The sequence below is a fragment of the Paramormyrops kingsleyae genome, chromosome 13, assembly GCF_048594095.1.
Source record: "Paramormyrops kingsleyae isolate MSU_618 chromosome 13, PKINGS_0.4, whole genome shotgun sequence".
In the NCBI taxonomy this organism is placed as follows: domain Eukaryota; kingdom Metazoa; phylum Chordata; class Actinopteri; order Osteoglossiformes; family Mormyridae; genus Paramormyrops; species Paramormyrops kingsleyae.
Window position 1 is genome coordinate 7669357 of NC_132809.1, and position 121896 is coordinate 7791252.

At 44.9% G+C, this 121896-nt stretch overlaps 1 protein-coding gene and 2 long non-coding RNA genes across 5 annotated transcripts; 1 reads left to right on the plus strand and 2 right to left on the minus strand.

Annotated features, from left to right (window-relative positions):
• Positions 1-14149: 14149 nt before the first annotated feature.
• Positions 14150-117358, minus strand: LOC140578148 (uncharacterized). 3 transcript variants are annotated; one of them, XR_011982166.1, is made up of 4 exons: positions 117179-117358; positions 79870-79991; positions 20123-20184; positions 14150-14821 (listed from the first exon to the last, which is right to left on the minus strand). It is a non-coding gene; the product is annotated as an uncharacterized lncRNA (long non-coding RNA). The 3 variants fall into 3 exon arrangements; XR_011982165.1 differs by lacking the exon at positions 117179-117358 and adding an exon at positions 86160-86224; XR_011982167.1 differs by lacking the exons at positions 14150-14821; positions 117179-117358 and adding exons at positions 16173-19706; positions 86160-86224.
• Positions 38658-40919, minus strand: LOC111858173 (uncharacterized). The gene is made up of 3 exons (XR_002841523.1): positions 40796-40919; positions 40005-40089; positions 38658-39527 (listed from the first exon to the last, which is right to left on the minus strand). It is a non-coding gene; the product is annotated as an uncharacterized lncRNA (long non-coding RNA).
• Positions 90148-93585, plus strand: LOC111833975 (iroquois-class homeodomain protein irx-3-like). The gene is made up of 4 exons (XM_023792786.2): positions 90148-90675; positions 91379-92393; positions 92960-93023; positions 93263-93585. Exons 1-4 carry the CDS (start codon positions 90466-90468, stop codon positions 93315-93317), a joined length of 1344 nt encoding a protein of 447 aa, XP_023648554.1. The 5' UTR covers positions 90148-90465; the 3' UTR covers positions 93318-93585.
• Positions 117359-121896: the final 4538 nt, after the last annotated feature.

Below are 121896 nucleotides of genomic sequence, written 5' to 3' on the forward strand. Positions count from 1 at the left end.
TAGCCTGGTCCCCCAACTGTCAGGCAGCACACCACACATCTCCGACACATCCTGCAACTGCCCTGTCAGCCTCTGGAGATGCCTGAGCTTGCTGCGGATATGATCTGCCTTTCCATTTGGACGATGCCCCACAGCCACCAGTTTAATGTACGGTTTATTTTTAAAGCTTTCAGGAGTGACGGCTTATATTTGTTTGTTTTTTTTTGTTTTTTTATAGGGGTTAACCCCGTCAACTTTATCTTTCACAAATGTTATTAGTAGAAATTTCTGCTTGTCGGCGGAGCATAATGTTATCCGTGGGATCAGAGGCCAGTGACTCAGGTGAGGCTGGTCAAGTACGAGAAGAGATCCCGATTTAGGGCAGGAAGCAAGGATCCTTCAGCTCAAAAGCGTTTCGTTGCCTGACAGCAGTGGCAAGGCGCCTTTGAAGGGAAAGGAAGGAAAATAAAACAGGCCGACTCCCCACAGATATTATTTACCTTTAGGAAGTACACAGTCTATATTGGCTTAAGCGCTAAAAGCCCCAGGCTGGCGGCTGCCTCTATGGCAACAGCAACGGGGACTTTCCAAAAAAAGCAGCGTCTGGTTGTAAATCACCGCATATGTGCCTCCCAGCATCAAGCCGCAGCTCTGCAGGCGAACACGAGGCAGTGGCACTTATTAAATTTCCATGAAGTTTACCAAATTTGCAGGATCAGTGGGGTAAGGTCGTCGGGGAGCACGCGCCGGCGCCCACAGCGTCTCGCTGGCAGCTGACGCGAGCCGCTGCTGCAGCCTAATCTTTACAGCAGAGATGATTTCATTCCATTAGGTCTGCTCCCCACAGGCCCTGCCGGCTACTTCCTGCAATGTCCCTCCGTGACTCCAGGGGGCCCCAGCTGCAGCAGGCACAGTAAACCAGACTCAGCCCCCAGCAGCTACAAAACAGCATTCCCTAATGACTCTGCATAAAGAATATTTTGCTAGTGTTAATATCTTGTGCTTGTGCATGTACATATTACACATTTGCATCCTCTTTCCTGCACACGCATGACCTGACCCACAAGGGAAAAATGCAAATTTTTCGGGGAGTAAACTAAATATATTATAAAATTTATTATAAAATAAATGTATTTTTTGCCTCTGCATCTGGTCACGCCCCTTAGTTACTACAGTATCATTAAATAAGGAACTCCCAGGCTGCCCTGGATTACAGCATGCAGTGCTCATTCCAAGATTATATTGAGGGATCACAGAGAGAGAGGGGGGTTCGACACACATGGGCCTGGGTAACTGTCTTAGGCCAAGCTACATAGAGTTTCTCCTCGTTTGCTTGAAAATACTGGTAAGGCTTGATTAGCTGAGAGGCATATCATTGCAACCAGGAGCTGAATATCGAGTGGGAAGGGCTTTGTCAAATAAGAGGTGCAATGTCGAGTTGGAGGGGCAATATCGAGTGGGATGGGCAATGTCAAATAGGAGGGGCAATGTGGGAGGGGTTTATAACTGTTATCATCTGATACCTCATCCTAACCCTAACCACAAACCCTTCGTAAACCCCTCCCACTCAACACTCGTATTTACTCGAGATTAGCTAACATGTTAGACGTAGTGCTGTCTGTAACTCTGCGCTCCCGGGGGAGGTGATTTCCCTACTTCCTTAAAGGTGGACTAAGGCCCAGAGCACTGGCCGTACAGGCAGGCAAATCACTGCATTCATCACCGCAGGCTGGTTGATAAGCTGGGCATTTATGTCTATTTTTGTTCTTCCATAGATTGACTACAGTTTGCAGTTGTTCGGTTCACTGTCATGACTGCTGGGGCTGTTGCAGATGTAACGGGAGTGGTCCACTGAGAGAGAAATAGCCTGTCAATCTGCTACATTTTCCTTAGTCAGACGGATGGCTGTCCTGGGACTGACACTGGTGAGTGCTGTGCACCAGGCTTCCTGTGAGGATTGCCACTCGGGCCAGTTAAAGCCAAAACATTACAGAGCGCCGGTGTCCGCGGCGCTTCAGCATGTGACGTTTTCAAACATCTCTGCCAAGGAGACAGAGCTGAGCTCTCAGCCCGTCTTATTACCTTGTGACTTCTGAAGGTACTATGAGCTATTCATGCTAATTCTACCCTAGTGCTGCAAGCACACCTATGTTAATGAAGTGCATTCTACAAATGTCACACTAAGCCAATAGCGTGGTAGTTAACTTCCAGAATCATTTGATTCTGTATGAAATAGTTGAATGGGTTTTTCCTCTAAATGAGAGCAATATAATGGATCAAGCGGCTCTGCTCCTTGTTACATAGTTTCCTTAAAGACACTATGCAGTAGACATAGCAGCTCTGAGCAGTGTGGGTATGGGGTCAAACTGCACTTCCCTTTCTTCCTGCATGGATGTTTACATTCAGCTGATCAGGTGACATCTCACTGAAAAGCCATTTGCAGTTTTTACCTGTTTATTTTCCTGGAGGCTCTGGGGTTAAGTATGTTCCTCCAGACTACTACAGCACGGTCTCTGTACTTGGCCCAAAAAACCACATCCTAAACCAGTGTTTCTGAACCCAGTCCTCAGGGACCTCCAGACAGTGTATGTTTTTGCAAAAATGTGGACACTCTGGCAGTGAGCTGGGAAGGAGCGAAAACGTGGACCGTCTGAGGGCCCCCGAGGACCGGGCTGGGAAACACTGTCCTAAACCGCCATTACACTCAGTATATTTCCAAAATTTGCATGTTGCATGTCTCTTGTTGTTGGTTGCGGCTGCCTGACATCAGTGTTCCAGAACTGTGTGTAATCCTCTCGCGTCCCTTCGGTTAAATGTTGAGCAGTTGGGCATGTCTGTAGCATCCTGAAGAGTTCTTGAAGTTGTGCTGTGAACACATAGGGGGGCACCCCCCCCCCCCCCCACGCTTATACTTTATCAGGGTGGCGTGTTAAGGATGGTGCCCCTGTAAGACCGTTTTGGTACATTGACCTGAAGATGTAATCAGTGAATTCTTATAATGAGCAGATTGTTTCATGCTGCTTGTTGATATATGCGGCCCCTTTCTAGCTGCGACTTCCATCTCACAGATTAAATTTATGTTCCTGGCCGGATAAAATGCCACAGGTCTTGTCGCAGGGTTGTCGCTGTAATGGTGGATTTTCTTCTGCGGATATCCCTGCTCGCTGTTGTTACTGCTTCCTTAACTCCATCAACAGTAATCGTTTTCTTAGGTAAACTCTCAAAGGTGTTTTTAATAATCTCTCATGTACAAAAGGCTGAAAATGTTAGTTTCTTTTATAAAACACCCGATTTGAGTGAAGATTTTCAGTGATATGGTTGTCATTTCAGGTAGGGGGTCCTGGCTGACTTTCAGGAATAACGATTACAGGAACTTACAGGAATCTGCATGTATGACATTGTGGAGTAACGCTCTCTCAACAGATACTGCCAGTGTCCATGTTTTTTACACAGATGCGGGAGCTCAGGACAGAGCCAGAGCTGTGCCCATAAGAGGCCATGAAACCCAACATAATTTATTTTCCACTCTCCAAGGGACACTCTTGTTTTTCTAATTTATCCCCATCTCATCTAGAATTTATTGCCCCACCCCCCCCAAGGCCTGCTGTTGGGTCGGTCAAGTTGATCCCTTGTCACAGAAATTCAATCAAGAGCATTAAAGTGTGAACCAGTTGAAAAAACAAAGGGCTTAGGGAAATCAGATGCTTAAACAACAACAAACAAGCACACTGTAATCTTCTTAAAGAAATTAAGCAGGAAAAACCCCCTCGGCCAGGGTGGGTAATGATCCCAGCCGATCGGATAAGAGGCTGTACTGGATCAGGAGGAAGGTGAGAACGGCAGAGGGGATTAAACGCAGCCTCCCACTAATCAAACGGCACTCAGGCAAAGGGATCGCTTCTCTCCCATCCCAAACTTCAAAAAGTCCCGTCTAAGCTGGAAGTAGGTGGCACTAATCCCTTCTGTGGAGATAAATCTATGTATCCATCTTAAGGCTCCTTTCATCCTCACCGTTTTCTCGTGACGCTGCCCCTGGTATCTTGGGAATGTTAACTTTTGCACTGTACCTCTGCTACAGGCAAGATCTTACGTCACTAACGCTGTATGATTCATTGTTCCTGGAAGGCTCTTCCGAGGCTTGTACCATCACCTTCCTTCTCAGATAAGTCTCCTCAATGCATTTTGGGTGGTACTGTAATTGCCAGGCAGTTGTGTATTATACCACTTAGTACACAGTTGTACTTTACACCTTACTGTAAATTGGTCTTTACTCTGCCACTGTTTCTGAATACCAAGTATCAGTTACTCTGTCCAAATATGTGCAATAGTAGACAGTCCACCTACTTGTAGAATGGCTGCCGTCATTCTGTGGATCACCTGTGTGTTAGAAGAGGTGATTTATATTTAAATATCACGATACCATTTTAAGATGCTTGGGGCTGCAAATATGTATGATAAAAGGCACAAAATGAGCAAAATCCTCCAAACAAGTTAATTCTCTCCTGCCTCTGTGAACATTAGTATTTTCTCCACTGATGGATGGCATTTGCTGTCCAGTGATTTGGCCTGCAAGCTGTGCAGTGGTAATGGGGATGGATGAAGATCTTGAGTCCTGCTCATCTTCTGACGCTCATGGCCAGATCACAAGAGAGCGCTGTACTGCAGGAAAGGGATGGGGCTTTAATTAATGCACAAGCCAGCCACAGTCCCCATCAGCATGTGTCACAAGAAGTGAGTGGTCACCAAGGATTTATGTTAGTAGAACATGTTTGTGTAATCTGGTCACAATATGGCAGGTTTGCAGGATCTGACACAGAGCAAGCAAGAGGGATGCCTGTGCTTGGGCAAGTCTTAATGGCTCAGGTCTCTGTTATTTTCAACAACCATAAATAGTTAAATTGATTAAGAAATAAAGTGAAGCCACACATTTCTCCATCAACCATATTTCATTAGACCATAACTTTAACACTTCACACCAAAGTCGACGGCTCGGAGTAGCACACGTGAGGTCCCTTCTTAGGATACCGAATCTAGAATCCGGATAACTATTTATTTCCATGTCTTTCTTGCTGGGCACCCTGCCCAAAGTGCAGCATCGCACGCTTTCCCACACTGTTCTGATGTTCTCCGAAGTCTGTAATTTCCTGACATTGGGTATGAGAACAGAAGCCTGTGCTAATTACTGTATCAGGGATTTACAGCCCTCTCCCCTGGACGTGAAGGAACAATCCAGACAGCCTTTGTCTGTAATTACGCTCTAATTGTGCGGTGATTATTATATAAAAAACACACTCCTCTGTTCAGCCAAAGGCACAGAGACACTTGCCGCCCTTAACACCAGGCGCGCAAGATTATAGTCATAGATTATTCCTGCGTGACATGGAATAAAAGGATTAAACAGTGTCTCCTTGTTACTGGAGTGTGTCTTCACTTCAGGTGTAGCTTTTGTTTTGGTTTAATAACAAAAGCGAAGGATTTCACAGCGTGGGAGCAAAAACACGCATGTCATGCAGGTAGCTGCGTTATGGGCTGCATATTCGGTGGCTCCTCTGCAAGCAGCATGGGGGGCATTTCATTGGAGGGTGGGGTTTGACGTACAGGACTGATTAGTTGTTTCCATTAGGCGGTGTCCAGGAGGCTGCCTCGGCGAGGCTGCCTCGGCGAGGCCGCGGCAGGGCAGCAGGCAGGCACCGTGGGCCTGGATCCGCCCTACTTGTCATCCCCAATCACACTCAGTCTAATTCTTGTTTTAATTTACTCCGCTCACGGGGTGAGGCGGCCGCCCTGCCAGCGCAGTCCTCCGGGTCCTCTCACTTCTGCCGTTTATGACAAGGAATATGCAAAGGCACAATTATTCATCCGCTACGGTGACGGAGAGGGGTCTGGGAGCATTTTCCTGCTCTCCAGGCATCTAAGTGTCAGTCAAGGAAACAGTTCAGTTATAAACAATTCTTCTGAGAGCGTTTTATTAACATGTTGATCCGAAGAGCCATTAGTCTGAAATCCTGGGACGAGATTATCTGTATTGATTGGATAAGGAATGCCCGTTCCAATCAGAAGGTTTTTTTTCCTCTGATGGAAGAGATTTTTTTTAAAGTTTCGTTTTCTTTTCATGGCGATGCTGTGGGGGAGGGGGGGTTTGGCCATTCCAGCCCATCGCTCATTAGACCGGCAGTGCTCTCCGGACCACTGCGTAGTACACCCCTTACAAATAAAACACATGGAGAGGTGTGGAATTTGCTCCCCTAAAGCCGTGATGTATTCGATTCTTTACGGTCACGGTCGCCTTTGCGCCTTTCATTTTGTGTCCTCAGACAATTTTCTCTCTGCTTTCTCTCTCTCTCGCTCTCGCTCTCTCTTTTACTTTCGCTCCCCCTCTTTCGCCTCTCTGCCTTTCAGAGTGTCATTTGCAATTTAATGCTCACCTGGGGTGAGCATTGACAATAGACTCCACCATAAAATAGTTCAGGGCCTGCCTGCATTGCTAATGAGGTCGATGTTGAGCTATTTGGCTTATTGTCCCACTATAATATCTACTTAATGCAAGTCAATGGGAGTGGATTGTTAGACCCGTTAAAGATTCTATTAAGTCTTTAGAAAAGCCACTGTATTTTGCAGTCCACTGTATAATGGCAGGAATAGACAAGCCACATTGGTTCTTGTGAAAGTAATTCTCTACAGAGTACTGTGTTTTTTTTTGCATCCAAAATAGTTTTTCTTTTATCAATCATGTGATTTTTGGATTAGAATATTAGCTGACGTTTTGATTTTTTATTTTTTTTGGTTGGTTTCACTACATTTTTAAAGAAAAACTGCGCCTTTGAATACCTTTCACAGAGTTTGTACATAAATCACCTTATGTGTTTTAGAAAGGCGCATGCAGTCAATGATCATAATTCAGCATGGGGGTCAAACGGCAGATTGTGCACCAGTAAGAAATAATGCTGATTATTATGGAGACCGAAGCTGCTGATGATTTAGGGGTTGAGGGTTGCTCATTTAAATAATACTCTATATAAAAAAAACCTCTTATTCATGTCTTTGTTTCGGCCGCTGGGAGTTTTTAAACAAGCCCATATGGTGACGGCCATCCGCCGTGAAAAGGCGGCCGTAACTGAGGCCAGGATTTCACACAGGCGGTATTGAGTGGGACTGAAGAGGCGAGAGCTAAGCTGTCCTTTCAGAGGCAGCAAAGCCCTCCATCTGGACTCCCTTAAAACTCCCAGCTAGTTTGTTCAGCTCCCTGTCGTCTGATTGAGCTTCCTGAAGCAGAAGTAACAGCATCAATGATGTAAACCCTTGCCACTTGAGAGTATTACATTTCTTTTCATGCTTGACTTAATCAAAACTGGGGAAATGAAATTTACACCTTTTTGATGTGCTTTTCCCTGCTGTTTAAGAAGGACAATCTTAACCCATTTGATCTTCACAAGTACCCACTAAACGGCCAAATATGCCAAGCTGACGGCAGCAGACGGCTGGAAGTCGCCAGTTTGAGCCGGGTCACCATAAAAGCTCTCCATGTAGCACGGCGAGCACCTCCGAGTGCCTCTGTTTATTTATGCTGCCGGCACACTATTGCTCATGGAGACCACTGCTTCACCATACAGTCGGTCCAGTTATTTATTAATGTAGAGCAGGCTGGGGGGGGGGGGGGGGGCACTCTATGAAGATATATCTTTCTGCTGAGCGCTTTTGGCCTCCTGTATGGTGCCAGGGTGCTCATTCCCTTTGTTGATAATTATATTTGAAGCGTAGATTAAACTAATTATGTGCTCTGTGAGAAAAGGATGATGTATTGCAGGTATGAAGGCAAAGAGGTCGTGGTCACCTCTAAGACGGGGGGACTGGGAAGCTCATATTAGGGATGATGGTAGATTGCCTGAGAGAATATTATTTTTTATTTACCGTCTGTGTGGTAAATAAGCAGTTTGACGAGCACAACGTCTGAATTTTGAGATGACGTCTTTAAGCTGATGTGTGTATGACGGAATGGAGCCGGGACGAGGCTCTGCAGTTGGAGTTTGCAGGGAATGGTTGCTGAAAATGCAGCCAGTAACAGTTGTTGCAGGAGCCCAGTTTTAATAAGTCGACCGTGCCTGGTGCCGCAGGTCCCCGCCAGGCTCGGGGAGAAGCCGGCGTGTAGCTGGACTGCGTAGGCCCCGGACTTCACAGAGCTCTGTTTGCACCTCTTAATGAAACCACACCTGTTAAGCAACTTGGCAGCATCCCGTCGTCACAAGCTCCACGGTGGGTCCCACCGAAATAAATTAATAAATTGGATATTTTTTCCCTCTCTCTGTGAAATTTCTGCTGCGTCCCTCTGTGTCCCTGTAAACAATAAACACTTTTCTTGTTTAGTAATCAATTTTTTTTGTTTTGTATTTGGGCATTTTTGTAGTCATGAGACACTAGGGCCTTGAGGAAAAGATCTTGTATTTGTTAATATAATTCAGCACTGAGGGCAGTAGCATGGTGCATGAGGGGGCGGGGGGGGGGGGGGGGCTGCCACTTTGTGTCGGCCTGAAAAGGCTGGGGCCCTGTCAAACCGGCCAAGACCTGCAAAGCAACTTGTCTGGGGCCGTGATGTTCCGACAGCTCTTGTTTGACAAGATACATAGTTTCTATTCAGCCAGGACCAGATTATTGGTTACTATAGTTTCCCTAATGCTCAATAGAAGCTGTTGGGTAATCTTAACAGAATAGGTTAAAAGGTGCCGATGTTCAGAGGCACAAAACCGCATGTTGAGAGTCAGAGAGCGAAGCCCACAGAGTTGAACCCCTCTCTGCCGCTTTGATGTCTTCTCTCCTGCTCGAAGATCGACGGGGAGAGAATATGCTGGCCTTGCACAAATAGCTCGACGTGTCGGCGAACAATGGGCGCACGGGAGCGAGGACGGCCAGCACAAAGGGGGAGCCGGCCCCATGACAGCTCTCGCTCATCATGGCTTCACACGCTGGCGAAAGGAGATCGGGATGCCATCACACTTCCCTGGCCGCTTTAACCCCTCGTGGCTCGCCGCCGGCACGCCGCAAACCGTCTAAGAACGATGGCATCCCGTAAAAGGGCATCCTTCGTCCGCGGTGGCGGTCCAGGGGCAATGGGGAAGGTCAAGGCACCCTGGGATATTTAGAAAATAGAAAGGGGAAAGATGTCATGTAGAAAATAGGGTGTTTTTTATTTTAATGGATTATTTATGAACTTTACCAGTTCACTCAAACAAGCATAAGCAAGCAGTGAACATAAATAAATGCATTTTAAGAAAACTTTATTTGACGTTATAATATAGACCAACTTCCATTTTTTATTTTTTAAAAATAATTAACATTTATGCATTTATATTTATGTTTGTGTGTGTATGTAGGTATATTTCAGAAAATGTAATTGTCAGCAAAGAGTTTTGTTCTAACTTTATCTACAGTCTGTCCTTCTCTCTTCCTATTGTGGGGTTTATAGCAGATTTGAAATCAATGAAGTATGTAATTTGTAACAACTGTTCAGGCTGGTTCAAGTCTAAACAATGGCAATGGGATAACTGTCCTTGAATTTGAGTCTTTAGTGAGGCATCAATAGGCTTACAATGTGTTGAATTAGCTGGCATATTAATGACCAGATGCAGTACCCGTCCATTCTCCTTGCCCAAATCTACTTATGCAAATGGGCCATGAATCCAGTTCAAATGGGGGGGGGGTGTCTTTTAAATGAGCCTTACACCCATCTCTACAGGCCCATTCTCTGGCAGCAATGGGGCCAGAGAGGGAAAGTGACATGAGAAAAGTTAGGACACTTGTTTTTCTAGCTGAACATGATCCCGTTATCGTACTCTTCTCCCGGTAACTCGCATGCCTCGATTGTTAGGCCTGAAACCTTGGACAAGGGGAAATAATCCAGGCCCTTGTGACAGCCTTCTCAGAATGCACCATGTGCAGCGAGAATGTGAAGCCAGCCCAAGTTCATGCCCCTGCTTAGGGTTCGAGAAATGGGATAATCCCTGTACATTTGTTAAAGGGATTCCAGTCAATTGTGGGTCTCCTGTGTATTTGATATTCATACAGAAAAATACTGTGATTATAAATACATGCATAAAGTATATATATATGTGTGTGTGTGTGTGTGTGTATATATATATATATATATATATATATATATAACAAATTGTGATTACAGCATGTGTAAGGTTTTAAAATGGTGGCCTTTGATATTTGGTTGCTATTTTCTGTCTGGCTAGATAATCAATACATTTGCAGGTTAGATTTGCTGTTAGTTTTATTGGGCAGTAGTTGGTGCTTTTCTGGAATGTATTCAGTGTTGTCATAAATGTGTCATTCATAGTGCGTGTCCAGTTCACATGCAGTGTCAGAGTAATTAGAGTAGAGCGAGGTCACCACCTTGTCAGGCCTGCTTTTAGGGACATGCTAGAGTTGGAACACTGCGCCTCAACTGGAAATAACCGCCTTATTAGTTATACAGTTGAGGGTCTTTGGTATAGATGGCAGCCTTTTTTGAGAATATTAGCACAAAGCAGTATGCCATGTGTCCTCCCTGTCCTGATTTCACCGTCATTGCATCGGTTAAATACACATTGAAGGTGTAATTCAAAGTGTGTTGGCCGGGGAATATGAAAGGACCCATTGTTTCAGCAGCAATCACCTGAAAGACTTGTTAAGTACTGTGTGATGTTTGAGTGTGAGCTCTTTGTTTCTTCGTGCTACATAAGCCTGCGAGTATAAGACCATAATTTGTCACTGTCAACAGCTTTCATGCTTAAACAGTCATCCTTTACAATCCTTGGCATAGTTTGTTTGCTTATGTTTCCTTACAACTGTAGCATAATAATGCAGCCTGTGTGTCAGAGGATTTAATACAAAGTTTGACCACAAAGCTCGCATTCAACACTTTGTTTTCCTCCCCGGGAGTTGGCAATTAGGCACAAAGCTTTAATTTATAAATCAGGATTTTTCTTTGCTCACATAATACCCACTTGAAAGGTGGCATTTATTATTCCGTGATTTTTATAATCTTTTTGGGGGGGGGGTTTGTAAAGGATCTTTGAAATGTCAGTGTAAACAAAGGCTGGGACCGCTGTATTGTGTGCACTCTGAATATTTAAGCTACGGTCCCCCGCATCAGACCGTTAGTGGGTCAGGCTGAAAGAGACACACCGTGGCGCACATGTTTTCACTCGTGTGAAATGATTCATCGTCAGTCCGAACACCAGGAGTCCCAAAACCTCCTGTGCTTCCAGGGCGCCGTGTGCTAAATTAGGACCATAATGAAATCGGCTCTTCACGCAGACCGTTTTTGTCATTATTCAGTTCTGCGTAGATAAGTGTAGCTAATAGTAGTTATTCAGCATGCAAATTATATGTTTAGAAAATATTATGTTCAGCTAGCACTTAATTCAATTTCAACTTAAAAGAGATTCTTTGTGTGATTTTTTATTTTTTTTGTATGAAGCCGAGAATTAATGTGAGCGCTACAGAGAACCATTTGTCAAAAAAGAGTTAGTTAATACAGAGCTTCATTTCAAAAAACAAAATATCAAAACCGTAATCGGGCTCGTATCATCATAATATTTATTGCAACCAAGGTTTTTTAATGTTTTTTTTCACAGTTTATTTCAAAAAATCTTTTAAAAATTATTGCAGATTTTAATATTTGCTATGAATAAAATATCTACAGTAGATGGTGCAGAGACTGAATTCCCTGCAGGCATGAATTCCTTCATGTCAGTTATTTAAATAAGACTCTCATGAAGAACGTCCTCCTCGTTTCCGTCTTATGGGACGGTGTCTCCAGCCCAAGCACTGACGTCCACCACAAGGCCGATGTTCCCTTAGACGTGAGACGTCGTCCCGCTATGAAATTCCTCATGCAGTAATTAGTCTCTTTTTTTCCCTCTTCCTTTGAGTGACAGTAAGATGGCTCTATGTAACATCACAATAATGAAAAGGGAGGCGGTTCCTCTCGTCACCTGTCGTCTCTCCAGGCTTCCTGACACCCAAGGCCTCCATGGCATCCAAAATGTCGCACCGGTAGGAGTCTCTCGGCTCGTAGGGCTGCAGATAATTGAGCTTGTCACATGCCTTGTGCTTTATTTTGCGTCCGCTAAGATACTCTGCTGTAATGATGAGCCTCACATCCTTTTCTGTGGCTGCCTGCTTGAGGTTCTTATCTGAATCTAGACTGAAGGTGATATTCCGTGCCGCCGGAGCAGCACGCAGGTCCCAGGCAGTGTGTGAGGCTGAGTGAAGCACATGGAATAATCTTATTAGACGCAATTGCGGGGAGGTCATCAATCACGGCGGGTGACGGCCGCTTAGCTTTCGTTTGTTACCCATGTGAACATGCTTAATTTATTTGTAGTCTAATTAGTTAGCAAAATGTCAGGAAATGTCAATCTCCCCCACCATACACATCGGGAGTCGCTACGCTAATGGGTTAGGGTAGAAGAGGGATGAGGGAGGGGGAAGCAGCCGGCTGAAGTGCCCACTTGTTGAAAGAGTAACATGGTAAGCGTGTAAGTAGCCATATAGCGATGTCATAGGATGGGTCTGCTCTAGATACCTTGAAGATTCTGGATTATAAAGAGGGCCACGGGAATAAGCATGTTATGAAATGTGGGTTGGAGATGCTGAGCACAGCAAATCACAACCCACTGTGCAGTTTTCATGTAATAGTAGAAGTTTTTAACATGGGTATGCTTCCATTAATTATTATTTATAATTGCAAAATTAGTTTTTCCCCAAGCAGACGCTTTTGTGTGGTGGAGATCTCCAGACCAGTGTTTCCCAATCTGGTCCTCGGGGACCTACAGACAGTCCACGTTCTTCCCCAGTAGGGAGCAAACATGGACCTACTGTGGGTCCCAAAGGCCTGGATTGGGAAACACTGCTCTAGTGGAGTGGAACATGTGGTGAGTTTCTGAATTAAAGCTGTTTTCCGGGGTGACGCTCATCACTTACATGTTACATCTTACTCTTCAAAAATCCACACTGCTGACTTTAATGGAAGATACAGTGAAACAAAACTGGTACTGCTAGAGAAACCACACAACAAACCAAAATAAAACAAACATACTTAGAGTGGTACTAAAAAATGAGGCAGGACATGTCTGTAAAAATGGCAATGAGCTGTTTGTGTTTTAATAAAAAAAAAATCTCACGCGTGTATAATTACGTGAATATGGATAATAGTATATATGTTATGTACTGACAGCCTTTCACTGCAGTGGATCACAAAAGATAAACGTGTAAGATCGGGGTGATACGTTTCCAGTTCCCACATGGTTCTCAAACAGGAACCATTATTCTGTGATGGACATCTTTAACAGCAGGTGTTAAAAAGCTCTTGGGTGAGAGGGCCCAGGGGACCGTGCTGTTTTGTTCAGGCTCTGCGATGTGCCGTGATTGACGACATGCTCCGGCACCTAGACGGGGCTCCACTGGGCCGTCTGGAGATGGTGGAGATGATGCCTCATGCCGGTGAGGACATCACCGCGAAGTCGTGAGTGGTGACAGGTGTTCTGGGCTCCAACACTGGGATCCCGCAGACCGCGTGGTATTTACACCTTGGCGTGGTCCCTGTGACAAGGGCCAGGTCTAAATACAGCTTAGTCGCACGCGCACACACACATGGACACACACCGGGAGTTGTTGTGTCATAGTACAGCACAGGCCTGTGAACAACCCAGTCTGGTCACATATTCTGGACGTGTTGGAAACCCTGCATTTATTGTCGTCCCTATTTTGGAGTAGGTACTTTTCGCTCAACAGGGAACTATTGGGTGGGACTTATAGCAATAAGCTATGCTAATTGGTTGACCACAAGCACTGGTGCTAACTTGTAAGATATGCAGAAGTGCTGAGAAAAGAGATAGAAGGCATGGAGCAAAAATTGAGGAGATGGAATTATGCTGGTCGTGAAACTTGTCGGGGCTTATTAGCAGAATAGCATACAAGGGTTTTATTCTATAGAAAAAGAAAGATCTATCCCCCGATAACTAACAAATAACACTGATATACAGTGATTTTGGTGCCAGCGATGTCTGAACGATTTTATATTAAGTTTGTGGTGCTGATTAAGAATATGACTTCGGTTTTTCCAGATTGGCTCTAGTTTCTGAGATATTTAATAGTTAATTAATTAACATAACACGTTTGAAAAGCATTCAGAATTGCAAGAATTTTTTATTTTAGTTACAACTAGTAATTAAACAGTCTAACATCATACAAAAAAAGAAATTAAAAATATCTAACAGTGACAGGAAAAAGTTATGTATGATTTGATTAATACAATATTAATTACTTATTAATTGTTATTAATGTCAATGCTTCAAAAAATGCTGTTTATGCGATTTCCTTTTATGTGTGTCATCAGGACAATGACGTTGGAGACTCCAGCAGCAGTCTGCCATCATGCGTATGTCCCATCTGCCTTGATATCTCTCCTCCATCACCTTCATATCCTGGTGGAACCTCTCATCTTGTTCCTCGCTGAAGTCTCCAAGGTTATCTGGAAATCTGTTTAAATGGCTATGGAGTACATCTTTATGCTCATATTAACTCACAAATTTCCAAAGTTAGCAAGCATATCTTGCACCAATTCTTCATAATTGTCTGCTCTGTGGTTACCCAGAGACAAAACTCTTCCAGACCGAAGCCTCAGTGTCATTCATGCATTTGGTAAATGCAGGCTCTTCTTGATGAAGTCATAATTTTTACATGTATTTATATTTTTAGGTATAAACCAAGACTGGGTTGACAAACTTATACTGTAGCCGACTTCCTTCCTCTGCAAATTCACAGTTGAATTCTGGCTTCGAAAAGTCGCTTTTATAGCCTACAAATTGAAATACAAAATAATTATATGGGATATTTCATTACCTAAGACACTGTTAAAGAGTCAAAAGACAGACCAAAAACTATTGCATTTGTTATCACACACAAGTGGCATTGGGGGAGTTCATTATTTTCATGGATGTCCATTATATCAAAAACTAGAACCAATTCAGCAAAAGTAATGGGATTTTTGAATTCAGCACCCTCAAAATACCCTAAATCAATTAAAAAAACCTTGGCACCTGAATTTCTTTCTTTTTTTTTGTAGACCTGTGTAATTTACAAAACAACTTGTTCATCCATTGTTTTGGGGTGGACATGTAGTTTTGTGCAAAATGAAATGTGTAAAATGAATAAGGTACCTACAAGCGTTTATTTCTCCCATGATTATTTAGCACAAGGATTACAGTTCCTTTTATGTGGTGTGAAAGCAACACACAAACGTGGCCAGAAGGTACAAAAGTTCCTGGTCGACACAGCTCAGGAACTCGGAACCGGTAAGTAGGTTCCTGAACTTCGGTGTGAAAGGGCCTGTTAAAAGCTGCTGTTGAATTATTGGAGAACTGAATGGTGAATTACAAAAAATTAGTCAATAAATACGTGGATAAAAGGCGCAATTCTTAACAAATCTTCAGGATAATTCAGTCATGACCTAGAAATAAGGTTCATAGCTACATCTGGAGAAAATAGACAAAATTCTATCAAAAACAGATCAAAGCAGTTGTGTCGCTTCCAATTGCTCTTTTATTGGCCAGTATTGGAAAACATTTAAAGGATCAGGTTACAACGTGCAGAGCCCTGAAGTGGCAGATGCCCCCTCTCACCCTGCCTCTTCTAAATGGCTTAACTCTGCTAATGAATGAGCTAATTAATCAAGTCGAGCTGCTCTGCAGGTCTTAAGTGCTTGTTTATATAAAGCGACAACTGTGCTGACCTCTCTTCTTCAGGGGTAAGTAGCACCCTCCTTAGCCTGAAGTGCGTGTAACGGCCATCCTATTCACCCCCTATTCTCCTTCTCTCCATTTTCTCCTCCACATTTAATTAGCTTTACACCTGGTCCGGTTTAAACACAGTGAGCAGCACACTATATTATGAACACAGAACAGGTGAAAATGTCACTTTTTTTTTCATTCTCTCAGATACACCCATCCATCTATATTTTTTTCAGACTCAAGAATACATTCCCCAGCCATTAAAAAAGCACCAATTTGGTTTAATCCCCTCAAACTTTTCATTCCTCTGACATATTAAAGAGCCCAGTTCCTCTGGCCCCCAGGCTGGGGCTGCTGTTGGAGCCTATAAAATCAGAATTCTCCCCCCCTCCATCCCACCCCCACTTTTTGTGTGTAAAGTGGCAGCCATGAATTTAATAGAGGCGGAATGGTGAGATTACTTAATGGTTTGCCAGATAGCCGTGGTCTGTCGAATTAAATTTCGCATCTGCTTTCGAAGCGTTAATCTCTCCTCCTCACATTCGTGCTCGTTATGATGTGCGCGCGAGAGATAATGCTCTAAACTGAGTGGAGCAAAGTAAACCAGACAAGTCTGTTATTGACTTTATAATTACATAATTAACTTTTTTGTCTCTAATCGTTATGGAGCTAATGGCGCTGTTAAAATGGGCCTCCACAGAGCAGAAACTAAATCAGAAATCAATAATCCATAGAATGCCATTAAGCAGCGTAGCGGCCCTCCCCCGACAGATCTGCCGGAGCCGGTTCTCATTCCTTGTTGTGGCGTGAATGAATTTTATTCAATGGTGGGGTGTTATCACCTAAGCCGACTTTCATCTGATGGGATGGAGCGGCAGAAGGGTAATCTGTCCGATGCCTGGGAGGGCCAGGCGCTGCCATAAATTACACCTTGCTTGTAATACAGTTATTGTAGGGCGATTGACCTGCGCACAATTAATTCTATTTTCCATGAACCCTCCTTACTTCTAATTTACATTATGATCGTATATGTCTGAAAAATGATATCATAAAAAAGATGAATGTACTAATTACCAGCCTTATCTTCCTGGCCTGCCCATACCTCCTGGACCAGCTCGTCACAGCGTGTAAGTATGACACTTATTTCATCGTGACAGGCCGAGTGGCCTATAAATACAGCAGCAGCTGTCCGTCTCGCGCCCAGACAGCATCCTTTGATGCTGCGCTTTCTGAAATGAACTGAGAATTGACAAACATATCCAAAGCCAAATTACCCCCAATGTCACTGTGAAATTAGGTTCCTGACCCTGTCTCTGATATATGCTTATTCTTCTGCATATCATACACCCACTTCTCAATTTCCATGCATGGCTATTCAGTGCTTCTAGTGACACAGCCTCCAATAAAGGAGGTAAGAGGCATTTTAATACACCTGTGAAATGAGTCCATATTTGTCATGAATATGCTAAGGCGTGGGGGGGGGGGGCTGTCACACCAGACAGGGGCCTAAATCCCTGGGCTTCATTGGGAGAAAGGTTCAGCGACTTGAACAGAGAGGAAGCAGTACTGCAGTAATATTTACTTTTGATTCAGGTTTGGGAGGAGAGGGGGGGGTGGGGCGGCAGACCATAGAGTCATATATGACTTGGCTGGCCGATGTAAAATGTGGAGGGTCAGGGTGTTTGGAAAATGAAATGATGCTTTATTTTCCATTTGCATGAGTACACCGGAAAGCTTCTTCTTGCATATCCCATCATGCTCTTTGCTGAGACATACAGATATACAGTTACGAGTGAAGCTTGGGGTCTGAGTGTAGGGGCAGGCTGTTTATTAGGCATCCCCTGGAGCATTTTGGGGGGGGGGCTTCCTCAAGGGCCCCACGGACATGTACTGTAACTATGGGATTTGAACTGGCAACCTTCCGATCACAGACCACAAAAGTCAACAATACACCAAATTCTTACTGTAGCAGCAATACTATGTGTGAATAAACTGCTTTGCTTAAGTTCCATACTTTAAAGCACATACAAACATTTAAAAGTAAGTAATAATGCAGGTCAAGTTTCAAATGGACAAACCCACATGACCCAAATGATGCTTTAAGACATAGCATGTACTGTTTATCCCTGTGACTAAAGTGTCACTGACTTCCAGTAAAGCCACTGTCATCGCCGCTGCCTTACAGACACTGAAACCTTTCTTCTATAAGAGGTTTAACCGGAGTCATGCTAAGGTCAAGATAGTGGACCTTAGCTGAAATCCCTGCTTTCACACACCACCAGGGGAATAAGGAATATACTGAGCACAGGACATGTGTAAGGGCAGCGTTTAGCATTAGCGCTAATCACAGCTCTGCGCGGGGTGGTGTGGGGGGGGGGGGGGGTTGTGGATGAGACGATCACACTCGGCATGCGATGCATCTCGTGACTGATGCATAGTATCTGAGTCACGGCACCGAGAGTCGGCATCGGGCACGGAGAAGTGGACGAGCGTCCGCAGGTAGATGAGAAGCACAGAAATGGCTGTTTACGGGCTGCCACGCATTGTCCCGGCTACGTTTCTAACCTGCGGTCTCATCAGTGTGTGCAAATTCCAGACCCCCCCCCCCCTCCCCACCACCATTCTGTTTGCAGTTTAATCCACTCCTGCGAATGTGGAGGAATCACGGCTGCTCTTTTGGCCCAGGATTAGAGATCCTGGATTTCTGGGGGCAAGACACCTGGCCGGTGTGAAGCACTAGTGACTAATGTAGCACGTTTGAGGCGTGATCGTCACGCAGAGCTTGATGGGGTGATGGATGACAGGCAAAATGGGGGGGGGGGGGGAGGAAACAGCCACTGCCCCTAGATTTACTCCAGATCATCGTTACTTTGATCACTGGCAGGAGTTCAGAGATGACTCCAAGCATCTGTCCAGTCTGAGTGCTAATAGTTCATGCCTCTGCACATCTACGTACCTAGAAGGAATTTGCATGTTATCGGATAATTCTACTGTATCTAAGCCTTGACAGTGGCACAGCAGGGTTGCCAACTCTCACGCATCTGGTGTGACACTCACGCTTCCTGACTCTCACGCTCATGCGAGAAATCTTACGGCAAATCTATATCATTCCATTATAAACGTACAGTTAGCTACATGAAAAGCGTTGCGGCAGTTTGCAAACCCTACAGACTATTTACAAGGTAAAAAAACTGTTACATACATGTAAATGCGTGTGTATGTGAGTGCAGACTTGTCTCAAATTGAAAATCTCACGGCAGCTAGCTGACCAAAGTTAGCAACCCTGGTACGCTCAACAGTCTGTATTAATACTCTGTGCTTAAAACAGCCTCAGGACCATATACTAAAATCGCTGACTCTTTCCGAGCGGGTCTATATTATCAGGCTGGTGCACTAAGGTCACGGGGCTCCCTGAAATGTCTTTTTATTGATGTAATTTGTTTTAGACTAATGTGTGATTTAATGATCGCCTTGCAAGGCGGCGCAGACGTAGGGGCCTGTCAAAGTCACAGGGTCACATGATTATCTCATCTGGCTTTTATTGCCTCTTCGCCTCTTTGCTGACTCCAGGCCTCTAGCCTCTGCTCTTTGGCTTCCCCCATTTAAATATAAATGCAGAGGTAAAGACACGGACGAGCCTTCGGCCCTTGCTGGCTTTCTGCCTGTGATTATGAGGTGAGTCCTTCCTTCTCGGCACTCGGGAGTGGAGTCACACCTGTCCTGCCTTGAGCAGTGGTGTTGCTTTCGGTGAGACAGCACCTGCTTTTTCCCGGACGGGGAGAGAGCGGCTCGCCTGAGGCTGTACACATAGCAAAGAAGAAAATGCAGCAGATAGTCCCTTTTCTGTGGGTCAGGCAGGATCGCGGCGAGATGTTAAAACAAGTAGACATTCCAGCTTGGGATGGACTTATCCAATGTAGTGCAGAAAGGGATTGTTTAGAGAAATCTGCCCCCCTTCATGCAAAACAACAAAATAATAATATTAATATTGTTGTTAGTATTATTATCACTGTGCTATACTATTAGCCATTAGTATCATGTGTACTTTGGCAAGGATTGACAGCATGACCAGTATGCAATTGGTATTATGTAGCCCTCATATTTAGGAAGCTAAATATCATTATCTAATTATTCAAACTGCTATTATAGGGAGAAATGAAAAAGCTGTTTAAGGAAATGTCATCCATCCATCCATATTATGGAAGCTGTCCGTATGTCATTATAAGTAAAATCAGCGTGCTCACATTTCCACTTTATACACAAATACAGAGATGATATTAGGCACAGCAGTCACATCTGTCACAAGCAGGACCGTTCTCCCCACTTAGCCCTCCAGCACTCGCCTACACACACACACCTACTGGACTTACCCTTCGCAAGACTGACTTTCCTGTTGTCCCCTTAGAGTCTGGCTTCAAAACCACCCAAATATCTAAAATCAAAAGAATGACAGAACATTTTAATAATGAGATATTAATTTAAATAAATGAAAGTAGTATTAAAGCATGTGAAATGATGTACGCTTTGTGCCGTCGGATGGGTACGCTGTGTTCTTGCCTGCAGGTGACTCTGCGTGATGGTTGGCTTATACAGTTACTCATCCATACCTACTGGGATGAGCAGCGTGTCAAGGTGCAGTTGTGTTCTGTTTATAGTGACTAACTTAACACCTCTAACAACACCACTTATTCCAGACCACATACCTGCTACCATCCAAGGCTGTAACTCACTAAGGGCACAACACACCGCGAGCCATTATGTCAAAACCTTACACCTACCCTGTGCCCCACTCTGCTGACGAAAATGTCACACCTTATGGAAAATGTGGATCGACTGCATTTAAAATTGCCTTTTGTATTCCGTAATCATATTACAGTAGTTCATTTATGTCAGAGTCCTCATAAGGTAAACCAATTCCTGCCTTAATGTTAACAGGGCTAAACTGGTTTTTAATCAATGGCTGTCTGGGAGTTATTAATAGTTTGTCTGGGTCGTCTGTGGACAGAGAAGCTTCCCCGCATGGACCAGCCCCTCCAAGGCTGTTAAGGGGGTGGGGCTGAGGTCCATCCATGCCCATTCCCCTTGGGGAGACATCAAGAGAGCTCCACAGTTAAAGAAAATGCCACATAAAACGTCAGCCTATTCATAAACTAGCTGGAAGGTTGCCCAGCCACTTGACTAAATTTAATGCAAGATATTTTGGGAATTATGTTGGGGAGGGCCTGGTCACCCTGGTTATTTATCTGCCCACAGGGATCTGCCCCATCGGAAAGCCCGTCCACGTGCGGCGGAGTGTAATGCGTAGCGTGTTTGTCACGCTGGTGCCTCCTGGAAAACGAGCACACCGGCCTGGACAATGGGCCACGTGGCCACTCGGCACGGTGGGCCGCTGACACTGACAGGAAGTTCAGCAGTGTCTACAGGAAATGCTTTCCCCTTGCACAACCTTAGGCGTGCTGAAAAAATGGTGCAATAAATAATAATACTCTTAAGATGCAGATGATTTTGAGCTGGACAATATCACACTCAATCTCCTAGCGATGCATAATGCATTACAGTGTTATTTATTGTGACCTCTCTTATCTACTTTTACTTCCACAGTTTTTCTCCTCCACTTCAATGCCTCATTCTTGATATTGTGACAATTGTTTCTTTTCCTTCCATACACACTTTTCACACTCGAGTGAAGCTACTCAGCTTAGATCATTATAGAACTGATACTCGCTCTCTACACAGAAACCTGGGCTTATGAGCCAGACCCAGATCATATCTCAGGCTAAATAATGACCTGCTAGCACAACAAAATGCTGCTAATTCACAGCGTATAATTCATGTTGGATCTCAGATGACACGGGCCGCTGTTCTCGCTGTGTCACTGAAACTGCAGCAGATAGCTATGGAGGGTTACAGTAGGTGAGTGAGTTCTTTCTGCCGTTTGGGGAGGCAGATTGGGGACAGAGCCTGTTTGAGATGCAGAACGAAAGGGAAGGAACAGGGTGTGGGGCCCGGTTTTTGTTCTCTGCCCCGGCGGGTTCTGGAGGGTCAGTACGAATTAGCCAGGGAGGAGGAAGATGCAGGAGTAGCAGATGACAAGCCTGAGGATTAAACACGTTGTTCCAAAGTATGGATCTTGAGTCTGCCATGGGAGGTTTAAACGAAAAACAAAAAAGACAATGTTGACCTACTACTCATGAAGTGAGCTAAGAAATGAGCGAATCATTAACAGATCACAGGAAGTCCCCGGGGCCCGAGTGCCAGGATGACACAGACAGGGGCCCAAGTTAGTCCAAGGGCTTCCTTCGAATGTGGGTGCATGTGCTGCAGGTCAGGTAGGCGGGGACATTTGGTGGTGCTTACAATCCTCCAGGTGCGCTCGGTCGCTAGGTCACTGTCAGCGCCTACTTTTCCTGTCCGCCAGGCCCAATTTCCATACGCTCCATGAAAATGGATACGCCGCGCTCTGCCGCCGCTTCCCACGCCTCCACGCTTTGTGCCGCGGGTCTGGAGCAAGAGGGAGGGTAGGTGAGGCTAGCTGGCCCGTCAAGAGCGCGTCGCTCCAATTTAGGCTAAATCTGCATCATTTATTCCCCCTGCTCTTTCATTCTCCTTTTATTCCTCAGCTCTCCTCTTCTCCTATCCCCGTCGCCCCTGTAAGGCTTTTCTCTTTCACAGAGCGGCGCTGGTGTCAGTCTATTAGAACGTGAGCAAAGTACTGATGGCTGCCGCCACATTTTAAGCCTTTTGATGCCGGGCTGACCCTGTGAAGAGGATTTTGAGTCTAGAACCCTTCACATGACTCTTTTAAATTCACATAAATAAAGCACCTTACAGGCTAAAAAATAGCCCCCGAGATTTAGCACTACAGAGCCCCCAAGAATCCCAAGACGATTGTCATGGATATTACAGGAGACCAACAAGAAGAGGCCACTGAGACTGTCGTTGGGTCCTAGCAGACTTTTTTTTTTTTTTTTTTCTCTTGTTCGGTTAGCAGGCTGATGGGATGCTGACAGGCCGGTAAGTAGCTTGTTTAACTCTCGGAAAGTGAATGAAGGCACCTGAAATAAATAAATGCTTTATACACACCAGGACAGAAGGACTGCAGCAAAGGATTGGGTCAGAAGAGAATAGGGGAGCTGTTTACGAGCCACATGCAAAACAGTGTTGGGGAATTAGAAGGGGCTGGAAACGTGTGCACATTGCAGCAATGTTGCATTATTAGTCTTCTCGTACAGAGGTTTCTACCTGACAAGTGGACGATTGGAGGATTAGGCGCTAACGGGCCTGTGTAGCGCTCTTGTTCGACTTTCTGCGCTCGTCCTGTCTGACGCAGGGGGCTCATTGATGTGCAGCCCTGGCATTTCACATGTGACTGGGGGAAGCCAACAATCTGAGTGCTAGAACCAAAGGGAACAATGAGCAGGATCTTCTAAGACAACTGGAAATGACAATTTAAACTGCTAATTCTGGAACATGGAAATTTTTGTGTTCTTAAAATTTCTGTGAAACGGATAATATAATTGTGGCTCATTTAAAAGAGGGCATGCAGCGATTTAAAAGCATAACCTGACCACGGCCCCTCCCTAGCCGAGCAGCCATGCACAGTCAGGTGTGCAGTATTCCTGGTACTGTTTCCAGCTCACCATGTAGCCCGGACGGTGACACACACACACACACACACACACACCAGAGAGGTATCCATATCCATTATATTCTTTTGTAAGGGCATAACCCTAATCCTAACTATAATAACCCTAATCCCTACCCAGCCCTAACCTTAACCATAAGTAACCAAACAAAATGCAAGACTTTTGAGGAAAAAAAATACAAGACATTTTTAGTTTTTGGATTTGACAGATTTTTATAAAAAATCTTTCCCCTTGTGGGGACTGAAAAAAATGTCCCCACAATCCACATAGCAAGATGAGTTGGATGAACCAGTTCTGGGACAAATGTTGTTCAGAAATCGCCACAGATCCATAAACCAGATCTGCCCCAGTGTCATTTTGCACTATGGACCAATACTGGTCTGAATCCGCTTTCTGGATTTGAAATGGATGAGAACTATGTATGGGCCAGATTTACATTGAATGTTACCAAATCTGGCCTGTATTTACACCAGAATCAAAAGTTAGATTCAGGTCAAGCTCAGATGGGGCAGTGAGTGGCTTGGTCTCCTTGCCTGTGGTCTGAAGGTTGCTAGTTCAAACTTCAGTCTTGGCAGAGGATGCTGCCCCTTAGCTGAAACCACATTGTGACCTCGCAAGCTATGGAGTCAGTGAGGAGAAGCACTGTAATGTACCTATATTAGTCCAAATAAATGATGTTTTGTTTGTTAAATGTGACTCAGACTCTTTTTCCAGACTGACTGCCAAACAGTTTCCCTCCAGGATCCTGCCTTAATGTATGTGAGTGGCTTGGTGGGCTAAATATCTGTGCCTCTGAGTGTGAGGTTGCTGGTTCAAGCCCTGGCCCTGGTGGAGCGGTTGCATATCTGTGGGCCCTTGAACAAGGCCTTTAACCCCCGCAGCCCTAGGGGTGTTGGCTGACCTGTAAGATGGTAGATGAAGAGTTCTGGTGTAGCTGGTCTGGTGCAAATAAAATCATTTATTAATGTATGTAACCCCAGCATCCTTAGTCAGGATGTTAGAGCAGAAACTTAAGTTATATTACTATACTGGAACACTTCTCTTAATACACCCCATGGCTTATATGGCAGACATCTAAGGGTTAACCCTGGGGAACCCACGGGCTCATATACGACCCTTCCTTTTACTTCTGCCTTATATTCAACCCACTCATCAAAGTTAAGAATTTTTTTTTTTTGCTTTACAGCCCATTGTACCATATACGACCCAGTAACAGTGACATTTAGTGATTACTGACTGAATTAACCAGATTTTTTTTCCACAATAAATATGGCCCCCAACACGTTTTGAGGTAGTTGCTGTACATGCTGCAAAGATTCACCTGTCAAGCTGTGAAAAGGTAAATGGCAGAAATTTTGCATTATCAGTTATAATGTTTAGATGTTATAGAACATGTACAACTAGGTTTTGGATGTTTTGAAACTTTTCTGGAAACTGTGATGTTCCATGTGCTCAACATCAGCCTCAGACAAAAACAGAGGGAATACAGGTGGTGCAGCAGACCTTACAAGCCACCACAGGTAAACTCTCTGTGTGTAGTGCACCTTTTTGCAGGTCTGTTCACTTGACCTGTTTCTGGATGGGTTGGCATGTTTGAAGCATGTGTTTTATTGACAGCACATGGTGAAAAAGGAAAACTCAATAAATGCATTTTGAAAATGAGAATGTTGCAAAGATTTGGTTTTCCCTTCTTTTCTGTCCTTATTTCATAGGTGACATTAACAAGTTGGAACAGCATGAACAGTCCAGCGGGTGGTATATGGCACATTCATAACATGGACTGGGAAAGGGTTATTTTTTACAAAACACCTGTTTTTGAATTCACTGGGTCTGTATGATCATTTTAGCCAATGGACATATTTTTCCTATAATGATAAGGTGGTCTGGGTTCCCCAGGGTTAAAGCAGAAAGAGCACGTCAGCTTACGGTAAGTATGAGGGTCTACATATGACCACAATAAATGTATAAGTAATACAAGGAACTAAAAGGTAAGTAAACAAAAAGGGGAGCCTCAGAATGACTGTTACATGTGCTTGTTAGTTTGCACTGTGTACGTCTTCACAGTCACTTCCTGACGTTCGAGGACTTGGCCACGCGTCATTCAGTGAGAGGGAGCTATGGAATTGAACGGCAACTTAATGTGGATGATGTCATTTACATCAACTATTTCATCCTCCTGGTTAATGATGGCTAGCCAGCTAATTAGTTAATTAATCAGTTTACTGCTCAAAAAATTAGTGAAGGGGTATTATCTCATTATAGTACTTACCAGGGTTGTCGGTGGGGAATGGATATCCTGATGGATTCGGGGGCCTTGCAATTGACTGCCCTTGGTACACATACCAAGATTACTTGCTTTACTTAGTTACGAAGTTTAAAAAAAAACAGAAGACTGCTAAAAGTAGGAGGTGCACATGTGCAAATGGACTTAGCAGCTTAGCTTTTGGAGGCAACGAAAGTCACAGTGGGACGCCTCCTATGAAGGGATTGTGAAAAACTAAGGATGATATTAAGGTAAATAATGACATCTTCCTGAATGAATAACTGCAATCCGAATTACAATGAGCAAGGGACTTTATAAAAATACATCGCATTAGTATTACATAAATTTTCCTTTCTTTTCATTTTACATAAAATTTCATAAACACAGCTACTTTGATGTGAAATTTGTGAACATTCAGAGAAAATAAAGTCATTGCAGACAGAGAAATCACCCACTGAATTGTCCGTGTGTGCATAAAAATAAATGTGCATTTAACACAAACATTGTGTAATTATTCATTGCTACCAATGTATTTGTAAAATTAAATTCACATGTTTGGTCATCAGGCCACACTAAAGCTGTTTTAACAACAACTGCTTGTCAAAGGAAAAAGGTCCCATTTAATGGCAGTAACCTATCACCATGGTCCTGTCAGAGTGCACCTATCAGTCTGCTCCAATCAGAGTGCTCCTATCACCATGGTCCTATCAGAGTGCACCTATCAGTCTGCTCCAATCAGAGTGCTCCTATCACCTTGCACCCTGGACTCCATGTGCACAGCCAGACTTCAGCCTGTTACCAAAGTGACACTGATCCAACACTGGCAAACAGTAACCTGATTGTGGTTATTGATTATCAATAGTGGTTATCGATCGCAGAAATGGAGGATGCAGCCATCGCAATGCACACAGCAACATTCGCCAGCCTGTGTCACCCAGCAGAGGGACCTCACCACAGCACGAGTAGCCCTGAAGCATCCCTGCCAAGGAATAATCAATTAAATAAATAGGGCCTCCACATCCTCCTCAGACAGCTCGGACCTTCATTACTGCAGTACAGACAGAATGAGTTCAATTACACTTGACTGAGGTAATTAGGTCCCTAAGTGTTCAGATGAAATGAAATCCCTGGTACAGGTGTGCCTGCAGAGCAGCATCCTGCAAGCCTGTAATGGACCCACACCTCTGCAGAGCCCGCTGGAGCTTGCTGGGGAGGGTGGGCAAATGCAATCCTGCTACATCACTAGCATGCATACGCATGAACGGGGGGGGGGGGGGGTGTCCTGTAACTGCCTCTGGCATGGAGTCCATCGCTGTAATACCATCAGGCCCGGTCTGCACCAACACTTTGTGTTCTTGGAGTTCTCCCACACTCTCTAGCATTAACTTATAGTAACTGGGCTTTTTGTTTTACAGTAACAATACAGTGAATAGGATTGCAAGTAAAAATTTCCCATGTTATCGCAGATGTTTGGCACAATATAACATGGATATATAATATAAATAATAGCCTGTGAAGTACTTAGGGCAGCGTATAACTGAAATTTTGGATAAAAGAAATACCGCATGATACATACATATCATCCTTAGAAAATCTATTTATAATCACATTAAAATTAAAAACATCCTGTGCCAGTTTTATGTTGACTAGGATTACACACAGATCACGTTACTCCCAGCAAGCTCATTAAAAATATTTCAATTTTATAATGAAATGCCTGTAACGTTAAACCACCTTTCCTCAGGAAAGATCTGACATTATACCATTCTCGGTGCTGAAATTGAATAACAGTGCGATTTTAACTCTGCTCACAGGAACACTGCGGAAAGAATGCAAAAGGAAAAAAAAAGTTAATGATGTACGGAAGAAAGTAATTCCCTGGCTAGTTGGTCAACACAGGTGGCAGATTCACAGTGAAAAGACCCTAATTATGCACAAGCTAACAATGCTTAGTCCTTATTGCTGCTGACATAGATGTTGACAAAGGCTTGTATTGCATTTTGATCAGAAAACAAAATGCAGAAGAAGGCTCCGGGGCTCGTGGACGGTTAATCAGCCCACTGGGTGAGGACATGCGTGGGGGGCGGGCATCCAATCACAGGGGACCTGGAGCCCTGGTGAGGGAGCAGACTGACTGACATGCAGCCAATGAGGCTGATCCTGAGCTGGAATCAGGGGGAGCCTGACAGCCCACAGCTGGCCCTGCCTAACAAAGACAGCTCCTCTCCGGCCGGCAGTAGCATTAGCATCTGTACGCGTCTGTCTCATTATCCCGCATCTGGCCACCTTTACACCGCCAAGGACTCATCTCCTCTGACAGCTCGACCCGCCAGCAGCCGCCGGGGGCAACAGGAGACGAGTCGGGGGCCACGGCGACCGGCGGGTCACATTGTCGACAAACGGGCAGAGGAACTGCGTTCCGGCACGCGGTGAGCAAGAGGTGAAGGACCGGGCCGGTCCTGGGCATGGCAAACTGACGGCTCTCATTGACGACGCTTGGCAACAAGGAACTGTCAAGCCACTAGTATTGTAATGGGAGACACCACGTGCCCCCCCTCCCCCCCCCCCATCTCCCTGGCTGCCTGTTTCTTACCCTCATGAATATTTGAACCTGTCACTTGGGGTTCCAAGGCCGCATTGCAACGCAAGACCAGCGGATGCGATTACAATGTAACCATTCTGAAGGCACATCCGCGGCCTGGAACTTCCTGCTGTACGGCTTAGCTCTGTGAGTCGGTAAACCCTGAATGTGGCGAGTCCGACGCCAAAAGGCACTTTCGAATCACGGTCTCAAAACAGTATCCAGCAGATGTAACAGCCGAGATGGTCGATTAGCAGGTGTCTGGTACACAACGCAGTTATTATGAATAAACGTTCGGAATAAAAGTGCCTGTTTCTATAAAGCTTACTGTAAACCAAGAAAGGCCAGCCATCATATTTACTTAAACAAAGAATATTGATACGATTACACAGATGAACATTAAGTGTCGATCCCATTCTCTATTATCAGATGCTGTTAATAACAATGACCCTTGTATTCACATAATTCATAATCTAATGGAAAAATAACAGATTTCCTCGAGGTCTGGCTTAATTATAACAACTATAGCACTGATTGTTCAAAACCATAGAAAAACTGATTTTGAGCATCATTACTACTTCTCATATCAATATCTTAATTCATGTTAATTACAGTTAATTGTGACATACAAGCTATAATGTCTGTACAATAATTTGTTCAATACAGGTAATTATTGATTTAAACTGCATGTTCCAAAATAGAAAACAGGACTGTAATTGTTGATGTGAAAGTAAAGTTCATTCAGTCTTTTTAAAAACATTCGAAATTCAGTAAATTCATATTCTGTGTCATTAAGGGCAACCAGTTACTGCACATCACAAGCGTGGCCCCAGCGCATGCGAGGTCCCATCCTTCAAATTAATATGACATAAAATGGCCTTTAGCCCACGTGTTCTCTGTGTCCTTTGACAGAGCTTTGGGCCATTAGGCATGCTGAACAGTCCACTAGACATAAAGCATCCAAGAGGAGCACCCAGTTAATTAAGGGCGTCATGGACGCCGGCTTGCTGTTCGGGACGGACCCCATACTGCAGCCCTTCCGCTTATTATCACTTCCTAAATGGAGAACTTACAACGGCTGTGCTTCAACAAAACAGGGACGGTGATCAGATAGAGACTATAGGAAAGCGTCCATTCAGGGCAGATTGGCAGGCAAGAGCTAACAATCACCACATCTGAATACTGAATTAGATATTTATAAAAGCCAAATCTGTTGTCATTCATTTAAAAAAAAAAATAGGCAGAGTGGATTGTTGACACTCCACAGAAAAACAAGACGCTGACCTTTTTACTATAGATTTTCCCTTTCTCTCTCTCCCCCTCTCGATGCCTGTCCTCTTTTCAAATGCACATTTCCCCCCTCTTCCTCTCTATGTTATCTCAAATAATTACCCGGCGCTTCTGTTGCTCCCTGGTGACTTCTTCCTGCTAAAAAAGCTGCTCATTGTCGACGGACACGGGGGATTTCGGGCTGCTTCTTGTGGCCTGGCAACAGCTCTTAATTAACCACCCAGGTATTGGTGCAGCGCTTACTATGGTGCCCATCCATATGGCTGGAACAAGGCCACACTGATAATCACCGAAGGAGAGAGACGCCGAATCAAAAGGAGCCCCCACCCCCCCCGCAACAGAAAGCCGGGGCAGATTATTTTTAATGATCCGCTCTACTCTGCGGAGGTCGCATACGGCTTATTTCAAACGTGTGGCTTATTCGTCCTTGACCTCTCTCTTCCATTCAAGTGCCCCCCCTCGACCTAAGATCGCGCACACCAGTAGAGGACCATTAGTGTCATTAGCGGGGTGGACCGATGCCACCTACCCGCTCTCCGCAGGCGTGTGGGCCGTGTGAGTGTCTACTGCCAGACACGCACATTTATGTACTGCTCAGGTACAGTTATTGCACAGGTGATCATTCGTGTTTCTGTGTAATACACATGCACTGGGCCCTGCGTAGATGCAAAACATATATTGTGTGTGTGTGGGGGGTCATGTATATATTACATTGTGGGGACCTAAAAACCTGTTACTTTGGCATTGTGGGGACCATTTTTTAGGTCTCCATAAGGGGAAACTCAATTTTATAAAACACTGTGATTGTAATCAAAAAACTAAAAATGCCAAAGGTCTCGTATTTTGTTTGGTTACTTATGGTTAAGGTTGGGGCTGGGTAGGGGTTAAGGCTGTCATGTTGGGATTAGGGTTTTTCCCATAGATATGAATGGACAGTCCCCACAAACACAATACAAACACGTGTGTATGTATAAATACTCACACACACACACACACACACACGTTTGTAACTATATCTTTGTGGGACTCTTCATTCATTCCTATGGGGAAAACTCTAATCCCAACATGACAGCCTTAACCCCTACCCAGCCCTAACCTTAACCATAATTAACCAAACAAAATACGAGACCTTTGGCATTTTGACTGTTTTGATTGCAATCACAGATCTTTGTGGGGACATAAAAAATGGTCCCCACAATGTAAAAAAAAAACTGGTTTTTATTACATTGTGGGGGACATTTGGTCTCCACAATGTAATATAAACTTAATCCACACACACACACACACACACACTGCCATTTTGTGCCGCCTCCTGCCCCAAATCTCCCTTTAACATCATTACTGTAAATATACAGTACAGCATGGTCCCACTTTATTGGTCCCAACACTTTATTAAGAATTCATGGTGCTCCAGCCTCTCTCTTAATAACCAGTAGGAGCCCCACATGCGGTCACAGTTAATGTGTAAATGAAGAAAGCATAATAGGTATTTATTAAAATGTATTTCTTGTGCTTATCTGTGAGGCCATCTTTGTGCAAAGCCAGCGTAATAAACATGGTGGAGATGATTAGGGGGTATATTAAATCATGGTCAGTTTTCATTAGGCACTCTCGGCCCCCCCTGTGACTCTGGTGGAGGCTCTAGTGCAGCCCCCACCCCCCCGCCTCAGCTGCTGGTGGTGGGGGGGGGGGGGGGGGGTCCTTCGCTTGGTTAAGCAGCAGGAGACACCAAAATCTCTGTCGCCCTGTGCTGTCACAGCGATGTCCACTAACCTCGCTGATAAGAACCACACATCTCCTCCAGAGAAAAGCTTGTACAATTATTACCCAAAGAGGTTTATTTTTTTTGGGCTTCATTTTTATAATTACCTAATTTGTTATTTAAATTGGCATTTTTTTTTTTACCTCTTTCATGTCAACAAAACAGGCATTTTAAAAGGGCAGCAAAATTCCAGTAAAATCAGGTCCATTTGATCACTATGAGTCCCCAGAGAGAGCAGGAGGTGGGGAATCAAGCGGAGCACAAACTTCCTCCGGATTATTCTGGGCCCCCAAGCTCATGTGAGGATGTTGTTGTGCACCTCTGACAAGCGGGACGAGTTTCCCCAGCTCTGTGCCAATCATAACACGTGGGGGGGGGGGGTCCGCAGCTCTTCCCTAAGCAATACCCTTTCTAATTGTTCGACAGGACAGTCCAGAAATGCACTTCCTTTAGGAAGTCAGCAGCGGTCTGGTGGGGATTATTCCATGCCCCCCCCCCCCCCGGTCCACACCCTTACCCACACCTCCATCACTGAATACACAGCCCGCCTGGGCTCTCGGCCTTCTGAAGTCACAACAGCCAGGCTGTGGGGCTAAGATCAACCATACAGCCCAATTAACGGGTTCGTTATGACACTTCTGGGGCCAACACTTTGGAGAGTCAGCAGATTACCGCAGGACATGCGATTTCACTGCAGACCGCCAACAGCTGTAAGAAAACAGAGCATAAAAGGCTCGTTTAGGTCTTTAACGAGCCACGTAATGACAGAGTAAGCGTGTGCCATTCTCGGTGACACGGCAGCAACTCGTCTGCATCTCTGTGCTCTGCCACTAAATTAAGAAACAGCTGTTCTTCCAGGAGACAGAAAACGTGTCACGTGCTGCATCTACAGACAAGGAGCGGAAGGTCTCGCTCGAGGTAAAATAAACCTAGTTTGATTTTAGCCTTCCTTTCCAGCCTGTTAGGCTCTTTCATTAAAAGCTCCGGTATAAAGTGTTGCCCCCTGTCCGGCTCTGCTGAGAGGCCGCAGGCTTCAGCGACGGGCGGCTCAGGGGTCACCGGGGTGAAAACACACAAAGACCAGTCCCTGGGCAATACCCACTCTTTGTAGCAGGGTAAAAACAATGGGATTTGCAGCTCAGTGTGTCGGCAGTGAATAGCAATGCAGCGAAGAGGCCTGGCTACAAACACACAGACCATGAGGAGATCCACACTCGGGGTCTTTTCTTCCGCTTCCAGCTGCTGTCTTTAATTTCCATGCTTTCAGAAGAGTCACGTTGTGTAAATCAATAGCAAATATGTCTGGAAGTGATACTGGTAATGAATTGGTGTATTAGAGCAACACACAAGACATAATGGATTCCAATCTTGGGGGTCTAGTGTGTGGCACGGTGGGTCAAGACTCCATGCCCATGATTGGAAGATCACTGGATTAAATCCCAGGACCTGCAGATGGATGCCGCCTTGAAGAAGACTCTGAAGCCTCAGCTTCAGCTGGGCCGTACACTGGCTGATCCTGCACTGTGACCCTCAAGCTTTCTCTCACCTGTATATGTGTCTCATGGAGGGCAAGATGGGATAGGTAAATAGAGAATTACAACACAGGGTATCAATCATGTCACAATATTCTATTCAATTAATTTATACACACATCAGTTCTCCTGCATGGGGGAGCAGGACCAGAACTGAAGAGTAATCAGGTGTAAGTGATTATTGACTGTTGACAGGCTGCTGTCACAGCTAAAATGCTCTCCTGTTCACTCTGCACTGCATATGAATGAAGGAACTGAATCATTTTATATTTCAAGATGATAAACTCTGGCACAGATGGACCAAGCCGGGCCTGGTGGCCATCGGTCGGCATTACGCTTCTGTGCAAACTGCTGGAATTCGCGCCGTGAGCCAGCGCCAGACCATCTGATGACCTTTCCCGCTCTGCCTCAGATGCCAATGGCGGGCACTGCCACAGGAAGGCGCGGGTCATGCTGGACTGATGCAGCTGGCCCAGTTCTGCATAGTGCGGGGAGCCAGGCTGCATTCACTCACTGGCAGCGCCCTTAGAAGCGTCCCCTGGGGGGGCGCTGCAGAAGACGGCTTCAGATGTGCTGTCATCCACACGCGTCCGGACCGAGGCCCACGTCGGATTTCTCGCAACACTGACGATCCATCGCGCATCTAAAGCTCATAATGAAGCGACACTTAACGAGGGATGTTTACGCTCCTCCCCCGTGAGCCGTCCTCCTCACACTCATACCAAGGACATGCGGCTGTCGCCTGAGAAAGGGCCTGCAACGACTGAGCGAGCGAGTGAGCGAGTGAGCTCCCAGACTCCCACGTCGCCGGGTGTCACCACGCTCCGTGTACCAGCTCCCTTACGGCGGCATGCGTGCCACTCAAAGCCTGCACGCCCTACCTCTACATGCCACTTGGCCTAATTAAGAAATATGGAAATGGTTCAAGAGCTGCAAAGATCAGGCCACTGACCTTGTCGCTATGAGAGGGAGCGCAGCCGGCCGGCCAGGGCCTGCGCTGTCTGTTTGGGAGGCAACCAATTTATAATGAATACGGTCAAGTGGCGCGATGACAGATGAGGAAATATACTCCCTTATAATTGGATCCATTAAACCTTTAAGAAGCCATCTTCACTTTAGCAACAACAAAGTCCATCCTGCTCTTCTGTCATGCTAATCTGGTCACATCAAATGAGGCCTGAAGCTGTGCCTCTTCTAAGGAGAGGAGCAGACAAAGAGGCATGTTCGCTAACAGGAGGGTCCTGTGTAATTAGAAAATAGGCGCCGTTAATGCCGTCACGTGGAGCAATTCTGGCACCTCGGTAAAGCATATGGCGATCCAAGACCCCTTACATTCGATCCCCCATTTCGTTGACAAAGGGCAGAAAGGCCTGAACCAAGCAGAACAAATCTACCTGAAGACAACCTGCCCGTAGCTAACGTCACAAAATCATCATCGCTGCAAGACGGATATCGCAACACGTTCAAAACTCGCCCAACCGTGCTTCATTAGCATTGCTGAACTTCCTTACATAATAATAAATAAGACTGGACTTATAAATTCCTGTAATTCTTAATTAACACAGCTGTTCGGAAGATGAAATGCCCCTCCGTAGCAGTTGTTTATCAGTGGCGTTAGTGTATACAGTGTTTTATTTTATTTATGTTCAGATGCAGCAAAGGACTGGTCTTAGAAACGCACAAAAACGGCCATCAGCCTAGCGGTGGAAATTATGCACAGTCATCAGGGCATCGTGATTTACCCCCTGCTAAATCACTGCAGCAGAAAGCGTGTATGGGCAGACTCATTACAGCTCCAGGCAATCTCCCTCCAAAACAAAAACCTTTCATTTAACTGGGAAAAATAAATTAATATTGGTTTTACAAGAGCCAGTTTTATTTGCCTAAAAGCCAAGGCCTAATTCATTGGCCCTCAATTTCTTGATCGAAAACATTAACAGCAGCAGGTTTAAAATGGCTTTCTGCACATCAGCACATCCGTCCGACGCACTAAAATCTCCCGTTCTCCACGTCTGCTCATATTTCAGGCATCAAACTGTAAGCTACTCTTGGTTAAAGCTCACTTCACTATCGCTCTTCCATGTTACAGTCCATTATTTCATTTTTATTTTAACAATAAAGTCACTGCTCCAGTTGTATTTTAAGCTCAAGCAGCCATTAGTTTTATTGAGGCCTACCTCAATGAAACCGCTTACGGTTAGCTGACTTTCTGATGGTAAGAAGATGGTGACTATGGTTAAACTTTGCGGTTTTTTTATTCAAATGAGATTTTTAAAGCCTCGGTGTGGAATTCTGCTCTACAGGAGAGCTAACATCTAACATAAGTAAGAAAAAAAAGAAGTTTATTTATGAAAAAAATCTGGAACGAATGCCAGTATGCTAACTGGGGAAAAATAAATCAGCAATTGAGGAATCTATTGTCTTAATATTTCAAAAATCGCACAATATCGTTTTTTGGGGTGGGAGGGGTAACATGCTGATTTTCATTCCAATTCTTGAAAACAACTTCGGGATGAGGCTGCGAGCACATTTCTGAGGGGGGGGTGCAGGGATTGCTAAGTGACAGCTGATTTGTTTTATTGCCTTGCATAGCTGATGGGCTTGTCACAGCTGGGGTCCTGTTCATTTTAATAAAGCGCTCACGAGCCTATTGACCTGCAGTAGCATAAACATGGAGTCTCAGCTTCGCTCCAGCAGCCTGACACCATCTTGTTTGACAACATGCAACGCCAAGCATTTTTTATCAGAATTAAGTTTTCCCTTCAGTCTCCCCTGAATATTAAATACCAAGCCGACCTGCCACTTGCCAGATAAATGAATATACTACAGAAGCGTGTTTATTTCAGCGCCTTATGCAAATGTGAAGCCATGCTTTGCCTCCATAATCTTCATATTCTTAGGTATTGACAACGGTGTGCTGACTCAGTGCCTAACTATCCGGTGTGAAGCTCCTCCTTCATTTGCTATTCACCCATAATGCCGTGGGGCAAAAGAACAGGGACACAGAGAATTTATAAGCGTCGATTTCCATAATACATCAAACATGGCTGTCCTTCTGAAAGTGTAATTGTCTTCAAAAAGACTTCAGAAAGTAATATACTTGGAACTGTGTTCTTTATGGATCCAGACTAGTCGCGGTGTAATTGACAGGCCTCTGCTCTTTATTGGCTAACGTTCTCTGCGAGAGCATGGTAAATATCTCTTTGAAGACTTCCATTTCTTATTTATACATTTTTGAATGCAAGAACTGTGCCAGATGTTAGGAGACAGGCAGCTGAATTGGGGGGAGGTGTGCAGAGGGAGCACGAAAGAATAAAATCCATACTTGGAATCAAAAGTTAAGCAAACGGGGGGGGGGGGGGGGGGCGCGTTTAACCACATTCATGTCTGGCATTTTCCTGAACCGTCTCCATCCTAGCTTGTGGGATGTGGCTGGATGTCTAAGGGCTAAGCGACACCCGTCACCTCGCCACCCCCCACCCCCCACCCCCCTGCCAGCCTGGTGCATGTTCTTTCCGTACACACTGTCTGGGTCAGGCAGACTTGCACTTCTGAGTCATTTATAATGGCTTTACTCTAAGGTATTGCACAATCTCATTATCGCTGGATTTTTTGCATATTTAACTACAGTTTTTAATTAGAAAGTATTTTATTATTCATGCACATAATTTGACTCAGGCTCAAGTTGCAGCTCTTTACCGTAAAGAACGAAAGAGGGAAGAAGATAAAAAAGCATGGAAAGTTCTAGTTTGTAATCTTTAACGTGAGAGGTTCAACCCGATACTCACATAATGGCTTTTAATTTTACTAATAGCTATCATGTAATGTACCTTCAGAAATGTGCGAGATTCTCAGCACTGGGAGTTGTCTCTCAACACGCAGCCAGTAAGTAGTTTGCTTTGTTTGGCTTTGACGTAGACAGTGTTTGCTCAGGGTACGGCTCCTTGATGTATTATTAAAATTGGAAATGGACTCTAGGGACACCATCTAGTTACATGCTTTCATTTGCTGGATAAACCAAGCGTCATTTTCATCTTTTCTCGTGATTGTTCGTGGCACCGCTGATGAGAGGGGTGTGTCCCCCCCCCCCCACATCCTTTATCAGTGTATGCCTTATTATGCAGGCGAAATGGTCAAGCTGCTGGATTTGTTTAAGGTTTCAATTAGTCATTTGACTGAACACATCTGTTCCTGGCAGCCTCCCTAGCCTGGACAAGCCCTATTACCAGCGTCCACCTGCTGAAGCTCTGCGGAGGCCCCCAGGCCTATGCCCGCCCGCAATCGCCTGTTTTACCGCAGGTGTCACCAAGGTGGCAGCGATGGCGAGCAGAGCCTTGCCCTCCCGTGGCTCTTGTCCAAAACACAAACGCAGCTGTTTCTGTTTTCAGGAAGAAAAAAAAAAAAACTAAATTACCATTTCACCACATTAAAATAGCTATTGCACAATAAGACGCAAAATTCCATCAAATGATAAAGAATCATGATTCTCACTGGCCATTTTGTGAGACATACCCAGTACTTGGTAGGTTCCACTTTAAGGGTTTGAGTTGTGTTGTCTGAGAAGCCTTTCTGCACACCACTGTTGTACTAAGCTGTTATTTTAAACTTGTAGCCTTCCTGTTAGCTTTAACCAGTCTGGCCATTCTCCCGTGACCTCTCTCATTAACAAACTAGTTTCCAGCCACTGAAGTAACCCAGACTAGACGATTTTTTTGTTTATCACACTGTTCTGTCAACTCCAGACACTGTAGTACATGAAAATCCCAGGAGATGTTGGAACCACCTCGTCTGGCACCAACAATCACAACACATTCAGAATCACTTAGATCAAGTGTCTCAGACGTCCTAATGCTTAAGCTGCACAGTAACTGACCCTCTTGACCCTGCCTGTATGCTGTATATATTCAGTTTCAGTCACATGATTCCCTCTTTGGAGGAACAGGCTGTTTGCGTTGGCAAGCAGGTGTACCTAATAAACAGAGTGTGCTTGTCACTGTATAAAAGAAGTACATGGAGATGTAACATTAGCTGTAACAGGATGATCATTTCCAAGGTGCAGCAGAATGACAAGTGTTAGTTCACTTTTTTCTTTTGTATAATATTAATCTTCATCTATCCATCTATCTTTCAAACATGGTGGCCTGGAGCCCATCCCAGGCAGCCTGGGGCGTAAGGCAGGGGGACACCCTGGACAGGATGGCAATCTATCACATGGTCCGCGTGTACACACACACACACACACGCACACACACAGACACGCACATGTATCACACACGCACATGTATCACGCACACACACACGCGCACACACACACACACACGCATGCGCATGTAAGGTAAACATATCCTCATGGGGACCGCTCATTCATTTCAATGGGAAAAATGCTAACACTAACTATGACAACCTTAACCCCCACCCTGCCCTAACCATAACCATAAGTAACCAAACAAAATACAAGAGTTTTTAGTTTTTTCATAGCAGTCACCGATTTTTATAAAATAGAGTTTTATAAACCGGTCCCCATGAGGGAAAAAAAACCGGATATTTATCACATTATGAGAACATTGTGTCCCCATAAGGATAGGTTTACCTGCTCGCACGCACACAAACACACACACACACATACACACACACAGACCTGTACTCATATCTTTCTGAGGATCATACATTCATTTCTATGGGCAAAACCATAAACCCAACATGATGACCTTAACCCCTATCCAGCCCTGACCTTAACCATACTGTAAGTAACCAAACAAAACACATTTTTAATTTTTTGATTGCAATCACAGATATTTATAAAATTGAATTTGCCCTTGTGGGGACTGATAGCATCTAACACACATTACACAGGCTCTGTCACTGGCTAGTAAGGTGTTATTCCTGTATTTTTCTCTGTCCTAAATGTTCACTTATTGGAAAAATATCAATTAAAATTTCAAAGCTGACAAGTGCCAGCAGATTTGGGATTATTTTTGGGAAGTCGGCAAAACATCTGCACCTTAGCTATTAATAAAGTGTTACTATACTATAATATAATCATAGATAAAAAGATTAACCTATAATCACATTTATAATGCATTACAAAGAACGTTTACTAAGGAGCTCGTAAAACTAATTTCTGAATTTGCTTCCTAAAACATTGTTTTATACTTGCAAGTGATTAGCAGGTGTTTTCATAATTACCTTGTAAAAGAGGAGCAAGATTTGGTTGTAATACATTTCTAAATTTGTTTGTGAATGAATCTTTCTATCTTTTAATATATTATCAGATGATCTTTAATGATATATTAATAGTTTATGACCTTAAACTAAAGTGTTGCCAGAAGTATAAACATTCAATTTTACTGCCGGGCACCGGGAAGAGGGTCTGCAGTGCAGCCAAAGCTGCCACTTCTCTATAAATAGTGCATACTCCATTTCATTATGGGCAGTGATTTCCAAATGGACTCTGTTTAACACCTCCGCTGCTTCAGGGTCCCGTCACATTTTGTAGGAGCTGGACAGGAGTCGGTTTCCAGTAACTGGGGCCGATCTTCGATTGCAAGGGTTCAGGGGTTGGGGGGGGAGGTTCACCGCAACCGCCGTGTCTCCTTCAACCGAGTGACACATCGGGGAATTAAATAAAACATCTCACACGTAGCAGTAGAGCAGTGGCCAGTGGTGTAAACGCGGAGCTTGACAACAGATGCTGGCGGGCTCTGTGGAAACAAGGTGCTGTAAAATTAATTTCGTCTGAATTATTTACCGTGCGCTCTACCTGCATTAGGATGTAGGCCGGGATGATCTGTAGGAAACTGAGTGTTCGGGGAAACGAAGAAAAAAAAGACAAAGGAGTGAAATGCATTTTTAAAAAGGTGATGTCGTGTTTTCAGGCTGTATTGTGAAGGTTTCATTGTTTAATATGCATTTCAAAGGTACGGGGAAGTGTGAAGGAAACGCGCTTAATAAATTTACTGGATTTTAAAATGAATTCAGGAACAGAAATGTGGAGCAGGGTTGAATTTAAGCTGTGTAAAAACAGAAATTTGGGGATATCACCCGTAAAACAATGCAGACTCATAGGGAATCATGTGGAAATATTATGATTTCTGACAAAACAGTGATTATAGGACCTGAAGTAAAATGAGCACAAATCTGGAGCTCAGGGCAGCTTCCTGTGAGCACTGACTACTCACGTTAAGGTTTGCATTCCTTCTCTGTTTTTCCCACTTTTTGCATCTCGTAAGTCATTCTGGACGAGACTTTCATCCCAACACTTATCTGTGAATCAACAGAAGTACGTGATGCGATGAGACAGCAGCACAGGGGCCACATGGCTTTGCATTTTCAAAGACAGCATCACCCCCTCGCCATTGGCTGTCCCAAGTGTCATGTGACTGCTCCACAGTGGGGGAGGATCGTTTTACAGCGCTGCAGCACACGGCACAAGACACTCTTTAACACGAGCTGATAATAAATCACAGCACTTAAGCACAGTGCATCCTTGGGGCGGCGTTCAGGGCACACTCAGCTCTTGCCCGGTAATGTTTCGGATCATATCAGTTTCCTCAGCTCACGTTCTTCACCAAAACCCACAGGCACCCCCCCCCCAAGTGGGACACTCCATGGGGGCATTCTTTCAGAGACAGCGTCCTCTGAACAAGGCCTTCCTCATTACTATAAAACCAGATGGACCTGTTCAGAGTTTTGGACAAATTTCTAAACACCTTAAAATGGACAACCGTAAACTTTCCTGGAGTTACTCTGTAATACATGCGAAGTAAAACCCAATCAGGATAAAGAAAGTGATTTAAAACTGTAAGAAAATAATGCAGAGACCATTTCATATCCATCTGTACAAGACACTTCCTCAAGCAGACAGGGCTAAATAATACTAAATTTACCTCAAAAACCATAAAAAAATTCCAATAAATCAACTACACACAAGATAAACGCGAAGGAGGATGGATTTATATAAAGGACTCACAGCAGTAATAAATGAAGCTTGTGTCGATTTCCTGCCTTTGGAAGTTTTTTCATTTTTGTAAGTTCCCAAGTGTCCTGCCTGGCGGCGATCAGGTGTCGGGCCCAAGCGGTACGGGACGAGGGGGGGGGGGGCAGCTGCACGAACTGCACTGCAGCTGCAATACCTCCATAATGTGACGTGGGGGCGGGAACATAAATCATCCCCCTACATGCCTGTTGAGGAGTGTCAGCCGTCGGAGGGGGGGGGGGGGGTCGCGGGACATGCCTGGGTGCTAAGTACCCCCTGATTGAGGGTGGGAGTAAAGCAAAATGGGCAGGGGTTTGAAAATGCTGACAGAATGGGCTCTACATACTGTTTATGGATCATTTGGTAAATCACACGCCTGCCACAGTTATAACACCCGGCTGAAATGTACACCACGCAGATAAATAACACTTGGACACACCACTTTATACAGTGGCAGAGCAACAAATGCCAGCTTCCTTCTCGCGGGGGGGAGGGTACATCGCATATTAGGTACGAGAAAAGGTAAAAATTTCGTAACTAAACGTTTCTATCAATAATCCGAAATGAATGATTACTGAAAGCAAAGTTTACCTTCACGACACATTACAGAATGACATCAGAAACCACACAGCAAATGGACATTACCCACATATACACAGTATATCAACGTTTCTTTTGCTATAACTTCAGCATATGTAAAATGTACTGATTAAATTGGTATTCATCACAAATTCTCAGTTTCTGCAAATTTTTATTCTGAGGGATGGATTTGGCAACAATATTACAGATTTGTTGTCCTTTATAACTGAAACATATGGAGAAGCAGCTTTATGGTATGTCAGTGAGTTTACTGCATAGGAGTCGTTTATAAAGGCACTTAGATATTTTTCATCTTGATTTTTTTTTGATGCACTGCATTTATGCAAATTATTACCATCATTCTCTATTTATGAAACTTAAATTATTCAATTAAGCAATTCAGTTGAAGCATTAAATTTTAAAGTCACTTTTTGGAAAATGTCTTCTCATACTCGACAGGAAGACAGCATGAATATTACAGCACGGCTGAGTTTAAGCTCGCCTGTCAGCATTAATTCCCAGCATGGCCAGACCCAGAAAAACCTGGAAGGAGCTCTTTGGGCCAGAGGCCACAAGACAGGAACAGTAGCTACCAAAAATGGGCTGGAACACCGGGTCACTGCAGGGGGTGCAATGTGTCCCCAAATGGGATTACAGGGCTTCTGAGATGGCATTCCTTCGGGATGTCGCAGATAGCAGGAGCGCCCAGAAAAAGTCAGGGCAAACCCAGTGAAGATCAAAGGCTGAAGGATAGCAGTGCCAAAGCTGCAGTGGAGCCCAAGAGCTGGGCTACCTGACTCCATGGCACTGGACTCAGCTCAACTGCAGAGCCATCAGGCCAGTGGCTAATCACCCCCCCCCCCCCCCCCCCAATAAACACAGCTACAGCTTCTAGACATTTCTATAAAAGGTGAATCGGCTAATGCAGTCAATTTTTTGTTCACGCTGTGGGTTGTTTTCCCTTTTTGGTCGCTGAGATCCAGAAAATTTCTACCTCTTCCGTAAAGTGCTATGAATCATCCGATAAGTCATAACACCCCATTCCCCCCAGCCCCCCGGGACCTGTGTTTTCTGCAGCTAATGACAGGCTTTAGCTTGCGCTGGGTTAATTACCGCAGACTGTCACACAGCTAAATTACAGTTCACATAAAAACACTCACTATAGTCACTAACCATTGGTGTCAGATTAACCTTTTGGGCTTTAAACATTACTGAGATAAAACATATAAATAAGACTTCAAACCCACTTCACTCGCACTCGCTGCTGCTCTGTGTTGTTTCGGCACACACACTGTAAATGTTTGACTTTAAATATATTATCATGTATCTCAAATCAAAGGTATTCATCAAAGGGCGCTTTGTTGTGCACTGACAAATCTGCATTTCCATAAATTTCACCATTGTACGAACACACGTCAGGAGCCGTTTGATGTTGACAGAATGAGTACCTCCTTGGGATTTTTTAAAAAGAATTCTTTTAGTCATGTGGCTGTGATAAAGAGTTGGGTCACATTTTGTGCAATAACTCATTCACTATCGGTAGAGCAGTCATCCCCCCGCCCCCCCCCACTGCACCATCTCACACCAGGACCGCCTCATTCCAGAAATGGCAAGTGTACTAATTCCCCTGCATGTGGCCAGATTGCAAGCTTCAGTCCATGGATACTCAAGTGAAAGTGAAGGCTCCTCAGCAGGGATGAGAGTCAAAACCCCATAGCCTGAAATGTATCACAAAATGTTACATGAAACAGAAAGGCGACATGATCCCTTATGCTTATATTCAAAGAATAGCAACTCGAGAGATTGGTCTAGAACTGCCAATTGACTAGGCATCCCTTCAATACCAAAGATGGATCCAGTGATGCCAATTGACTAGGCATGCCCTCAACACCAAAGAAGGTTCCAGAACTGCCAGTTGACTAGGCATGCATACAACCACAAAGGAGGGTCCAACACTAATAACTGACAAGGCACACCCTCAGGAACCAGCTGAAGGAATCTGAGGAGTGGTTTGAGGAGCAGGCATGGTGTTCCGACTGTGGAGCCCTACAGACCATCCACACACCCATTCGCCTTCAGCATCAGTCAGTCTGTTCCCTGTGAATTATCATGTCAGGGCAGCACTCTCCCACATCAGCCAGAAAAAGCAGTGCATCTTGTTTCCTGTAAGTTGGTTTTAATTTACACACTCAGGATTCAGCCACGTGAAAGATCTCGCATCTCGAGCAGCATAGATGCCTGCCTCCCAGCAAGTAGCCCAGCTCCATGGCTCCTCCTCCCTCCTCTCTGCATATGCCGCGCACACACCCCACATGACTCCCAGATGTGCAGCAGGGACGGAAAGACGTGGAACCAAACGCCAGTGTCCTCCATTGTGTGTCTTCCCGGGAATGGGCAAAACAGGCAGTGAAATGACAAATTCGATAAATCCACCATATGCGGAACGAGCTAAGAAACCGCGGTTAGCTATTCAGCGCAAACCGCAGCGCAGGCGACTCTCGCTCATTTGACAGAGGAAGAGAAAGAAGTCGCTTTCATGGTGGGAGCCTGTGTTTACAGCGTTACCAAAGCCATACAATTCTCCCAGTCGGCCCCATTAAAGAGACTGACGGGAAAATCGCAGAGCCGTGTTGCGGGTGACAGCACGAGGACTTCTTGTGGAGTCCAAAATTGAGCGCTGAGACTCCCTGTTGGTGCGTTAAAATTGCGAGGCTGGCATCCACGGCTATTGGAACCATATGTGTGAAAGAATTCCTCTTCTGGTAAGACATTCCCAAAACTGTCAGACAGCCAAACACTTTGGTGTTGGTCTAATTTAACCAGTATGTTGCTACAGGCTCCTATGGCTTTGATTACATCGAGAGCGTTTGGTACAAATTGAAGGAGCCAAAGCTCGCTTCTGGTGGATCAGATCCGCGCACTTGTTGAATTAAATGCTTCACTGGATTCACTTTCCACATGAAAAGATGATCTTGTTCGGGAAAGTGGTGTGTTTTTCTTAGGGCAATAAACAGGTTAAAAACTCTTTTTCCATCTAAACAAAATCCACACCAAGAGAGCATGGTTGCTGCATGAATCAGGCTGACATCTACAAAAGAGAGTAAGATGAATGACTTGATTGCACCAAGGCTGGACTTTCAACCTGATTCTGATCATTTATTTGTCTACATCCATCTCTCTTCTCACACATTCTCAATGGGTCCTTTATACAAGTAAATGATACACTGTGTCATTATTCCCCTTTAAGAACGCATCGCGTATGATTAAAATAAACATTAAAATGAAAGTTCATATGTCACCATCATTCAATGATTTTATCTTAATCCAGCCATCACTTTGTTTTTACTACAACTGAACTAACACACAGAATGATAAACTCTGAACGTAATTTAACCAGAAAAAGGAAACTGGATCTGAATCTGGATATTACATACAGCCAATGTACAGATGTATTTAGTGGACATTTGCAAGCAGATGAAGTTAATGAAAATAAAGGTTTTTCCAAGGCATTTGCCTTGTAGATAGAAAAACCTGTCACAAAATGCACACCGCTCATTAGACGTGTCTGAGGTTATGGCAGGAGGCTGTAAGCACATTCACACATATTTTTCCTAAAATAAATGGGGACAAAGCAGCTCCACAGCCACAGAAAACTCCAGAAGGATGCCTGGAAGTTCTAGTAAATATACCACTCTTGCATTTTTGTATTTCTGACATTATGTTAAAAGTAAAGGTGAGGGCACAGTCATTCCTTTCTGGCAAATGAGGTCTCTCTGCCTGCCCGTCTCCGCCATGGAGATCACGTTACTGAGCATTCAGTGTCTCTCTCAGCTTGCGTTCAGTAACTAGCTTTAAGTGGCCTGTCTATCCAGGGATAGATGCACTTTACATTTGTGTTGGGTTTTTGTGGATTGTATGATTTTCTGTTTCTTTGGTGATTCAGTCCTTGAACACATCTTAATTTTAAAGGACATTACTCGCTGTCTACGAGGGCTTCTTTCAGGGCTGTTTTTACGGCACTTTCCACTCACACGCAGACCAGGGAAATCACACATTTCAGGTGCTTCTGCAATCTTATAACTCATTTTTGGTAGAAGATATGAGTTGAGGCTGGCTTCATGTTTGGCGTCTCATCCTGCTGCACTGTAGGTTGCCAAATTTACCCACACTTCACTCCAATAAAGCGCAATGGGTCCAATAACAGCATTAATTACTTCACTGAATCAGTATTTCTTTTTGCACTGGGCTGGTATAAAACTGCAAACCTCTACTGCCTTCACTTCTGTCCTGATTTCTGATGGTTCACAAAAACAGAGTGTGCACACGTGCACGGACACAGATAGACACCTGGATAAAGGCCAGAGGCCACCGGGGCAACATCTCGGACAGTCCCTGCAGAGCCAGCTGTATAACTACCCAGTACCCCGTCCCTCCCATCAAGGAAAGTAACCCGGCCCAGAAATCCAATCGAAATGATTCATGCAACGCTTGACGTTTCCCAAACATCACTCATTCTGTGGCCTTTGATGGATTGAGACAGACAGGAACGCTCACAAGACACGCCCGGACTTCCTAACTGCAGGAATGCCGTTGGTGACTTGGACATACGACACCAGATGAGACATGCAGGGGGCGCCACCACCAGAACATCTACACCCAGGAAATTTTAAGTCTAAAACAAATCCAGTCGACACCCAGGGAGATGTAAGGGGGAAACTGGAGTACTGGGGCAAAAAAGAGAAAGAAAAACAGAGAGGCAAACTATTGTGATGTGCATTAGCACCGCACTGGGTGTTATGAAACACATATAATTAAGGACTGACTCGGATTTTGTAGGGTTTAATTTAATTCCAGTACATTAGCCAGGTACTGTAAGTAACCCATTGATTAAGAGGGGTAATATCACCTGTAACTGTGCATAAAGGTAAAAACTTACAGGTAACAGCATTCACCTACATCAGGAGTAGGGAACCTGATCCATGGAGAGCCGCTGTGGTTACAGGTCTTTGGGATGACCTCTCAATCAGCCAGTAACAGTGGGTCCCCAGGACTGGAGTTGAGAACCACTGTTTTATTATTGGCTGATTTGATAGGTCATCCCAAAAACCTGCACCAGCCCTCCATGGAACAGGTTCCCCACCCCTGATTCTCTCTGCCAGGCTGCAGTATCCTGGTGTCATCCTTTCTTCTCCACTGAGGGCAGCGTCACACATCAGTGCCATCGATCAGCTGGTCGCTGTAACCATCACTATTGTATGGTAACGTGAAACATGTTCGGATGAAACCAGTGCACAACCTCACCTACATATTCATGGGCCCCTGTAAAGTACTGGGCCCCCAGAGTTAGGGTCAGTGCCAGGGTATGCATCACCCCTATGGGCACCACTGCTTTTGAGAACAGTGCCAGTGAAACAGGGCACTTCTTCATGGTCCTGTTACACTTTGACTGCTCTTAAGGGGGAAAATCGTTCACTTTACAACTGGTCACAAGCAGCCTGGCAGGGCGGGGCGGGGGCGGCTGGATACACAGGAGGCCCTCGGCCACACGGGCGGCGCTCTCGCTGGCAGAAGATACGAGCCGACCGGTCCCACATCAAAGGACAGGAAGCACCAGAACAGACCCCCAATATAAATAGACCCAGAATTATTTATAACTTATAAAGCGTGTAACTGCATAGCTCAGGGCATATTTTTTGAATAAAGAACAACGGTGCCATGTGACAAATCAAAGACCATATTGGATTCACACACGCCTTCCCTTCCTTAGGATTTTATGGGCTGGTTTAAAATAGCAGAGACTGAAATAGTTCGCCGAGCACAGCGGGCAAAGGTAGCGGGCCCAGCTGAGCCAGGAAAAACCTCCTTCATCTCTAATTACTCTGCTTTCTGCGGGGTACTTAAAGGGGGTTTGCTTTGCCTAGTTAATCCCATTCTCATTTACCAAGCAGCAGATGTATGCGAATTGCAGTTTGCGAATTACTCCGTATAATTACAGCAAATTACCGTATTATGTGAGTATAGCAGCAGGTCGGATTTCAGGCTCGCGCACAATGCTGTGAAATTACACATATTTTTCATTCCAGCGAAAGTGCCACGCTTTGTCTCCAGTTTCCATTATCAAGGCCTCACACATTTTTTCCTCCTTATTATTTTTCGAGTTCTAAATTGTCTAAATCTGTCGCTAAAACACATGCTTCGTTTCGGAAAATGCAGGCCAGTTGTTTACTGTTGCACCAAGAAAAATGCTACATACCAATGCTAAGTGGCAGTTAGGCATCCATTTGTTTTCTTCTACCCTTTAAGCACGTCGCAATCACAGCAAAGCGATTCTCCTGAGGCCATCGGCATCATCGGAGGCTGACACTCCCACCGCTGTTTATGGGATACCCTGCTTTTCCAGACAGGCGACGGAGACGAGGCTCAAATCAGACAAGAGTCTCGCACTAAAACAGCGGCTAAGGTACGAGTTTCAGGGTAAGAGGAGCAAAGCCATCTTCTACCATATGGCTCCGTCTTGGCGGCTAACAGCAGCCCCGTGAATCAAAGCGGCGGACAGGCTGCAATCTTTCTCGATTGCAAGGTGCAGGGGAGCATTTTGTTTAGAGGCATCGACAGAGAGAAAACTAAGCAGCAACATGTGTTTGTGTTTCACCATAAGCGGCAGTTCGAGAAGCGAAATTCCAAGAGGCGTCAAAACAGTGCCGCCGTCCCGGGGCCCAGCCTAGGAGCCCATTCCCTGAGGTCTTCTGCTGAGCCACGTGGCCCCTGAGAGTCGGCCTGCCGGTGACACGTCTGCTGGGAATTCCTCCCGAAACGAGGGGCTTCCTTGCACCTTTTACACATCTTTTGCGCCCCAAACTCTTTAACGGTTCCACAGAGCGCTGACTGAAGCCCCACTTAGTGGGTTAAAATAAATCTCAAAATAATACGGATTAAACAGCTCTATAAAAGACACACACTGACACTGTCAACAAGATGTGAAATCGAGGTGTGTAACCGTACACCCTCCTGCCCTGCATTCACCGCCATTTCCTCCTCTCCCTCTCCAGCACAGATGTTTAATAAAAATTTTCCTGGGTTTAGAAACAGACCCCCCCCCCCCATAACTATCAGTGTCAATCAGCACAGATGGTTTATTAAAGGAGAAGCTCTGGGCCCTGGTGTTGCAAGCAGATTCTTACCGCTTCCCACCTCCCCACATCGCTGGAGCCCCGGACCCACACGTCAGCGAATGTCCGTCCATGTGTACATTGTGGGGACCAAAAGAATGTCTCAACAAGGTCAAAATAAGAGTTTTTTTTTTACCATGTTGTGGGGATATTTGGTGGAAACTCAATTTTATAAAAATCTGTGACTGCACAAAGAATTAAAATAGCTAAAAGTCTTGCATTTTGTTTGGTAATGTATGAGTAAGGTTAGGGGTGGGTAAGTGTTAGGTTTATCATACTTAGGGTTAGGGTTATGCCCATAGAAATAAATGGAGGGTCCCCACAAAGATAAATACAAACACGCGTGTGTGTGGTCCAAGTATACCTTATATTGTGGGGACCAAATGTCCACGTAAAGTGATAAGACCTGTTATTTTGACGTTGTGGGCACCAGGTTTCCAGTCCTCATAAGGATAATCTCAATTTTATAAAAATCAGTGACTAAACTAAAAATTTTGTTGGTTACTTATGGTTAAAGTTATGGCTGGTAGCGGTTAAGGTCATCATTTTTGGGTTTTCCCATAGAAATGAATGGACAGTCCCCACAAAGTGTACAGGTCGGTGTGTGTGTGTGTGTGAGCATACGCCTGCGACTCCCCCCATACAACCCCGATAGAGTTACGCCGCAAATGAAAACAATACTTCACTGTTTCCATGGCTATTGATGTCGACTTTTGTTTCAACCTGAAATAACACTTTGCTGGAGGGTAGGTTTCGTGGCAGCCCGCTTGGCCGAGCGGGGCCTGTGGACGGTGTTTGCGCTGACCCAGCGTTGGCCCGCTCTAATAACTTTGTGATGATGTATCAACGCATTCCTGTCGCCCAGTCTCCTCCCTGACACCGGTCCTGGGAGGCTTATCTCCCAAGACATCTGGTCCGGTGTCTGGGCTCTGGTTTCAGTGGCCTGGAGTGGGGACTGGGTGGGGGATGCTGGGAGAGCGTCGGACACGTAACGAGAGCGGCGGAGCCCAGACGGTTCAAACTTCAAATAAGTAAAAATAATCATTACAGACATCAGAGACACTAGCGAGTCAGGTTCCCCGTTTCCCAATTACTTCGACACGACTAGAATAAAGAAATTGTTAGAAATGAATGGTTTGTTAATAAAGACTGTTATTCTGCAGTACATATCTGATCACTCCTGACAAATAGCTAAACCATACTTCATGAACAGCACCAAGTTCTGCCAAGAGATAAATCTTCAGGTGTATGCTTTCACATGGGTATTAACTTGACAGACAGATCTCACTAGATTAGGCCAGCAGACAGATATCAAGCTATATTCCGAGCCACGTCTGTGACCCTCCTGCTTTACTCCCTGTCCACAGAGCACTTAAAAGTATTAATTAATGTCATCTTCTCTGTTCCCATGATCACAGGAGCTTCCACTTCAATCAGGCCAGAGTCAAAGGTTAAACAGGTCAAATAGCTCATCCCCAGTGCCCACCCCCTCAGTCAAACTGACCCCTCACCCCCTGCGATCCCTCCGGCCTGTGGGCACCGCTTAAACAAGCCTCATTTCAGCAAAGTTCACTGTCATCTCTATGACATCCATCCCAGAAGGCCATTTTCACCAAGGCTGATTTTTTTGTGTGTGTAACTGCTAAATTCTGGCTCCCCAGCTTCATGGGAAATAATTCAATATCTCTAACTGCGTTAAAACAACACAGGCAATGTTTGACTAGGCAGTGATATTTTTTTTGAACAATAATATCGTATTAAATCTCTCCACTCTCTCCACTTCTTCTCCATTGTGGAAGCAAAAACAAGAAAATAAGAGGCGCATGTAAAAGGGTTAATACGTGCGGCATTTGTTAACGGGATAATATGAGACTCAACAGTTGCTTTTACAAGGATGTTTTTACAACCTCTGAAACAGTAAAATGAACAGGTAAAACAGCGAGTGATTAAATTTAATGAATAACAGATAAGCGCAACAGCATCTCAGCATCAGTAATAAGAGGTTACGCCACACTTTGAAGTGTTTAATAGCTTTCACAACTTTGTATGAATTCAAACCAAATATTTATTGTTTGGAGAGATATTAACAAGGATGTGACCAGGTTCAGGTGTGATCTGCTTTTGATCACCCTGAAATGATCGTCTGTGGTTTCGCTGGAACCTTCTAGGCGCTCTGTAAACATGCTGGGGTTGAGTGAACATGTCCACCAATGGTATTATAATGCTATGGGACATAGGGCACCGGCTGAGTGGAATTGTGGGTAAAGAAACGTCCATGATTGAGGCAGAGCTGCGCAGATGCAGAGTCTGGCAGGGATAAGGTCAGGCAGCCAGTAGAACTTATTCACCAATCTTTGAGACATCAATTTAGGGGAGGGTATCATAGACAGTGAAGCTTAATTGTAAAAAAAAAATAATAATAATAATACAAAAACTTACTGGCTAAAATTTGATTAGGGGTGTGTCAGAATTACAGATGTATTAGAAAGTCAAACTTCAAACAGTTCCTAAGAGGAGGTGGTTGGTTTAAGGGCCTGTGTGTTTATCAGTGTGCCCAGGTGATTAAGCATACAATTAGTAGGAGTCAGCTGAGACCTGAGAAGCTGGCAAGGTGGAGCTGAATGTCGAAAGGGTCAAACGTGGGCCGGCGCGGCTGAAGGTGATTGGGCGAGGCTCAAGGGGGGCGGGGTCAACATGTTACAGAGAGTGTGGACCTGTGAGAAAGTGAGGAGAAGGTACATATCCCTGACAGGGAGGTCCCCAGGCGTTCAGCTTTTGGGATGTAAACAAAAGAGGAGAATTAAAGAGTTAGTAAAGTGCCTCACATACTTTAATGACCTCATGTGTAACCCAGGGCTGAAAGCTGAACAAACTGCGGTTATACCATTACTGTAACCGGCCACAATCAAACCAGAACATTCCCCAAATGAATGACACTTTGGACAGGTGTCCCCGTGATGGCTGCGTTTTGCCCCTTCCCACCCCACCAGTGGTGCACTGTGTCTCAGGACTTCACTAACTCCCAGGCAGCAGTGCTGCTGGTTCTGTGGCATCGGCCCAGTTCTGCTGTCTTTGTGGGCTTTTATCAGCACCAGCACAGTGACGTCCATGGACCGGATTTCCGCTTCAGAGACAAGACTGCTGCAAACGGTGAGCCAAGCAGGAGCGTGTCAATCCATCAAGCACAACACAAAGCAATTAGCGGGGACCTCTCTGAAGCTACAGTCATGAGCCTGGAATTGGAAACAAGGCAGACAGACAAGACACACTCAAACACAGATACACACACACAGACGCACACACACAAACACAGATACACACACACAGACGCACACACTCAAACACAGATACACACACACAAACGGATACACAGGCACAGACGAGACACAATCAAACGCAAACGGATGCACATACACAGATACACACACACAAACAGATACACACATAGATACATATACTCAAACACAAATGGATACACACAAACATATAGATACAGACTTACACAAATGGTTACACACACATAAACATGAAGTTACAGACACTGAAGCCACCTACACGCCCCCGTGCTCCTCACAGACATGCACGAGGCCGCTGAAGCACACTTCCATGCCATCCTGGCATAATGCCTGGTGCCGTCGGAAGGCCCCACACGGACTTAGCAGACTGAGAGCGATTCCGGCCTCGTTCACATGCCGGTCTGTCCGCGAGCTCCCGCAGTAAGAGAGCAAGAGCCCTTTAAAGCCACATGTCACTTCAGGCAGACAAAGGAGCCAGCTGGGATGCCTGGCACGCTGGCACAGCCCTCGGCCTGCCCAGATCACTCCGGAGGCAGGCGGAGCCGGAGGGAGCGGAGCGGGCGGGGCTCCGCCCCTCTCAGGGGCATTCACACATTAAAGCACATTTTAAAAACGAAAATCCGGATCTCAGGGCTAAGTACCTCATGTACAGCAGACTAAACACCACACCACACACCTGTGTCCAGACCCTGACACATCAGTACTGCGGTTACCAAGGGCCAACTTATGCACAAGCTAACCTGGGGGCTGAGATGTATGGGGCCCCAATTTTTTGTAATTGTATGCTGTAGGTGGGGCCCCAACAATGAATTCAGCCCATTAGCTCCCAGCCGTCTAAAGTCAGCCCTGGCAGCGACAGTGTGGCACCCCCCACCCAAGGATCAGACAGGTCTGTACAGCTATCATCATATCCTGAGATCAGCACGCTTACACCAATCCTCACCCAGCCCAAAATGTACTCCTATAAAATAAATACACTACTCAATAAAAGCAATTACAGCAATTATGAAAATATTACATGCCAGCAGCTGCTGAAATACAGAATATAATAACAGCAGATAGTGTTATTTCAGATCCTTTTATTCATTATCTCTGTTAAACTGCTGCGAAATAAAATCTTTATTGATATGTCGCTGGGAATTGCACTCCTGATGAATACAGAGCTGTATTGATTACAGGCGAGCGCCTCTGAAAGCTTTACTTACTTCACAGTCTGGACCGGGACCTTCAAGGTAATTATGACATTTAGTCTGATATATTTTAAATTTTAAATTAGCTGCCGAAACGTCCCCAGGTGGAGAAACGGCTCAATAATAATGGACCTGGAGTAATCGATAGGAAACAGACGCAAATGAGCACAGCTCCCCTCAGGTGCGTTAATCGATGGGCCGCGTTAAGTGGGGCCGAGGTTCCTTCGCAACACGGCCCGCCAATCCAGATTGCAGCGGCCAGTTGGCTCTCTGCACGCCACCCCGAGCCCTAGGCCGACCCCCAGGCCGGCCCCTCCTTCCAGGGAAGTGAGTAGCTGATGGGGAAACGGCAGGAAGCCCTGCCTTATTAATGCTGGGTCTCCCATCTTTACCGTGTATATTATTGAGAGCCAGCGCTAGACCCGAGATGTTCACTGCACTGAAAAAATGGTTGACCGACCGGCAGGCAGCAGCGAGACCAAGAGTGACCGACCAAGCAGCAGCAAGACCATCACAAGTATCGGGCAGCAGTGGGATCAAGATTGGCTGCCGGGCAGTCACTAACCGAGCATGAACACCAACCAGGGGCGACCAAGTGCAACCGCAAGGCAGCGGCAGGACCAAGAGTAAACTACAGACAGCGACGGACCCGAGTGTAACTGCCAGGCAGCAGTGGGACCAAGTGTAACCACCAAGCAGCATTTAGACTAAGCATAATCACCAGGCAGGACCCAATGTAACTGCCAGGCAGTGGTGGGACCAAGTGTAACAGCCAGGTAGAGGTGGGACTGGGTGTAACTGCCTGGCAGTGGGTGGACAGAATGTAACTATCAGACAGCGACGGACCCGAGTGTAACTGCCAGGCAGCAGTGGGACCAAGTGTAACCACCAAGCAGTGATGGCACCCAATGTAACTGCCAGGCAGTGGGGGGGTTGAGTGTAACAGCCAAGCAGTGGTGGGGCCCAGTATAACTGCCAGGCAGTGAGGGGGGGCAGAGTGTAACTACCAGGTAGCGAAGATGCATAGAAAGGAAGTAGATCAGCGGAGTGATTCCTCATGCCGATCAAACAGCATCAGATAAATGATGAGGAGAGGCAGGAAGCAGCTGGCAGATCTGGCAGACCGGCTCCCGCTGACTCTAGAGGCTGTGCCTCCCTCTGGGGAATCAAAACAGCTTCATTTGTTTGTTTTTCTGGCGGCCCCCCCCCCCCATCCCAACAGACCTCATCCCAAAAAGCGTGTAGCGTGCAGAAATACGAAAGGGCCGCCTCCGCTCGACTTCACACCTTATTACCAGGCCGAAGCCCATTCTGTGGGGCTGCTTCCCAGTCTGGGAATAATATCGGATTTTGCTATGGAGGATGAAAGGCCCGAGCTGTCGGCAGGGGAAGTGGGTTGCCTCGGCAAGAGCGCATTTTCGTCTCAGTTCCTGCCACCCGAGCAGCGCGTGGGAGATCTCCCAGGAGCCGTGCCCGTGCAGGGGGGCGTGGCCTCTCAGGAGAGCCCATCAGGATGCAAAATGCAAAGGGGCCCTCAGGGGACATCACAGTGGCAATGTCATTCCCCCCAGTTCTGAGGGCGAGGCCGGTTGATGAGTCAAATGGGCCGTTCAAGGATCACACTTATCTGTCTGCCCTGGCGCCCACGTCCCCCTCCCGCCTCACCGACGCGGCGAGTGACGCACACGCAGACACACACGCACATGCAGATACGCGGTGCCTATACCTGGCTGCATCCTCCCTAAGATTAGGTGCAGCTGCGTAACCCAAGCCGGCCCCAGCACTCCGCTAAGGGAGACAAATGCTTTCAGACGCTGTCTCCCTTTGAAAACACAGAGGGTTACATCACGCAAACAGCTGTTACGTGATCTACGGTTTCACTGAATTTTTTATAGTTGGTTAAGGCACATGTTTCAGTTATGACAATGATGCGTACCGTATTGGCTTACCATTGTGCATTTCAAGCATTGTGCAATCCCAAAAAAACCTATTCAGCCCGAAATCCACCACGGAGCCGGTCAGACAGCAGTAATATAGCCCTGCTAGTTAAATCGTACTTTGTGTTACAGTAATTGCTTTGGAACACAATACAATGCTACAGTTCATAGCTTAACCCAGGGTAGCTGCACTTTATCTCTGGTAGACAGGGTTAAGATTGATAGCTCTAATTAAAAGAAGGGCTCTTCTTTTTCGTTGAATAGCATCAGGTTTATTTTACAGGAACTTTAACATTACCTTTGTAGTGGTAATTACAGGGTGAGCCTATTAGGGTGCCCACAAGCACCCATGTGACAGACAGACCCGGCAAAGTAACCCAAGTAACCTTTTACTGTTACATTGGCTCCCATTGTGCTGTAGCATTACGCTAATTTTGCCCGCAAGCTAATCTTATATTTACTTTATTTGTATGAGAACAAAAAAAAAAAAAAAAAAAAAAAAACAGGGGGCCACTTTTGAAACCCAGCAGTGACGAACACCGCACAAAAGGTTAAGGGATCACTTTACCCGCTCGACAGCGCCAATCCTGGCACACGAGGGCCGAGCGGGCACCAGAACAATAGCCGCCCAGCCAGCAGAGCCGCGGGCCAGACCGGGAGCAGATGATACGCCTCTCCAACCATTTAGCAAGCTCTGCCATGCCAACGCCACGCCTCCTCGGGCATGACATCATAAAACAAAATATGTGTTAACCGTATTAGACGGAATACGCTAATCTGCCGTTTATTAAGTGCGCGGTAACTCGACCATAGTAATTAAGTGGAGATTAAAGCGCGATAAAGTCTGTAAAAATCGGCTCACATGTGGCATGCCGTGTCCTCCTGTAACATATGGGGTATTATATGTGCGAAAGAGTATAATTCCGGCAGTCAGCTGCAACTGTTTGCGACAGGGAGGCACGCTTATCCGGGATTTCCCGGTATTCCGGCAGAGCACCGACTTCCAGGCCACGTGCCTGATCCGCCCCCCCCCCGAGCCAACTGAGCGTTGGGTGCCACGCGGCAGAACTGAGCACCCGGCCTCAGGAAGGTCCAATTCTCTCTGCCCATCTTAGAAGACAGGTTGACCCATCTGCCCGCGACACACTGTTCAACCTGCACTAAATTCTGCACCCTTTTTGCATCCATCTCACCTGTCCTACACACTCAGTTATTTATTTACTATTTGTTTGCAGGAGGTTGTCCTGGCAGTGGGGATGGCAGCGCCATCTCTGGCTGCGACTGTGAAACACTTAGAGGAAGCTCTAAGAGGTGCAGATTAAGCAGATTAGTGGTAATGAGCGCCTCTGAGGAAGGGGAGCAGTTGGGGCATGGATGCTCTAATTAGTTGTGGCCTATTTTAACAGGCCGATAGATGAAGACTCTGAGACGGTGTCCCTACCACTACCACCATTCCCACTCTTACCGTCATATGTGTATCACAGCACCCGGGATAGCCGGAGGACAGGTGTTGGCTGCTAACACACCTCCCCACATTCCCAACTAACCCTCCGCACACGCCAGAGACAACCACCACAACCTCACAGCAGGATATAATCCCACTGATCTGAAGCATGGAAGAGTAGCTCCTTTATCAGCCATGCTGGTTGGATTTGCATGCCATAGCCCAGAAGCTGATAAGGCTGGTGCTGAATAATGCTGAAACGGGCAGCCGCTCTGGTCGATTGGCTGGTGCTTTAGACCGTGTAGTAGTGGTCAAAACATGGTATAACAGAAGCGAATTGATAACTGACACATCCCCCATACCCCCCCCCCCCCGCCGCTGCTCACTAGTTGGCCTTTTTTTCCACTCCAGCTTTTAAGAGAGAAAAGGTGGTCATTTGTCAGTCCCATTTTGAGAAATTAAAGGGGAGGGAGAGAGGAACATCTCGAACGGCCTCTGGTTGCAGGATGGCTGACATGATGCAGGTACGAGGCTGCTCATCTGGTTATGGGGGGGGGGGGGGGGAGTCACTCAAAGTGCTATGGCTGAACTTCCGAACAGTGCCTGTGCGCCCCGCAGGACTGAATTCATGGCCTGCAAGACAGACAGGATTAGCATTTGAACGTTAACATATTTTCAAACTGACCAGAATAGGATCTAAATAACTAAAGACATAAAACATATTTGAATACATTTGAAGTTATAACTGAGACAAATATCATTTCAATTTTCTTTACCATTCTTTTTTCCAGTTGTGATTATGTCATTCCTATGCATGATGATGTCATTCCCATACATGATGAAGTCATTCTGTGTTTTTATCATCTATATCCAACCTGTGTGTCTTAAAAATCAAGCAGAATTGAGTGGGCTTCATTTCTAGGACACAGACAAGCAAGTTTTCACCTCCTCAGCCTAGACACAACGAACAGTACCATAGCATTTCATTCATGGTGCGGTTTAATTAAAACTGCAGGCAGACTTTATGCACAATTCTCATATTTTAATAAGGATGCGTTACTGTGCCAACACTGCCTCTGGCAGCAGATCTTAGCATAAACACTGAAAAAACTTAAACCTTAACGGGAGGTGGGGAGCTTTAGCAAGAGAACAGTGTTTTAACTAAATAACCCTCTCAGTTTTACATGCCTGCCGAGTAGCATCCTGTGCATAAAGGCCCTTATGTGTCTTGAAACAGCCTGAAATAACATCTAAAAAGCTAAAAAGCACGACACGTCTGACATTATAAGGAATAGAAATATAATGTTTCTCAGAGTGGCTGCAATGGGAGTAATTTGCTCTCCTCATATGTTAAAAGTGCTCGAGGATAGAGTGGATCCGCCGGGGACCATCCGCAGCTCCCGTATCCACATCCTCCGTTTAACAGTACACTCCATTAAACTCCTCGCAAACATCTTAATATATTTACAGCCCACCTGGTTGGAGTATCACTGCAGCCCCAGCCGCATTAAATGCGATTACCCAGCAGCTCCCCGAGGAGCTCCGCTTAGCGGGTTCCCTAGCTGGGCGTAGCGTTACCAGCACTGGGATTTTTGTAATGCAGCATGCGGGCGGCTCGCCTAATCGCCGATACCCGCCCTTCATCGCATCGTCCTGCGACGAGGCACTGCAGATGCTGATACCCGCAACGCAAAGCCTCACCTTGCATGGCAACACCGGGCACAGCGATGCCACTTTGTTTGTGTTTAAAAGGTCAGCTTTAAGATGGTTTATTGGTAATTATCAGGTGCAGGGCCTCAAAATCCAGTGCAGCAAAAATTCCACCTTCCCCAGCCACCTCCACTGAGAGCCCAACTCAAATGAGCCCCACCCAATGGGATAGGCAGGGTCAAATTTAGGGGGCTGGGGACCCCAGGGCTAAAGACATCGTTGGGCCACTACTTACAGCACAAATTGTTGGTGTAACAGCCCCCCAAAAAATGTTGGGCCCCAAACTACAGCCCAGGTTAGTCTGTATATAAGCGCTGACAAGCGAGCATGCTATGAGAAGCCTAGACTCCAGCTCTGATAAGAGCTTTCCTGTTTGTTCAGCTCCATCTTTCCAGGAGGCCCTCCAGAATGCATGTGGGCACCGAGCATCCCTACGATGTGTCTAAAACACACACAATCACAGCGTAAACGAAGCTCTGCGTTTCACTGGGGAGAGCGAGTCACACACTGAACAAAGAGTCAGGAACAACAACACCCCCCCCCCCTCCCACCCACTCACTGCTTGTCACTTCATAAATAGTCCAGAAACCACACGATTCAGCTGCAGTCAGTCAGCGCAATAAAGGCCAAGAGACTCCACTGAGGTAACGCCATAAATAATTGACATTAATTAAAAACACTGACACATGCAAAATGAATTATTTACATTGTCAGTGATGCACGGCGCGTCTGTGCGGATCTGCCATCCTCCCGTTAAGAATTAGAGGCACGCAGTGGAAAAACGGCGAGCCCCCCCAGCATGACGGCAGCACAGAGATGCTGCCGGACGATCTGTCTGCTGCGTGACACTGACCAACACTCTTTCTGGCCACTGTCTGCAAGCGATCTGTGACTTTGGAATATACAACAGGACCAACATTACTACTCAAAGGACCCGAGATGATCATCATCACTATTAGTGTCATTACGATTATCATTATTATTACTACTAATATTATTAGCATTACCAACAGTAGTCATCACAATGATTAATGTATGAATCTCTATTATGAAGGGCATTATCAATAATTGCATGAATAATGCACATGAATAATGAACGAGCGGCATGCCCGGGGGGCGCTATCGGCCGTCTCCCCTGCTAATCTGGAGCATAGTGAGGACGGAGCAGCAACAGAAGGAGCCATTGGGACAGCGGTAAGTATGGCGCCGCGCTTCACGTCCCCCTCGAAGGACAGGGCACAGACACGGGTGTAATTAACCTCTAACGTCCTTGTGCTTTATCAGAGCCAGAAAGTTGCCCGCCTCTCCTCTCACACACGTGTGATAAGACCTGTCCTGAATATGAAGAGTATCTCATGTGCAGTGATCCCATAATGCACTGTGTTCACTCATGAGATGAACCAAGATGGCATACTACTATTCATAGCAAGGGGCTAACGGTGAAGTTTTAGCCAAGTTCCATTATAAGTAATCAGTTTCCCTTATCATGCATCTAATAAATGCAATGATGAAGACTTTCTGTTCTCCTGCTGCTAGACATGTTGAAACGGATGATGTGTTGAAGCTGCGTGACTCACACAGTGGTCTGGACAAAGACGCAAAAATAAACACTTGCATTCTATTTTAACATGAGAAATAGATCTACTCTGCCCAACAAAGACGAAACACGGCATCAACACACAATGAAACAAGAAAAAGAGCTTCAGAGTATTTTGACTGCCCACCTGTATATCCAGCAGGTAGGTAAATGATAGTTGTTTTTTTTTCAAAACCAGGCTTAGCTGAACTAAGATAATTTATCAAGAGATGAAACAGAGCCTTAGAGACCCAATTTTGGTCATAACTCAATTTTGCAAAAATATGCAGTTTTGGTGTTTTGTACTGTATATGTATGGCATTATACATAACACACTGCCCACTTTTACAAATGGGACTAAACTCCCACGGATGTAGTGTGGTCGCCATCGGCAATGCAAAGCAAGTCCAGCAGGAACCCCCTTTTTGTCTGGATTGGAGGGTTGGGGAGGGTCAAAGCAGAGAAATTAGAGCATAGGAAAGCAGACCACAGTGAGAGCTCAAATTCTCAGCGAGACATTATCTCTCAGAGACAGTGAAAAATGAGGAACGCGGAGGCGAGAGGACAAACGAATGAATCAGAGGAGATTTTCGGTGTACTCCTTCGGCTCCTCAAGGCCTCCCAGGCTTGTGCAATCTCTCAGTGTCAACATCTTTTGTGGGACTGATTCAATTAAGATTAACGAGGGGCGGGTGGGAAGAGTGGCAAGGGTCAGAGTGATGTGAATGATTGGCTTCTGTTGTTTGGCTGAGGTTACTGGCAGGTCCCCTGGTTTGCACCCCCCCCCCCCCCCCAGGGGGGCACTTTCAGAGCTCATATCTCTATAAGGGCTCACTGTAGCCCTCACTCCACAGCAGGGCTCACTGTATCCCTCACTCCACAGCAGGGTTCACTGTAACCCTCACTCCACAGCAGGGCTCACTGTATCCCTCACTCCACAGCAGGGTTCACTGTAACCCTCACTCCACAGCAGGGTTCACTGTAACCCTCACTCCACAGCAGGGCTCACTGTAGCCCTCACTCCACAGCAGGTTCACTGTAACCCTCACTCCACAGCAGGGTTCACTGTAACCCTCACTCCACAGCTGGGCTCACTGTAACCTTCTCTCCCTGGAGGAGCTCACTGCAAATCTGTACAGGTCACTGAAACTGTTACTGAAACCACAAGGAATGGAGCTCAATATCAGGTTCTCTTTCTAGAGGAGCTGACTGTAAGCCTCTTTTTGTAGAGGTAACCCTAACCTTTACTACACAGGAAAACTCAACATAAACTTCTCTTTGTGGAGGAGGTCACCGTAACACTCTCTCCTTGGAGGAGGTCACTGTAACACTGTCTCTGTAGAGGTGGTCACGGTGACCCGCTATCCATAGAGGAGGTCACCATAACCCTCTCTCCCTTGAGGAGGTCACATAATACTCTCAAAATAGAGGAGGTCACTGTAACACTGTCTCTGTAGAGGTGGTCACGGTGACCTGCTATCCATAGAGGAGGTCACCGTAACCCTCTCTCCCTTGAGGAGGTCACCGTAACACTCTTTCCATAGAGGTGGTCAATGTGACCCTTTCCCTATACAGGAGGTCATCGTAACTCTCTCCATAAAGGAGGTCATTGTAACTCTGTCTTCATACAGGAGGTCACCAAGACCCTATCTCTGTACAGGAGTTCTCTGTAACACTCCCTCTGCAGAGGAGGTCATTCTGTCTCCATCAAGGAGGTCATTGTAACCTTGTCTCTGAAGAGGAGGTCATTTTAACTCTGTCTCCATAAAGGAGGACACTGTAATTCTGTCTCCATACAGGAGTCACTGTGACCCTCTCTCCATAAAGGAGGTCACCAAAATTTAGTCTCCATAGAGGAGGTCACTGCTACCTTGGGTGAACAGACATATGTTTCTCATTTATCAATAATGTTCGAAAAAGTATGGACAGAAGAATTGGACAGAATTAAAAGTATGGATAGAACAGAGATACAATTCAAGGCCCTGACCTGTTGCAGAAGCTCTGCCTGAGGCAGAGTGAGTGTGGGGTTAACACCGAGCTTTTGGGCCTCACAGCACCACAGTTAATCCAGCCTGGATTCTGAGCTCATTTTCCCTTTAACCGGATCTTCTGTGACGGAGGAATTACAATAGTATCCATCTTCATTCAGGAGTCGCTCCTTAGAACGGCAACAGTTTTACAGCCCATAATGATTCCCCTGAATTATGCAGACTTTGTGAACTGAGTGGCACTTAATGACACTACAGAAAAAATTAACCCTATTAAAGCGGGCCGTGGCGCTTTGGCTGAATGAGGTAAATAATGTTTACAGTCTCTTAAACACAGCCTGCCTGGCCAGAACAACAATGTGCTGACCTCTGAACCCCGGCATGAGCCACCCCCCGTTCAGGTTAACCTCGCACCCGCCTTTCTCAGCACAGCTGCAGCTCATTAACAAGCCTCATTAAAAAAAAAAAAAAAAAAAAAAAATCAGGCAGCCAATGGGCTCCCATCTAGGGTCCTTAACGACGGAGGCAATATGGAGCTGAGAGTGAAAACAGAAGCTTTGACCTATCGGGCGCCATTGTTGAAGCCAGGGGGCTGCCAGGGAGGTACTCAGCAAACAGTAAAGGAAGTTTAATGGCTGTCAGAGCGGCTCCAAGGGCTCAAACCGTGATGGAGGGATCCACACATGCACAGCGTACAACAAGGTGCTGAAACCCATCCAAACCCCTGAAATCAGGCCTTAGCAATGGGCCACAGGAGAAGCTTGGCCCAGTTTGGGAGCTCAAAGGAAGAACAGGCAGATTCTCGGCCTGGCAAAACAACTGATGGTTCAATTCCCCGACAGCCAATGGCGGAATGGCTAATTCCTGGGGGGGTGCCCTGCTTGTGGACAGGTAACGCCATGTTAGCTTTAGCATTAGCAGGGGTACTCAACAGCGAGATATACAGTTTACTGCGTACCCGACCCTTACTCATCAAATTTTTTCCTGGGCTGAAACTGGGTCCCGCTTAAATCTGAAGGTATGTTGCTCAAATATAACCTGAAAGTTTGTGTTGTGGCTCAGCTGGGGAGATCAGCAGAGAGAAGCCCGTTAGCATGCAGTGAGCGGTATTCCTGGGAGAAAATCCTGGCACAGCCAGCTCGGGACTCCGCCCCCAGGTACGGCGCGGCGAGCCCCTCTGTCACTGGGCCAGCCAGTTCAGATCTCGCTCACGCCTGCGGCCGTGCAGGGCGGGATGAGACGGTGAGCAGACCAGCGTCCACGGGCAGCACTTAGCCTTTGTGTGAAACCGGGGACGACAACAATGGGCGTCGCTGCCAGGGCACGGCGTGTGTCTGCCAGCCTGCCGCTGCGCCTGTCTGTCACTCAGGCCCCGAGAGCCCGCCCCCGCCAGGGGGGCCCTAATGAGCGGCGGGCCCGAGTGAGCGCCCGCCCCGCTCACATCTGCCCGGGTGCCCCAGGCCCGCAGCTTCATTGTGAGCAAACAATGGCGCGCAGAGGAGGTCCAGGCCCAGCAGCCTCGCAGATGCACCGATCCGGGTGGCTTCGTCACTAATCCCCTGCTTGGCAGCACCGCCGAGCTGGGTTCAAAGGCTCAGCACCTCATCAGCACGCTCGCGCCACAGCTCGGCCCGGCCCGGCTCGGCAGTCCCGCTCACACCATGGGCTCAGGTTCCCTGGCACAGGGACGGGAAGGACTGGAAAGTGGGTTCCAGCGGACGCTATCGGAAATGAGCTGATTAATGGAAATGCCCGGAAGCCTGCTTGTGCGTTTCCATCAAGAGCACACATGTCCATCTTACAGCCACCATGCATCCAATTAAGGCACCGAACATCCATGAAAGAAAAGGCCAGCAAAATACAGCCCAGCTTTTTATTAGACTTTCCATTCCAGGACATTTTCTTGTGGTTCCTTATAATAACAGACTGTATTCAGCATGTGTGAGATGTGAGTAGGACAGCCTTTTTGTATTTAATATTTTGCGGTGACGAGATCTGATAAAATCCTGTAACCTTCTACCTTGTGGAGAAATTTTTCCGGTCGCCACAAGGATAACCTCAGTTTAATAAGAAAAATTGTGAGTGCAGTCAAAAAAAACTAACATAGCCAAATGTCTTACTTATGGTTAAGGTTAGGGCTGGGTAGGGGTTAAGGTTGTCATAGTTGTGATTAATGCTTGTCCAAGAGAAATGAATGGATGGTCCTCACAAAGATATGAATATAAATGTGCGTGTATGGGTGTGTTTGTGTATAACTGTGATGCAAATCTGGATGTACTTGTGTACTTGTGATAAACAAGTGCGTGCGCTGACACCGTGCCGAGCGGTGAAGGAGGCTCCGTCTGTGTCTTGCAAATGGTGGGTGGGGTGGGGGGGGGGCAACCCGGGGGTGCTGCCTGACAAGCCATCCATCTCCCCCGCCGGAGGGGCCCCCTGACAGCCAAGGCTCCCACGGAGAGCCACCCACACGGGCCCTGGAGAGGCCCCCTGCCTGAGTCAGCGTGCTTCAGCTCACCCACTCCCACCCACAGGAGGGGGGCTTCCGTCAGGCTGCTTCTGCCCCATCTCCTCCCGCTACCCGCCCCAGTCGCTCAGCGTAACACCAGCATCACGCAAGGAAAACACACAATAAGCTAAACGCTAAAACTGTGCCCAGATACTCAGGAGAAATGCTAACGGAATCGACCGGCGGTACCCTTCCAGATGTTTCCATTCCCGAGTTTGGTAAACATGTTTGCACTTCACCTAAATACGCCGAGATAAGTGGCCTCAGTGCCGACTGGAAACAAACAGCTGGTACGCATCTAATATTTCCCTTTGAATGTTTGCCGTAAAGTGACCTACTTCTTGATCTTAGGGATCTGGCTCTAAACCCAAAGTCTTTGATTCGCAAGTAAAATTGTGAACAAATGTTTCTTTAAGGGGATGAAAAGGGAAAGGGGGGGTGTGCTTTGTTCCCCTGCTGTAGGTGATTCCTTGGGACTGCTTGCCAACTGGCCTGTCAGACTAGGCCGAGACGTGCGGGTCTGCGGCAGGTATAAAGTGTTTCAAAAGCGCCTTTGATCCGGACAAGTTGAACTAGCAGAAAAAGGCTACAGGAATAATCTGATATTATGCTTCTCCCCCTCACTTTCCTGCTCAGCATAAACAGTAAATTTTGGCCAGGGGGTGAAGACATGCCGTAGGACCCCAATGACGACGTTACCAAACCTGCGGCAGCATCCCCAGCTGTGTTTACCCCATCAATCTCGAAGCCGATATCTTGCCAAAACTCTGGTCCGGTTCGAGCAGTGAGCCCCTGCTCCATTCGACGTCAACCAAAGGGTCCATCAGACAGCGATCTGGTTTAATTGATGCACCCTGCTTAATGAGCGCTCAGTGCACGCTTTATCAGGATAGCTGATGTCAGTGACCCAGCTTGCTACGTCTTGAAATGGGTGAGGGGATATATAAACAAAAGCAGACACATGGGGGGGGGGGTCCTCGCTCGCGGCAGAGGACGAGCCTGACAGCCGAAATGGTGTCTCGCACCTCGGCATGTAAATAAAGACTTTCCTGGCACGCGGCGTGGCAAAGACCTTGCTGCCACGGGCGACACGGATCGCGGGTTTGCGCGCGGCTAACAGATTGCCTAGCTTGACTTTCTGAACTTCCCAGCATGTTTGGGGGAGAAGGAGGGGGTAGCGAACAACAAAAGGTGTGAAAGGCTAGCGTGCTGGAAGACAGCTTATTCCGGAACGGCTAATGTGTCTGATCGCTCAGATCTACGCTAAATTCTGACGCTCACTGTAGCCTTGAGTTTAGTGCAAAGTGGCATCGACTCATTAGCCAGACACAGCACGACTCACGGATCAAACATTTCTGAGAAATGTCACGACAAATGGCCGACACAGACTAAGCTTGGCCTCAGGTGTCCAGTGTCGTTCAATTCATGAAAATACAGAGTAGACACATTCGGCACTTACCGATATGCAAAACAACATCACTAAATACTGCAGAGCCTCTGTAAAACACAAAACATGTAAGCTACAGGGATAAACATGTCGTGTGCGTTTTACGTAAAGGCGATGCAACATATTAAGTGTGAACCGGCAGATATTGCTGAAGGTGAACAAAATCAGCAATAAAACAGGTATTCATGCCAGAGCTTGGTAAACGTGGACGTGTTCGAGGCGAGCACAGGCAAACCCCCCTCACCTCTGCTAGTCCACTTAAACCCTCTCGAATTACAGCACATCTGCCGTCGCTGAAATGTTTTCCTGTCCTGGGATTTAACAAATATTTTTCCATTTGGATGAATACATATGTAAGGAGGGGTCAGACGGACGTGATGGGCACACGCTGGCCTAATTAAAACCATGCCATACACCCCCTCTGAGATCATTACTCATATTTCACCTATAACCTAATTTTTAAACATTAAAATGAAGAGGTACACACTGGTACACGTGTGAAAAGTGAAAAGATGGCAATCACTATCAAAGAGCGCAAAGTGCTAGAGCCTTAAAACTAGAAGCCCAAGGCGGCCAGGACTCAAGCCGACTTGACTGATACACTAGCTTCTCATCAGAGGTCCCTTAAACTTACCGTGGTTATGTTTACGTACTATGCGTACTTCCACATACAGTGGTTTGCAAAAATGCTCAACAGATTTCATCAGATTTGCCTGAATCACAAATGATGCAAACACATATTCCTTCTGCCAGAATTTTTATTGCAAAGTTTTAGATTTTCTTTGAGATTTGCTGACAAATAATTGATTTTGAAACGTACTGTGAGAGACCACGAGTTTGCAATAAAAATACTGACAGGAAGAATATGTTTATACATGTGTCATTTGTAATTCAAGCAAATCTAATAACTAAGAATATTTTGTGAGCCGCTGTAGCTCATGGTTAAGCTAATAACTACAATTAAGAATGAACTCTCCCATAAAATGGTGCCAAACGTTCATGGCTAATATTTCATGCCAGTGCACAATCAAACAGCCAGTGCAACAGAGCTTAGTGTAACAACAGAGGACTGGCAGCCCTGGATCAGGGGCAGGGGGCCACGTGTGGACGCCACACCACGTTTGTGTCCGTCCATGCACGGGTAGTACAGAAGCTTCCACAAATACTTCATATATTTATTAATAGAAACTACTGTATCTCTTACTTAGAAACATCGCAAGGTCAAAAGTGTTTACAAGCATTTCCCTACCCCCATGCTCTGTTTTCCTCCTCATACGTTTCTGGAGTATGTTGAGTGTGCCACACTCCCTGTTTCACCGTGTGCTCCTCATAGGGAGGTCATGGCCACGTTAAAGCCCAAACTTGCTCGTGATTATGGCCCTTCACATCGTACAGGGCACCGCCTCCAATTTGCCACATTTATTCCTGCATTTAGACAAAAGGAAACCAAAGCAGAAGCTGACCTGATCAACCCTGAAGATCCCCAGGTATTGCAGGTTGAAACTTGAGCATTTGTCCACCTCATTAATAAAAGCAATAGCGATCTGATGCCCTTTCTCACACCTACGCTAAAGGGATCAGCACAAACTACAGACAGGGCCAGGGGGTTGAAATGCTTATACAGGATGAACCGTCATAAGCGACTAAACAAAGCCCTTCATATATGTTAAAAACAATTAATTTCAGTAAAAGTAAATGAGTGGAGATTAGTCACAACAGGCTAATTCTAGCTAATTCAATAGCATTGCTACAACAATGAGCATATTGCGGCAAAAATTGCGACCACGACTAAACCCTAGGACGAGGATATTGTATTAAGGAACAAAGATCAAAAGTCACTTCAAATCAAACTTGAGTCTCATCATGGGATTTCACTTTTCATACATGGATGAATGTGTATATCTGCTGGAAAGCCATTGTTCCGCGTGACCAAAGCTCTCCTTCACCAATGGGAGCGCACCTCTGGGGGTCATGTGATGAGAGTTTATTTGCTGATTAACCCCTAGCCAAGATGCTTCATTTGAATCCTCTTTAAGGTCTATTATGCAGGAGGGAAACCAAATGCCTTTGAAGATTAACACTTTAAAACCTATTGGGAAGTTGTAAATCCTGGTCCTGAGACCTTCCAGGCAGTCTGGTCCAGGCATGGAGAAGGCAGAGAAGGCTCAGTGGAACCATGGCACGATCGGCCATATCAAAGACGAGCATCACCGCATGCAATGTGGACGGGGGACGGTCGGCAACCTCACACCAACATTCTTACTGTTACACTTTAGAGCAGAAATTAAATAAAGATCCATTATGAACACGACAACTTCTAAGGTACTTTCATTCCCCCCGTGACCAGGACATGCAGTTAGGAGATGGACAGATATTTGCAAACAATGATGATCAAACCTATCTGTTCACTAAGAGTCCTCCCTACTTATAAAACAAAACACACACAAACGTTCCTCAGCAGTTTGTTTGCATAACATACTGCCAAAGAACAGATCAGGCACCTTCATAATTAGGACAGCTATAAATAATAGATTCAGCCGAATCTAACACTGAAATGTTTTGTGCCATTAATTATGAACCAATTATTTTTACGAATCCTCAATTATAATTTATCTTATTCTTCACACTTGCACGCACACGCACACACAAATATTTTGTTGAATGCACAATATTTAACAACAATTTAGATTAACAGGTTGTACAGGTGTCCTATATCAAACCAAACAGTGACAACACATTCATTTTCTCTGTTCACTTTTGTGTTTATCTGTAAAATAAATGTCCTTCCATTAGTAACTCATTATTCCCACTCAGATGCTGCTGTAAGTGCCAGTCTAAGAGGACACCCTCTTTTGGTGTGCATTCGCACCCTCTTGCACGGCTCCGTCCCAGCTGAGAAAGGAGAAGGCCGGCAGCTTTTCACGTCTGCGCATCTGGGCAGCTCTTTAACTCCGTCTACACACCTATGCGGCTCTCCATGAGGGCGAGCTGATCTCACATCGGTTGTGCCGAGGTAAAGACACCACCCCACCCCCCCCACCGACACTTTTTTTATTCCCGTCATGTTTTTCTGTGATCTACCAGTCATGTATGTGATTGGATTTTGGCTTAACAAAAACCTGAAATTACACACCTATTGTGGCAGATCCAGGCCGGACGTCATGGTGATAGGGGCAGGCCCCTCGCTGCTCGTTGGCCGCCGCCGCCCCAGGCTCCGCCCTGCTTCTGCCAGCTTGCTGAAGGGGGTGTTAATAGGATTAGGCCGCCTTGGCTCTGGAAAGCGCTGATTGTCACATTTGGTGGGCTGACAAAAGGCAGGGGAACAGGCCCAGTGGGCAGCGGGACCCGCACTAATGCCGCCCTTGGCATCGCCGGGGCAGAGGGTGGGGGCAGACATAGACGGGGGGTGGAGCCAAGGGCTACCTTCTGCACGTAAGGTGCCGTAACCCCTCCGCGAGAGTCACGGGGGCCATCTGTAGCAAAGCCTGACCCCTGGGGGCAATGTTAATGCTCACCGCAACATACAGATAACGCCGTGGGCAACCAAGTCGCCATGCGAATCCCCCGTAGCTGAGTCGGAGCGACAGGCCGCTCCTCGGACGGATGACGATGATTCTGAGCGGTGCTCACAGAGTAAGCAGTGACGCTAAGAGGAGGAGGGTAGCCGGGGGTCCTTTTTAGCGTGAGTTAGCAGGTCTCCTGGAAGGGGGGCGGTTTACAGGCAGCAGCTGGCAGTGTCCCACGGTGCCCTGCTCAGAAGTACACCTGTTCAGCAACACTTTAAAAGTTATTTGAAGTGCAGATCGTTAAAACGGCTCCCGACTCGGGTTTTACTTCAAAACGACGCAGCCTCTCGCAGACAGCATTATTGCGGATGAAAAACGCGGTAGCAATAAAGGGCGGGGTCACTCTGACTTTACGCGCATTCCATGCAGCCCGTAACCCAACACCCCCCCCCCAGTTTATTCCCAGGCCGGCCTACCTGAGCACAGCAGCCTCTCTGAGAATTTAACGAGCGCCGTGTCCTCCTGCCATCTCTAGCCCTGCGCTCCCGGCCCGCGCGAGAAAATGGCCGCCCAGCTCAGGAAATGAGCCCTGACCTCGATCACTCCCTCGTCCTCTGGCGTTTACTTAGCCCATTAACACCTTTGTGGGGTCACCTCTTGTGCCCACATAGCACCTCTCGCAGACCCCTCCCCCAGGCCCAGCACCCAGCCCAACCACCTCCCCCCCCCAACTTGGATCCCCCTACCACACTGCCGTGTTATCGCCCCCAACGCAGCAGCCCGCCACCCCTCTCACACCCTACGGCGTCTCCTATTTTTGGCAGGACGCGGCGGTTTCCGTTCAGATGTGCCGGCCTCCCATTGGTCAGCTCTCGGAGCTCGGTGGGTTCTAACCTATCAGCGCACTTAGCAGTGGTGTTTATTTCCCTTATTCATGATTGTTTTTTTAACAGCAACAATAACGATAAATAACGGGGGTGTGTTCAGATGGCCGGACGATGAGAAGCCAATGAGGTGTGGAACTGGGGTTAATGCTGAGCCCCCCCACCCCAATCCCGCCGTGGGCCTGATTAAAATGGAATGTTTATTCGCATGAGTGAGCCTTAATGACTTCACGTTACTCGGGCCGCACACGGGGCCCCTGATGAGCTGGGAGGGGAACATTAGGCTGGGCTGGCAGGTCCCCCGCCCCTGCTCACACGCCAGGAACACAAGGTGCTGCGGGTCAAGGGGGGGGTGGCTCCCGGGAGCTGCTGAAGAGGAGCGCAGAGATGCAGCAGGGTCCCTCCCGCTGCAGGTCAAAGGTGAGCGTGGGCCCCGCCACCATCTGCCAGTAAGAGAGAGCGATCGATTCCGCCGCCGCCAAGCTTAATGAAACAAGGAGAGCTGCCTGTGAGACACCGCTGATTAAAACTCACCGCAAGACCGGCATACAATTGCTGTGACGCCGCGCCTGGCTCACCTACGGGCAGGCGGGGGCGGGGGGCCCACGGCGACACGACAGCGATGGTGCAATAAGTGAAACAGCAAAGGGCCACAAGTACAAAACACGGCCAGTGCTGTTTACATGCAGCTCCTTGTACATTATTGTGCATGATACGTACATTGTTTATTGCCTTTGTATATTATCTGTGTGTTCTTGTTTGTTATGGCTATTTATTGTTCTACATTTTCATCACAAGCATGTATTTCATTGTACTTGTACAAAGGACGGCAAAGCTTTTGAATCCCTGGGAAAACCACCTTTTGTAATATTTGATCAACCAATGTATCCTTCTTTAAAGCAAAGTACTTCTTTAAGAGAACAACAAGAACAACATGTAGCACAAGGTACCCTCAGAGCTTTCCGAAGAAACGCAGCAAGAAGTGACTCTGCTGAAATTCCCAAAGAAGCCCTCTTTTACCTACTTACATTATGTACTTTGTGTATATTATCTTGATACCATTATTTCAAGACGTCCTCTGTGAGCATATACAAACCATACAAGTGTTTCTATGTATTTAGTTACGTATCTATGGTGATTGCAGGCCCGTAAACGCGAACATGGCCTCCTCTTCAGATCGAGCTCCTGAGCGTATCTGGTTACTTGTGTGACTCGGGCCTGAATGAACGGCCCTGTGGTGTCGGGAGGGCGATACTCTATCCAACAAAAGAGTCATTCCCAACCCAGAGAGGAACATTCCACTGTGCCTCACACGCCCACACCAGAGCTCCGTGCCACACTGGAAATATGAGAAGTCTGGAGTTCCCATGCCAGTCATAAACCAACAACAAAAAAATTATGATAAAGGAGAGCTGAGAGCTCGCATATATGACAGAACAGCCTTTCACTGCCGGCCTTTCAGTGGGAGCGCAAATGAGGCTTAAATACAACAATGAAAACTCATGGTCGCATAAGTCCACTTACTATAACTACTTGTTCACAGGTGACCAAACAGTTTTACAACCGACTTTCCCAAAGTGGTAACCACACTCCACTGACAGTGATGAATGTGGTGGTGCTGTGAGGGGGGGGGGGGGGAGGGGCGAGGGTGGGGGTTCTATACAACACGGCAATGAGGAAGGAAGGTGGGACACTTAATTGTAAGCTAACAATCAATCGGGAGTCTCCGAGGCTTCATGTAATACTCTCATTCTTATTCTGCACAGTTAGTAGGTGCTTTGACTCGTGCAATTGGTGCTTCTAATACGCTGTGTGGCCACAACAACTTCCAGATCAACTGACAACTGCAATTAAACTCAGGGGGGAGGAAAAGCTGGACTTGACTTTCATTTTTTGGCAGCGAAAGAAAATAATCAGGCAGGTGTTATTGACTGTATTGGTTTCTACCCATGACCCTTGACCCCTGTAGAGCTGTCAGGGAAGGTCAATGTCCCGGAGGTCTCTACTCTTTGCTTATTTTTCCAGGCTCCTTTGCACACTGGGATTTACACCAGGCCAGCCGGCAGGTTCTCCTTCCAGGACCCAACACATTACAGAGCCTTACCAGCTTATGAATGGGCCTCGCAGCACATATAAATAAAAAGCATCACAAGCGATCGCAAGATATGGTTCTGCCTGTCAAAACTTTCATCGGAAAATAAGCACCTGATATATTCAAGACCCAGAGGGAAGACTACATATTTTCAAACATATTGGAAATCAATGAGGAGCAAATTATTCATGGAAAAATATATGCTGTGCCGAAACAGTGTGGGTAGACCCACTGGATTTATTAGGAAACATGCCTACACAAATCACAGATGGGATATGCCTCCTCGGAGAGATGTGGGGGGCTAGATTTAGACAAGGGGAGTTTATAAACACTTGTTCGAGACCACCCCACTCACAAGCATCGAGCGGGAACATTCAGCCTCGTTACTGGATGGACATTTTTACTCTGATAACCATCTCTTGAGATCATTTTGCTCCCATTGTTAATAAGGGCTTTACTTTTTTCCCCATTTAGGTGTAACCGGTGGTATCTCTTTTAGGAAATGAGTACTGGGTGTAGCAGTAATAACAGTAATCATCTCTGAAGTACGACACGTCACGATGATAACTGGCAAAAGAAGTACAATAAAAGAAAATAAGACACCGGATATCTACCGAACTGTGGGCACTCTTTGCTCTCTCTAACCATTCCTGAAATCTAAGCCCGCAGAAGCCTGAAGGAGACCAGGCTTCCAAGACATTCTAGGATGATTTATGATGACCATGCCTTTGGATGTTGGCTCCACCGTTCCAGTTCAGCTTCAGGCCTCATCCGAACTGTTTTTCTTCTCCAAGTGGCCGTAACATAGCATTGACACAACGTGCGTCTAAGGCTGATTGGTTCACTTAAAATGGCATTCGTCACGTGGCGCTACGAATTGTTTCACTGAGTGCCTGCGAGCCACAGCACCAGTGGGGCCTCTGATATCGCAGCTAGATAAAGGACCTCACAGAAGCTCTTTGGACACTGGTAACGAGAGACAGCGTTCACCATGAATGGCTGTACACTCACCAGAACATTTTCCAAAACGAAACAACTGCAATATGAAGTGGCAACATCAACCATGGAACAACCACTGGAAGTCTACACTATCATTCAAGAAATCTCATTGTCAATGCTGCCAATTAATGATCTGAGCTTCATTCGACAGTGAAAATTCTTCATCTTCAACCAGGTGTGCTGATATGAAAATACACAAATTGAAAAAAACTGAAATACATGACAACGGAAGCATTGTGGCAGTACTACAAAGCACATGCAACAAACTGCACAAATGGATGAGCCTCTTTCTGGGTCCTTTCCATGCCTGGGCAGACAACATAATCTTTTACGCAGGAAGCCCCCAAGACCAGCTGCCTTTCATTTCACCTTTTCCTTTCACAGGTCACATTCTCAAGGACAAAACCCTGAACACTGGGAGGATGCAGGTACAGCCAGATGTTCGTAGTTATTGGAAAAAGTAATCCCAGGACATCGGCCACCTTTCGTTTTTACTACGGTAAACGTGAGGTCGGCAGCTCAGCGTAACTTTTACGCGTCTGTAAAAAGTGTCGCTCCCGGCCGCCCGCAAAACCGAATGCAGCCAGACACAACAGACATCCATAAGCACCGGCAGACAGATACAGCCTCTGAAATCACCAGATCCCCTTTTACCCCAGAATTTACTGGCAAACTTGCACGGCTGATAAGGACCCCCTTCCGAAGCCATCTCCATTACTCATTCCCTTCATTGAGCGCATCAAACACGGCAGAATGAGAGGAATCAGCCAGGCAAGAGGTTGATTGATAAAGTCCCTATCAGGCTATTTACGATCTGGCTGCAGGAGAAGCAGCTTTTGCCAGACAGAAAAGCAATTAATCTGCAAACAAGCGCTGGAGCAGCAGGGCAGAGCATCCGAGGCGCCTAGCGCCGCCGCTCTGGAGGCAAGATAAGGCGGCAGCCGGCTATTTATTGTAGATTTTAATTAAGTGCTTGTTAGCGGCAGTTATCTTAACACTCACCAAATTACTGTTGTAATGCATTTTGTTAGAGGAAAAATGGGGAGCGCTGAAGGACTTCATGAGAACGCGGGTGCACGGCTTTCATTTTAAATCACAGAATATATTGAGAAGAGGCGCATGTCACGGCGATCTAATGGTTATTTAATATGGCCATCAGCGTTTGCCGGGTACCCAGCATACGGAGATTACACAATAGCCCGCAAACCCTCTTAAACACTTATTTGAGGTGACAGGAAAAATGAAACCGTTTGCGCTTCCAATGGAAAAGCAATCACTGCTACATTATATTCCGCCTGCCCTATCACGGTAATGCATAGTAAAAATGTCACCAAATGTATTTAAAGAGCCAGTGTTTCCGTTACCGGGGTGATTAAGGAGGAGAGGGGTGACTTCAATTTGTATGCAAATGCACTTGGTTTGTGTATCATCCACATACATTCACCTGGAGAAATAAAAAAATAAATAAAATGAATAAAAAGAAATACAGTGGTCTTTAATGCAGCCGTTATTAGTGTTTATGGACCAGGGTGATGGGAAATTCATGGACTTTAGGGCCCAGAACCAGGCCCGCCGAGCTCGAGCGTCTTATAGCCTAACACTGAAGCAGGCCCGTCTTTGCGATCGTGGTGGAAGTTTGTGGCAAGTTTCCATTAGTATATAAGAGATCAACAACACAGAAGAACAAAAAAGATGATGAAATAATGAACATTTAAAAACTTGACTGTAACAAGCTACTGTGATTGTTGATTTAATCAAGCTCTGTCATTGCTTAGTGAGGGGGGGGAGAACGCTCCTGTGCAGATGCCCCCCAAAGACACGAGACACGTCTGGGCATGAACTCTCACAGCACAGCAACACGCACCTCTGTTTTGGCAGATTGTTCCGGAAAGGCCTTTGAGCGCGAATATTGTCAGGAGGTCAGGGCACCTCTGACTGTGTCCCAGCTCAGCCAGTTCTCCCATTAGCATCAGACTGGACCCACATGGGAAACAGCATCCGGTGGCAGCCTCCCAACATCACCCCCCCTCAATGCATTCCTTCTAGACCCCATTCATACCCGACTGCTGCCAGCTACTCACCTGCCTTCATTACGTTCCACGTGTCAATACTGCTTTCATACACCTAGATAATAATAGCAGGTCCACCAGCATCAGCTGACATGGCGCATAATGGAGCTCAAATACTGTGACAGTAAAGTCCCAGCAGAACAGAAAGGGTGGGGTGGAGAGAGAGAGAGAAAAAAACAAAAAAAAAACAAAGAAACATCTCAAAAGAAAAGCATTCTAAATATTTTAGACAGCGGCCACTCAGCTCTGTCTATCTGCTGTTTCTCAAAAAATAACTTGGCTCTGTATACAGATTGAATTTTACAGATCTGAACAGCAGGAAAATGCACCCACTCAAGCAGGCCCGTGGCAGCCAATGTATTGCCATCCTTAATGGCATTCTGTATACAGCTTCATCTCAGCCCTCCCCCCATCCCAAATAAAATAGCATATTAATATTGATAGCCATAAACCATGGAGTACTAAACGCTATCTGAGAAGCGCAGCCGAAAAAAAAATATATTAATTTGTATCAAGAGGAAAGCAGAGATGAATTCCTATTCATATTTTAATGTCTTTATGCTAATATGTGTGCAGACAGGAAGAGGTAGGGAGTGGTGTAAAAGTGAGGGAGAGAGACAGAGAGAGAGAGAGGGGTGCTGGCGGTTTATAGACTTAAGGCTGATTTATACCTCTGTGTCGAGCCTGTGCAGAGCTTACGCCATTGCCAAACTTTCATGTTTGTGAGCTGGTGTGTCTATGTCACTCTGCAATTATGCCACCAAAATGCTACTTAGCTGAGCGTGGTGGGTTTAAGTTCTGCTACTCTGTTGTAGGAAACAATCCTTAGCAAGCTTTTCAATTTTAATGATTGTTCTTTTTCAAGATAATCTAATTTACGTTTAGAATTCAGTTTAAAGTTTATCGCCGCTGCTTTTGCATGAGCTCTGCACTTGCGATCATAATCACTTTCATTCATTGCTGTTTAAATCACTCATAGGTGGGTTTGTGAGAAATTTATTTTGAACTCCTTTTTTTTTTTGCTTTCTAAATATTGCAATATTTATCAGAAAAAAATCATATCGCGATATCTGAAATTTTCCCCAGCATGAACGACTACAAATAGCAGGCTTGCAAAGAGCTATGGAAAATCCCCCTAGCTGGAAACAAACAACATCAAATCATTTGTGTAGGAGGAAGTGCCATGCTACCAAACGGACCAATCACAGCTGTTACATCTGCGTTGCCGCAACGTGTGGTTACATTTCTGGGGAGATGAGTGTCAACGTAGATTATACACAAAACTATAAATCAGCCTTTAGTGTCTTTGGGGTCGTTCCTTGGGATCTCCATCAGAAATGGGACATGTTCCTTTGACCTCTAGACGCTGAGACATCCTGGTGCGGCCCCAGATGTCCTATCAAAGAGCAGATTGTCTGGCAGGATCCGACTGTGTGCGCGACTGCCTTTTGTTTAGTTAATGCAGTTAATGTAACTCAATGCAAACGAAGGGAATGACCAAGTTTACCAGGTATACCATGATGAAAGTGGGGTGAATGTGGTACCAACACAGGGTTACTGGACAAATGAACAGCCAATCCTTAGAACCAAAATATGACCAAAGGAACCCCTTTCAATGCACTGTTAACTTGCTAATTGTTATCATGTCATGCATCAGGGGCTGCACTTTGCAAATCCACTTACACCCTCTGATAATAATAGCACTCAATGCTTAATAGAAGAGCCTGTCTTTCGAGGTGTAATTAAAACCCAATCCCCACGTTTAACTCCTATCTAGAGCAATGGAATGTGACAAATCTCACCCCAAATTGGCATATTTCTGCTGTATCAAGGCCCATCCAGTAATACCTGCTTAGCGGTTTGTTTCCATTTAACTCAGAGGAAGCAGGGCAAACACAAATAAATGGCCCCGATAGCAGCAGGAGACCTTCCAGATCTGGTTTCAGCCGCAATCATTACATATTTAGCAGCAGACAAAGCGACAGCCCCCTCTGATAGCAGCCTATCTGTTTTCGTCTGTACCGTGTCACGCACGGGGTAACCGTCATTAATTGCACTCATTTGGGAGGCGGGTCAGCGCAGTGGAAGCGCAGGTGTTTGGATCAGCGCTGATTATCTGGGCAGGAGATTGGAAAAAGACAGATCTTTCCATCGGGGAGGAACAGACAAAAGGGCGGGCAGTTCCCCCCAGTTTAAAAGGATGTTGGGTGGCCATTACCACCAGCATAGGTCATTCCATGCGGTGTCTGAGTCTTTTGGGGGGGGGGGGCGGGGGGGTCACTGGTGTAATTTTAACCTTTACACACACAGCCTTTAAAAAGGACACCATTTTCCCCTCATTGAACTCCATCATTGGGTATCAGTCCCAGAGCACCACTAGGGACAGCCCTCTGCTTCAAAACACAAAGCATGTCACTGTAGGGAGGCCATACATACCAGGATCCCCTCCACTCTTCAACCAAGCCCAGGACCACATGACATCACATCATGGAGATGCCCAGGCCTGTATTCTCAGCACACAAACGGCCTCCTCACACGACCCCTATGCATGGTCACCCTCCACAAACAAAAACAATGGAAGGCACAGCAATGTGATGGGGAAGCACGTCCAGGAAAAGGGCATGTGACACCCCGATGATGCGGAGGCCTGCGATTCAGAACGGGGGGGGGGGGGGCACCGCCAAGCTGCCACTGCCCCCATGCCAGCTATGTCAGTTTAACAGGTCCCTAACGTCCCTTCAGCCATGCTGCTGTCCGCAGCAAACGGTGGCCAGCTTACGCCGGTCTGCACCATCCCCACCGGCACAACTGCCACCATGACGACGCTTCAGCAAATGCCAGGTATGAAAACCAAGAAATGACTCCAGTTTGAAGCCAGAAAGGAAAAGCACCACATTTAAACAACAAAAAACCCTTCACAGTTGCAAGTATACTTCCAAACTGAAAGGATCAGTTTCCCAAAATCCACGGCAGATCTTTCGACCTGCAGTGTTCATGTGAATATTTCAGCGCAGGCAAAAAAAAAGCATTATTTATCATGATTACAAGCGCCGCACTGATTCGCTTTGATGTTTAATTCAGTGGGGCCCTCCATGCCTGACAGGAGAATATGAGTGTCTGTGCATCCATGGAAGAGAACAGCGAGGAACGCAACCGCTCCCCCCCTCAGAACTGCAGATCTCCAGACAGCAGCCCATCTCTGGCCCAGGAGGGTATGAGGAACAAGGATGTACTCATCCCCACTATTCCGGAACAGCTGGAGAAAGCATTAAATAATTAGAATTACAATGCCAATCACAATACAGTCAGGTGAATTACCAGCTGCCTGTCACAATTACAAGGTAGTATCACTCCTTCAGTTTGCCTTTCTTATCTCTCTTCTGCTGTGCAGCAAACTAAGCGTGCGTTAAGATTTATCCCGCTGAGGATCGGGCCTGGCTCGGGCTGATGTTAACAATTTATGGTTTAATAAGACTTACATAAGTCTTGCAGGTGTGCTTTGCAGCCGGCACCCAGTCCTCTTCAGGAGATTTATGGGAGGACTTTGGATGGTGTTTGGATATAAAGCGGCCCTTTCCCATGCCCGATCACTCTCACTCGCACACACATGCGTAATCCGAAGCGTGAACTGCAGTCTTAAGAAAGTCGGGGAAATTCCTGCCAAGTCGATTCCAGCCGTCGTCCTGCAGGTATCCTGACCTGTACCACCTCGCGAACAGGCCACTCATCACTGCCACCCAAAAAGTGACTCGCAGACGTTACAGTTTTCACACTGGGCTCCTTATTACAACCAGATGTTTGTCGATGCCATCTGTCTCACGTTTTAAAACAAGAGTTAGTCAAATTTATTTATTTACATTTATTCTGGGAGATGCTTTTATCCAAACTGACGGAGAATTGAGAAGACAGAGTCAGGCAGTCCCTGGCGCAACTGGGCTTAAGGGCCCGACTGTGAAATCACTCAAGCAATTCTGGGATTTGAACCAGCAACCTCCCAAACACAGACACAGAATGCTAACCCACAGAGCCACACATCATCCCCATTTAACGGCGAAACAGAGGTCTGGCTGAGAGGCACAAATAGCTTGTACTTCTTTTAAGGCACAAATAACAAAACGTGCACAGCGATGTGAGTTATGTGTAGCCCATGTGTTTAGGAAGAAGCCTTACGCCTCGAAGCTTCCAATCCAATCCCAAAAGTCATCCGGGACCCCAGTAAACCAGAACTGGGGGACTGGATGCCATCAACAGCTATTATGACCCTTGTAGCCAATCAGGTTGAATGTGCTGACATCTGAACACCTTCCCCTCGCTTTACCCCATTCGTATTGGTTAAAAAGCACTACAGAGCAAATTAAACCGGAATAATCCTACAACATCATCTCTGGCTGAAGAACTGGACCACAGATTGATCTCTAAACAGCAACGGGAAGCTTTCATACCATCACACCATCACAGGGAGACCGGCCACTCCCGTCAGCCCGAACATTCATCTTAAAAGAGCAGGTGACACGTGCTGTGTCCACGCGTGAGGGGGGGGGGGGGGTGAGTACTCGGGACGTGCGTCACATGTCCACCCGGCCGGGACTCGCCCATTTGCATGCTACGATGCAAAAAGCCTCATTAGCATCTTCTAAATATTCATGAATGGGGGGGTAACCATGCCCCGTTGTCACCTGGAGACCGGCCTTTCACTGTCCAATAAGCCGACAGATCCATCTCGGGTCCGATTGGCCTCATGAAGGTCGTCCTGCGCTGGCTCTTCCAGGGACAGGCGGAGGGAGGGAGTTTTGCAATGCTAAGTAAGACAGGGGGGGAAAAAAACTCACATTGAGTGACATTTCTTAAATCCATGCAGGGCCAGATATCTGCCCCCCCTCCCCGCCCCCCCACCCACTGTCACAGGATATGACATGAGGAAGCCATCGAGTGTGACTCTGCTTGCGGGGTGCTTAGTGAGGGACGCGTGACGATGAGCCGCCCCCTTTGACTCCCCCCTTCAGACGAAGGTTGGCCAAATCCCTCCGGCTACATGGATACATCTGACCTTGGCTTTTCACTGTCTGCTTCTTAACCCCCAACAGAAGTGACTAAGCACCTGGAGCTACTTGATTAAATATTAATTAATCCAAATACTTTAATTACCCCAACACTCCGGCCAGCATAACAAGAAGTTAGCTCTATGAAGTCCTCTGATCACTGAACGGATAGCGCAGATACACTAATCTAACCCTAACCACCATGCCCATCTAATGTCACACGCTGCATAAAAGGAACGATCTGAGCAGGAAGGCTTTCAGTTAAAAAAAAGGGGCATGTTTAGAGAAACCAGTCAATTTTGCGCTGAAACAGTAGCTGAAACATCATCGACAGGATAACAAGTACAGGAATTTCTCCATATCTAAAACATCGAGCAGCCCTATCATTGTAAACTCTTGTCAGAAGCTTTAATGTCCCCTGTTCTTAATGTGCCACTGTTCAAAAAAAAAATCTCAGCTCAATTTAAGTCTCATCCAAAGAGCTTACAACTGTAATTAAATCATTAAATTCTTGTCTACGCTTCACAGAGCGTAGAGAAATTTACTTCCCACCAACCTCATTTTCTATTTGAACATGAAATAATGATTTTCTGCCAGTCTAATTACAAAGCCAACATCTGATCAAGCCGGCATCCAGAGGGGATTATCACATGCTCTAGTATTAGACCTCATTACCAGCTTGAGTGCAAAATTATTACATCTTGTAATTGGATGGTGAGATTTATATACAGATCGGGACGGTTTCTGTAAGATTGTAATTACAAGCTTCATTGGTTAGTTACTTATCAGAACTTTGCAGGAAAACAAAACAAATGACCGGGCAAAATGAGAATTTCATTAACCTATGGACCCAGCACGGGGGGAACCCATGTTAGGCTCGTGTATGCATTAAAGGAAATGGTCTCATCCATTTCAGCGCCGGCCTGTGCTAGCTGAGCAAAACAGTCTGTTTCATTTATTTAACCTGGGTAATCTGTGCTGGATGGGGGGAAAAATACTAACTGTAAATGAGCTGTCTGCTCTGCAAGGATGAGCTCGATGTATCTATTACTTTAGGCTAACTGGCTGTGAAGGGGGTCATTTCTCCTGGCTGAGAGTGGGGGGGAAAGAGGGCATTGATTTCTGGATCAGCTGTTGGCCCCTAAGAATTTTGGGCTTGTACGCATCTGGAACAAGATAAAGAGGGGGAGGGTTATGAAAACACACACACACACATACACAGAGGAAGAAAACGAGTATCTCACAGTGTAAATAACCTCTAACGAACAGGCAGCAGATCAATAGCAGATTTGATGAAGTTGGGCCAGAGGAAGAAAGAGAAATAAAAATGTTCAAATACTTAGAGGACTATTTTTAAAATAAATAAACAAATACACAAATAAAACAAGTGATTTCACAGTGCAAATCAGTGTTGGCAGGTCAGTCTGCCTGCTACTGATCTTGGCATTACAACCCTCCAATCAGAGGCTCATGGGTAATGGAGTTGTTATTGAACTTCATAGCTGGGATTAGATTCTCAGCAGAGATCAATGCTGCTCTAAGATGGGACTGATAAACCCTTGATAGGAATCTGAATTCCCAAAGGTACCCAGTGCACTGTGCTGCACTTGGGTACAGAGGAGGGGATCAGGGCTTTAGATAAACATGGAGTTCTTGAGCTTATCAGAGTGCTTCATATATAAGGCAGTACCCCACGCCAATCAGAGGGCTTTATATAAAATGGAATATCCCATGCCAATCAGAGAGCTTCATATAAAATGGAATGCCCCAAAGCAATCAGAGTGCTTCATATAAAACAGTGCTCCACATCTGGGGGAGGGCTCCAGATAAAATTGACTGCTCTACACCAATCAGAGAGCTTCATATAAATGGGATGTCCCAAGCCAATTAGAGAGCCCCACACTAAGCAACTCTACTTTCCACTGAGCCCCCATTACATGACACCAGCTTTACTCCCTCAAAATAATAAAGCAAAATATAAATCCGAAACTTATGTGTATATTCAGAACGTATATTCATGTTTAACTCAAAATGTTGCTTATGTGCAATTTTAATTTCTGAGATGTCCTCAGAAGACATTTATGGGCCTTTTATCTGGGGGATTATAATGCCGTACATTATTACATACTATGAGGTACATACCATGAGGTACATACCATGAGGTACATACCATCAACTCTCACCCATGGGCAGGCAGAAAGTAGGGAAAATGTGGCCTAACAATGCAATATTCATCTATCCATCCATTCATCTTCTAACCACTTATGCTGGTCAGGGTTGGGGTGGGGGGGGGGGGAATGAAACCTATCCAAGGCAGCACAAGGCTAGGGTACATGCTGGAATACATACATGAACTTGGAGGAAACCCATGCAACATGAAAAGGACACACAAACTCAGTCACAAGGATTATGGGTAGGTTTCGAACCACCAACCCTTGAAGTGTGAACTGCCATGCTGCCTTTTATATGAACGCTATAATCATCTTACTGTTTCACACTTACCGTTAAGATATGAAAGGCAAACCAACAAAGAGCAGCATCCTCCAGTACCCCTGAAACCAGAGAGAGACCACTGCACACGCACATACCAAAGACTGGTGGGGGGGGGGGGACTGGTTTCATTATTCTATTATGGAGCTTTTCTCTATCCTGGCTGCAGCTGTTTAGCCAGCACAGCATCAGAAGGGATCGATGCTAGATCAATAACGAAGGCAAATCAATCACAGGGGGTTTCTTTTCAAAATATTTAATTAAAAACATGGCGGAAAATAACCCCAGGATTTATTGTTTGATGCTTAAAAGCATTACCGATTTTGCTTTTCTAAATTTTCATATGGGGACCCCTGCTCTGCTGGTAAGAAGGATTAAAGGGGCCGGGGGAATTGTGCAGACACTTTTCCAATACAGAATAATGTGTATATATTCATGATTATATACTCAACTGCTTTTTCTAATCCACTCCGCTCAGCAAGTCATTTCATTAGTGAAGGGAGGAGACTGTTGGGGTTAGATGGGTCTGATCTGACTGTTTATCATTTGAATAATTAAACAATAATACAAACAAGCAACTGATATTGTTCAGTCTTAGTCCACCAGTGCGGAGCATTGGTCTAACTCTGGAGGGCGCTGTTCAATACATTATTATATAAGGACACTGATGGTGAAAGTGTGCAGACGGAGCTGGGAGGGGGAGTTCTCTATGGGGCCGCTTATCGACGTGTGGCTACCGCAGCGCCAACCTGAAATATTTCCTCTGGCCTCGAGGCCCTCGCCAGTCGCATAATTCATGCCTGAATATTTATCGATCGCTTTGGTAATTTGTATGCAAACAGTGGAAATGGTTTTCACTTAAAACGGAGGGCCAGGGCGAGGCCTTCAGAGAGAAGACTGAACAGTAAGAATATCATTGGGCGCTGACTGTGGAGAGTGATTTAATGGGGAGCAGCGTGGCCGCGATCTACAACACAGCAGTTAGGGGGCAGCGCTGAGCTAGCCCCTAAAGTCTAATGGTTATTGACAGTGGCTGGGGCTGCCCGGTTGCTGGGTCATGGCCTGCTCAGCGGCCTGTTTCATCACGTCTCACGTGCCTGACACTTGTTCCCTATTGCATGTTAGCGGTGTGATTTAATTCTACATGTGGATACAGCTGTCTATACACAAAAAGCACCTGAGTTGCTCTTGGTACCACAGTGAACGACTCCCTTTTCGGATTGGGGGGATGGGTTCACTCACTGGATAACGTCACATTTGATAAAAGCAAAGGGTAAACATTTCCTTAAAAATTAGAAAGTCTTCAAATGTGCACTTTCTTGCTGGCAATGAGTCGTACAATCACAGCAGAACTCAGTACAGAGACGAAACCCCCTTTTTGGTTAAACCATTGTGACATCAGCCCAGATTTTTCAATCAACGATACTTTAGAACAGGGGTGTCAAACTGCAGTCCTGGGGGGTTGGAGCCCTGTGTTCTTTCCCTGTTCCACCACAAATGATTCAGCTCAACAGCTATGTGGTAATTAGCACAAGAAGCTGAATCAGGTGTGTTAAACGAGGGGAAACCCAAAAATGTGCAGGGCTCCGGCCCTCCAGGACTGGAGTCTGACACCTGTGCTTTAGAATAAAACTGTGGGTTTTCTTATAAGCTCTGACCTTTGTTCATCAAGAAGCTGGCACTGACTGGAATTCATTTCGTACTCTGACCATAGCCATATGTACAATGATCGTACCAAATGTTGTCCGCCGTGACAGTCGTTTGAAATGCAACCCTCAGATCAGCTGGAAGACTGTCATTCATCCCAGATTGGACACAGGGGCCACGACAGACTGCAGAAGGCAAGCTTTTTGAGTCCCTCCGTCATTTTATTTCATAAAAGAGATTCGAAAGTGATGACAAACAGCCTAGTTTCGGAGTCATAAATAAGTATGGCATAATCCATATTTAGAATTCCAATGACCATTGCAGAACCCCTGTTCAGTGATAGGGCCTGCACCATTTCGCGGGATTGTTACGGGAAACAAATCCGGCATGTAAATCACAGCCATATAAAATCAAAGCAAGATTAAGCACTTAATTCAATTAACCATTCATAGCATTCGCCAAATATCCGTGGACCGTAAGTGCGCGCGTCAGATCAGGGAGGGACCAGTGCGTAAGGGGCTGAGCCTATGTGCTGTCTGAGCCTGTCTTTGGTAGGTAAAACGTTCACACAGTTACAATCTATCTGTCAAATGTAATGGGGGTGAGAGGGGATTGGGGCGAGCTCTTTTCCCTAATGCACATAACATCAATGTATTACAGTGTAACTAAATGGTACTCAAACATTATAGGGTCGGCATAAATAAAAGAGAGAGAATGATAGAGCTGGTCTGGCCCACTTAAAATCGAGTGGTACCGGCACGTTTTCATTCTCCATTTCCACCACAAGCACAAACATTGTGCTGACAGACATGCACAAGACGCTTGCAAAAACCCATACAAACGAGCGCCAGTTCTCATACCATTAAACATCTGCTGTCAGACGGCTTAAAACGTCCATGCACTACTAACGTACCACCAAATGTACATAACAAAGTATTTTCAATTTCACTGTGCCATTTTGTTAAATATTACCAGCCCCTTCGCACGTGTCCGTCCGGTTTGTAGAAATGAGCAATCCTGTATTACGAATGCCATAGAAAGGTTGTATTATTTTACAGAAGCAGTACACGTGGCTTGAAACGCCTCAGCTGGAAGACTGTCATTCATCTCAGGTGGATAAGCACCTTCGGTAGTACGACAGCTGGCAACGTTAACCCGCCTTGCATTTTAATTTGGTCCTGCAGTTAACTTACTGCATTATTGATCGACCAAAATACCGAATCAATGTTCTTCTTGTTACCTAGCCACTCTGGTGTAAGACAGTGATAATGTCACCCGGAGTAATTTTCATTGCAAAAGACACCTATGCCATATAACATCAGTATAAACACGGAACGTAGCCGTATAAGAAAAGTGAGAGAAACAGAGAGCAAAGTTCAATACGTCTAGGAAAAAGGCGTTTTCTAGAATCTTACGTAACTAGAAATAACGCTAACTATGCCGTTAACTACCAATGCCACTGTTTGCATAGTCGATGCAGCAGCAACAATTTATTATTATTATTTTATTATTATTAATAATAACAATAAAATAATAATAATAAATGTTCGCAATAAATCTGGACAGAAAGGTTACAATAACCATCCGTCTCTGCGCTATTTAAGATGATGAATTATCGTGCCCTATTGGTATTCGTCTTGAGGGGGGAAATGTTTAATTTCATGAAGAACTTACAAAAGAAACCATGAAGATGTCACTGCGTACAGAATTGAGTAAATAACAGTCAAATATCTAGATTCGTTAATAAAAGAGCCAGGAACCCCCCCCAGGACGAGCAGCATAATATTTACCAAGGCAGTGTAGAGACTGCAGCGAGAAAGACACCGGGCGCTCTGACCTTCCCAATCAATTATAGCCCATGGCTCCCGGGTGCTGCACGATTTAGCCACAAATTCTTCCTTTATGGGCTCTTTTTTGAAGCCCTGCCTTCTCCTTAACACCTCCGGCAGGCCGGGTGACCCCCCACCCCACAAGAAATTAGCGGGGACATGCGGAGTAGGCGTCTCCACTACAGCGGTAGCTTCGGACGATCAAGTGTTAAGCATCTTTGTTGTTGTGGGGGCTGTAAGCATGCCACTAGGAAAAATAAATAAAAAGCTCAATAACTGTACATTGCCTTTATTTAATAATTTAAACTTCCGTTCGTGCGTCACCTCTGCTTTTCGTTTTGTTTTACAGTCCTTCACACCTATTCCATTCCCTGTAATTGATTAAACAGTAAATGGATCAGTAAATTAAGAACGCTGCAAAAAATGCTAGTGTTACAATGATTACGAAGTACACTTTGGATGTTAGCGTATTTTATTGGCCTGCTTGAATTAGTTTCAACTTCTGTACCTTGTGAAAATAGTGGAATGAAAAGGCGGGAAAATCTACCTGTATCAGTTTGGAAAATAAGATGAAACTAACTACACGGCATACACAAAATGTTACACCGTAACGTACGACATAATTTTATTAAAATATTTTACTACATCATGAATGGTTATTAAAACAGCTGTTGGTATAAGAACCAGTTCAAATCCCTTTCCGATCATGAAATCACACCTTACGCTGGTTAACTTTTAATAGTTTTAGTGTTATATTCCGGTTTTCCCAAGAGTACAATGAAACTTGTATATACAGTAATCTGTTAAAGTAACACATTTGATTCTATATTAAAATACAAATAAGCTTTTATATGAAGTAAATTCTTTAGCCATAAAATGTTATATACAGGTAACCAGAAATATTTTAATTGAAAAGGCGTTCTTTGTATAATTTAAGATAAAGAAAATCATTATGAATCGTAAAGAACTATAGGGCTACTATATTCGAGACATCTGCTTTATAATAATCAAGATTTTCCATTCAAATAGGATACTTCGGACGTTTTCAGTTACATTTTGTAACACAGCCGCAGTCGCGCAAGTTAAATGTATCACATGTATACACATTGTGTTGAGATTTGTGAAACACGATAAACCGAGGCGTACATAACTTATTTCGTGTAAGACTAAAAGTAGACTTGGTAGGATATCCTTCATGATCGATTTCAAATAAAATAAGCAAATCACATCAATCTTGAAATGTTCATCGTCATTCTCCCTTTGGCTGTAATAAAACCTAAAGGCATGAAATTCCAAGTAGGCAGAGAATGATAAAACCTGAATTATGTATTTGCGTCTCCTTTCCAAAATCCCAAAATAAATTCTTGCCAGCGCAGTCGAAAAAAATGGGATTTGAGGTAATCCGACCTTCCAAATAGCACCCTCACACAATCTCCTCCAGTTCGTCAAATGCATACACATCAAGGCTGATTAACTGTATTTTCTTTTTAAATCAGTTGTCACACCAATTAACAGATTTTGACCTGTAACTTGATTCGCCGGCGATAAGGAAAGCTAAACGTGTCTTCTGTCACTTTGAAATAATAAAGTTTCACAACTATAATTTGAAGAGCCCCTATTTGAAGTCTCATCTGACCTCTTTTCTTGTTTCTAATTTCATTATGATTATTTTGAGTCTTGTGTATTGCAGTGAGAACATTTACGGCCTACTCAACGACATGTTTATTCGTGAGAAGATGTGAAATTGTCTATTTTGCATTCGTATAAAGAAGTTCAGCAATCAGATCACAGGCTTAGCCAGATTACAACGGCCGCTTATGGGACGAAGCGATAGTAACATAAACACACCTGAATCCTAATGCATAAACGAATGAACGGTAATGTCATGCAAAATATCGCGTTATATATAAACCACAATAGTCGGTTATAATGCAAAAAAATGACATTTAACCCGCCCGTTATTAAGAGGAATAACATTACGAGAAATAGGCTACATATAAAACCGTGTATGTAATAAAATACGAACCGGGGATATTTTTTCGTAGGTTACGGAAACTAACGCCTATGGTTTCCGGGCCATATTTAAATATGTTTTGTTCGTGCATGGGCGTATGATAGGAATAATGAACCATCGCCTTAACGTGTTACTAGGATGAGAGGTGCATGAACTTTGAGCGCTGTTGTGCAGAACCCAGCTTGCAGGCACATAGGCTAAGCGAAACCATGCGCCTTTAATTTTATTGTAACCGCTTTCTTATCGTTGGATTTACTTGGCCGTGTGGGGAAATGCGGTTTATTTCGCCAAAGGAAATTTATTCGATGGTTTAATAAAACAATCTATTCATTTTCTTAAATACGCACCTTTATATTTTATCAATTCGATTGAAAATATACTTAAAACTCAACTGTTTTAGATATACCGAATGCTGCAAATAATGATTTACATGTAGGCCTGTAATGTTTAACAGCTACAATACTACAATATCAAAGCTACAATATCGTTGGACGTTAACTGCATTACTGAGCGCTAAGCGGTGATCACCATTTTGTCTGAATAGAACCACAGGCGGTTTGTAATAAGTGGACTACGCTAAAATCGAGATTCTGTCGGGTCGTCGTCAGTCTTTGGACATTAAGCAGTAACATTTAGAATTTGCATTTATCATCCAGGATTTTCTAGTGTCAAACTTGAGAGATAATATAGCCTATCGGTTATTATCACTCACAAATAACGAATAATCAGTTAAAAGAAGATTAAGGATTTCAACAACTACAATGCTCGATCGGATCACTAAAACAAAATTGGAATACATTAGTCTTTTAATCCTTTCGTCAATATTGCAGGATGGCTATTGTAAAATTGCAAGCAAGAAATTATTTAATTCTACTGTTTTGAAAATGATTCAAAAGAAAAGACTTAACAGTACAAAGCTGCTTCTTCCGGATTTTCATATGTTGTTTCGGGGAATTTATAACCAGCATCTGCTTGTGCTATAGAACCACACTGTGTACAAAGTGAGTTTTCGGAAATTAAGCATCCTGTGAACCAAAAATCACTGAAAATTTTCGCATAACGAGTTTTTTTCCAACTATATCAAAGAAATGCTTTATACCGACGTATACTCAAATCTCAATTACGTATCTAGATTGTCCCACGTTTTAGCAGTGTTGTTGCCAAAAGTATCACCTTTTAACAAATAACGACTCACAACTGTATCGTCTAACGCTATTAGCTATTAACTGCAGAAATCACATCTCTAGAGCTAGTTTAATAAGTGCATTAGCGAGAGTTATTCATGGTGACGCTGCTGTTAAGCATTTACAAACAGAGCCGTCAGACTAGAAAGCTTCCAAGCCTTCTACTTCGTGCGTTACGTCGCCTTGAACCTCAAAACATCAAGTACCGTGGTAGGTAGAAAAATATATGTTCTTGAGTTGCTGGAGGTTATGTTGTTAGTGGCCCCGAGAAAAGTAGTCAAACTGAGACATTATCAGTAAAAAAAAAACACATCGTATGTATAGGTAAAATTTTTAATTACTGTGCATGAAAGTTACCTTCTAAGCTACAAAAGTTTATTAAGAATTAGTAGGATTAGTTGCTGTAGCAGAAAAAGGAACATAATTCTCCCAATTCTTTAAATTTGGGTTCCGTTAGATACATTTTAATTGATCATTATGAACAACATTGTAAGTGCGATCCTAAGAACAGCTAAATTGTAAATAATCAGTCAATCATTTAAGAGAACTGAATTATTTGTCATTCGTGTATGTGACCGCAGACAGCGAATTAGCAGTGAGAATGGAACAGGGCTGCGTGGGGGGGAATAACAAATGAAATGATTAGCGATTAGATCTGAAAACATTCAAATAAGAGGTTGCGACGTCAGTCCACTTATCCAGCGGAAATACAAAGTGAGCAAGAGCGAAAGGCGGGCGAAACGGAGAGGGCGAGAGAGTGAGAGAGAGAGAGAGAGAGAGAGAGAATGAGGCTTGAGAAATGGGAGGGGCTTCTAAACGACTATGAATGTCAATCAGAGCTAAGAGTCCCAATAATCTAAAGCAATCTTTAAGGACCTGACCTTAGTCCATTCCGATCAATAGGAAAGTGAGGGTGGAGAGCGCTATTGGATCGTTTTTACACCAGCGCTGTATGAGGAAATATAGACTTCCTTTACAGCTGGCCGTACTCAGAATAAAGTGGATACTGTAGTAGCTGCCAAGAAAGCGATTTACTTTTTGTTATCACAGCAGCCTTTTTTCTGCGACTATGTCTTTCCCGCAGCTGGGATATCAGTACATCAGACCGATGTACGCCTCCGAGCGCCCGGGGATCAGCAGTTCTCGAGTCGGGACGGAGCTCAGTCCATCCGGCGCGCTCTCTAATGTTCTTTCTACGATGTACGGATCACCCTTCGCTGCACAAGGATATGGCGCGTTCCTTCCTTATTCAAACGATATATCAGTTTTCAATCAGCTGGTAAGTTTAATTTTTAAAAATCTATTACTGAAATACTAAAGTGATTGAAGAAAAAATGTAGAAACAAATCGAGTAAAATGTGACTCAAATGTAACAAATGCTCATCTGGCTTTTGTACTAGTAAATCGATAAAGATTATATGTCTTTTTTAAGTAAAACATAGCTTATAATTTCTAGGCGTCTAAATAGCGAACTTTCCGTATAGACAATAACAAAAACAAACAAAACAATAACAAAAACGTGGAACTCAAACAAAAAGTAAAATAAGTGATATACCTGGTATGTTCAGGTGCATTTCTAACTCTACAACGTGCACACCGTCCGCAGAAAGCACACTAATAAGAGAGGCTGTTTATGTATGTTTACATCGCTGTAGACCCAGAACCTGAAGTCTATATCTTTGCAAAATATGCAATTAATTAGTTTGTACTTTTATTGTTTGTAATACTTTTATTTAATTTTAAAATCCTATATACAGAACTCTGCACGCCAATCTGAGGTTTAAGCCCTCGCGTTTAAGCCCCTTAGTTACAAAAAAACTCATCATGCCTCTTCCAGACCTCTGCCTAAATGGATGCACTGCGACCAACCGCGATTATTTTGTTCATAAAGTGACACATGCGTGAATGTAACTTTTTCAGGGCCAGGAACAATGTATTTACTAATATGTCTCCATGTCCCTGTTTGTTACTTTTTTCTCTAGGGAGCTCAGTATGAATTGAAAGACAGCCCGGGTGTACAGCACACAGGATTTGCCCATCAGCACCCCGCTTTTTACCCCTATGGGCAATATCAGTTTGGGGACCCATCCAGGCCCAAGAATGCCACCAGGGAGAGTACAAGCACGCTTAAAGCCTGGCTGAGCGAGCACAGGAAAAACCCGTACCCCACCAAAGGCGAGAAAATCATGCTGGCCATCATCACCAAAATGACCCTGACTCAAGTGTCCACCTGGTTCGCTAACGCCAGGAGAAGACTAAAGAAGGAGAACAAAATGACCTGGGCGCCCAGAAGCCGGACAGACGAAGAAGGGAATGTTTACAACAGTGATCACGAAGGAGACGAGGAAGACAAGAGGGAGGATGACGAAGAGATAGACTTAGAAAATATCGACACGGAAAATATCGAAAACAAGGACGACCTGGATGATCAGGATGACATAAATGCCGATTTGAAACTTGACGGGAGAAGCGATTCGGAAATTTCTGACAGTTACGAGGACTTACAGGCACCAGACCAGAGATTTCTAAAAGTTGTGGTCAAAGAAAGCAAGGACACTCAGGGGCGCCAAGGTGACCACTTAAACCGTCATTCCCTAGAAATAAAAGCAACACATTACAACGACGATCAATTAAAAATAAACCCAGCATCTGTCAATTCGCCACCTTCAGACAATAACTTGGCTCTGGCCCAGAAACCTAAAATCTGGTCTTTGGCCGAGACGGCGACAACTCCAGACAATCCCAGAAAGTCTCCACAAATACATGGAAATTCTGCCGGGCTTGCAGCGCAAACGATCATCGCTCCTCATAGACTAATCTCTTGCCCTGTTGGGAAACTTCAAAACTGGACGAACAGAGCTTTTTCTGCCCACCAGTTTGCTCTGTTAAACTCGAACCATTACCTTGGACTAGCGAACCAGGCGTCTACGAACGGCCTGGCCATCTACGGCAGACACACCGAAGACAAGAGTCTTCATTCAGAATCCGTTCTATCAGGTACTTATTACCGGGGCTGACGTTTCATATGCATATATATATATATATATATATAATTGTTTTTTTGTACAACCTTGTATATTGTATAGCATATCACTCAAGTGCATTTTCTATTTATCACGTTTTTACATCATTAAATTTAATAATAAAAATAGAAGCCATTATTACTTTTAGTTTACAATTAATAAAATTGCAGATGTTGCGGTAGTAATTAAGTCTGTCTCTCTAAATACGTAAGAAGTTACATTTAGATGTAACACATTCTGATTTAAATGCCGAGGCCTGACCACCGGGAAGTTGTAAACGGGAAATATGTTTTTAGGATGGGTCGTTAAGCTGGAACAGTTTCCTTTTTGATAACGAATTGGGTGTAAAAAGACAATTAATGGACTGGGTTATGTATTTTAGTTTTATATTCTGTTAATTTTCACCTAAAATACTCCGTGAGTAATCAATAATGTGTTTCTGTAGAAGTCACCGATGCAGATTGCGGAGTGGTGACATTTTTTGTACGCGTTCAAGCCTGCAAACTCATATTTAAATGCATCTTGCGATTTTAATTTCAGACAGAACTAGTGCCTTGGATGCAGAGAAAAAGTTAAAAACAGCCTTCCACCCTGTTCAAAGACGGTAAGAAGCCTGTATTGTTTTAAGCGTATTTATTTTGCCGGTTCACAGATATATTTTAATGTCTAGAACAATGATTTGACGTCAAATTCATATAATAAAAATCATACGTAAATTAACTAAGTAGAATATAATAAATGGCTGCATTGAAATATTTATTATCGATCGCTTCCCCCCTAAAAGTAGATATTTTTAATGAAACATACCCAGATTATTTACGTTGTTTTTCCCGTATTTTGCAGGCCACAGAACCAGCTAGATGCCGCAATGGTTCTATCCGCACTCTCATCCTCATAGTCTTTTTCATTTTTTTTTATTTTGATTTGCTGTAAGGAATGTAAATTAAGAATACTGCATCTATGTATAATTGTAAGCATGTCCTGTGTAAAACTGCTAATGTAATATTGTATGAAAACTGTAGTCTTTGGAGTTCTTTTTGTAAGTTCCGTAAGAATTTGATGTTCAGACTGTTTTGTATATAAAGTAAAGAAAATGTACATATTTGTGAATCAAATTGTACAAGAAAATATATATATTTTGGCTAATAAATGAACAGTTACAACTATCGATTGCATGTTTTGTTTGTCGTGGTTAAGAGGCATTATCGAGAATTTGGCATAAGCGATTTTTCCCTGTTTGCGAATTTAAATCATTACATTTCGACTGAAAAGCGCGCTTGTCTCCAGCAAAGGGAACGGCAGTTATACTGCATTAAAACTGAAGGGAGATATTTTTCGTTTATTTGAAACCTTTCCATCTTCGGGGGACTCTGGTTCGGGCAGAATTTGATTAGCTCTAATTTTCTTTGTCTTTGAATTATAATTGTGAATTGGTTAATGGTACACAGGCAATGTGCAAACTGTTGAGAAAGTTTGTTTCTTTGATTTTTATTTCATTTTTAATATGTATTGCTTTTCAGTCATTTAATAATAGTTCATTTTCAGTCATTTAATAAGTTGTTCTGAAATACATACCATACGCCACCAGTACAGTATCATCGCATATTATGTTTGCTTACCTCTAATCGATTTGCATATCAACGGATTTTCTTTTAACTCAAAAGAAGTATTTTTTTTAGGAAAGCTGGAACTTGAGCTCCCTCTACAGGTTGATTCAAATCTCGCATGTTTTCTGAAGGCTCATTTACTGAACAGTTGCATTTGGACCTATACATATATTTAATTTATTCTGTGTATGTGCCAAATGCGTTCATATTGCAAGCAAATTTGTTTTTTGCATAATTAAAATTCGGTGGCAATATCGAAATATTAGCAGTCAGCGTTGCTCGTTAAATATAACGAATAATACTGTTTCTTCGTAGTTTCTCATTGCAGTCGAATAGTTAAAACATTTAACATTTCTGAAATTCTGCTTAGAAATATTGAACTTTCAGCAAGAAATAAAAATTTGACAATAAAATGACAGTTATATTAATTATATGATTATATGCTATTGACTTTATACAGTGGTCCACTAAAATGGCCTACGGTAGTATTATAATGAGAATGTTTACAGAATTTACAAAATAATTTAATTCGTAAATTACTTTTAGGATGTGGCAACATCTCTCAAATGCTCTCAAATGCTTAATTATTTTAATTAAATTTCGAGTTAACGAAATATAAAATGCAAATTAGAAAATTAAAGGTTTAAACACACAGCCGTTCTGTCTGTGCGCTGTTTAACAACTGATTAATGACTTGCAAAGAAATACATTAAACAGATAAAAATATATATATTTTTACCCACATGTTTATTACCCATAATACCACTACCAACACCATCAGCACTATTAAATAGCTAGGTGTTAAAATTTTGAATGTAAATTACTTTTCACACAAGAGATTCCTACCAATTATGCCTGTAAAATCACATTTTATTAAAATTCTGGACAAAAACGAACTGTACAAATGAACTTGTGACAAATTCAGATTTTTAAACTGTGTATTATGTATAGCACTAAGAAATGCATAACTATCGTTTATCAAATGTGGCAGTCTAAAACAATGAACTAAAACTAAGGTTCAGTAATGGGTTTAGTGCTATTGGACAGTTTACTATTATCCGAAAAAAAGCAAAGATGCTTTTAGAAATCTGACACGATGTTAAAGGGAGCATTGGTCCGGTTGGTGAACCACAAAGAGGCTGAATAAGTGACAGTACCTCACCATCTAGACATCTATACAGGCCGAAACACTGCTTAGAGACCCGGCCAAGAGTGAGGAAGGAGGAGTGAGTCAGGGGCTTTGTATAACAGGAAAAAGAGCCGCCTTTCCCAGCCTTCTCTCCATGTCGCCTTCCTGTCTAATCAATTATCTTCCTGAGAACCCAGCATCTAAGTGAGCGCTTATTATGCATAATTCATAAATCACAGCATCGTCTCGGACACTGATTGATGTCATCATCTTTCTGCTTTATACCCGATCTCTCGGAGAAGCGCAAGGCCAGATTAGGCACAGGAAATGGCACGATGTGCAAGTGACCGATATCATTGTATTCCGCCCGCCTGAAGCATGCTTCTAGGCCAGTAACAAGCATGAGTATTTCACGTAAAATGACCTTTTATGCAATGCATATTATATATTGTTACGCAACTAGCTTAAAAAGATCTGATTACAAACTGAATGTTTGTGATAATTAAAAATATTATTATTCGGTGTAAAAGCGCCCGCATCGATACTGTTCGAATTAGTTCAAGCTTAATAAATCGCTGCACAAAATTGCTGTTCTAAAGTGTCAGTTAAACAAAATAATCATGGCGGCTGTGTCCAACAAGCGTCTTTTATATTACAGCAAATGGAAGATATTAAGCAACATTTTGCTCAGAGCGGCACGGAGGCCATTTCCGCGAGGGCATTGAGCATCATTCATTTATTCACACTTTAAGTGGATGTCCTTGCGGCTAATGAGCAATAATCAACACTGACTCCTCTTTTTTTTCTTCGCTCCTAGCAATGTTTAACACCCGACAGAGAGCCTTTTGCAAACACACAAGAGAATATGCTTTGAAATTGCTGATGGATAAAATTGCATGTGCTCGCAAAGAGCTCGCTCCGCTCATGTGTGCACACACAAATATACACACCAAATCATCGCTCGAAAACGAAATCAATCTATTATCAGTTTTGTACTAATGATAATATGTAAGTTGTGCATGCTACGTAACTCTAACACGTACTCTATCGAATCAAGATCGGATCAATCTTTACGCTGAATATCAGTATGAGGTCGATCATACAAAGTTCTATATTTACAGTGCTTTTTTTAAACTGTGTAAAGTGATGTAAAAGTCATGGGAAACGATTTTCCAAAATCGACCTACATTTAAATGAAACTGTAATATTTTTTTTACAATTACATTTAAAATAAAAAAACTGAAAAAATTATGAATTATATGGATATAGAATGCAATTTGACAAACAAGAAACACAATTTTAAATACTATCCAATGTTTTAAAAGTAAATTTGTAAATTGTATACATAGAAGGTACAATCTGAATAGATGACCCAGCTACCTGTAGCAAACCAAACAATAAACAGAACAATATGTTTGGCTTTGCAGTGGAGTACAGATATGCATCTAACTGTGGGCTTTGGTTGATCTAGTCGAGCCAGATTGCATTGCTCTGGTATCTGTGAGGGCCTGCAAAAGGAGCCGTCAACTTCTAATTTGAATTTAAAGAAAATAAAGTAAATAAATACAAGCGTTTCAGACAAGTGGTGTGCTCTGAAAGAGGCCAACGGGCAAAAAAAAAAAAGTCTCCTTGTGTTGCCAGCCCATCCTACTCCTTGGCTATTGTCCCCTGGCCCCCAGTCGACACCTCCTCTCCTGTGGGCAGCCCCGGCCCCCTAGATGTTCAAATGTCACTCCTTTTGTACCCCGCGTCCGGCTTTGAAGGCGCCGGGGCCCATTGTCCGGGCTGCTAATCCCTTTATGAGGCAATGCTGATTGTCCCCTCACAACATCGCTGGAGCAAAGCGCTGCTTCTCCAGCTCTGGGTCGCCACTTCCCTCCGAGGCTTTAAAGAGGGTGAAAGTGAGATGGGCCGCGGGGCAGGAATTGGGGCGGGGGCAGGAGGGGCAGCGGTCGGATCACGGCCCAACTGGTCACAATAAGCTTTAGAGAAAGGCGGACCGTGACCTCGTCAGGGGGATGCGCCCTGCTCTGCGACCGCAGCTCTCAGGCATGCCCAAGGATCTCGCAGGGAGCAGAAACACCCCGGATTACTAAAGCAGAGCGCTCCCCGCTTTCTTCCAAGGAGAGAGAAACACACTTATAAAGATGTTTTGAAACACTTTATAGTAAATACTTGGACCGAGTCGGAACGGACTAAAATCACTGCTCCTGCTTCCTAACTATTGCCATTAGTTGAGTTTGCTGCAGCATTTTTTTTTGTTTTTTGTTCCGTAGTGCCACTATAAATACAAAGGGTTGGGAACAGTGCCATTCACTGGCGCTGGAACAGGGGCGAAGGAGGACAGATTTCACGCCTATTGTTGGGGGGAGTTAGGGAAGGGAATGCCTTCGCTGGACTCGAAAGGCAACAAGTGGGGAATGTGGCAGCAGCGGCTGCTCCCGGGCCTATTGCCGTGCAGCCATCTGAAAGACTGTGCTTTTCTGGGGCCTCTTCACATTTTTTTTTTACCCAAGTCGCAGGGCAATTATGGAAATGGACCCTTTGAAGCTGGGCAGAGCTCTCTTTATTTTCTTTCCCCCATCGCCCCCCCCCCCTTCTCTTAATCTTCCCACAGCACCATTCCGGCTGTAGTTGTTTTTTAACAGAGTTTAGCGGTTGGTTTATTAGAGTTACTGCTGTTAATGAAGGATCACATCCTCTATCTTACTGTCTCACAGACACATACGCACGCACACACTTATTAGGTATGTTTCGTTGTGGAGACTATATTCATTTCTATGGGCAAAACCCTAATCCCAACGATAACAACCTACCCAGCCCTAACCTTAACCATAAGTAACCAAACAAAATACCTGGTCTTTTGGCATTTTTAGTTTTTTGATTGCAGTCACAGATTTTTATACAATTGACTGAAAAAAGTCCCCACAAGGTTGAAATAACAGGTTTATGGGGACATTTTCGATGCTGACAGCCCAGGCTGGTTTGGTCCGCCAGAGCAGCCACTAGCTGGACCAAGCTTCCCTTTCTCCAAAAGTCCATAGGAAACATCTGAAGTCCGACGGCCCCTGCGCTTTCTCAGCTTTGCACACTATTCACCATTGTAGCACAGAATGTAGACACTGGGTGTGAACTAATAAGACGTACTTTCTCCTGATGGGAGTCTCAAGGTGCGGGAGGCCAAGATGACCCAACACAGCGCAGCAATCTGCCATTTCCAGAGTGATGTTAATGCTCTCAAGGTCAGATTGGCTGCCATTAATATTAACAACACATTTTTATTTTTGCGGGGGGGCGTGTTATGACACAGACTGTAAAAACGTAAGCCCCCCCCCCCCAGCCACTTCTCAAGACTGTGTTTCAGGTTTCTTTTGCCAGAGTCTGTAATTACACCATTTGTAAGTAGAGGTATTAAGTCAGGCCTCTGTTTTTAAAGGGGTCGCCCTGCCCTACATTTCTTGGCCTCCTGCCGGAACATTCTGCATAATTATCAACAGTATTCAAAAGAAGGTCAGGCGACAGACTCGCTTATGAGAAAACCGTAGCTGCTTGGCCCAGACTCCTGAAGAAGGGCTTCACCAAACAGCGCCGAACTTTCCACGAAAACAAACCCTAGGCCTTTTACAAATGAAGATGCTGATAAAGATGCCCAGATTTTTATTAATGAGGGTGCTGCAGTATCATTTACGTTCCCTGGCACTTTGATCTTTTATTGAGATTAGCTTCATGTAAGGGAAAGTCGGTGAGCTTATTTATTGGAAGTACACTTTGTTCGGCCGGTCATGCAGCGCTAAGCTAGTGGCAAGACGCTCCGTTCAGAGGAGAGCGCTGGGTCCTCGTGCAACCAGAGCCATCGTACATCTGATCAACTCCTTACATCACCCGGCCCTAGCTGGCCCAGTCCACACCAGGGACCTGCTGCTGTGCACCAAGTTCACAGCATTAAGGATTACTTCATGTACAAAGGAACATCCAGTAATAATTGTTTTGAACTGCCTTTGGGTTTAACTTGGGCAGGAAAAGCAAAAGGCTCTTTTCGGTCTGCTTCATGGACTGCAACTGCAGCATGTCAATGGCGCTCTTCCATGCCTGCAAACATAAAACCACGGCTAAGATGAGGCCATGCTGACTGACTAGGAAGCCTCTGTGTATCTGTCAAGCTGAAAATGTGCTTGTGATTACAACACAGCATATGATGCCATCGTTTCAACACGAACATAGATATTAATGCTAACGGGTAGCGCTCGTATGTGAAACTGGCACCCACTGCAGAACTTCTGTTTGGCTCTGTGAGGACTGAGCTGCAGACCAAGTGATGACGGCTAGGGAACGGGAAAAGATGTAAACATCTACTGCTTTCTCTGCCTTTAAGAAAAACAAGCCCTGTAGTGCTCATCTCCCGATCCTGCCAGGAGCCTTTCCTGCTCTCGTTTCGGAGGGCTGAATACCGGCATTCACGCCCCGCTAACACGCGCAGTCTTCCTTCTTTCTGCGGTAAATGCAATTTCCACCAGTCCATCTTCCGCCACAAAGCCCGCTGACACCATCCCCCAGCGACCGGGCACATTTCAATATGTTAAAGCTCGGCCAGAAGAGCAGAATAAAGCGCGCCATTCTTCACGGCTCCTCTTTGTGCTTAGATAAACTTGTTGTCAGCCACATTGTCGGGTCCTCCGCAACGACACCGTTCGGTCTGATAATCGCTTTGCCATGCAAATGAGGGCGGACGGAGGAAGGGCCCGAGAGTGCAGCGCCCATTGTGCACGCAAGACAGCGGCTTTATTTCAGCGGGGACAAGCGCAGAGACGGGCCTGTCCTCCCGCCTTCCACAATGAGTAGAACGGGATCGCGGCCTGGGTGGGGGGGGGGGGTGGGTGGAGAGGCTACAGCAGACATCTAAGCAGACGTCTTTATGGACCGGAACCATTAGTAGGATGGATGGAACAGCTGGTTCCACCAAGGACCACAATGTCCCAGGTCCTCTCAGCACGGCTCAGACACATGGAGAACTAAGACCAAATGACCCAGAGGACGTACTACCACCAGCAGGGCTCAGACCTCCAGGCCGAAGCGTTTCTCCAGTCAGGGGAGGCTTTTGCCCCCACCTCCCTTCTTATGCAAACGTTGGCCAGATCAGCTTCATGTTTTCATGGGATACAAGCAGATCAAGTTCCTAAAAACTGCATGCTGCAATAAACCTTCATAATAATGAGCTAAGACAAAGTATCTCATATACTTGGTTTTGCAAGGACCTGAACATGATTATTTTATGAGAAGGTCAGGGTTCAAGATCAAAACATCCTCCCAGCATGGAGCTACATCACATAACCATGGGAAATGACACATGAGATATAAAATCTGCAGGTAGATAAACTATGTCCGTTTGCCAGTAGTAACAGACCTTCCATGTCAAAATCCCAAGAGGTTCCCGTCTTTCTTCCTAGAAACATCTCAGCATATTTATCTTAAGTTGTTAAAATATACAGCAGATGAACTCTGACTTCTTCGTCCTGAAGGAGACCACATTTCTCCTTTAACATAAACAGATAAAAACCTTTTTCGGGATATATATAGCAAACGACATATGATGTGGGGCCAGTAAGTTATATCAACTACAGTGTCTGAATTGATGGATGGATGAATGGATACAATGGTAATTAATTGGATGGAAAACAGAAACAAGACAATAAAAAGCAGATCGCTGTCTTATATCATAGAATGATCTTTATAAACAGGTTATTTAAGCAATATAGGTAATCAGACAAAACCCAAACAGTCAGAATATGAGTTCTGGGCCATAAAATGAATCTCACTGGGCAAAGAAGCAAACTGTGCTGTCTGAATATCACTGCTAAGTGTTCAGGACCTGCAGGATCGAGACGCCCGTCCATGCGTTCCACCACGCTGAGCACAACACCCCTGGGCTACAATGATTGTAAATCATAATAAATCCCTGGGGGGGTAGAGCAGCAGAATAAAGATGGACTACAAAGCATGGAAAATTTGTAGACCAAGTGGAAGTACATTTTGGCCGGTGGAGATGAATGACAGCGCTTATAATGTGCTGTCCTTTCTTCCTGACACTCTGGGGCTGTCAGGAGGCAGAACCACCAACACAGCGCCAGCGCGAGGCTGGTAAGCAGCCATCCGTCTCGGAAATGTGAAAAATGCCATGTAAAAGAATCTGGAGAGAGGGCATTTTAAGGGGCCCCCTTGGAGGAGGAATCAGAGGCACCTGCTGAGCCGCACGGGGCAGTTGGCCACTGACAGACAGGTGTTCTTCAGAAGTCCACGTCAGTCTTCCTCCCGTCTGGAAACCAGACATTCACTCCATCCTGCCCCCCTCTCTCTCTCCTTGCTCTTTGGTATATATCTGTCACCAGAGCCAGATGTGAGGCAGATCCGTGGCTTTGGGAACCGTGAGAAACTGTTCTCGGCTGCTCATCCGCTTCGCAGTGTTGGGCTATCCGGACCAAGAGAAGGGCTGGAGAAAAGGCAGCTCAGTACGCCAGCAGAGGTCTGCGGTGTGGCATTGTTCCTGACCGTCGTGTAATCTGGGCCATTCCTCCATGACGGCATATCTGGGTTCAGTTCTAGCATATGCACCCAGCCCCCACACGTCATGCTATTACATGAGGATGATGCACCAACAAATCACTCACAGAAGGCAGGGCCTTTCCAACTGAATTTGAACATCCTAAACACATCACAGCCATGTTGGGCTTAGGCCTAAAGCACTTGCATACTGCTGCTTTCTGCTTTCCTTAAAAACAGGCAAGGGAGCTTCAGAAAACCTTCGCACCTCCCCCTGCTCTAAAATACCTTTCTCAGCTAGGGTGGGGGAAGTGAAATGGTTTTGCCCAAATCTTCTCCACACAGATCGGAAGAAACCCAGCCTGAAAGGTCAATCTCCTGAGGAGAATGGTCACGATAACCCCCCCCCCCCCTCCGTGCCCCCCATGGCCAGGCTCCTGAGGAGAGTGGTCATCATACACTAACTCTTTGGAAAACAACCTAAGACTAACCATAACCCCAAACACTCTGCTGGTCTGCATCATCACCATCAATGGCCAGACCTTGCACTGCTAACATGCTAAACAACAGGACGTTCTAAGTCCTTCTGAGGGAAAAGGAAACAAGCCACACAGCTGCCTACTTGCAGCTTCCAAAACACAACCAGATGACATGGATGAATTTCTGAAATGTATAGCATCATTTAAAACAGTGCACAACTTCAGTGTTCAACTGAAACTCTACACATGAAGAACTGTACAAAAGTCTTAGGCAAAGGCAAATAATATCATATCAGTTTTACACTAACATGAAGAAGAAGGTTTAATAAGTATATTTGCACTTTCCAGTCTGTGTCTGTGCCTAAGATTAGGGCTGTACATGTAATCATAGAAAAACCGCGATCGCGATTCTCACCTCTATGCGATCTCATTTGTAAATTACAACAGTTCTTCTACATTGTATTACAACAGCTGGATCAAAACAAGTGCTCTGCTTTTCCCCAGAGAGTCTCAAGTATCCCATAATTCTGCATTCGCTTTAAAGGGTGAATTTTCACCACACCAGGTACCTTACTTTTGGTACTTCAAGAAAGTACCAAAAGTACGGTACTTCAAGGTGTTGGTTTTCCACTGGCGTAAAAACTGGTACCGGCGTTGAATGACATCACAACGCGAGGCGGCGTATTTTGTACTGAATTACAAAATTGTAAAAAGTGGCTGTAGTATATTATAGGGCTGGAAGATGTATATCAATGCTAACATCGCATGTCATGCACATCCAATTCTTACATCACTAGTCCGCTAGATTAAAATTAGGCTTTTTCTTACTTTCAATTCTGTATACAGACATTATAGCGCATGGAGTTTAAGTTTCGCTAAGACATTTTTACTCTGCCATAGAAAAAAAAACCTTGGCTAGCCTTACAATTTTCATTATTATTCCTTTTACAGATTATCTAGTATATGTTTAAAAATCAGTTTAAAGTTTTATCCTCCCTGCTTTTGCATGAGTGCTGCATACATTCTCCAAGACAATCATAATCATATTCATCCTTGCTGTTTAAATCACCCTTAGATGAGTTTTTGAGAAATTTGTGTTGAACTCCTTTTTTGTTTTACAAATAGCCCAATATTTATTACAAGAAAATCACATTGCAATGCTTAGAAAGTTTCCAATACTGTGCTGTCCTAGTATATTATACATAATACTTCATTTCTTTTTATGCCGTCCTGATCTCTGTTTCTTTAGACCAGATCGCAGCTAAAGCTTGGGTTGCTTCAATTGCCCAAGCATCCATGTTATTATTTTATCATTATTTTAATTCTTTTTTTACCTTATTTATCATTGTTTTTTGAGTTCGCAACTGTTTTAAAGATGGCAGTTGTATTGTGTTTCAGAGGCAGGCTATTTGCATAACCTTGTGACTAAGAAATGAATAGCCAATTGAGCATTTCCTTTCTGTTAGAAGTTGATATGCTGATCCTGGATCAATCATATATTTGGCATATGTCGTTTTTTGTTGTGTTTCCTTTTGCAGTTTATTGAGTGCAATAAAAGTTTAATTTAATGGTTACAGAGCATCGTAATCGCGATTCATTTTTTCAGAATCGTGCAGCCCTACCTCAGATTCACTAAGTGGTAACAAGTCTGTCCCTAGCTAGCAGAGTCCAGCCTCAGAGAGTTAGGTGGGTCCTCCCGTATCTCAGAGAGTAAGGTGGGTCACTTAGAGAGTAAGGTGGGGCGCTTAGAGAGTAAGGTGGGTGCTCCCATACCTCTGACAGTAAGGGAGCACTCCTATCCCTCAGAGAGTAAGGTGGGTGGTCCTGTACCTCAGAGAATAAGGTGGGTACTCCTGTACCTCAGAGAGTAAGGTGGGTGCTCCCGTACCTCAGAGAATAAGGTGGGTACTCCTGTACCTCAGAGAGTAAGGTGGGTGCTCCCGTACCTCAGAGAATAAGGTGGGTACTCCTGTACCTCAGAGAGTAAGGTGGGTACTCCTGTACCTCAGAGAGTAAGGTGAGTGCTCCTGTACCTCAGAGAATAAGGTGAGTGTTCCTGTACCTTAGAGAGTAAGGTGGGTCTTCCTGTATCTCAGAGAGGAAGGTGGGTGCTCCTGTATCTGAGAAAGTAAGGTGGGTACAGTACTCCCATATCTCAGAGAGAAAGTTGGGTCCTCCCGTATCTCAGAGAGTAAGTTGGGTCCTCCCGTATCTCAGAGAGTAAATTGGGTCCTCCCGTATCTCAGAGAGTAAGGTGGGTGCTCCTGTACCTCAGAGAGTAAGGTGAGTGTTCCTGTACCTCAGAGAGTAAGGTGGGTGCTCCTATACCTCAGAGAGTAAGGTGGGTGCTCCCTTACCTCAGAGAATAAGGTGGGTACTCCTGTACCTCAGAGAGTAAGGTGGGTGCTCCTGTACCTCAGAGAGGAAGGTGAGTGCCCCTGTACCTCGGAGAGTAAGTTGGGTCCTCCCGTATCTCGGAGAGTAAGTTGGGTCCTCCCATATCTCAGAGAATATGGTGGGTGCTCCGGTACCTCAGAGAATATGGTTGGTGCTCCTGTACCTCAGAGAATATGGTGGGTGCTCCTGTACCTCAGAGAGATAGCTCCCAAGGCCGCAGACATCCTAACATTCCCGTGTCCCACCACTGCCTACCAGCATCTCACTGGCCTTTCATTGGGCCCTTAAAGGTCTTACTGAATTTCCTCGCAGCAGGAAAATCTTCCATGTGGTGAAAGAGCTGCCGATATTCCATATGATGACATTTCCATGGTTATAGAACTGGCATCCAGTCATATACTGTATGGTTACATACATTGTAAAACAAAGATTTTACAGATTTCAATCACTGAAATAATTAAATAATAAAAATGTCTCCTTTGACCCAATGGTAGAACACGGCAAAACCACAAGACTGTCCTCAGAGAGTAATATAGCTAACCCCATTAATGTCCAATTCTCTTTTGAAGTGTCTATAGAAAGAGCAACCCATGAAAATAGGCTCATGAAAACTGAGTAATGGAGTAGATACTAAAGCAGCCAAAGTACATAGACAAGTAATATAAAATACAGCATTCGAGCAGAATTACAGCACATTTCGGGGGCTGCTGTACATAAAGTCTCCTTTTATGTTCCAGGCAAGTTCAGAAATGCATGTTTGGATCGAACACACTTCCATTTCTCATGCAATACTTAGGCTACATGAAAAATAATTTAAGCAAATGGGCACAGAAAAAAGCCTTATTGTAAGCTGATATGAAAATATTTAAACTACCATAGCTACCACAAACAGTTACACCACTGATTTCAAGCCCCGGTCACATGGCATTGCAACGTGAGAGATCGCACAGGGGCTCAATAAATGGAATTTACGTTTTTTAAGATGCCCTGATTATAGTGGTGCTGTGTTACTCTATATTAGCAATGTGTTAAAATACTCACAGAAAGAGAGCTGGTTACAATGCATTTCCCAGTGCAACTAATTTCACATTTTATCCTCATAAAGAGACTCAGTACTAGACATATTTTTGCACAACACAAAGAAAGCTTCCCTTCTGAAGCTGTATTCAGAGAACTAATCAGAGCAGCCTTCATATATACTATATGGTGGCAGAATGTGTCTCAGCAGGTCAGAACCTGTGAACCTGCCTATGATTGGCAGAGTGACATTATTGTTGGGTCTTTGCACAAGGTCCTTAACTCCAGCTGCTGGGGCACTGTCTGGCCCTCCTTTCTCAAGGTTTACCTTGCATTGGATAAAGGTTTCTGCTAGATAAATAAATGCATTCTACAATAATTTTAAATGCCTCTTGTTCAAATAATCCTGCTCACATTGCAGCATTTTCCTTTCACAGTGGATAAGGGATATTGCCATAATGTTGTACTGTTACATTCCTCACATCAAAGGACCTTGTTAAGGCCACCCTGCTATGCTATGACATTATTTGGAAAACTCCAGTGTCTTGTCATATGACTCAGGCACAACAAAGCCAGGATATTTCCAGAAACGAAATCGAACATTGTATTATGACCTTATTAATTACATCTATGGGTGCATTGGGCAATTAGAGAAATTTCCATAATCTCAACTTCTCTGTATTTGTGCAATTGTGTATCCAAATTTCCCCTAAATACGTGTTATCTGGGGGGGGGGGTGCACTAACAAACAAACAATGAAGATTTTAAGACAGAGATTCTCTACTGGTCACTGATCACACTAAAGGCGACTGGAGCTGGTGAGCTGGTGGCTTTTTTCTAGGTGGGGAAGGAGGACCAAAGAAAGTCTGTTTTAATGTTGACGTCTTGTCCTTAAAAGGAACACGTCCAGGATCCAAGATGGCTTTGGCATGTGTGGCTCTCAGATAATGATTTCCATTTATACAGCATTGCTGTAAGCACAGAAAGGACTTGCTGTGGTAAAGAGGAGAAAAAAAGAAGAAAAAAAAACCCCAACCATCATTGCGGGATCACCGAGTATCTTATAAAACACAGGAAATTGCACATAATAGAACAGAATTTTTGGCTTACTCATGTCTGAGGCCCAGGACAAGCTGGAGAGTGACACGCCGCCGGGGCCATGGAGCCCCAACACCCGTCTGAGCTGCCACACGAGCGGTGAGACGCCCCTCCGCACGCCTTGTCCCCTCACCACGCTCACGCACTCCTGGTCTCGCGGCTCCCTGCCACATGTCTGTCCCCAGCTCGGGGGGGGTGGAGGAGAAGCCGCTCTGTCAGGAAACCTCTAATGAAGTTCCATGCACGCTGCCTTCTCGCACCCCCATGGTCGCCCTCGCACCAAACACTGAAAGCGGCCATGCAGCCGGTGCCCTCAGCTCCCCTGGTGGTTGGGGCATAACCAGAGTGACACGGCGTCCCTAGCAGTATCCCAACAAAGCCGTTGAGCGCGGTGAATGTTCCAGGACAGTGCTAAGATGGGGTTCCCACTGGCCTCCTGCGCTCATTTCAGTGACTCACACTGCACGCAGAATGCTAAATATACACACACTCAGTCAATTATACACAGCTCCTTTTTAAAAAGAGGCATCCCAAGTGGTTTAGACTGCATAGTAAAAGAGAGTTTTCAACGGGGGGGAGGGACCGTGGCCTGCGTAATCACAGTGTGGTCTGACGGCCATGTACTGCGGCTGGCCAAGGAGCCAGCCAATCGGATGACGCTCCAGCCGAGGGGCCGGCCAATCGTGTGATGCTCTGACCTAAGAGCTGGCCAATCGTGTGATGCGCTAGTCGAGGAGCTGGCCAATCGCATGATGCTCCACACAGGGCCCCAGTGGAAGTTCGTACGCTACAAGAGGAATACTGAGGAGCTCGAGGGGAACTGTGAGGAAGCAGGATGCAGGGTCCCCCCTCAGGTTCCTGAACTGAATACAAAGAGCCATCCTGACCCGAAACACACCGCTTCATATCAAGGCCCTTCAAGTGGATGTGATCCATGCAGCTGAGTGCTGCTATTTGAACATTCTGGAAATATCACTCCAACAACCTGTTCCTGGCCCTTGGGCAATGATCTGACAGATCTCTGTATAACATTACAAAAACAAAAATACACACTCACACACACACACAGGTTGGTAATTATATCTTTGTAGGGACTCTATTCATTTCTATCTCTTGATTGCATCCACAGATCTTTGTGGGGACCTGAGAAATGGTCTCCACAATGTAAAAATAACAGGTTTTTATTACATTGTGGGGAAGGTTTGGTCCCCACAATGTAATATAAACATAACCCACACACACACACACACACAGACATACACGCACTTTTCTGTCATACCATTCGGGTAAATTCAATCAAATGAATGTTGAATAGCAATAAAGTCCTTATTTTGCTTGGCGAGGTCCCTGGTCCACAGTCAACCGCAGCGAGATCAGCTTTCCACCAGCGCCACTGAATCCCAGCCATATGAGCTGGAGTTAATTTGCTGAAACGCTCGAACAATATTTCTGCTTCTTTTAAGGCCGAAATTGAATTTATGGACGTTTTTATTACGATGCCTGTGAGTGCCTATGAGAAGCCTAGTTATCAGGAGCCGCGGTGTCCGTGGAGGGACACGAGCAGGCAAACTTATTCGCAAGACACATATCGGGTGCCTAATTATGCTGGGAGGGAAGTTGATTACGGGGCAAAAACCCCCATGAACTGCGCACTGTGAGGTCAGCGACAACGAAGAATCTGCCCCACCAAACCACTTTAGACGGACTGAGAACTAAACAACACATTCCAGCAAAATCAATTGTGCTGATATCTATACCAGCACAAGCACCTTACCCGCCGAAACATTACAAGGCCAGATCAGGGAGGGCCTGGGCCCAGGGTCCAAGAGAGCTGCAGGGTTGAACTTGACATGAATCTGATGGGATGGTCTGGGTGTTTGGTCAGGCCGTAGATAGAGGATGTTCATTCAACACAGTGTTGTCTGCGGGAGGGGAACTCAGGGAATTACATTAGAGACCAGCTATAAATACTGGTCATTTTCCAAAGCCTGTGATTTGCAAACATAACCTCAAGCCTGACTTGGGTCTACAGCATTATCAAAACTGCCAAAAATACAACAGTGGGAGAAACCGTCCGCCAAACTTTGGCCAGGAGGTAATTCATCCCGTAAAGTAAGACAGGCTTTTCTGTGATGAGAAAACCATAATCTCAACAAGAGTGGCAGAGTCAGTATTGCAGGGGCACCGTGAAACTTCAAACCAGACTGGCTTTCACATCCTAGGCAAACTGAAAGGTCGACACCCTTTGGTCACAGGTAACTCTGAGCCAGTGCCACGCTCCTCCAGAACCAATCAGCTGCTAAACAATGGCTCAACTTCATTGGCTGAAATCAGCATGGAGTTTGTGCTAGAATCTGTATAATCTGTGATATCGGTGTACTGGAAGTGTCCCATTAAAAAACCTGAGGCAAATCCCAAAAGATTGTTCTGCTATGAAGGGTGTACCTAGGAGGGAAACTCTATGAAACCCAAGGAATGCAAGTATTGTAGCTTTCATTTAGGGTATAATAATAGCGTGAGCGTATGTGTGTGTGGGGGTGAACTGGAGATTACCTACACTAAATCAAAACCTAAGTCCTTCCACCTGTCCGTTAGAACAAGACTAAGCTCCATCCAGCACGAAACCCTCCCTCCAAAAATCTGGAAGTTAAATGAACTCATATCCCTGTCACAGAAATTCGTGACAAATGCAATGCCACTGCCAATGGATGGAGATTAACATGCCAGAGCAGAGTGCTTGCTTTCTTTATGAGAAGACAATGACTGCTGCTTAAGTGTCGGAAAGACTAGAACGTGTCAGAAATAGACAAGACCCGCAAAACCAAGGCATGAGCATGGAGACCATTTCTCCCGTTCCTCTGTTTTCAGCTCCGATGGCATGGCCGGCGACAGATGTTTGCACGTTAATGCAGCCCAAAACCACGGCTACACGAGCAACAACTGTTCTGTGTGTTGAAAATACGTCCAAGTCCTTGTCTTTTAATGTACTAAATGTACTAAGCAGAGGAAAGGATTTCAGCTGTGATTTAGAACATGCGGGCCCCAATCATTTCAAAATTACCATAAAACATGTAATAAATGATCAAGTAAGACAGCCCTCACAGCCCCTTTTATCTTCACAGCATGTTTTTTTTCCTCCTTAAGAACAGATTTTCTTTAATAGCAAAACTGGGCTTTGATTCAACTCGCAGCACCACAGTGCCCAAGATGGAAAATATTTTTTTTTTCTGTATTTCTGGTTATTAATCGGGGATATCAAATAGTGGTTGAGACCACATGAGAGCAGGCGTAGTTTAGCAGATGAAGACATAATCAGGGACAGAGTACAGAACCCGTAACAGTTGCACACGCTCAAGAAGTTGAGTCTGACTGCGACATTTAACAGCATTGTTTGGTACTCAAGCACTGCTAGATGAGTCCTCCGTATTTTACTGGATTTGGTGCAGCTGCACAGGGTGAGGTCCCTCCTTATCTCATCACACTCAGCCACCAGTGGACATAAAATAGAGAAGTGACAGTGTGAAGCCAGACATAATGTGCTGTGGATCCGCAGGCCTGGGGACAGCCTTCGTGGAGCGGCCCAATCCACAGCGGGAAAACTGAAAGCAACACATGGTTTCGCTTCTCAGGGATCAGTTTTGGTGCTCTCTGGGCCGGCGAATGGCTTCAGATGAAATATACAACTGTAGATCGGTTTACAGGGATTACAAGGGACATCTGTTTTGAAAATGAAAAACAAAATTAAGTCACATTTTACGTATTTGGTGAGATCCAATTAAAATGTCATTAATAAAAGCTTTTCCAGCAGGCCACACGGGGCAGGGGGCCACATGGAAACTGGTGCAGATCAAGCATGTCAAGCCCTGGTCACGTTACCGGAGGACACTGCCCTCCAGAGCCTTTCACCAGAGCTACCCAACACGTCAAGAACAGGTGCTTCCTCAGGAACGTATAAGGTGCGCGAAGGAGAGACTGATGTGTCCTTTACTTAACTGTGGTCCCCAGGGCAGCACAAAGCAGACTGTTGAATGTGCAGTAATTACTTGGGGTCTCTTGGGGCCCCATGAATGCACAAGCACATATATAATAAAGCAGAGCTTGACTGTTGAGCAGACCAGCTGGTGCTGTAAGGTCTTTTGAGCAGACTCCTGTATTCTCACATTATATGTAACCCCCTGACAAGATATAAACAATAAAAATTAAAAAAAAGAATGAGAAGCTGGTACCCAAGTATGCTGTGCGACTTAGGGACCACAGTCAGAAGCATTGCCCATAAATCAGACTAATCTTTTATTTTTAAACAAAAGAGTCATAAACCCACACTGTACGGTTTCTACCGCTTTCTGATATTTTCCAGACGCGTCTAAATAGCTTGTGTTTGTCAGCTTGTGTTTCCAGTCCTACCCCAACCCAACCCTCGACTTGTGTAACCTCTGGGATAAACAGCTTTTATTTAGTGGTGAGTCAAGCGTTTTGGAGAGTCCACAAAAATATGATGACCTCCTGGGTCGCTGTTGCCCATGTGTCATAAAGTGTGTGGGGGGGGGGGGGGTTAGCCATAATGTTGGATCAAAAGGAGGACAAGAAAGGCAATGAGCAAAAATGCAATAAGGACATTTAATTTCACAGTTATGAAGCCTGATAACTTCAACAGGGTATGAAGCCTCTCCTTCAATATACCCACCTGCTCAACGTACATTTTCTGGCCAGGGTACAGACAGCAGAGAGCTCCTAAACATACATTTACTAGTTCAAAGTAGATCAATAAAACTATGTCTAGCATTGCTAAATGACCCCGACTCATGACTTTGCAATAGGAGCAGAATAATATTGCACCCAAGAGAATACAAGAGATAAAATTTTGAACAGTTTACAACTACTTCGACATGCGCTGTTTGACATATTAGTATTTTGGCCTTTAAGTAGCATGTCATGACCAAAGAGCTTTTAAAAAGATTGTTTCCCTTGAACAGCAGAAGAAATCATTTAAGAAAGACATGACGAGAAGAAAAACGATTTTTGTCCAGGGTTTTTTTGTGTGCATGTCAGTTTGCAGATATTCACAAACTTTTAAAGGGGAATTCCACCTGCAGGTCAGAATTTAATATTTTGTTATTTTGTTCATTGTTGTTCCTGTACTATGACCTACACCATAAAATGTTCACATATTATAAGTAAGTAATAACATAAATATTGTATTCCTTAGAATATGGATCCCAACCAAAGACAAATTTTCTGATTGATTCATTTTCTTAACACTGATTGATGAATTGATGATTCTAGACCATCTCAGCTGGGGGGGGGGGGGGGGGCAGACTGGGGCCAGTTGTTATGTTAAGGGGGGCAGATGCACCTGACCTTAATGTCCTCCAAGTATTACTTACACTAGATTCAAAAGACAATTTTGAAAACCGTCAAGTTATTTATGCAATGCTTTGTTGTCACATAATAGCAATAATAATAATACATTTATTTCAGACCCAAGTAGCGCACAGGGGGTCCATGCATGTTGTCCTCAGGGAGGGGCTGGACCTAGGGTCCAAGAGAGCTGCAGGGCTGAGCTTGACATAACTCTGAAGGGTAGGCCTGGGTGGACGGTCAGGCTCCTGCAGGTTTCCACCAACGGTGCACAAGTCAAATGCGTTTAGACGTATTAAGCCGAAGTATCACTCATTCATTACTTTAATTGAAATGCACCTTCCACTCATTTCGAAGCCTCCCCACAGGGTTAGACACCCCATGCCCTGAAACGTACCTGTAAATCACAGACAGCACACGAGGGCCTCCTTCCATACTGCAGAAAATAGCGTTAAATACAGCATGGAACAGAAATGAGATTCAACTGGTGCAGGAATCAGGCGGACTTGAATTTTAAAATACCAACACACTGTAAATATGTGGCGGCGTGAGATTAACTCACTGCTGCACAATCATAAAACTGCTGTTTCTAAATGCTCCTAAATGCTTCTAAAAGTCAGTTCTTCACTTTCTTCCTGAGTTTATCATTAATTTGAACTTTTGCAATAACATATTGAATGCACAGTACAGTGAAATGTCCCCTACCAAGACAGAATGCTCGCAGGTGACTTAACAAAGTAACGCAATGTTTAAACATTTTAAGAGCTTGGAATCGAACCCTTATACACTCACCTAAAGGATTATTAGGAACACCTGTTCAATTTCTCATTAATGCAATTATCTAATCAACCAATCACATGGCAGTTGCTTCAATGCATTTAGGGGTGTGGTCCTGGTCAAGACAATCTCCTGAACTCCAAACTGAATGTCAGAATGGGAAAAAAAGGTGATTTAAGCAATTTTGACCGTGGCATGGTTGTTGGTGCCAGACAGGCCGGTCTGAGTATTTCACAATCTGCTCAGTTACTGCGATTTTCACGCACAACCATTTCTAGGGTTTACAAAGAATGGTGTGCAAAGGGAAAAACATCCAGTATGTGGCAGTCCTGTGGGCGAAAATGCCTTGTTGATGCTAGAGGTCAGAGGAGAATGGCCCGACTGATTCAAGCTGATAGAAGAGCAACTTTGACTGAAATAACCACTCGTTACAACCGAGGTATGCAGCAAAGCATTTGTGAAGCCACAACATGCACAACATTGAGGCGGATGGACTACAACAGCAGAAGACCCCACCGGGTACCAAAATTGGACAGTTGAAGACTGGAAAAATGTTGCCTGGTCTGATGAGTCTCGATTTCTGTTGAGACATTCAAATGGTAGTCAGAATTTGGCGTAAACAGAATGAGAACATGGATCCATCATGCCTTGTTACCACTGTGCAGGCTGGTGGTGGTGGTGTAATGGTGTGGGGGATGTTTTCTTGGCACACTTTAGGCCCCTTAGTGCCAGTTGGGCATCGTTTAAATGCCACGGCCTACCTGAGCATTGTTTCTGACCATGTCCATCCCTTTATGACCACCATGTACCCATCCTCTGATGGCTACTTCCAGCAGGATAATGCACCATGTCACAAAGCTCGAATCATTTCAAATTGGTTTCTTGAACATGACAATGAGTTCACTGTACTAAAATGGCCCCCACAGTCACCAGATCTCAACCCAATAGAGCATCTTTGGAAGTGGTGGAACGGGAGCTTCGTGCCCTGGATGTGCATCCCACAAATCTCCATCAACTGCAAGATGCTATCCTATCAATATGGGCCAACATTTCTAAAGAATGCTTTCAGCACCTTGTTGAATCAATGCCACGTAGAATTAAGGCAGTTCTGAAGGCGAAAGGGGGTCAAACACCGTATTAGTATGGTGTTCCTAATAATCCTTTAGGTGAGTGTAGATGTACGCATTATTTTTGGGACGTATTTAGGAATTACGGGGAATTAGATAAACACCAAATTATAAATACAGATGCATGTGCAGAAGCACGCAATTTAGGACTTTTTTGTGGCGTGCTTTAATAACTGCTACAAATTAGTCTAGATCATACCTGTCATTAGTCTGAGAGAGTTAAGACATTAATCTTGAGTGTGGTTTGTGTTATGGTGCCACATCCACAAGCCTCTCTGTTCAGGGTGTTAATTAAAATTCAAAGCCCAAGCACTGTCTGTTTGCTTCCATTACTACATTACTACACACAACCGTTCCTGGTCTCCCTCCAGATTCCTCTGCTTTGTACTCTGCAGTAGCTAGGATAGGCTGCAGCCCCTTTGCTGTGGATAAGTATTTGGAAGTTACATGGATGTTTAATAGATAAAGCATAACCCCATTGGTTAAAATATGGGACCTTGGAAATAATAACGATAAACATTCCGTGGTTCTTATTTGCTTTTGGCAAAAAGCTTGGAACGTTTTGTATTTTTCATTATGTACCGCTGTACAACAAGGTTTCTGCTTATTTTTGAGTTTAAAATAGTAATAATTGGTTTTGGATTTATATGATGCTCACAAGACTAATTATAATATATATATTGCGGGGGGGGGGGGGGGGGGGGGGCACATCCCCCTCAATATGTATTAAATTAACGGCCTTGGTCCCGCCCACTGTTGACTCCATTGCTACAGCCTTGGGTCCTCAGATGTTTTCCAGTAATATTTGATAGAACGCTCCTATAGTAATACTATTCGAATCTGAGCAGCGCTTTATCAAACACCTCCTCACATACCCCGATAGCCTTCCTCCACAAATACCCTTTGCTCGTCAAATACGAGCACTTCCAGCGAGCGGCTGGCAGCTGTGAGTCAGTCAGCGCAGTCCTCATCTCTCAGAGTTGGCACCCTCGAAAGCCACATCTTGGCGGGTAAAACTTTAATCTGCAGAGTGTATAATTGTTTCACATTTTTCACAAGATGAGCGCCGAGGACGGCAGGTCTCAGCGGAGTGCGCAGACGGCAATTAAAAAGAGATCTACGATAGACACGTCGCGACGGAGAAAAGAAAACAGTCCTTCGTCAAATGAAGCCTGATATCGTGTCTATTGATCTTTATTACAATAGCAGCAAGCTGTAAAATGTTTGATGGTTTTGTACAGATCTTACTACCCTCATTTATAATTACTGCTACACATGTAAGACCAAGGGCAACTTCAGAAGGGTTACAGTGTGAAAAGCTGATGAGAAAGTAGGAAGAGAAGAGAGATCTCAGCGGGACATCGGCAGCATACAGCCCTGAGGCTATTCTCTCACATGTCGTGTACCTGAAGCAATATACTTTTATATAGAAGAATTTATAGAGTTTAGTTTAAATTAAAAATGAGTCTAAATAAAAAATGAGTGTCGGCAACTGGATCAAGTGAATCGTGATTCGTTTTGATAAGATGAAATCTACGCAGTGGAACATTAATAAAAATTTGTATGTGACTGCTGACGTTTTCTGAGCCCTGGAACGTCAAGTAAACGTTGACCTAGAGGTACCTGCCAAAAGATAACAACTTTGACCTGTACCTCTGTTCTAAGCAGAGGCACTGGGATCAAAACAGCTTTATCGCAACACCTTGTCTGTTTCAGCACTTGTCAGTCTTTGGGTCTTGTCGTCCAACTGTTCCATGGTGACGCAGAGGTCGTCTTGAAGTGCTCCTCTGTATACAGAGAATGTTCTCTACTAACCCTCACCCACACTCTGCATTACATAGCCAGAAGGTTCCAGTCTAAGCCATCAGAGAGAAGTGAGGTAAAATCATGGGTTGATAAAGTTGTAGCCCTAAGTTTGGCCTGCGCTCTTTGAAAGGAACACAGATCTTGGGTGCCATCGTTTACCTGTGCTGGTGTTGTAGGTCCTGTAGGACTGCATGGCTGCTTCCGTCGAACACTTCTCTGCGAGCTGTCATTCCATGTTTCCTTTCAGGGATGTGCATTTGAGGCCCAGATAGGACCTGGCTAGTCTTTGTAAAACTTTAATCAAGGAATCATTTCTGAATAATTAAGATGCTAAGAGGAAAGACTCGGATAGCAGGGACCATAATGCATTTGTATTCTCTGAATACGCTGTCACTTCACATTTATAACAAGCATTTATATTCATATCCTAAGTGAGGATTTTGTATATCTTTATGGTCTTTGACTGTGCATACTGTGCAAGTAGGATGAAATAATATATATGTATATATTCTCAGGCATCTTGTGAATAATTGAAAATCTTCTTAGTGCTGTAGAATTTAGAGGAAAGATAATGTCGAGATGGACCATCTGCATCCATGTTTGAGGGAATGAATTATGTATGGGTTAAATGGTGGAATTAAGAATAAATTAAATCGGCAAGGCCTTCAGTGGGATGCAATTTAGGAGGCTTTTTTTTTACTCTAGAAACACCGCATGATACCAGCGAGGCCTTAACAACGGAGACACCGGAGGGACACACTGAGGCTTTGGGCCTATCCTCCATGTTTGTTTGAAGCAGTTATACAGCTGGATACTTGATCCGAGAACAAATGCTTGGCAGCGTCGCAGCCATGCCGTTACCTCATCTCCGCTGTTCGGTCACCAACCAGCATTATAAAATGGGAACGTTCAGTAAATGAACTTAAATCAAAGCTGCACCAGTTAAAAGGAATCAAAATGACGCCGAGTGCATAGAAAACATTTTCCCGGCGACCTTCATATATTAGTCATTATGTCCTAACAGAGCAGGGAACATTCTTTATTCCCTTTGGTTTGTGGCTGTTTAAGGCTGCCAGTGACAGAAGCCAGGAGAATCGAGTTGCTTTAGTCCTCTGAGCTTGGAAGTCCCCTAGCAGGCGGGGGGGGGGGGGGGATTGGGGGGGGACTGGACGCGAGACAGACAGCGTGGTGCACTGATATACATTAGGCTTGTGTTCAGTCAGTCTGAGTGATCTCAACCTGCTGACCCCAGCGCACACCACAGCACCCGAAATCAACTTGGCCTCAAAGCTGCTACCTCCCATGCATTCTAGAATTTTCTTAATAACACAGAGATTGCAGTGAGGAAATGGGAGCAGAGAAACACAAGCAGTTCGATTTCTAGAGTACTGATCTGGCCCAGTGTTACAGCTCCAATATGATTTACTCACGGCCTGCATTTGGCAGGGATCCATCGCTGAAGTAGAACTCCACAATGAAGTTGCTCCTCCACAATTTACTGTGGTAAAGTCTCAGAAAAAGAATGGATTTATTTGGGCTGCTGCATAAACAATATCACTTTGACAGTACTATTAAATCTTCTTTCGCCCAGTATCAATGCTTCTACTCATTTGATGAGTTACCCAAACTGTAACCGGGTGTTATGGATTGGCCCAGTGCAAGACATTCATGATACAAATAGTGCCTTCAGCTTCTGACCATTAAAGAGCCTTTTGACGTCAACAGAGGTTTCAGATTTACATACAATGACCAGAATACCCTGTCCCTTGGCGCTCATTATCTCGTCCCGGATATTTTCTGGCTGCTCTTCATGCTGTTTATCTGTTTTTCTCTGACCTACTGGGAATGTGAGGTACCCAACTGGGTGGGCATGAGGTCCCCCCCCTCCGTCCCAGCCCTCAAAAATGAGTTCAAAAACAAAACAGATATGTCTCCTGTTGATTGCTATTAAGCTTCCATCCTCATTACTTTTTTAAATACTGTCTTACAGTGAAATGTCTAGAAGTTATGATGGTATGAAAACAAAACACCCACGTTTATGTATGTAATAGCTATGAGTTAATGATTGTCTCCACTTTTAATGTGAAAAAGTGAAAGTGAAATTAGAAAATATGTCATATATCATAAACGCATCACAAACTATAGGTAACGGTGTAGTAACGAGAACCCAACAGACCCTTCAAAAAAGAATCCAGTGCATTTTTGTACATTTTTCTGTGCACAAATACCAGGTCTGGAGGAAAACAGTGACTGCAGGAGCAAGAGAACGTTAGTGATCCACAAGTTTGGCACCACTGGGCTTCCATACGCATCAACCTCAAGAGATGGGGGGTGCATAGAATCTGGAAAATTAAAATCAATATTTTCATTACATTCAGAGCCTACTGTTCTACACTAGAGCGTTTTATTTACAAAAAAAAATCAGGAGCTGCTTCATAATCAGCAAGCAACACTATTGGACTTTGGTAAACAGCAAATGTAAAGAATGTATTCTGTCTCACAAGGAGAGCAAAAGAGACACAGAGAAAAACACTCTAAATTGGTGCAAAATACCCCTAGAATGTGTCTTACCAAAGTTAGTTACTGAGTTGCAATTGAATTTTATGGCAGGAATACAGCGTGAGCTCATCCGGATCCTCTTCCGGCAACTTCTTGCAAACGATCTAGCGAGCAATGCTAGCCCAGAGTCGCTGTGCTCAGATTTTAAGAGCTACTCCCCCCCCCCCCACCCGCCCCCCGCCCCCGCCACCCCCCCCCCCCCAAAGAAATGAGTGCTGCATGACATGAGATGTCGTTTGGCTGTTAGGCCTTGTCTGTGGTTAATGTGAGGATCGTTGGCCTGGGGCGACGGCTGCTCTCTTTTGCAGGCTACCTGTAGTCCTGCGGTCAAGGTGCTAAACTCTGGTGTGTCAGTCCAGCTTCTGCACTTGATTTGTGCCACAACCCCCCTCCCCCCCCAGGCAATTAACACAGAACCGCCTGTACAACCAAAAAGGCCCATATTACTTCCAGGGGCTTCTCTCCAGGATACAAGCGCAGGTATCCGATTCTGAGATGCCTTCTGTTCTCAAGTGTGGCTTCTAAATCTGACAATGAGGGTAATTTTCACAACAAAATATTTATAATTAGGTATTTTAAAACTGAATAGATATGATCATCGTTTCCTTAAATGGGGTTGAATAGCCAGACATCAGTCTGTACTGAGAATACTGGTGAAAAACTCTAATGAGGGTTAATGAGCCTGTAGACCAGGGGTGGGCAGTCTTATCCGCAAAGGGCCGGTGTGTATGCAGGTTTTGGGGTTACCTTTTGGTCAGCTGTTCAAACCCAGGTGTGAGGACTTTTCAGCCAATCAGTGAAAACCCGCATACCCAGCGGTCCTTTCTGGATGAGATTACCCACCCCTGCTGTAGACTGACTAGAGGACGTTGCAAAGAAGGACTAAACATTGGCCACTATGTGCTACATGTATAGTACTGTGCAGAAGTCATAGGCAAAGGAAAGGTTTAAAGCTATTTACCTGGTAAGCATATATTTGTTCAGAATAAAAAATACAATTGAACATTAGAACATATGCAAATTGAGAATAACAATAACACAATAAAAACTAACAGGAATTTCTTTTGTTCGTTAAAAAAGTTACTGATGTCTTGCTGTATGTCTAGACAAACATCGCTTTGGTTGCCTCCTCAGGGGCACCCCAGCCATTCCATGTTTGTTGCATTTCACCACCAGCTCACCTAGTCAATTACCTTAACTGGTTAAATAACTCAATGAGGTTTTGATTAGCCAAACAAGGTGTGCTAGTGGTTAAGACAAAAAATATTGGTGTATTGGATGGTTGCTGCAAATATTGAGGTCATTTTAGGAGAGGTTAGGAAATGGTTAAAGTAGCACACTTTTAAAGACATAATATAATAGTTTTACACCAACATGAAGATCATTGAAACATAACTTTCGAGACGTCTGCACAGTAGTGTGTGTTCCATGGTCTGTAAACAATGTTGCTGCTTCAGTGGCGATAAATCGACCACACGGCTTACAGGCATTTGTCAAGAAATTTTCAAGAGAAAGACCCAATTGGGCACGTCCTGCAGGTGCTGGTTAACCTACCCCCCTCCCATGTCTCCCAGTGTGATCCAGTAAGGAGTGAGCAGGTGAGGCTGGGAGGCAGATCTCTTTGCTGGGCTCTTCAAGGTCAGACTGAGGAGAATGGAGAGGGTTAGTATTCATATCCTCTCTTGCTTTCCTCTCAAACATAGCTGCCTCTGAACCTCTGCCTTTCAACTACCCAAAAAAAGAGCGGATTCAGAAGCCTCAAAAACCAAAGCGATGTTGGGCACAGATTTGACAACAGCCAGAGAATCCCCCCTTTAAAACGGCGAGCTCTGTAAAAGCCCACAAGAAGGGGAAAAGAGAAAAGAACGTTATGGATCAACCTGAATGTAAATTTCAGGAGGGGACCTCTGGAGAGGCAGCCTTTTTCATTTGATTTATTTATTTCTTGCGTTTGTGGACAGAAATGAGAGTCAGTTGTCAGGTGGATTTGTGCTGAAGAATTGAGGACTATGAAATATTTACCAAAGCAATAATGACTCCCTGGACAGAGCAAGAGAGTTGGGAAAAAAAACCTGAAAAGAGAATAAAAGCTGCCGCTCTCCTCCAAGAGGAAGACAGGAACAAAGCGAAGGACTGAACCCACTCTCTGTCTCCTCGCTCTCTAGTTCCATCAAAATAACAACTACTGGTGATCTCACGCTGTGCAAAAAGTAAGTCTGAGATCCCTGTTAAAATAGCAAAACGAAATCGCAATGCATTCCTGCAATATTTTCTCAGCACTAAGTTTGGGAATAAATATTTTCACAACAACACGGACAGACGCACACAAATACACTGTGTTCTACGCAGGCAGGGAGCCAGACACCCCGGAGGTCCTGAGGCAACGCGGCCTTAATATCTGATGTGTGTGAATGCTTCTCCTCCTTTTTTTATAGACAATGAAGGACAGCGGCCAGTTTGACCAGGATCAGGGAGTAGTGAAGGGGTGCTTATATTTAAAAAAACCATTACAAAACAGTTGCTGGGCGATAGGATTAGATGGTTTTACTAAGGGCTGTTCCCCAGACGTGCTCTGAAGGTACCAGCCTTGCGCAGTCGGAGAACTAAATGGGAATAATCAGTGCGGGTCTGAAAGTACTGCAGACTGATGGGACCGTGACTGGCCTCTGCGCCAGTGAAATGCTCCCTGTGTTTGCCAGCCACCCAAACAGAGATTTCAAAGCATACAGCACACGCGGTCCAGCAGCGTGCTGTGGTTTCCGGGACAGTCTGAGGACAGGCTTGATTTCAAGGGAACCTCTGGGTTCCCCCCGAGAGCAGAAATCCTGACTTCTGGATCAATAGGCCCACGGCCAGTTCCTGTGACCCCCCTTCGAACAGAAAAGTAATTTTCACATCAAGATGTGGATCATTGTTGGCCTGAAGCAAATACAGGGACCGCCTTCCCCACCAAATTCACTCCACAGAAGGATGATCTGAGCTGTGTCAGAATAATACACAACAGAAACAGATAGGGGGGGTCAAAAAAGCTACCTCCAGACATTATTATCCTTGGGGGGGGGGGGGGTATCCTTTTCCCCTCATCCACTTTACGTTTGAAATGGCTATTTATGTTTGCATTACTTGCAACCAGAGTTGGGGAAGGTACTCAAAAAGTTCAAGTCCAGAATGTACAAATCCACACGAAGATTTTGTTTCAACCAACCAGTTTATCATATAGAGTCACAGTCACAGAGAACTCAGCTGGTTCGTTGAAACAAAAGTTTGGTCTGGATTTGTACTTTGTGGACGTGAACTTTCCACCTCTATCTTTAGTGGGTTACTTTTGTGAGTAACTGCTTGCGACACAAACGCAATATAAATATTGTGAATAGGTCTGTAATTATATTTAGCCGTAAACGTTTAACGATCAGATATACGTGTCTTTCAGTGAGGGATTGTACTCATTAGCGGGTAAGAAGGTAAGTCGCAAACGTCATAATTAGACCACCGGTCCTAATAAAAGCTGCCCACGCAACACAATATTTATTGGGATAGGAGGCAGTGAGGACCATCCTACTGTGGCCATCTCTGACAAACGGCGTGCAGT

Excerpts from the sequence above, each read along its gene's own strand:
- LOC111833975 (XM_023792786.2), top strand. The coding sequence starts at position 90,466 with ATGTCTTTCCCGCAGCTGGGATATCAGTACATCAGACCGATGTACGCC. Across the intron at positions 90,676-91,378 it reads TATCAGTTTTCAATCAGCTG|GGAGCTCAGTATGAATTGAA; the intron begins GTAAGTTTAATT and ends TTTTTTCTCTAG. Across the intron at positions 92,394-92,959 it reads TTCAGAATCCGTTCTATCAG|ACAGAACTAGTGCCTTGGAT; the intron begins GTACTTATTACC and ends TTTTAATTTCAG.